The sequence below is a fragment of the Ambystoma mexicanum genome, chromosome 10, assembly GCF_040938575.1.
Source record: "Ambystoma mexicanum isolate Mex_15411 chromosome 10, UKY_AmexF1_1, whole genome shotgun sequence".
Lineage (NCBI taxonomy): Eukaryota > Metazoa > Chordata > Amphibia > Caudata > Ambystomatidae > Ambystoma > Ambystoma mexicanum.
This window is the reverse complement of record NC_090932.1, coordinates 1,402,349,057-1,402,493,235: the sequence shown is the minus strand read 5'-3', so window position 1 is coordinate 1,402,493,235 and position 144,179 is coordinate 1,402,349,057. Positions and strand designations below refer to the sequence as shown.

Genomic DNA, 144,179 nt, shown 5'->3' with positions numbered 1-144,179 from the left:
TAGTTAGTGGGTATGGTGGGGTCTAGAGTAGCCTTTTTTAAGAGTGGGAGCACCCAGGACTCTTTTAAGTTACTGGGGATAATGCCTGTGGTAAAGGAGGCATTAATTAACTTGGTGATAAATGGTGCTAGATCTCGTGCGGCATCTTTGATGAGTTGTGCTGGACATGAGTCTCCTTTGCAGTTGGACGGTTTTAGACCGAGTATTACTTTCTCTACTTCTAGTATGGAGACTTTGGAGAAGTGGAATTGCGTAGTGGGTTTGGAGTTAGGAAGTGTCTTGATAGGCGGTAATCTATTGGGTGCTAGGGTCTCACGTTTTAGTTCTATTTTCTTTTGGAGGTTTCGGACTTTGTTAGAGAGGGCTTGCTGGATTTCGGAGCACCACTTTTTATCTTTAAGACAGTTGTCTTGAGGTGTTATTGGGTTTTCCAGTTCTCTGAGTATGGCGAACAGTTCTTTAGTACTTGATTTGGCTTGTGTGATTCTGTTATTGTAGGTCTCTTGTTTAGCTAAGATGATTTCTTTTTTGTAATGAGAAGAGATTTTAGCTAATTTCAGTTTATTTTCTGGGCTGGGGTTAATTTTCCATGTATTTTCCCATTTCCTTTTTTCTAATCTCAGATTTTTTAAGAGAGGGGTGAACCAGTTGTTCAAGTGGTTCTTTGGCTTGCTATTTCTGAGCTTGAGTGGTGCGATGTTGTCAAGAGTTATGTTCATGATATTGTTAAATTCTTCCACTAGGCTATTAGGGTTGAGGCTGTCAGGTAGAGCGTCCAAAGTGGGCATGATGCCGGGGAGTAGTTTGTCTAATGTCATGTTTTTTTTGTTTCTGGTAAGTGCAGGAGGTGCACATGGTTGTTGCAGTTTAGGGGTGGCAGTGTCCAAGGAGAATGAGATTAGATGGTGGTCTGACCAGATTTGGGGTGAGATGGTGAGAGTGTCTATATTGCAGTTGTGGTCAGCAATCCAATCAAGGGTTCTCCCTTTGGTATGGGTGGGCTCAAGCACTCTTTGTGTGTAGCCCAGTTCTGTTAGTGTGTTGGAGGCTGCTGTGGCTTGTAAGTCGTTGATATCATTAAAGCCAATATTAAGGTCGCCTAATAATATTGATTGAGTAGTATCTTTAAGGTTTTCTGATAGGATGGTAGTTAAGTCTTCTATGAAGTTCTTGATTGGACCTGGAGGTCTGTATATCAAGTGAATGTTAAGGGTTTGTGAGTTAGCTGTAGGTGTCTTGGTGGACATTATCTCACAGGATTCAATGATTGGTGAGGGGGTGAGTCTCATCTGGAGTTTAGTTTTGACGATGATGGCTAGTCCTCCACCTCGAGCTCCGCACCTATCCGATCTGAGGATAGTGTAATTATTGGGCACAGCTAGGGATAGTGCTGGGCCTGATGCCTCATGCAGCCAAGTTTCTGTGATTGCTAGGAAGTCGTAGTCTTCTGTCAGGATAACTTCCGATATTTCTATGGCGTGGGCGACTAAGGATCTAGCGTTTATTAAGGCTCCTTTGAGTTTAGGTGTGCGGTTACGCTGTGTAGCAGTATTTTCTGCAGCATTGGGAGTGGCAGTTGTTTCTTTATTGGTTTGGTAGATGTTGAGCTTAACGTGGTTATGGGTGAATGGTTTGTGAGTGGGATCCTTTTTGGTTCGAGTAGTGTTAGTTTCGTATTTGATGAGCGGATCAAAGATTCTGGGTAGTCTTGCTCGTAATCTTAGGTTTCTGTCAGCTATGTTATATTGTGTAGTGGAATGTTGTATTGTAGTTGCTATAAGAGGCGACATGGTGAGATGTTCCCATGGGGCGAGTGAGGCGGCCAGGTATACTAGGTAGGTTAGTATAAGGAGCATTGTGTAGTGTGTGAGCGTCCCGTATCTGGGTAGATGGCTAGAGTTTAGTTGGTGTAGTGCAGGCAGAGTAACTGCTAAGTCTGCTATGCTGTTATCTAGAGAATGGGGTCAGGCACATAGTGTTAAGTTACAGTAATCATAGGGCTCGTACAGATGGCAGTGTGGTGAATATATGACCGTTGGCAACACAATTACTGTGGACAATGAGCGATCAGGGGCACAACACAATTACTGTGGTCAGTGAGCGACCAAAGGGCACAACACAATTACTGAGGTCAATGAGCGACCAAAGGGCACAACACAATTACTGTGGTCAGTGAGCGACCAAAGGGCACAACACAATTACTGTGGTCAGTGAGCGACCAAAGGGCACAACACAATTACTGAGGTCAATGAGCGACTATAGGGCACAACACAATTACTGTGGTCAGTGAGCGACTATAGGGCACAACACAATTACTGTGGTCAGTGAGCGACCAGAGGGCACAACACAATTACTGAGGTCAATGAGCGCCAAAGGATACAACATGATTACAGCGGCACTAGTAGGCGGGGCGCGATATGTTGCACGAGAACAGTAGCAATAGGCTGATGCACATGAGTAACAAATGGTTAGCAAGAGTAAAATCTCCAAGTTGTGTGTATATACTAGCAGTAGGCAGTAGACATTCACATGCGGAACGTGAGGTAGACTAAGCAACTAAGGGTGTTATGCTTTACTCACATTGGGTTGAGTCCAGAAAGTGCAAGTAGAAAGTACTGTTTCCTCCTTGGTATCCAGAGGCTGTCCCACGGTTGGAATAGGCCCTTTCAGTGGGTCTGTCAGGAGGCCTTCTATCTAAGAGCAGTATAGGCTCTATATTGGGTTCCCCAGTGCAGCAGAGTCTTTGGTGGGAATGTGGATTAGGTGTTGCGCTCACATGCGCTAAACAGGGGCAAAACAGGGCCTTTGTACGGCCTTCGTACAAGGCCGGCGCATCCGCCTGCCGGCGGATGCAGGAAGCAAATTAAGGGCCGGATCGAGGCTCAGCCTCGCTGTGGTGCCGCGTCGCGCCCGGCATGGGCGGGTCAGGCGTGCAGGCGGGACACGGTCAGGCAGGCCGTGTAGTGCGGAAGGGCTGCACTTGCTCCGAGTGCTGCCTGCTGATCCTGCTTGTGGCTACAGGAGAGGAGGGGGGCTCCTGCCCTCTTCCCTCGTCGGAGGTCGATCAACAGTAAGTGGGCGCAGAGCCGGCCAGCTTATTTCCAGAGTGAAGGCCTCGATGCCAATGGTTGTCCATGCAGGCTCCCACCAGGGCTGCAGGATTGGTTGCAGTTGGGTCCCAGGAATCACTTGAGCCGGCAAGGTCAGGCAGCCTTCAAGGCTAGGTGCAGGAGCAGTAGGTGTGTGGTGCAGTAGGCTTTCCTCTGAGTTGGCACCTTAATGCCTCTCCTGTGGCCCCTACAGGGCGAGCTCAATGCGGTTCCACAAATGGTGTGGCGATGGGGGGCTGCAGGGCCATGTGTGCTTCATTCCAGGATGGGCTAGTGCCAAGGCTCGACCATGTTGGGGAGCCCACAGGCTCACCTCCGTAGTTTGGGGAGGCCCCCTCTCCTCCAGGAGCCCATCCCTCATGGGCCGCCAACCTTCCTTACACTATGTGCTCCCACTGTTATTGCCCATTGTCCATGGTGGATCGGCGGCACCCGGCAAGCACGAGAGCAAGCCCAGAGGAGCTCCACCACAGGAGAAAGCAGTCTGGGGGGGCGCCCTCTCTTTCCCCGCCCCACACCTGCAGTGCCCGCATATCCACTGCGCTTGCCCTGACAGCGAGCGACTCACTGCCTCCGTAGGACTTCCCCTCCGCCGTCCCGGCCCTCCCCAGTTTACCTCAGCGCGGGGTGCAGTGCTTCGCCTCTACGCAGGCAGGTATCTCCAGGCTGGTACTGCGATGTTCCAGCAGCTCACCACGTCACATGGGCTATGCCGAAGGCGACTCAAACAGAGATCAGCAGTCGGAGTCACAGGGCAGGCGCAGCTCTCCCCTCATGGTCCGAACCAACACAAGGCCTTCATTTTCCAGCAGGTCCCACCACTCCCAGGAGAAGGCTCATACTATGGAATGCTGGCAGCCCCAGAGCCACAGACTTCAGCAGGATGCAACCAACCGTCGAGGTCCGATACAACATTCTGCCGTTTGCGTTAGGATCTGGAAGCCAGGAGTGTGCTGATTTCCACTTTCTCCGCCCTCTCGATGCCGGAGGCACTCAGGCGGCCATCTTCTTGATGGCGTGCCTAGCCACGCCCCGCCTGCCCTATCTCTTATACAAGAAGTGTGTGAAGGGCAATATGTATGCAAAGGAAAGTAAGTGTTACAACATAAAGGATCAAGATGGCTGTTCAAATAAATCTTTCTCTAAAAGCAATCACCTTTTAACTTCCCCTTTCGCCGGGGTTAATCTTGACAATTGCGCATTTCAGAGTTTGTTCACTTTGTCGCTTTATAACAAAACATTAAACATTTCGAGGAAACTTTCGAGTGGGGTTTTTCCTTGGCTTCACAGCCACTACTGACTTTAAAGTTCACTACAGGTTTGCTTTCTTTCGCGTCTCATCAGCGTGCACGAAACCTTCAATTTGGAGATACACTGTTGCGGCTTCAATCTTTCCTTGACAAAAACCAGCCTTTCATGTATTTCACTAACTCATAGATTGTGTGCATTCCTTTCTGTTCTTTGCGGCTTTGATTCACTAGTCAAGGTTGATAGCACAGGCTTGGCCTTGCCGCCCCAACTCTTCCGTTCAACCAGGAGGATCGCTGGCGTCCTTGAAACACAATGCAGGCTTATTCTTGGCTTGGATTTGGCTTTCTCTGCGTATCCTTCAGGGTTTCCCTACCCCTCGCTCTGGTCCCTCGATCAGTTGTCCTGCTCCAGTGGGTTTGCCTTTACCCCGTAAGATCTGATTGTTCTTGTGTTCCACCTTGCTCATAGTGTGTCTCCATGTTCCGCCTTTTATCCATGTGGGGGGAGCTAATGGGTATAAGATGCATGTGACTTTGCCTGACCCTATTAACGGGACATGTCTAAAGGGATATGCAAGTGTTAGCCTCTTTTCTCTCATTCCTCCTCTTCCTCTGCCCAGTGTTTGTGTAAATGGGAGGTGGGGAGTTGGAACGTTGGAGAATCCTATAAAATAGGATGGGGTATGGACACGCGAACGGTGGCGATACCATGTGTCTCCATCAGTCACCTCAGCCTCACTCCCTGAACATCCCTCACCCAGGTGATCCTCCCGCACTGGTCCACCCCCAGGGGCTGGATCCTAAGGAGATGGCTGTGCCCTGGCCACCTGAGAGCGACCCCCGGAGACTAGCAAGTGAGACACCCTTTGGTTTCTCATACAGTCTGTTTATTTTTCACTGTGATACTGTGTTGTTTGGGTCTCTACTGGTTTACATTCACACCCCTCTTGAGAGTACAGCCTTCCTTCAGTCTGTGTTACCACAAAAGGCAAAGGAGGTATATCTGTTGATTGACCCTGTTTTACTTTTATGATTGCGTTATATTTTGGCTTGTAGAAGTGTGAGGGCCGAGTGGGTCTTTTTACCCCTACTCATCCTTGTACTTCTGTAAAGCAGAATCCGAATCGTCACGCTCGCCCACTGGAACATTCTTACTTCATCTACAAGGCTGCTCTCTGCCGTCTCCTCTGTCAACTCCTTCGCTACCTTATCTTACCACCTCCTACCTAATCTTACCACCTCCTTTTCTGTTTCTCCTACAGCTCCTGATATTACCTTGTCCATCTCTCTTGTTATTACCACCTGGTCTGTGCCTCCTTCTCCAACTGCGTTCACCTCCTCTTCATGAGGTTATGCTTCCCACTTCCTCAGTACCACCTTCTCTATCACTGTTGCTAGTTGCTGTCTCTGTCTCCCCCTCCTCTGTATCATTCTCACCACCTGATGTTACCACCTGTCCTCCGAATCTTACCACCTCCTCCTGCAAGTTCTCTCCATATGTTATTAACACCTTGTCTTCTGGCTTCTCCCTTTCTGACGTTAACACTACCATCTGCATCATCTTGACTCTCACCACCTTGTCCCACAGCCATTCTCTCTATGTTGTTGCCACCTCCTTCTTCATGCTCTTTTAGCCCTTAACACCTCCTCCTGCACTCCAATGCTGCAACCTCCCCATCTTCCTACTTCTCTCCAACCTCTGCTCTCTTCAACTACAGCCAACACTGAACATGAGCCTCCTGCTCCTCAAAACCCCCATTAATCAACTGGTGATGGGTGCTTTTTTATTATTTGTATTATGTAAACTGGTTATACAAAAACCGTACAAATGTATTTTTAAAAAATGTAGATAATAAAAGGAATACAATGATTCATTAATATGTTCCAGACATACGGGTTATTTGGTATAAATGGATAGATACAGCCCTAAATTATCATATCATAATGATCATATTTTAATCAAATTCAAATGCCCCAAATTTAAAACAGCCATTATCAAAGTAGTTTCATTTCCATTTGAAAGGCTTAACCAGAAATCTTGGGTTGAGAGCCAAATATCGTTGTATGTGAATCCAGCAAAGAAGAGCACTCGTAAATTAAGTAATGCGGTACATTCAATAAAAATATGTCTTAAAGTTTGAATAGAGTTTTCATCATTACATAGTGTGCACAAAACATTGGCATGCTATTCGTCAATGAACGAATGTATTGAATTTGACCAGTTGGAATTAGAAATCTAAAACGGAGAAATTTCCCCCCACAATCTTCTTTTTGAAATAGTGCTTTTTTGATTATTTTTTGGGTTCTCACACAATGGGCCTCATTACAAGTTTGGCGGTATCCTTGCCGGTAAAACCGGCAGGCTGCCGCCAAACTTGCAAATATTTCCAATGGGGAAATACAGGGCCATTACAACCCAGGTGGCCCCTGTATTTCCCCATTGCCAGGGCCAGAAACTTTTACTCCCCATAGGACTCAATGGGAATGGGGAGACCGGATGCACCGGCACCATTCAGAATGATGCCGGTGCATCCGACAAGCTCTGCTCGCTGGTGCCGGTCCGCCCGCCTGGTCTGACTGGGTGGTTGAAAAGGCACCTGCAAGCAGAACTCATAGTTCGCCAGTCCGGTAACTATGGTACCGGCAAACTTACCAGTACCGTAGTTACCGGACCGGCAAACTTGTAGTGAGGCCCAATGTATCGTTTGTCTGTTCAATATTCTCTAAAATGTTCTTGGCTCGAATCATAACTTACAAAGGGACCGGTAGCTGTATTCTCGAAGGAATCTCTTACTACTACATACTAAGTATTGGCACCTGAAGATATAATGTTCCTGTAGAAGGTTAACATCTTCCAGTCAAGCCATCCCTTCATAGAAGTCAGGCCTAACTCATATCTCAAAGCAGAAATGTAAAGTGAATTAGAGCTAGCTTATAAGCCTTTTCCTTATCTTTTATTCTGCTGATATGGCGGGAAATACACGCAGTTTCGTCCAGGCTAAACCTCAAATAGCGTTTCTGTTTAGAAAGATGGTACAATCGGGACACTATCCACCATCCAGCTGTATCCATCTGTTCATCTCTGGTAGGTCTCAATGGCGTCCATTAAATATAGCAAACCTCTCTGGGTATGATCCAGGAGGAGTACGTCATCTATGTGAGTTATCCAAGATACAGGTAATTTTGTTTATTTCTGATGTTACAAAGGCTACTGCGGATAAAGCGTCCCCCCGATCAGCAAGATACACATTGAACAGGCAGGGTGGGAGGACACAGCCTTGTCGGAGGCTTCTGCACACGTCAAATGTATCCGTTATAACTACCATGCCTGTTCATTCTTACATGTAGGTAAGCGTCCTTGTCTAAATTCATTAAGATGGCTAATAATCTGAAATATTACAGAATTTCTATTTTGCCCAAAGTAAATTCTGATTCACTGTGTCAAAGGCTTGGGAAAAATAAACAGACGCAGTATATATAGGCAGCCCTCCCTTCTCCTGTAGGCAATTCATTATGAAGCCATTTAATAAAGTTCCAAACTCTATTCCGAATCCTATTTGATATTTACTTAATCAACCTGTAACACGGGCCCAAGCTTCCAAGTGCCTCACTACAAGAGATTCAAAGATTTAACTCTCAGCATCAATAAGAGCTATAGGCTGATACTGTGATGGGTTTAAGCGATCACCCTTCTTATGGATTGGAACAATTTTAAAGCATTTCCATGAGCTTGGGGTTGATTTAGTTTCCAAGATGTTCTCAAACAACAATGCCAACACGCTAGCCCAAACAATCGGACATTCCTTACAAACAAAATTACTAAGACCATTAGCCCTGGAGCTCTGGAATTGGATAACTTTCCGATCTGACTTTCCATGTCCTCATTATCGATTCTTAGAGACTAGGCTGCCACTACCGCAGGGGCACCAGCCCCTCTTTTCGATGGACAATATAGAGTTAAGAAATTTGACTTCCAGGCATTTCTGGTACAGGATTGTTTTGGGAATCGATTCTGCTCGGGGATAAATCATTGATTATATCACAAAAGTTACAAGAATGTTTGGTAGTAATAGTTTGCACCAAATACTCGCCATCTTTCTGAATTATAAGATATAGATATCTACCGTGCCAATTTTTATACCATGTGTGCAGTTGGCAAAATTTCTCATTCCTCACCTCTTCAGAGAGGGATATCTTTTGCAATTGCCGCAAACTCTGCCTCAAGATTTTTTTTTTCTGTACTGTATCATCAAAGCGATGTATTGTTTTACGGTTATATAAAGTTTGTTTCCCTCCATGATTATGATTGATTACAAACTTTAAAAATCCTTGTGTCATATTCGAGAACAATTTTGACTCAAAAGTAGTTTTCTCAAAGGTTTGTCGCAACCGATTATTGAATGCTCGAGCGTCAAAGATTCTCATGGCAATCCTATTTCCTCTGGGATTATTTGTTACATTTCCCTACTGTATAGTCTTTTCGTGTGTTGCCTTAACTCTAAAGCCAGCACTCAACATATTGTGGTCAATACCCTCACTATTAAAAAAGTGTTATCGTAGTGTCTCGTTCGTTTTAGACGTTTAAATTGATATTTTAAGGACTTGAATTGAGACTTTTAGCCATGGAGCTCTGCAAAATCCTGAAGACGACATGGACGAATAGGAGGATATGGCTGAACATGTCTTGTTAGCTACTTTGACATATTTTATTTTAAAAACGTATCCTAGTACAGTGGATTAACCAGACCCATTGGAAGCATTGCGCAGTTCCATTTTCAGTTTCACCTTCTGAATTTAAAGCACAGTTTTGCTATATCACAACTAACATCTCATCAAAAGGGTGTTTACAATTATAATAATTAATATAATTTCACTGCACCACCAAATGAATGCACCTTCTTTTGGTCTACAACACTGTAGCATTTGACAGAATATGTTATGCTTAGATGACAGAAGATTCTTGGTGAGAATCGGTCCCTTTGAACACAACATGGGTTGGCGATTCTTGGCAAGTGCATGGAGATGTTACTTTAGACCTAGCAAGCAGTTTTCCTCATCACACATATTTCTTTTAAATTATACCAGTTTTCAAACAACCTGCAGCAAGAACAACATATTCTTTGACCAGACCCAGATTGGGAAGCCAAAGAGGGAAAGCCATGCTTAGTGGTAGAAGTCACACTATATATGCTTCAGGTTAGCATCTTGGGGTAAACAATCGAAGGAGTGTAATAAAAGGTGCTTTGCACCCAGCCCAAGCCCTTACAGAGCTTAGGCTTCAGACAACATTCCAGAATCATTTGCAAGCTCAATTGGAAAGCTTTGCAAGTCACCGGTTGCATACAGAAGTAAGCTCTGTTATACATGACATTGACCCATGGATTTCATCCAGAAGTTGAACTGTCATCACATGAATAGTTAGTATTATGATATTTATTCAGCGCAGACCTAGCTTCGAGAAGCAACGGAGTGCTTTACAGAGGTACACATAATTTATTCAATTAGGGAAGCCTAGACATAAGTGCTGCAGGGAACAAACAAAATATTTACAGTCCTGGCTGGATGCTGTCTTTTTTTGCCGCATCAGCCTGGGCTATAGATGTAACATCTTTCTCCATTCATGGAGTCGTTCATATTCTAGTACTTACACAACCCACTCTGTTTTGCCAAGCATTACAATCCTGGGATTCCTTACATCAAATTAGGAAGCAATGTGTAAAGACTTCCTGTTAGGAAAGATTTCGTAATTGTAGGTAATTTTCCTTCCATGTGGCAACCCCTAAACTTTTTGCTGTTGTTTTTCACCTTGTTCTCGACTTTGCCAGAGAAGTGCAGCCTTCTGCCACACTCCTCTGGGCTTTCGCTCCTTTCTTACGGGGAAACTGACATGCCCTTAAGACAGTCAGTACCAGGAAACGCTGTTTTCCGTAGTTTCTTTTATCATGTTGCGGCTTTCGTGCAACATGACACAAGAGGGCTAGTAAATGCCAGATTGGACAAGGCTCAGTGGTTTACCTTGGACATGAAGTAGGTGGAGGGAGGATACAGCTTCTACCCAGTAAAGTACAAGCAGTACAAGACTGGCCTACCCCCACTACACAAACCCAAGTGAGAGCCTTCTTAGGACTCATGGGGTATTACCGCAATTTTGTGGCAGACTATGGCACCATAGCTGCCCCTCTGACGGCCCTCACAACTCCGAAGAAACCCAAGAAGGTAACTTGGACCGACGAGTGTGAGAAGGCCTTCAATGGCTTAAAAGACTCCTTGTGCCAGGCCCCTGTCCTCAGGGCCCCTGATTATCAAAGACCTTTTATCGTGCAGACGGATGCCTCTGACACTGGGATAGGAGCTATACTATCACAAGTAGATGAGAAGGGAAAGGAACACCCTATTGGTTTTATTAGCCGCTAGCTTAAGGACAGAGAGCTCAGATGGTCCACGGTAGAGAAAGAATGTTTCTCTGTTGTGTGGGCCCTAAGGAAGCTGAGGCCCTACCTCTATGGGACCCACTTCACTGTGTAAACTGACCATAAGCCCTTAAAGTGGCTAATGAACATGAAGGGGGAGAATCCAAAGTTGCTTAGGTGGTCCATAAGTCTACAAGGCTTCGACTTCACTATTGAGCATAGGCCAGGTGTCCAACATAGCAATGCTGATGGGTTGTCCAGAATGTTTAACCGACCTGAACAAGAGACTCATCCAGGTGTGGATTAGTTCCCCCTGTCCATAGTCTGGGAGGGGCGAGTGTTAGGAAAGATTTCGTAATTGTAGGTAATTTTCCTTCCATGTGGCAACCCCTAAACTTTTTGCTGTTGTTTTTCACCTTGTTCTCGACTTTGCCAGAGAAGTGCAGCCTTCTGCCGCACTCCTCTGGGCTTTCGCTCCTTTCTTACGGGGAAACTGACATGCCCTTAAAACAGTCAGTACCGGGAAACGCTGTTTTCCGTAGTTTCTTTTATCATGTTGCGGCTTTCGTGCAACATGACACAAGAGGGCACTGTAAGCTAAGTTACGGCTCTCTTGGGTCTCTAGCCTTCTACAGGCCCTAGATACTCGTTTAGGATTGTAACTGATCGGTGCAAGTAATTCACGGACGGGAATGGTGGCAGCGATCGTTTCTTGTGTTTTGAGCTCCTTTTGGCGTTCTAAGCGCGTTTCTCACGCTTAACCCAAAATGGTGGCCTGGCTCCCAAAATGGCCAGACCACGAGGCTCCTTTGTCCTGTCCGCTGACCGCCTTGCTCCCTTCACCTTCCCCAGGTCGAGCCGACCGAGGGCCTTCCTTATTTGGGCATGTACTTTCCCGCGAAACACGGATGCTTTCGCGGGCTTCTACATGTCTTGTGTGTGCCTCCAGGATGTGGGCTGGGATGTCTGGTCCCAATACACATCCTGGGTGCCAGAGAGTCTAGGGTGGTGTGAATGCCTGGGACCACCGTGGTCCGTGATTGGTCCACGAATGGTGTGAGTGTTGATGAGCGGATCTCCCATTGGGTCCCCTCCGTTTTGGCGCGAAGGGAACCGTGGATAAGAGGGGGCTGGAAACACCACTACCATGTCGATCTCCTGAGTTCTCACGAACGAAGGAATACAGGAGCCAAGTATCCTGCAACCAAGAGGCTGAACCGAGGATTCGCTGGTGACCCGCTGAAGGACTGCTCCTCTGCACTGCTGTCGCCTTGTGAAACCCTTTTCACCTTTGATCGAACCAGAAGGCCTGTACTGGTACTTCGACCCTTGGAATAGCGGGAACAGCTATTCTCGGCATCTTCACCATCTCCTGCTAGTAAGCCTTCGGAAGCGTCTCTAGGCCATCCAGCTGACTGACCAGCCTACACAGGAGACTTGCTCTGTAACCGCCGCCAGGTTGTGTAGTATTTCGAGTCCTTGTCACTCTCACACGCTTCGTACACTTGGCGTTCCCAGGTCTGAAGTGAGTAGTGTACATTTGGCTCAGATACACACGGCCGCTCCGTTGCCCTGCTGTGGTAACAAACTGTGCGGGTTTCTTCGTTTGGGACGTCTTTTACTCAACTCTGCTGCTGCAGACTCAACACGACAACGAGATGTCCCCTGCTCTTCTGAACCTGCCAGGGACTGAAACTGACGCGGAGAAGCCTGGGTCTGCTTGCATCGGGGACCGGTGAGTAGCATAGCTAGGAACTGGTCGCCCTCCTGCAGGAGCCCATAGCTTTTCACCGCTGTGTCAAAACAGCACCATTTCCTGTACTCGCGCTCTGCTTCTGCCCACAGTGGAGGCTGCGCTTGAGTCGCGGAACTTGTTCTTCTTCATTTGTGCACTAAACTGAACTGCCTGATTTCCCTCGAAGAGACTCCCCTTTTGCCCGTTGGCACCAGCGTGTGCAGGTACTTTTGAGCACAAGGCTCCACTCTTCGTAGGGCTCGGACTTCCTTTTAGTTAGGTGCCTCTGAAGGCGGACTGGGTCTAAGCATTATTTCGCACTGCCTGTTTTCCTTCCCTTTTAGGTGGACTACACATTTCGTGCATCTAACGCTTGAGACTTGTTGTATTTGTATATATATTGTATTGGTATGGTATGTGTTGGTTTACTAGAGTTATATTGTGATTTCTCGCTACGGTCATTGTTTTAAAGGCCTTGGAATAAATGTGTATATATTTTTAATATAACACCTGTTTGGAGTAGTTTGTAAGTGTCCTTGCTTTGTGTGCTCATTGCGGGCTTTCAGTCACCCTCACCCCTCTTCAAACCTAGTCTTGACCGCCGCGATCGCTACCCTGATTGGTCTGGCTTGTCCAGAGGTTACCCTGTTCCAAGTAATTAGGTTGGCCTTCTGAACTTCTGCGCCACCAGGACAGAGTTCAGAAATCCGTCTTAACACTTCCTATGAAGTTCCCTACACAAATGCCTTTGTGACACAAGGGGATTCAAGCCTCGGCCAGTATACCCTTAAAGACTGCATTGGCACCTGGCACGTTATCATACAAAACAGCCCTGTGAACGATCATCAAATTGCACATTATGTACCATCAGTGCAATAAGGTTTGAGAACTTTTGCGAGCAGGTCCAATCTTTTGCCCAGTGGGTCCTACAGTGTCCAGTTCATTGCTACATGCTGTGGTATGCCTATCGGAATTGCCAGCGAATGGTTTAAGCATGCAAAGTTATGTTCTTTCATGCATTAATTGACATATGAAGTTCATCCAGCAATTCGAATTCCATCGCACAAATAGTTAAACAGGTAGGGAATAAAAAAACTCCAGAGAACAGACAAAACATGTACAATCATGCAAGGATGCTGCCTCAGCTATACAGCATCTAGAAGATCATAAAGGGAGTAGCTTCTATACCATATATGACAATTTCAATGCCGTACAACGAGCCATCTACTTCGTTAGATATGTAATTGTGGATATGGCACAATACGCCATAATATATCCATATTAAGAATTGCTCAACAGGCCTTTGATAATCTTTTTAAAGTGACTAGGTTATTCCAGATTGGAGCTTAATCTGCCCACACAAGCAAGAAGGCAGGCCCTATCGGGCACTACTTACATACTTTTTAGTGTAGTAGTAAACAGTTTTTGCACCATAGGCTTAGGCTACATATGTAACATCTTTTAATATCCATGGAGTCTTGCTTATAGCAGTACCTACAAAACCCACTCTTTTCTGCCAAGCACTACAATCTGGGGCACCCTACATCAAGCGAGAAAGGCTGGACAAAGACTCCCTATGAAATTCCCTACACACGTCTGCATTACACAGGCAGATTCAAGCATCAGCCAGTGTGCCCTGAAAGACTGTTTTGGCACCAACAAGTAAAGGGCCAAATCACCACAAAATAAATCCCTGTAACTGTCATGAATGTCTACGGTCTGCACCATGAGTGCAGTAAGGGTTTAAACATTTGCAAGCAGGTCTAATCTGCTACTCAGTAGACCATACGTTGTCCCGTTCAATGCTACATGCGATGGTCTACCTGTGGGAATGTCTAGCCTGACCAATGTCACCCATGTGGTCAATTGCTGCAGTATCATTCGCAAGCCACCAGGTCATGCTGAACCATTTCAGCTGCAATGGCCTGAAGCCAAACTCTGGCATCTCCATTTTCAACTGCTATCCTTGAGGTTGGCACATCTCAAGAACGTCATAACAATTGCCAGCACAAGAGACATTTTAAGAAGAAGCTGAGAAAGCAAGGGACTTGACCAAATCCATCCTGGAAGATACTCAAAGCTATTCAGATGGCGTGAACACTATCCTGAAAAGTTCTACCTCATCTGAAGTCACGTCACACATTGGGTCACACACTTGTTCTTCAATTTAGGACCAGACATTCTATACTTCCAGTCAAGATTTGGCATTGGCATTTCACCTTTAATTGACATATTTGCAGCTCCTCATCTTTCTTTTCAGGAGCAGAAAGCAACAGAAAGCAAGAAGGCTGCAATCTTCATTGGTGAACAGAACTACGAGGACATTTCACAATGAGGTGGTCTACATCTTCAAAGACTTTAGAAAATGTCCTGCTGTGCTAACATCCGTAAGCTACAGTAAGAACATTGTTATCTTTCATCAAGTTCAACTCGGTTGAGCAAAAGCCAGCAATTGCTAATCCGAGTAAAAAGATGCTAGAAGAACCTCGGCTACTTATCATTTGCAGATCACAGGACAGGAGCAGACTGCTGCACACACTTCGCTAGATCCACTCACAATGCCATGGTCTTCCATAATAACACCCTGCTGCGCATATTGACAGCCACATGGGGCAATGGACATGGATGCTGGGTGAGTACAAGTGCCATCACACAATACAATCTCGTAGCACCAGTTGTATGCCATGCGAAAGGGTGGGGTAGAACAACACTACCACTGATCATTGCATGCCCTGTCAATGGCCCGTACATGCAGGACCTCCCCTCTCAAGCCGCAGATGACAACCACCAACCCACAGGGCTAAGCCCAGCAGGTCTATGCATTAACATGACATCAATGCATAATGCCCCAACAAGTAACTCCTGCACGAACAGATGACTACAGGAACCAGAATGCATAGGGCACACATACCTACACAGCCGTTGCAACAATTCGACACTGCACAATGACAAAGCAATAGTGCCAGACACTGGTGGCATGTACACTGCAAACCAAGTGAATCCATTGTGGCAGGAATGAACAACCTACAAACATGCACAAGTACACAAAATAACCCAGCAGGGTACTACAACAGGCACAACATATTCCCACAGACAACATGCACATTTGTAATCCCATCACAGGCCATGTCTGGCACAACTTGCTTGTGAGGTGCGGCACAGTGTATCTCTAAGTGACAATGCACATGTAGTATTTGAAAAATCATTGAATTACTGGGAATGTAAATTATGTTGCACAAATGCTACACAACTTCAAGAGAGGGTCCTTCAACAAGACACATGACATGATACACGTCCACAATGTACTGTGACTGACATATGTGTCCTGTGATCTTGCATGTGACTTTGGTTACCCCCAGCTCCCATGGCTGATGACACCTGCGCGTAATCCATGTACGTCACAGTGGGTGGGCTACAATGAGGCACATGTCAGGATCAGGTTCTGCATTGAGCAGACCTTTGGCCTACCGAAGGCAGGTTTCTGGTGCCTGGACAGTACTGGAGGGGACCTAATGTACAGGCAAGAGGTGGTAGCCTAGATATCTGTATCTTATACCTTGCTGCCCAAATTTTACTTCAGGCAAAATGTCCCCCTGCACTCTGATATGGACATGCCACCTCCAGCAGACAATGATACACTGCTACTGACTTTGCACGTGATGAAGCCAGGGACGGACATCTGGTGGGGGCAAGAATCAATATATTTTTCCTAGAAACATTTCATATACATCACATTTAAGTAAATATGCACATCTTGAACAAATCATCTTTACACAAAAAGTAATGTCCTTGCATTTATTCTAGTGAACTTAATTTTTAATTGTCAGCTGTAATGAACACCCATCCCCAAGAGCCCTTGCCACCTAGCTCTGCAATCTCCAACAACCCTTGCCATCCACCTCCCTTGTGCCCAGTGAAGCAGTGTCATGTCACTATTGTGGACTCTTGCCTTTGCCAGCTTGCTCGGGCACTGTATGGGCCGATTGCACAATGAGTGCTGCTTTGGGGTCCCAGAAAATTAACCCTCTGTTGTGGTGATGGAAGTGGAAGGCTCAGATTCCTGACCCTGGATGTGTTACATTGTAAGGAGCATGCTTGCGTGCATGCGTTCTGCAAATGCTGACATACCCTCTGTGTGCTCCCTCCTCCTCTGCCCCACTGATGTGATGGCAGAAGTCACCATGGGCAGCTGCTGGCACTGCTGGTCCAAGGACCTGGCAATCCTCCTGGACGATCCCTGGGCAATGTCCCTAATGGCCGGGAGGTGCTAGACCTGCTGCTGTGCAAGGTTCTCTATTGTGAGCTGGCGCTGCTCTGTGGCATTCAGCTTCACCCAGATTGCTGCCAGGGAGTGTTGTGGCACACACAGGCTGTGGGCTTTGTAGAGGGCCTGGGCTGAAGCAGGGCGTTCCGAACACCTGTGTCATCCTCCTCATCATCTGGAGTGCCATCAGTCCCTGTGTCTGCCTCTTCCTGTGGCTGGTAATGGCTGTCTTACACAGGTAACAAGGAGGTGTCAGGCAGATGGGTGGGTGCAGGTGTACGAGTGGACCCATGTGGCTTCTTCTGGATCTCCACAGGGGCTGGCTGTGGTGTGGCAGTCACAACTTCCGGGGGTGCTACACTCCTCCTGTGCCATATGCAGAACTGGTGGAGGGGCCACTGGATGTCTCTGCAAATCACACAACTGACTTGGGGGCTGGTGTCATGTGGCCTTGGTCCTTCCCTCCTGCTCTTCCTCCCGCTATTCCTGTGGCCGGCCTGTGCACGGGTGGAGGTAGGTACGCTGCCAGCGGTGGAGGTCTCTTGGGCAGTGGACCGCCACGCCTCTTCAGACTGAGTCGACTGTGAACCTGTTGGGTGGATAATATCATGCTGTCAGTCATCATGCATACTAGTAAGTAGGCTAGCGAGACATTCATGAAACATGTATGGTCATCCTACACACATTTTGTATGATGGCAGGGTTGGTTTCAGGCCAATGAGTACAGCTAATGCAAGGTAGGAGTAGTGTCTGCTGAGGGTGTACACAGCACATGTTTTTGTGCATTGCCTGTTGGCCTGGCATGATGGCTTGTTGTTGTGGTGGCACATGGGGTTACTTTTGCAAAATGGATTTTCACAGCACACATGGGCGCTTCACATGCACATTTCCCCTACAGTGCATGTGCATGACAACAGTATCCCAGCTTCCCTGGCACATGTATATAGTCTCTGTGCCTTGGTACAGGTTGGCATGTGGTTGGCCATTCCCCTGACCATGGGGCTTATCTGTGCTCAGGGGATGCATGCTTTTGGCCAGTCCATTCACATGGGAGTGGGAAATGTAAGACTCACCAGCATCCCCTCGGCTGCTTGCTCCGACTTCGGTGCTGCCAAACCCCTCTATCCCTTGCATGTGGAGGATGGACCTGGTCTTTTCCTCCCATTGAGCCAGGGCAAGGGGTTCCTCAGTGCCACTTCCTATGGCTGATGTCTCTCGCCTGTGCCTGGTGATGAGGCTGCAGACCCTTGCCTTAAGGTTGTTCCACCTCTTACAGCAGTCTTCACCGTCCCATGGTGCAATGCCCACTGCCAAACCTATGTCTCGTATGGTTGCCCATATGGCAGCCTTTCTCTGGCCAGAGGTCCTCCGCTATCTGCATCTATACAGCTCTTCTGCATATGTGACAACCTCATCCTCCAGCACTTGGAGCTCACCCTCAATGAACTTGTACTTCCTCAGCCTCATCTTTGGCACCCCCGCTTTACCCTTTTCCTGGGAAATGTTACTATCAATTCTTGTCACCAGATTACACAAGGAAATGGGAGATCAGAGTGGATTGGATTTTTAAAGATGACCACTAGCAGGCTTACAATTCCGGCCATGATGCTATTTTCGCCGGCAGTAATTCCACCAGCTGTAATCCCACTGGATTGGCACCGAATGTGCTGGCGCTTACGTTAATTCTGACGATTTCGGGCGGTATTACCGTCCATCACTGATTTTTATTGGAAACTCAGCCGGATGGAATTACCAGCACCGCCAACTGTGTGTGCATGCTCCCGACTACTTGATACGGTGGTAATACCATCAGACAACACAGTGATAACAGTAATTCTGCAGAGGCCCGTAATGAGGCCCATCAACATTTTATCCCTTTCCATCTAGAGGGCTATCCAGAGGCTGGTCTGAATAACCTCACCTGTCCCCTGGATTGCCAATCCACAGCATTGCATCACAATTGTGAGTATGATTTTAAAGGAATGATTCGGTCAACATTTTTTATTGCCCCCTACGGGTCGGCCATGTGTTTTTAAGCCGCTCGATTTTAGAAAAAATTCCTATGGACCTTACCCGAGTTTTCGTCCATTAAACGCACGTGAAAACAGGCATCAGGGAGCTGCCATTTTGTGATAATCCTATCATTTCCCCCATCGCCCTGGCTGAGCTGCTTTTGCGGCACTAAATCATATCCCCCGCCCCTGAGCCTGACATTATCAAAACATTCATATTCCCCGCCTCTCTCCGTGATGTTTCTGTGCTGCGTAGGCAAACGCGCCCAGTCGTCTTCTACGTGACTTCACACAGAACCCGGAAACCAACACAGATCAACTCACAACACAGCGCGCCACAATTTGGAATATGAAACTGTACTTTAAAATCAAACAGCAACACGGTACATTTGGTAAAGTACATTTATTTGACATCAAATGTTTATAGAATATTCAGCAATTGCCATATGAACTTGGAATGCTATTTATTTTCTTTTATCTCTATCCGCAAATCCATAAAAGTTTATCGTGAGTCACGCGCTGTTCCTTTATGGTACACAGGGTGTTGGTTTTCGTTAAAAGAAGCACTTTGGTCACACGTTGAACCGCAAGGCTGTTCCATCAAGTAGGCACTAGGCCAGCGTAAAGGTTGATATGTTGCTTCTAGCCGCTAGTACAGCGTAAGGGCATATGGGCCCTTGGCGATCGTCCCATAAAATCATCAAAGTGGTGCAGTTGTTTACAAGAAGCTGCAGCTGGCGGTTGAAAAAACCATCTGCCCGGGTCTGAAACTGGTGGCAGTAGCAGTAGGGAAGGATATACCTGTTTTGAAAACATAAAATGTATAATTAGTCTCGCCAGCCGATCTTTATTAATATTATTCTTTTTATTTATTACGGCCGAGCTGAAACTATTTTCTTTTAAGGATAGTGCAATGGAGTATGTTCGGCTCTAAAATCAATGCGAAAAGTAACAAAATAAATCGAGGTTAGCACACAATGAGAAACGACTGTGTGTCTACATGCGTGTGGAATGTGGACCTGCATGCCCATGTGCCCGCTACAAGGACGATCCCACAAACGTTTTCCTAGATCTTCATTCATTCATTTATTCATGCATCCATTCATTAATTCTTCATTCCGGTATAAAAGCATCTAAAGAGTTACTTACATTATATTTGCAATTTCCATCGTGTCTCTGCGTAATGCAGTCTGTAAATCCCACTGTGTTCTTGACAACGATTTTTCGTATACTGAACTAACATGAAACTCGGTCTAGTTTCTGAATTTTCTGCCTTATCGTCTTACGTTATTGCACCCCCCCTTCAAATGAAGTTCTTTCGGCATGGTCCCTGTCTCTCAAGGTCAAAAAACAATAGAACCTTATACTGCCAGTGCGAGTTGTGGGCTTCTTCAGGGCGCGAGCTGAAAATCAAAGCCGCTGACCTTCACTAGAAATGAGCATACATTCTTTCTTTGCAACATCCCGTAGTAAAGCCATCTGTGAGAACTTGAAGTTTCGAATCCATCTATGTACTGCGCCTCAATGTGCAAATGCGAACTGGCTTCTCTCCCATCTGCAACGGCTCGCTTGGCGCATTCTAAGGCCCCCAATTTTGTCCTCGTTGTCTGCGAGATTTGAACCCGCCAAATAACCATAACTATTGAGATTTTAAATTTTTTGGGGAAGGTCAGGGAAAGTATAAAGTACCCGAGGAGTTGAGTTGAAAGTGAGATTTATTGTTTGTTTGTTTTATTATTTGCAATACGCAAGCCTCCCCTCGGTTAACAGTGCGCAGCATTTACATGAGATTGCGAAAATTAGTTACATCAACAAAAATATATACATACACATATAGACAAGGTCAGCAATATGAGGTGAATAGAGAGAGAATTCAAAGATGACACCCAGGTTGTTCGTCACCCAGGATGGTGAAGTTAGGGGTTAGGGTTAGCGTACTTTGTATGTACACTGTACAATAACATTTATTTACAAAAAGACAATCGTATTACAATTATTTAAACCAGGATTTGTACTTCACAACCAGCTCTCCTTTGGGTGAACATGGCATAGTGGCAATGGATCAGTGCTCTGCACAGAAACGTTCAAAATTCCATATCTGTGCTTCTCTAATACAGCAACAATAAGGCTTTTGACAAAGTCGAACTCCATTTCCTCATAGACTGGTTTGATCACCAATTGCTTACTTCTTTTTGAAAAGGCCCTAGTGTAGAGAGGCATCCTTACATTACCCGTAGTCCTAGATTGTTCACGGCCGAGATTCTCGTTATGGGCCAAGACGGCAAGTAGAGTCCTATGTCTCATGCCCTGTATGCTGAAATGCAAGCGCTTTGGCCTGTACCTTAGGCACATATTGTGGAACACCTCAAAACCTCCTGTGTGACAGAACTCTGTCAGTCCCCTCAAATCTCTTGATAGAGTTTTGTCGAAAACAATCTTCTCAATGGCTTTGTGTGTCGGTGAAGATGGATTCAACCACCACTTCTTCCTGGCCTCCACTTGGGACAAAGGGCCATGTTCACATTGGTGGAAATGTACGTTTTCTGACCAGCGGTGCACGTTGGTACAGTGGTGCATCAGTGACCGCCATTTTTCAAGTAGTATTTCCACTGACCCTTCACAAGTTTTGGAGCTCCACCAAAGATGGTTGCTGATAGACTGGGACCACTCTGAAATACTTTCCAAACCTTTTTTTTCCCTGCAGCCGAGATTTTCTTATTGATTGATTTAGCAAGATGCCATACGTCAAATTGATGTTTAATATGTGGGAACTGCTCTCTCATTGTCTTGGCAATTGAAATGTGTCTGTCCATGGCTACAAGGTCGATGTGCATTCCCCTCAATTGTAGATATTCCACTGATTTTATAAATCCTAGTTTCTCCATGGCCACTGAGGATGTACATTGTGTTACCTGCACGACCACCAAACTCAAAATTTTCTTACTATCAACGTCCTAAAAGTGGTAGCTGCAGTACTTGGCAGACAATCCAGGGCTGTCACACTGTCCATCGCCGGCTAGCCTGAATCGTTTGCCTTCGAATGTACTTGCTAGAGACAATTGTTCAATTTTCCAAGCATCACTAATGGGCGGAAACAGATAATCATGTTGGTATTTGTAGTACTGCGTTTTTTAAATGAAATGGAGTCCCACAAACTGAAAGAAAGACTCTAACTTTCTAAAACTGGAGCCACTAAAAAGTGATGCAGCTGCACACAGTAGATTGCCTGCTGGCAGTTTCCCCAGCATCGGTTGTGCAGACCATGAGAACGTATGATTTAATCTACAGGCGGCATGTATTGTGACGTTACTGCCTTGTTTTTGACGAGTCACATGAATCAATGGCTTCCCACATACTTTCCCTCTGATGGAATGACCACATTTCAGCATACTTATAATATCCATCAAACAACTGTCGAATACTATGTATTTGCCCTCTTTCATTAGACTGTCATCCTGCCTCAAAGTTGTTTCGGCCTGTGACGTTGAGGACATATCACCACATTTGAAAGAAATATCGCTGCTATCAAGTTCTGATGCGTCGGTGAATGCTGCTGCTGGTTAATTCTCTGTCATTTCAACATCTGCTACTTCAACATTGATGGGAGAACACAACAATGTCGACAGCTTTTTTGGTGGCAATTTTTTGCCGGGTGTAGATTGTGTGAATTGATCTGCGACTAATTCAGAGCTATCTTCAATACATCCAGTATCATGTTGTTGTGGTGGTGCGGTGAAACTGTAGCAATGGTCCAATACAACTTTGCTGGATTCTCCGGACACATTCATTTCATGTTCTGGCCATTGGACATGAGCATCCCGAGCCTCAACACACCGCGTCTGAATTAATAGTTCCTCCATAGTGTAAATGGTCTGGCAAGCAACATCTCTCATTCCCTTCACTGTCTGTGTATGTATAGTTTGTAGACCCACGGGTAACTAGAGGACAGATTGGAAAAGGGATGTTCAGTTTAAACACAAGATAAAGTATAGTACAATTGACTGGAAAAAAACATAAAATAGTCCCCAGCACAAAAGAATTTCTAAAGTTATGAACTGTTTGTAACTAACCTTATTTTTGTTTCTTTTCTTTGCAACTTTTTTTACTCGACCTTCAACATCTGCACGCTGTTGCTCCGATTCGTATCCGCATGTCTTCCCTTCCTCTTGCACTGCAACGACTATATTTTCTGTATCCGCATAGACAGCACGGAATGAGGCTCCATCGACTCCCTGAAACATAGTATTTTCATTACTGTGTATCAAAATATTGTTAGCATAAAACACACATGAGGACGAACACACAGGTACATCTCAATAGCCAAACACGATTTAAACATTGTGTGGAACAATCAAACGACAAGTATTCGAGCTCTGATGACCTAGTTCGATGTATCCATATCTCTGGCTCTGCATGGACTGCCACGAATGATTGTATTGAAGAGGAGGCATCAGCAACTCCCTGAAACACAGTACTTGCGTTAGTATGGTTTTCAATATTGTAAACATAACACACACTTGGGGTTGACGGCACAGGTACATATAAAGAGATAACCACAAATGTTGCATTGTCTAAAAGAATCAAGGAATATTTAAATATGATCAGTATCCATACCTCTGGCTCCGCATGGACTGCCACGAATGATTGTATTGAAGAGGAGGCATCAGCAACTCCCTGACACACAGTACTTGCATTAGTATGGTTTTCAATATTGTAAACATAACACACACTTGGGGTCGACGGCACAGGTACAAATAAAGAGATAACCACAAATGTTGCATTGTCTAAAAGAATCAAGGAATATTTAAATATGATCAGATTTAATCGACTTATTTCTGATTTCTTTACATCTGCATCATCTAAATGGGATCTTGTGATTGTAGTGGAAGCTCCATCGTCTCCCTGAAACACAGTACTTGCGTTAATAGGGAAGAACGTATATCAAATGGAATCACGTTATATGATCATGCTTGATGGAGCTGTCAGTATCCATACCTTGTGCTGCTGAAGAATATCTATGGATGTTGTAAATGTGGTGTGCACTTCCGAAAGCTGTTGCGCCGATTCGTATCCGCATGGTCCTGCTTCCACTGGAATTACTTGAATGTCAGGCTCTGCATCAAGTGCGTGGGTTGACGCTTCAACAACTGCCTGAAACATAGTATTTGCATTAGTAAGGATTACAATATTGAAAACACAACACACACTTGGGGTCGACCGCACAGGTACATATCAAAGTCATAATGTAGAAAAAAAAAGTCCAAAGTTTTTTTTTTTCAATATGTTTTTTTTTCAAATGGGGGGCTTCCTCCCCCAACACCCCCCTTTTTTTTGTATTTTACCCATTTTTTATACTTACCAAACCCACAAAATACATATAAATAAAAAAATAATAGATTAGACTTTTTTTTTCGACATTTTTGTTTCGACATTTTTGTCATTTCGACATTTTGTTTGCGACATTTTGACTGACCACCGAATTAAACATGGTGTAGAACAATCAAACGACAAGTGTTCCAGTCCTGATGATCACGGTCGATGGAGCCGTCAATATCCATACCTGAAGAACATCTAGGGCTGTTGTCAATGTGATGGACGCTTCAGCATCTCCCTGAATGACAGTACTTGCATTAGTATGGATAACACTAATTATAACTGAAAACAAACACCAGGGGACGACAACTAAGGTGTATATCAATTGGAAATCACTAACCAAACAATTGGTAAAATAATCACACGATACTTAAAAACTATTACTTGGCATGCTTAAAACAAGTCTGTAGCGGAATAGCCAAGTATGATTACCTGATACGCGCTAGAAGTGGTTGATAACTGCAGGCACGTCACGGATGTAGAATGTTCTTGCTTCAGATTCAGTGGATAGTCAAGCAGTTGTAAAGGTAAATTATTGTTTGATGATGAAATGCAAATATTAAAAAATTGCCATGTAAACCGACAGAATACTTGTGAATAATGCTATTGAAAATGCGCAATATAGTACAGTTCCCTGTGCCCATAAATAGATTTCCTTTGGGGGTTATAAAATCAAAAAATAATTTATTGATAAATGTCATTATTCAAAGAGCTATACACTCATATCAATATCGAAAGTATTACAAGGGAATATTACAAGGGACACAACACCTAAAATATCAGTTAATCCATTCGGCTACCTACACACTACCGCAAGGCCTAAAGCTAAATCCGGACACTTGACTCACCAGTGGCGGAATGTGGATGAATAGAGTTGGAATAGCGTTTGCGAGCAATTTTCGTGTCGTTCGCCGTTTATTCTTCTTTGTTACCCAAGATGTGGCGTACATGTTCGAGGAAAAGTGCCAGCTGCAGATGCGGTATCAATCACCCCTCTTGTCCTCTAAGACTTGTTGGACTCTACTTTCCAGCTCATCCAGTGGATATCCGCAATGTCTGACCAATTCTCTTATTCGATCAACAGTTTTCGGGAATACATGCATTGTAGTGCCTTCAGATTTAGCATGGGTCTTTGAAGGGCAACCGCTAATCGAACAGGCAGGCATTGTTGAAAATTCTGAAAAGTAAATATCAAGATTATTATAAAAGCTTGATGAATAAAAATGTCATAAAAAAGTAAATGAACCATACCATGCTCAATGCAAGGTTTGTTTTGGTCGCCGGAACTATACCAGTTCATCATGTGCGGCTTAGTATTTGCATAAGTTACAGAAATGTTTTTAATTATGTGACTAAACTCTGAACATGTGACTCGTCCCTTGGATGTTCTGTATTGCACGAAAAGGAAACATGCTTACATTATAGACTGGACCCCCGAAGGATGCAATTCGATGACAATTGACACAGATGAAAATAAATAGATCTATTGATAGCATAACAATTGAAACTCAAGTCAATAGCAAGGAGACCAATGACCATAGCTCTATTGGGTACTGTAATCACAAATAGATAGAAATGTAAAAATGACCGAAATATGACTAGGATACATGGCCTTACCTTGACCAACAAACAGTTGGATTCAGCAGGCCGAGCAGTGTGTTGCAGGAGAACAGGTAGATGGCCACAGATAGCACACTGACGAGTTTGCTCGAAGCGGTCACAGATAGCACGACGACGAGCAGATTAGCATAGATCTCAGTGCTTCTCAGGTAGAAGGTTCAAGAGTTGACTTGCAAAGCACAAAGATGTTCTCATGAGACATATCAAGTGGTTTATAAAGTATTAGAAACAGGTGTGTGTTTGTGAATGAATGACGTGTGTATGTCGTGGTATTATGTGGTTTGCAGGGGGGCGGCCTGCCTCAGGGGAGGCCTGGCTGGAGACACGGAGTCTGAGGAGGCCATGTGAGCGATGGCCCCTGGGCGTGGGACACCTTTTGAAGTGTACATGCTGTTTGGCACCTTGGCCGTTTGCGCCCGTGACAGCCCCCCATGCCAGCGCTCATCCCCGGGTGCGAACTGCCTTTGGTAGAGGGTGTGGGATGGATGGGACGGTGGGCATGCAGGCAAGTGTGTGGGAGCGAGGGGCCATCAGGCCCCTCTCATCCTTTACTTCTCAGTAGAAACTCGGACCAAGTGCCTCCAGTAGTGGGTTCGCCCCTTGCCCTTATGTGATGTTAACTTTGGTTGACATTCGCGTAGATGGGACCACTGAGCAGGACACGGGGCATCCATTTTTGTACCCCCTTTCCACTCCATCTTGGGGACCAGGCCTCACTGCGCAGAGCACATGGCCCCCACCCTTGTTCCCACTCTGACTGGAAAACTCCAGAGGTATTTGCAACAGCTAATAAATGTAACACATCACTCTTCCTCTGAGATCACTGTCCTGCATGTGAACCAGCCTGAACTAGGCACATAGCTCGTTCATCTCCACAAACGTGTCCTTGCCCACGCACCCTCGCCAGTGGAAACTTACTGCCATTCTGACCCTGTGTCCCTGCAAGGTATTCTCTTCATGTGCCAGACCACTTACCACGCCATGATGCCCACCTAGCAGATCCCCAACTAACATTAGACCCCTACTGCAGTATATAGTTGCCTATCAATAAATAACAAATGCCACATACCAGAGATTCTTGTGAGCACAGACCCACAATTTAAACAGTGTATTATAGTGGTCAAGACCCTTAACCTAAGGCCTGTATAATCCAATATTAATTGATAGTATAGATATATGTGTGACTTTTATAGACATAACCGACTGAAAGACTTTGAACAAGTGTTATTTAGTGCATGCATTATTGAGAATATATTATGTTAGCTTAGATAGTGACCACCCTGCTTCACAGCGACCTGACCTTCACCCATTCGGAGAACAGATGTCTGACGTCCATCCTTGAATGGAGACACACTTGATTCATTTAAAAAATTGAAACAACCGTTGTTAAAATATATGTGGTGTTTTATTTTGTATCTTATTTTGATGACACAAAAATACAAGACTTTAAACATTGTACAGGTCAGGTTGCAGCACAGCGAGAGAAAATCCACTGTACTGACCGCTGTCACTCGGGAACGTTTCTCTTATGGCACGAACGGCACAGGCGGGTATTACTCTTCGAACGCGGTGTCCAAGCCTCCCGTGAAGCCACCATGTAAAGGAACGATAGGCCACCAGCCTGTACCACCAGTGAAAAGGAATGAAACAAACTGTTTTTAAATGACCAAGATAAGTTTAATAAAGGTCAATGACAATTCCTGTAACTAATGGCATTCTGCTCGGACAAATGCTATCTAGACACTGCACACTATTGAACGACTTTCATGCCTTACAATGATATGTATATGTAATTTTGGATAAGTAGAAGACCATGAAATAGGAGTGGCATGACAAGCAGAGTATACTTACTCGTTACTCGGATTACGAGGACAAACAGTTGCGCGAAGTTCGTGCATAAGCACCATCATTATCCTCAACACGGACCGTGTGAGGCAGGCTGCCCTGAAGTCTGGCAGCTCAGTGATGCATTGTGGTCGTGGCTCGCCTTCCGAAATGTAGGCCACGCATCCCGAGTTTTCACAGCAGCAGCAGTTCTCGTCCTCGGTTGGCATTAGCTCGCACCGATTGCATGTGCACCAAGTGGAAACATCGTCCATGCGACTAGGTCCAGGCTCTTCAGCTGTTGATTCGTCCTCCCAACTGCCGTCCGAAGACCCACCGTTTTTCGCGCGCCTCCCTTTCCAGTAGTTCCTCCTCGGTATACTAGGGCTCGTACATGTAGGGCATTATTGTAGCCATTGTGTGTTAAACAAACTAAAATAATTTATAGCGGTGGTACTGGTATCTGTTCACACGGGCTACAAGCAACGAAGGTCTGACCAGAGCACGGAAACGAGTCACAGAATACTCAAAGTAACACAGAGAGAGGAATGGAATCGAAAATCTGCTGCTGTGTGCTGTGAAACGGTCTGTTTATACTTATTGAGGAAAGAGGCGTCCTGCCATTTCCATGGCGACACGTCATTAGCTGAAGCGCAGCGAATGTTGACACGAGACGTGCTTTGGCGTTGTGAAATGGGCGGTACGCATCTCCTGATGACAGGCTCAGGGGCGGGGATATGATTTAGTGCCGCAAAAGCAGGTCAGCCAGGGTGATGGGGGAAATGATAGGATTATCACAAAATGGCAGCTCCCTGATGCCTGTTTTCGCGTGCGTTTAATGGACGAAAACTCGGGTAAGGTCCATAGGAAATTTTTCTAAAATTGAGCTACTTAGGCTTAAAAACACATGGCCGACCCGTAGGGGCAATAAAAAATGTTGACCGAACCATTCCTTTAAGTTTTAATTGGGACACACACTCTCTCTCTGCTTGTACTACTTTATTGCTAAGATTAGGAACTGTATATTGTTTGACTATTCTATTTTAATGCTGATATATTATCTCTACAAGAGAATAAATATACATAAATGCTAACCAAGAGAGCGAGAGCATTATTAATGTGTTTCTGTTTATAAGATAAATACACTATATTGCAAGCGCAAACACTTGTTGTTTTAGTGATAAAACTGTGCACGGAAGACATTGTTAGCATGCAATGTGTATCATACATACAAGGGTAATAAACATTGATACATAGGTTCCCTCAGATGTAGACAAACAAAATTGCTGTCCAATAGTGAGCCTGTCACGCAGGCCTCGAGATAAGGTGCGTACCAGGCCTTTTTACACATCGAAATCTTGGAAATATGACAGCTTTATTATTTTCCTGGGTACATTTACACACAAGTTTAGAGCAGAGGGCAGTGCAAAGGTCAGGTTACTTTACACAAACAAGAACGCTTGTTTTGAATTGTGTCTACATGGGTGTAATTGCAAGCCATGCCATGGATAAAAGCCTCTGAAACAATGGGCCTCATTACGAGTCTGGCGGTAACCGAGCTGGAAAAACCGGCAGGTTACAGCAGGACCCGTATTACCATTCCACCTCCGTGATTCCCGGAATCACCGGGGCATTACGACCCCGGTGACCTGGGAATTCTGAAGGCGGAATTGTGTAAGTCCCCATTCCCATGGAGCCCCATAGGACTCCATGGGGATGGGAACAATGGAAACACTGGTTCCGTCTATGACAGAGCCGGTGTTTCCATGTCCGCCTGGAGGCGGGTGGTGTTAAACCCGCCAGGTCAGACCTGGCGGAGTGACACCTCCTGCCTGCAGGACTCTTAATCAGCCGGTCCGGAAAGAGCGGTGGCAGCGGTTTTACCACCACCGCTCTTTCCGGACCGGCAGGGTCGTAATGAGGCCCAATATATTTCCCTGAAACCTTTCAAAAAAGAAACTGCTTACTGTGATTAAAAGAATGGTTATTTCCATTCAGCTTCTGCTGTGCTCATGGAGCAAACAGCACTCTGCATATTTATTTTCCTAGCATTTTAGGATTGTTTAATAAATACAATGGAAAACTAAGTTGCAATTGAGAATAAAAATTTTGTAACAAATTATACTTCTTTTCCAGTGAAAGCAAAGCAGTATTTCACAATTGTGTTTTTCAGAGTTCCTGTGCTGTGCGCATAATCATGTGGAGGCAGGTGATTTTTACACTTTTAATTTACACTCCACTTATAAAAACAGTGTGTAAAATGATTACTATGCACGGTCTAGTTTACATCCATTCAACCTGTGGGCAATGGGGTACATTACTATAAATGGTCAGTGGCAGAAGAGTCTTTGCTCAAGGCTGAGTGATTGTCATTACACCAATCACAGGTGTTCTAGCCTCTCACATCTTAAAGACTACAATTAAAACACCCAAAACCTGTCTCTCCAGGAGGTGCAAGAGCTGTTCAAAAACAAACAAATGAAAGTTACATTTGTAATTGAAATAGAAACTCAGCAAAACCTGTCCCTGTGATAATCCAGGTAGGTATTTAACTTTATGTAGCGCTTTATACATGGTTCGCCCAACATCTAGGCACTGTGATTATTATACCTCAGTTGACTCAGTTAACTGACCTCTGAAGGACAAACACCAAAAGACAATTCTGCTATCGAACCTCAAAACATACAATGCAATTCATGTTGGCTTTACTATGTAATTGGTTAGGTTTTTGTGTTTTCAACATTTATATATATACAGGCGAGATCAAATGGCCAGACCTTGGAGAAATAATGAAAGATATATTCTGGCCCAATGCAGAAAGCTGCCGCATAGTAAGGATTTCCATACAGTTTTTGGACACGTCAGCAGGCTATCACATCCATTTTACTCTCTTGCAAAGGAGAAAAGCCATTTTTACTCTTAAAACCACATTTACTCTCAAAGTTGAAAAATCGGAAGTAAAATACTCCCACCTCAAAATCTTATCTGGAGCACTGCTGTCCGGTGCTCAGGGTTAGTAGTTTCTTGTGCACTAAAGCACCGGGACATAACCTTTTCCATAGGCTTGCTTTGGGTACAGCACTATTCTCTGCTGCAAAACCTGCCACAGCTCCAGGTCACATGTATTCCAACTTTTGGATGGAGGTTAGGCATGCAGCGTATGATGAAAATCATGACAGACCAAGTCCCTTAAAGCAAACTTCCAAATATGGAAAGATCTGGATATGTTCCCTCCCTCAGCCACACCATCAAGTTTGTGAAAACCCTCAGAGCGGTAGTGAGACCTAAGTGCAACAAGGTGTCTGAAAATGATTCACTCCCACAATAAATTGGAGGTACTTTTGAGAATTCCGGTAGAGGGGAAAGATGACGGAAGCTTCATCAAATAGTCCTGCCGTTCCAAGGCCTGAAGGATTTCCACAAATGTGACTATGTTGAACCTGTCTTGGTGCAAAAATAAAGTGTGCTGTTGGAGGTAGGGGGCCAATCTCATCCCACCTTCCTTCTTGGTGATAGTACATCATAGAGTACCCCTTATTCCTAGCAAGTCTCCATGGCCAACAGAAGAGCAATTTCCTTGTACAGAGGTGTATCAGGAGGAGACAACAGCAAGGATGAAAGGGCTGTCTGAGGGGCCCTAAAGGAAAGGCAGGAGGTAACCGCTACTTTCAAGACCCAGGTCTTGAAAGTGATTGAAACCAATCCGTGCGGAAGAAAACAAACACTGTGCCCTCACTGCCATTTAATTGCAAGAGCGCCAAAGTAAAGGGAATTTGTGGTGGGGGATGCTAAGGAGACACTGGCTAAAGATTTTCTTGTACTGGAATAGCTGTGTCAAGAATACAGATGAAAATAATTAACCCAGAGGCATGAAAGAAGACAACGGCCCTCATTACAAGTTTGCCGGTCCGGAAACAACGGTGCCGGTAGGCTTACCGGCACCGTTGTTTCTGGACCGGCAAACTACGAGTCTGCGGGCGGGTGCTGTTCCACCCGCCAGGGTCAGCCCTACCGGGCGGAATGGCACCCATCCGCAGACTTTCACAGAAGCACCGTTATTAACGGTGCCGGTGCTTCCGTGGTCCCCATTTCCGTGGAGTCCTCTTGGACTCCACGGGAATGGGGATCAACATTTTACCTGCGCCTGACTTACCGATCGCCAGGGCTGTAATGCCCCGGTGATTCCGGCAAGTCAGGCAGGGGTTACTCATTACGGGTCCGGCAGCTACCTGCCAGTTTAACTGGCCCAGTTTCCGCCAGACCGGTAATAAGGGCCAATGACTGGGTTGACTGGATCACATTTCCCAAATGATCGAACTGCAAGTCAAAATGTTTTAACTGTAGCACAGGAAGGGTTGAACTACTCCAGGGAGTCATTGGCTTTGGAGCCAAAATATAGTGCCCATCAACAGGCATGTCCAGAAATGTCTCTTGAGTGGCAGATGTTCCCACCCACAGATGCTTGCAAATGACAATCCCTATGCACATAGGCCCTGAAATGTAGTTGACCATATCAAGCTTTCAACAAATGTTTAACCACCTTTTAACCACCAGCAACCATTACAAGGAAGGGCACTTGCATGAACTGTAGCAAGTTGGCCAAGGCCTCCTTCACTACATCCCACAAAGTAGGGGACTACCCAGCCAAAGTGCATGCAGCATTAATTGCCCTTAGTGCCAAGCTGTCTGAAGCGACCACCTATCTTAACCTTTTTTTAATTTATCTTGAATGAGGGTCAGAGAAGGGCGGTAGAATGAGAGTCCCCACTAGAATCTTCGACCACCAGTTTTCAGGGGTGGGGACAACGGGTGTGTGGCTAATGCACTGGGATCATAGGAAGCTGGTCTTTGCTTCCTCGCCAGTTTATTAGGTACCACTGTAATGTACAAAGGTTTTTCTTAAAGGAATAAGGTGGATTTAGGCAGAGTTCCACTAAAAGGGAAGTCTCCATAGGTGTCATGACTCGAGGGCTGTGGCGGCTGTGGAAGTCATGGAAGGGACGCTAATGGCCGACGCAGCAACAACGGTGATGGTCTAGTCTTCCTTGTTGTTGTTGCGCGTCATCATGCCGGCCGTACTTGTAATCCTCCTTGACGGCGGGCTGACGCGTTGCAACCCTCGCTTCCCCTGGGTCCTAACGCTGTTCCCGCTGTCTCTGTTTTTACCGTACTCTTGGCGTTTTTCCCTTCTCCCCGGCTGTTGCTCCACGTTCCGCTTTCTCCTTTCCCCTGCTCCTGCTTGCGAGGGATTTTTCCCTCTTTGCCCGCTTTACCTCTGCTTCCTTGCTTACTTCCTTGCTGCCCAACCTCCACGGAGCCAGTGTTTTCGTCACTCTTCTGAATCTGGAAACCTTCAGTTTCATCGTATCAGTCAGCTGGCTACTACCTGCACCTTTGGCCACCCTCACTTCTCCGGAGCTACTATAATCATCGCACTCAAGCTGCACCAGGGTTTTTTAGCTTGGCTTTTCCCTGGTATTGGGGTTTGCTCCCTGGGGGGCACCTCTGCCAAGATACTGGCCTATTGGCAAGGTGGCCTCCAGACGAGCTTGCTCTAAGAGCTGCATAAAAAAGCCAGAAGCCGCCTGGAGAGAACGAAGGACCATTTCTCCGGAAGATTCATTGGAAGATCTTCATACAGGTGAGGAGGAGGAGGAAGAGGAGGGATTTTTGTGCACAGAGCTGGGGGTCCCTTCTGACAGTCCCCGAGAATCTTCAGTGTCTCCTGAGAATAGGGCATCTTACTCCATATTGTCAAAATGGCAATAGGAAGATGAGCATGTTTGGTCACAGGGGCAAAATCACCCCAGATGGCACCAACTCTACCTCAATTTCAACTTCAGTCGAAGTGTCTAGACCAGTGACATATCTGACCCATCGCCAGGTTTACCATCTGGTTCCTGATGAGGGTAGAATTCCCCAGGAAAGTGACTATCGGTATCTACCCCAGGACCCAAACCCACAAACCAAAAGGGAAGCGGTCATTCCCCTAGTCAAAATACACTCATGTTTAACAAGGGAGTGTTTCTTGGCAACATGAATTAGTTTGAGGACATCTGGATAGGGCAAAGAGAAAGAGGATAAGGCATCTGTGCTAGGCATAGGGCTAAAAGGCTCTGGGGCCTAGCTGGAATGAATGCAGTTTCAGGGCAGCCTCCACTCTCTAGCAAAGGAGAAGCAGGCACCAAAACTGGAGCCGAGGATGGAGCCAATGATATCAGGCCTGCAAGGAGATCTACAACATCATCAGCCAAAAGAGTCCATATTCAGCAAGCGTAGAGAAGGCTGAACCGAAACTATACATATCAGCTTGGCACCCATCTGGGTACTGATTCCTCTGAGGACGAATCAACTCCAGGTTTGTAGATTGATGGCGCCGCCTCTGGAAGGAGGTGGCGAAGGAGGAGCATTGTAATGAAGAATAATCACAACTGGAGTGGGACTATTTCCTCCTTGTTTTCTTCTTGTCCTTCTTCTCTGTGGAGCAGGAGTCCAGAGCCGAAGACAACTTACAGAGTGTCAGATACCCGGACAGAAACCACAGACCTTCTACCCCAGACCCTAAAATTCTTTATTGTCAGGAGGAGAGTGAGGATATAAACCCTAGGGAAACTGGACCAGCCAAAAAACCTTTAAAACAAAGCCAGAATCAGAGACTAGAAAAGGCATCTCTTCCTTTTAAGATAAACTCCATTCACTCATCTGACATTGAAGATCATTCATTTCCTTACACACAGGTAACGGGCACATAACGGTAACTCAGAGTTCTCAGAAGCTCAGAAGTCTCTGCGAGGCTCATAAAAAACACAAGGGGCCTTTAATATCCCATAGCGTTCTCACTAGTCAGAGAAATACACCAAAGAGCATTGAATACCAGAAAGTCAACAAGAGCAAAAGAGCAAGACTATTTCACCAGGCCTAATCGATTGGTCAGGCGTAGGTGTTCACACAACATTTTTGTAAACGAAGAATGCTCCCTACTTCCAAGAGAATCTTTCTTCATTTTGTTCACACGTTGGTCAGAGAAAATCAGCAAGTTTTGGACATGCATGCTCCCAAGTAAACTGAAGAGGGCAGGTTTACCTTATATGACCTTTATCCCACTCTCGAGCCCAAATTAGTACCAGGTGCAGAACAGTGGTGCAGAGCAAGAGACTATCAAATCATCTACCAATCTTCATCAACAGTTACCGGTGCAGTCCATATACTAAAGCACCAACTGAAGATAAGAGTTCAGACTATAAAAGCCAGCCTCCTCAGTCGAGTGGGGGAGGTAGGGTTTCGCAAGAAGCTGCAGGAAGATGATAGCAAAGGTTTTACATGCAAGAGGCTCATTGAGAGGAGCGTTGCTTGAAGAAGGTGGCTGGAGGTTGGGGAGAGAGCTGTATTGAAGGAGGAGGGTTGTCATCAGGGAAGAGTGGTATTGGAGGGGGGTTGTCATCAGAAGAGAGTTATATTGGTGTAAGACAGGTATTATGTGGAGGGACTTATATTGGGGAAGACAGAGAGTTACCAATCAGAGTGAATAGTGCAGGAGAGAGTTATTTTGAAAGACGAAAGTTGCCATCTGCAGGGGGTTATATGGGAGAGGGGATATCACCTGAAGAGCGACCTATTGGAGGTCAAAGGGAGAGGGTTATCCTGGAGGAGGAGAGGGATATTCTAGAAGGACGTATTGAGGAAGGTGGTGGGAGTAAATGTTGGTCCCCTTTGAGGATGAGGTTGGACGTGAGCTACCTGGTTAGAGAGCTACTGTTACATTGTCTCAGATGGTGGGAGGAGAAACGGCATCCCAACTAGTCAGTTGTTCATGGAGGATTCAGCGGACGAGCTAGCTCTGGGCACATTGCAGAAGTGGGAGGAGGAACAAGACTGTGTTGTTACGCCGGGGCACAGGGAGCTAGAGTTAAAGGCAGGAAGGAAGGCCTTGATCCTAGGAACAGGAGTCTAGAACAGGGAGGCATACAGTAGAGAGGGATAACCCAAAGCATGCTCTCTGACCCTGTAGGAGCTGACATTTCCCTTCCTTTTTATGTCAAGGAGCTCAGGGAGATCAGTAGAGCAGAAACCTGTGGCACTCAAAAGGGTCTTTTGCCATGGAGACCACATCATTGATTCGGGAACCCCAAAAGTCCAGAATCTGAAGACAAAGATCAGAGTATTTGATGCAGATGTCAGGCCACTGCTAGTTGAGGTTGAATCTTCTTGAACAACTGCAAGAGATTTTTGTCACTTTATCATAATCCTTTTACATTGACTTTCCTGACGCCGATCATCATCCTTATATGGGTGTGCAGTGGTGAACAACTAAGAAAACATTGATTCTGCGAACCCTAACCAACTTGCCAGTCTGTGTGTGGAGTGTGGAACACCTGAGAAAACATTTACTATTCTGACCTTAACTCAGCTTTCATTTATCCAGTCCCATCACTAGTGGTTCTCATTGTTTCCTTTCTTTGACCCCTCGTACCAGACCCCCACTATTTCTTGTGAAAACAATAAGTCACATGTGCTGTCCTAATTGAAACGTGTCTTGGTTTTGTGTCCGATTTCGGGACACTTCAAGACAATGAACTTACTTGCACAAGAAACATTGTGCATCAGCTATGAATATGCCTGAAACAAATAAAGCAAGAACATGTGGTGTCAACACTGCTTTTCCAGTTTAATTCTGTACAATGTTACTAAACAGTGTCCTTATAAAACAGGATATAGAAATGTGGGATATGGATTTGTACATGTGAGGAACAGACAACATAACAGAAATACTGACTCTGAAAGTTTAAAGAGTTTATAAAATCAGGGCACGAAAGACAAATCTGGATTCTGTAGAGTTAGAAAATATTTGGTCTCTGATGTTGAAAGCTAGGTATTTCACAGTATCAAAAGTGCTCATTGAAATTCCATTATCCTTTGAGAAATCTAAACATATAAAGTTATTGTAGCACGTTATTGGCACATGGGCACAGAGGTTACGCATTGCAATTAGTCTATCCTTCACATCATGTGTATTTTGAGGCAGAGGGCCAAAAGGTTCAATCACAGATATGGTTTAAATATTTAAAGGCGTCTTAAACAGCTCTGCTGTTACTGTAAAAAAAATCAGTGCAATAAAGTACACTTTTATTGTCTTGATATTGGTGGAGTGTTTTAAAGGTCTAAAGCTTAAGATATGACCATTGTATAGAACAAAAAGTAGAAGGGTATGTTGTCATATCTTTGAAATTGCTGTATTCCAGTACTGGTCCACCATTATCACAAACAATCATAGATTCAATTTCCGACGTTCTGTTTTTAGAAACGTGATGAGCAACATTAAGTTTAGTTGCTACATATACCAAAAAAATGTGTTCCTGCAGCTTTAAAAAGAACACTGTAAACAGTCCTCAGTTTACATAATTGTTTTCCTTCTGACAATAATAAATATAAATACATTTACAAATATTAATACTGCCTAGCACAATATTCCATAAAGCACAATACAGTGTCATTATTCTAAGATTCTAGCTATAGGGAATGGAAAATGGAAATTCTACAATCTGTACACAGAAATAGATTTCAAGATACTTCAAAATGGCCAGGCCTTTTAAATGCAGGTCTATGATTCAAGTTTGCTTCAAGAGGCCCGAAGTGGTTTTTGTGTTCATAAATAAATTAATACACCTACTAATATACAATAAAAAGTTAGTGTCCTGCAAAAATGTTCTCTTCATCTCCAGGCCCTTTATGTTCTCTTCATTTGATCGCATCAATTATTTGGCTCTTTTACAAGAAATAGTTATGAAGATGACATCCAAGTCATACTTCAGCAAACTGTGGAAAAGGTACAATGAAGCCTTTGGAAATGGTACGCGACTACTTTGCTCCAATTTTTAAAACTGCCACTGAGTGTAAACTTGCCTTGCACTAAAAAGTCTGCAATCGTGATTCTGGCGACTGATACATTCCAGGGAATTGTCTCTTTTGTCAGTATGTAAAGGTAGTGGTACAGGTATCCGGATTGTGTTCTCTAACACATAATGAAAGTCATGCATTCCAAAATGCTACTCTCTCAGAAGTTAGCTCCTGTGGCATGGCTGGTTGTCCACCGTTGAGTGTGGTATTGTTTGTTCCGGGCTCGCATGAAGTTGGAAAAGGACATGACATCCTCTCTATACCTGTTTTCGGTAAAAGTCTCATAGGTGCATACGTTAAACAGGGAAACTACTAAAGAAGTGCAATAGGCTTGATTCCCTGGGAATGTATGTATTGGGGCGAAGACACTGTGTCCAGTGCTGTATAGGAAGTGTACAGGCCTGTGACCTGTAAGTCTGAGAAGGACTGTTCACTGCTGCTTGACACAGGGGTGAGGCTGGTCGTCCCGAGGTCACAGTCAGAAAGGTGGAGAGGAGAGTTGCTGAAGGCACCAAGGCTGTCGAGATTGAAACTGTCATCCTTCATTTCTTCCCAAATGTTTCCTGCAGGAGACAAGAAATGGTTAGGCTCTATTTATTTGCGTATCATTTTTATAGTTGGCAAAATACAATGATTTAGAAACAGTAAGATTTTCTTTATAAACAGAAATGATTCATCCCCATATTACGCTTGGCTATATCAAAGTCTGACATAACATTTAAAGAAATGATTATGTTCAGTGGTGCATATTTTGAACATGTTTTGCGATCGAAAAATCATGTTTTGCCACCAGTGGACAGTCAATCAGCATGTGTTTGAACCCAATCCCAGCTGTGTGCAAGCTCCAGAATACTGGATATTGCACAGATGTACAGAATCAACTTGAGACTCTGTGGGCGTAGTGAAGACTTTGGCCAAGTCTTGGACTCATGAACGCTACATCTGATCAAACCTTCGGCCATCTCTTCTGCCTCTGGGATAGACCATCTCCTGACCCTCTCCATGGTGCTTTAACACGGACGTATCCCAGTGTTGGAGCGGTATTTTAGGTATCAAGAGTAGAGTAGAACATGCCAGTTACTCTTGAAAGGGCCTATATTTTGGGCGAAATCTGGCAGCTGAAAATATCGTTTTACAAGTTGAAACCATATTCAGATAGAGTGATAGTGATAATGCTTTGAATGTCATACTCTTGATTTCATTTTGATTTGACAAAGCTGTTTATGTCGACCTTCTCTATTTATCTAGGATGTGCCTTAATACACGTTTCTCTAAAACATTCAAAGTAAAAAAGATGATTTGAAAAAAAAGGAAAATCATGTTTGAATTACCATGACTGTAACTTTCAAGAGTTTAAACTAAATACAATGTACATCGCTAAGTCTGCATACCCAATGTTATGCCTACTGCTTCTTGTCAGCTGAGTCCTTCAATGCATGACATACAGAATAAAGTTTCTTTAAGAATTCCAACAATGTAATTTAAGTGGGGTTTAGACACTCAGCCATTAAAACTGTCTACGTTTTCTAAATGAGAAAAGAGCATGTCCCGTAGTCAAAGATACCCTGTTAAAATGTCTTTTGTGAACTCTCAGAGTGAACCAATAATTCCTGGTTCTACATTATAAGAGATTTACCATTGATTTTCACAGAGTGCTTTGTATCTTTTAGAAGTAGTTATACAAGTCTCGAAATCAATGAACGACTCAAATGAACACAATCTTTCATAAGATGGTAGCACTGGTCTCTTATTTCAGGAAAAAGACAATCCCCGACAGCCTCCTGTGGCAATTAATAGGATATCCCATTTTGGGATTGTTGAAGACGATTTGTAAAATTTGTCACATAGTCCAAGGTACATAGGATTGTCATTGTATAATTAAACAGACACTCCTTGGAAATATAAATCACCTATTTCAGTTGCTCTCATAAGCTCACAAATTCAAATAGTACGCAGGACTGATCAAAACCTCTAACATGGTCATGTGAAATAAATACAGTTCTTGAATCAATATTTCCTGACACCACAAAGCACTTCCCACATATTCTAGGACTTGGCTTATTTATTAATCTAGAGTATCTGAGGACAGTGCTGGCGTGTCCAGGGAGCAATCAGGGGATGGTATTTTTCCACTGGTATATTATCTGGATACCATGTCATGTTTCTGTCTTGCAAACATTTATTCCACTGGATTTGTGTGGTTATCAAGGTTAAATCATGATCACCCCAGCCGTTCAGAACAGGGTTGACTAAATGTATCATGAATTAAGATTTAGGGAAGGAATGATTGTAATCTACAAGCACTGTTTACATATGAAGCACCCTTACCTTGTAATGCAAAGTCCATGATGCTGGGGTCGAGGGCATCAACTTCTGTATTCAGATCAGTTGCCATGTTCAAGAAGTCCACTGCTGCCCTGCTCATTATGTGCTGGTGAAGAGGACTGTGACTGGTGTCATGGGTGGTAGGAAGAGGTGGTGTCTGTGCAGGGGCTGGAGAGCCTGCAGCTATACGCGACTGGGTCTGGATCTGATGATGCAGGGGGATTGCCTGCAAGGACAATGTCATCACTGGATGCTGCTGCAGGTGGGGGAGAGTCAGCCTTGCATGATTTGAAATACGGTTCTGCATTGGTGATGTATCACTTTCATGATGCTTCTTAGCAGGTCTGCAATGTTCAGGTCTGTCTGTGATCAGCTTGTCTAATTCATCTTTAAACAAGTAAAACATGAAAAACGTTAGGTTCTAGAGATCAAGCTGAAATGCTATCATATCAATGCTGATCATAAGTTCATTTGCAAATATTTGGAAGTGCACATATGTTTTGTGCTCAGAAGCCTGTGTTTGTTATATAATCAGCTTCTACTGGGTCTGTATAAGTAGTATGAGCCAAGGATTAAAGGTAGGTGGTTTTACTGATAGACATCCAAGTACATCAGGAAGGCAGGAAGAGCTACAATACCACACAGAGGACATCAATGTAACATAAACTCCTGTTATCTCACACCCAGAAATTCTAGCAGTAATTCACACAACTGCACATGGATGTAACACTCACAATTACTCCACAGCAAGACATAGGGCCTCATTCAAGTCAGCCGGTCCTGAAACAATGGTGGCAGTAAATCCGCTGCCACCGTTGTTTCCGGGCCGGCTGATTCCGAGTCCTGCAGGTGGGAGGCGTCACTCCCGCCAGGTCTGATTTGGCGGGATTAACACCATCCGCCTGCAGGCGGACATGGAAACACAGGCTCTGTCATAGACGGAACCATTGTTTCCATGGTCCCCATCCCCATGGAGTCTACTACAGTGGCTAAAAGCTTAATTAGCGAGGGTACAATTTCTCTAAAAATTGGAAGACAATATCTCCTGAACACAGACACATTTTGCTAATTAAGCTTTTAGCCACTGTAGTAGAATTTCTGTAGTCATTCTGGCAAATGTGTCAGTGGATAGATCTCATGGCCCTTGTGTCTTCCTATAGTAGCAGGGCATGTCACAATTAACAGTGCTTGCTTGGTTTTGGAAACGGGAGAAAATATGTTCTTTTGGATGGGGTTGGGAAGAGGGGATGATCCAGGGCCCCCACCTAGATCTCAGAGAGTTACAGAAGGATCTGCAAGAGGGTATGACCTCAATTAATATCTCCTGAAAATAACTGTTGCCCTTCATCGGCTGTTAATTTCTTGGACATTTGGGATGCCAGACAGCTAGCCTTTTGTATTATTCTCAGCTACATCCTTAAGAGCACAAGCAAGTTTAGCAAAGATGTTTTTTTTGTTGCTCCAAACATCTATCATCATATTAATCCTAGGATCTAAAAGGAACACCCACTTTCTCAGATGACAGCAAGCTCAGGTGGAGAGCAACAACTCCTGTGTCCTTTACAACAGCATGTCTGAAAATATTGTTTTTTTCTGCTGATAAATCGGAGAGATAGGCTTCTGGGCCATGCAAACCAATATTTGCATCCCTGAAAAAGATTTTTTCAGTGCCACTCAAGCTAAACACAACAGGTCCAGATGTATTTCCTTATCACATATACGACTATCCTGATTTGAGCTGATGCTACTTCTGAAAGAAGAGGACAACCAAAAAGAAAAGTTGTGTCACCCCTACAACACCTAAACCAAACACCCCCCTGAAGGGTGCCCTTATTAATGCTAGATAATTAATAGCACATGCTACAGAAATTGCCGATCTCATCCAAATAGGTGATTATGACCTCTTAGCCATAACGGAAACCTGGCTTCACCAAGCAGCAGGATCCGCTCTGATGCTTGCCTTGCCCCCGAATTAGAACATTCTCAGAGAAGACAGAAACAATTCTCGAGGAGGCGGCCTAGCCATTATCGCAACAAATAATCTCACCATAAAAATAGAAACACCGTCAAACACCAAATCCTGTGAATCCTTAACTGCCAAACTCTTAACTTCACCCTCTCAATCTATCAATATACACCTCATCTATAGGCCACCAGGTCCCATTGGAACTTTTGAGGACATCTCTACGATCCTCTCAAATAACTTTAAAAATTCATCGCAAGCCATCCTTCTGGGAGACCTGAACTTAGGTTTCAACAACCACAAGGTTCACAAGCGAACAATACTGTCAATGTCATCATAGAATTAGGATTTACCCAAAGAATATCACAACCTACCCACATAAAAGGTTGAACACTCGACTGGGTAGCCAACCACAACTGTAATGTAACTATTACTGATAGTCCACAAATCTGGACAGACCATGCGCTAATAACCTTCCTTATCAATGAAAACACTACCCAACCTAAGGAAAATATATTGACTCCCCCCTTACCAACCAGAAATAAAAAAAACATAACCACGGACAAACTGCTACCACTTATCCTCTCAACGCCCTACCTGAATCACTAAACCCGTCAGCTCTAGTGAATGAATTCAACTCAACCATGGCCATAGCCTTGGACACTAACGCCCCTTTGAAAATGAGAAAAAGTAAGAGCAGAGCACACTTAAACACCTGGTTCAACCCTCACCTCAAATCCCTAAGGATTGAAAAACGCAAATGTGAATCCGCCTGGCGATTGATTCCATCTGAGACTGATAAAGCAGCTCTCATCAACACCTCTAAGACTTACAAAAATGAAATAAGGAGAGGTAAAAAAGAGAACTTTAACAACAGAATACTGCAAAGAGCTATTCATTATACTAAATGAACTGGAAAACCCCATCCCTACCCCGGACAACTGCGACAAAAATAAAATGTTGTGCTCCAACATCCAAAAAGCACTAAACGACAAAAAAGCTACACTTCAAACTAAAATTGAGAAAAAGAAACAAAATATTCCTCCCTCAACCACTCAAAGAGGTAAACTACCTACTTCTACCAAACCAGAACAAAAATTCAACTTCACTAAAGTGACTATTTTAGAGATTGAAAAGATAATACTCTCGCTCAAACCTTCCAACTGTCGAGGCGACATGTGCCGAGTCCAACTGATAAAAGATGCGGCCAGAGACCTATACCCATTTATTTCTAAACTCAGTAATACTTCCTTTGCATCAGGCACGATACCAGATAACCTCAAACAATCATCGGTCCTCCCCTCCTTAAAAGCAAACTTTGGACCCGTCCATCCCGACTAACTATAGGCCAATTACAACGGTACCATTACTGTAAAAAATACTAGACAGAGTGGCTTACTTACAGATCCAAAAACACTTGGAGCTTCATCAACTATTAGGTACCAGACAATCAGGCTTCAGGCCTCAGCGCGGTACAGAAACTGCGTTCATCGATCTCAAACCCCAGGTGGATGAGCTGAGAGACCTTGGAAAAACAGCCTTACTCCTCCTACTGGATCTCTCAGCGGCTTTTGACTTGGTAGATCATGATGTGCTCTGTACCCACCTGGAATCTGCAGCCCACTTCTCCACACATGCCATTGCGTGGATCAAGTCGTTCTTAAGTGGAAGAACTATGAGGGTTTTCTCTGACTCTGCAGCGGCTGACCCAGTATCTATCACATGTGGCGTTCCCCAGGGCTCTTGCGTCTCTCCTACCATGTATAACATTTTCACAAAGCCCATGCTCGATGATCTGGACCTTCTGGGCGTCACCTACACTAACTACACAGATGACACTCAGATCCTCATCCCACTTTCGGGGGATTATGAACAGAATTTGGCCTTGGTGAATAAGATATACCTCATCATTCAGGCATGGATGGCTCGTCATGGTCTATGACAAACGAAACTCATCATTCTGGGGAATACACAAAATATCAAAAAACTGAACAATGACTATTCATCATTTGTTATAGATGGCAATACCATTAAAGTAGCAAAAGAGGTAAAAACATTAGGTTTTTACCTCAACTCTTGCCTCTCTCTAACAAAGCAGGTGAGTGCGATGGCATCTAGCACCGCATACACCTGTAAGCTGATTAGAGCAGCAGAACCATTCCTGTCCACTACCAGAAGCCTCACCCTATCAAGAGCTCTGGTATTATCCAAATTGGACTATTGTAATGCACTATATATAGGGTCTAATAAATACACGTTGCCAAAAATCCAAACCTTGCAGAATAATGCCCTCAGAGCCGCCTTAGAAATCTCAAAAAGAGAGCATATCTCAGATGTCAGAAGACAATCTAATTGGCTCTCTACAGCGGACAAAATTAAACTTAAAACAGTATCACTAACATTCAAAAGTATTAATGATTTAGCCCCCAAATACCTAACAGAAAGATTCAAAAGAAGAACTTCCACTAGACCCACCAGATAAGCATATACCAACCAGCTAGTTGTGCCCCCATTTAAACTGAGCACTGCCGGAGGGAACAGCTTCCCTGTCAAAGCAGCCCAGTTGTGGAACTCCCTCCCTACCTCGTTAAGGTCTGACCAATCCTATCCACACTTCAGATTTAACTGTATTAAATGGCTCAAAGAAAACGACCTGTAACTGACCGACACCAGGACTACTTACGTCTTATCCACCTGTTAATCTGTAGTTGAATGCATACTTACATGCTCTTTCCCTAGCCTACTCCACCCTGCTTTTTGTCTCTCAATGTATATCTCTATGTACAAATATATGTGTATATAACCCTGTATATTACCCTGTGTACAAACTTTTTAGGGTAATCATTTTTCCTGCTGTCAATGTATCCTGTATTTACTTGGAATGTGTAAAAGTAATTTATAAGCTTAAAGTATTCTTGCACATGGGCCCGGATACCTTCGGGTCTGGCGCTCGCTATAAATAAATAAACAAACAAACAAACAAACATGTCTTGGGAACAAACTCTTACCAGGGATATTAAAGTTAAACAGCTCTAATCAAAGATGTACCACATGGTGTTCAAGGAGTACATTCATGTATGGGCATGCTATAGCAAAGAGATACGCTACTTCCCACAATGGTCATGCCCAACAAAACCTATAGCTGGGGCTCATGCTTTTATTAAACGTCTTGATCACCAATGATTCTTGGGATGGGGGAAACAATATGGAGTGCATCTTGGAAAGCAGGGCATTTCTTTGATATACCTGCAATTGGAAATGAAAAATAATCTGGTACCTACCTGGGTTTGCCATACTTCTGCGAATTGCTGGTAGGTCCTTTCTCTTCCATTTTTGCATTTCTTCTTCCATTTTATCAATTTTTGCTGGGTTTAGGGCCCAAAGGCAACCTTTTCTGGAGGACCCGCTCATCTTATTTTCCACTTTCTCAAAGCATTTGTTCAGGGAGAGGTTATGTCGAACAGAGTTTTTCCAACCATCAGGGGCTGTCTAAATTAGATTAAGAAAACCTTAATATATATTCTATACATATTGCAACTGCTCAATACAATTATGTGTCCACTTAATAAAGAATGGGGCTCCAGACTAAGAACTACCTAAAGCAATAAAAAACATCTTTTACTGATTTTGTACTTTCGAAATGTGGGTCCTTAAATTTTGCTAACATAATTATAACGCCCCTGTCATATCTTCGCCCACTCATTTATTACCTATTTTTCTCTTGGATTCTAATACACCTTGGCCATTTGCATCAGCCGAGTCTCCTGCAGTTTAGTGTTTATTCCTTCCTTCTACTCCATGATCATTTTCTTCTGTCACCCAATTTTCTCTTCTGTTTACCATCCTGCTTCACAACCCAACCCACCCTACTGTATCGTATCCACCCTGTCCTGCCTTATCCTCTCTCCCCATTGTCTATTTTCCCCATCCCTATATCTGCTACGTTAAATTAAGTAGTTCTGCCTTGTCAATGAAGTCACCATTTTGCTTCTTACAGCTATGCATTACAAAAAACAAACTTTTCATTTCTCCCAACATAAGAGTAACTCGGACATTTTCGGGATCTGTAAAGAGTGCTGAAAGTACTGTAAATGGCCCTCCTGTGAATTGCATATTTACCTTAGTGCTTACAGCTGAACCTTATTAATAAAGGAAAATTATTAAAAGCAAATTAAAACTTTCGATGCAATGTGTTCTTGTAGTTCCAAGGTCTTTGTTAGCTTTACCAAATGCAATTGTTATTTAAGTCATGTTGTACACTTATATACTGTGCTATTAATTCTGAGGGTCAAATAAACACTTACCTTGAAATATGGGAAGTGTTCCTTCATGAAGCCATAAATTTCGCTCACTGGGAGGCTTCCAGATTTGCTGTTCTTCAACGCCATGGCTATCAGACAGCTGTAATTGAGAAGCAAAAATTAAGGGAGGGTTCATGTAATTCAAATTACACCTCTTTTTTAGGTTAACGTTTTACAACGCGGGAGTCATTACTATTACAATTCAAATGCACACAAATATTGTATATCATATAAAGGAAGAGACTGAACTTGGAACTTGTGGTTCCAAACATAGATTCTGACCTATTAACGAAATTTGATATGCTTTATTCATGGTACGTTGCCCTGCTGTATAAAGCCAAACGTCTCTGGATCGGTTTATCATTTGCCTTCTGCCAGTACAAGGGCTCTACCAAGCTATATCAAATTAGGATGCCTTGGGCACCTGGCGAGAAACCAAATGCCCTACAACACAATATGTTGCGCTGCGCGATATATATTTATGTTTATAGACACACTGCTACTTTTTTCAAAAATCTCCCATCAGCAGAAGGGAAGTAGTCTGGTTCATGGGCAGATTTTGAAAGTGGGGCAGGTGCTTAAGAATTTTTTGAGCTGAATGGGTGTGGTAGGTTCCATGGGATCTATGCAGAAGTGTTGATGCCTCGTGTCCCGAAGAGCATTCTCCCATCGCTATTTTTACAAATGTAATGATAGGCATAGGGCCTCATTACGACCCAGGCAGTAAGTTACCGCCTGGGTCGTACCTTTACCACCATGGCGTAAACTACGTTTACGCCATGGTGGTTGGCGGACTTACCGCCCCATTCCGAGGTTGGCGGGGCGGTAAGTCCCCAATCCCCATTTACCCTTCCCCCTTCCCATTTTTGCCCCATAGGGCATAATGGGAGTGGGGAAGGCGTTAATTACGCCACCGTAAATTACGGTGGCGTAATTAACAACATGGTCCCTTAGCGCCATGGATTTTAACACCTGCTAAAAGCAGGTGTTAAATCCTCCATGGCGCTAAGGGACCTCGGAATCAGGCGGTAAGGGTCGGCGCTGTTTACGCTGCTGTAAACCCCTTACCGCCTGGGTCCTAATGAGGCCCATAAACAAGTCAATCTCGCAAGTGTGTATTTTATTGAAATGTGGTGTTCCAAAAACATGGGTAAACGAAACCAATGTCGGGGCTAGTTATCAAATGTTTTAGATGTCCAGCGTTAGTACTTTCCTCTTCAGGATTTTTTGTGTCCCTGGTTCACATCCCCAGTCCCTCACATCACGTACATATCTGAATCCATTTCCTGAGCAAAGAAAAGCAAATGCTGTTTTGTTTGCTCTAACTTGTATAATTTTCCCACTTTCACAAGTGAATCCAGTTAGTATGACAGGAACTCAATTTCTGCATGCTTGTCCATTCTGGGGTGGGGGGCATATCCACGCCCTTCCAGCCAACTGCTCACAGTACCAGCCCAAATGGAAGCTCTTTGTCTGTTTTACTCAACATGTAACATAGTGCTACTCGATGTGCCTCCATTTTATGAAACGGCCCACCCATCCACTGTCACACCTGTATGCAAGCTTGAGCATATAGTATAAACAATTTCTGTACTATACACTATTGTTCTCAGCCTTGCGTTCTGCTTTGCCCTGGCATTTTCATGCACAGTTGTTATACTGATTGGAAAAAAAATATTTTGCAAACAGGATGTTGGTACTGCAAGGAACTCATGCTGGTAACAGTAAAGACAGACACAAGTGATCACAGTTCAAGGTGTTTATTGAACTCTAATGGGTGAGAAAAAGAAAAGGCCTAAACTAAACCTAAAGCTAAGATGGGAGCAAACTACGACCATCAAATAATAATAAGGCAGTCCTAGTAGCGTCTTATCAAATAAAAATGGCCTATAGTAAAAAACCTATTGCCAATCCTTACCACCAAGTTAAAAGAGTGTGGGATAATTTTCACCAGAAAATAAAGTCGTGTTCACAAAATGATAAGTCAGGGTGGTGTGGCTGATTCTCCCTTCCCCATGTTTTTAGCACGGGACAAAGCGGGACTTCTGAGCACAGCACACTCCTGGACCTCTCCAGCACGAGGCTCACAATTTCAGTTCAACGATACCAGAACCTTCAGGGGTCATAGACTCTTCTCTGCAAAGTCTCTTGCCTTAGAGGGTCTGATGGATTAAAACAACAAACAAAAGTTCCTTCAGCAATCTTGTACCTTGGGCGATTGCTCTTCGCCCCTAGCATCTCCCTCCGCTAGGCTTGGATCCTTCTTGCAACTTGTGCCTCCCTCTGTCGGGTTCACTACGGCCTTTCAAATGCACCTTGCAATATGCCAAATACCTTAATGTCTTTTTAAACAACTTCCCACTGCAGACAACCCTCGACCGGGTTCACTCTTGTCTATGAAATGTTCACTGGTGTATTACTTTTCACCCCAACTCGCAGGTATCCCTCAACTGGGTTCACATTTGCCAAATATACAGTTTACTCTGCTTCACCTCAATGCGGTATTCACTCTCAGTAGCTTTCCCCTTGGCATCCCTCCGTCAGGTTCACATAGCCATCTTTCACACAGTTCATGATTTGCACTATTTCACCAGAAAGTGTGGGTTCACTTCTCCTAGCTTTCTTTCGGCATCCCTCTGTCGGGTTAATACTTGCCAGTTCACAATCTTATTAGAACGCAGGGCTCTCTTCCCCTAGCTTTCTCTCAACCATGGGTCAGAGACTTTCGATTGTACAAAGGATTCGACGTGACCTTTGTAGGACCTCTATGACATCTCACGTCGCCCTTTCCTAGGGTCTTCTGGTACTTGTAGTTTTCAACAAGAATAGGGGCCAGCGAAAGTCCTTGGACTGAGCACTCCTATGGCACCTGACTACTCTGCAGCTGGTCCTTCTTTGGGCTTTCACTAAGTTCAAATACACACAAGTTCTTTGTTCCTAGTTCTTGCGTTCATCTAATGTTGCCACTTGCAACCTTGGGCTCAACACATGTCGGTTTGCTATCAGCTTCCTCCGACTCGCCGGGTGTGTTGAACCCATTGGCTTGTCTTGCCTCTGGATTCAAGGATGGTACCACAGTAGCCAGCACACCACCCCGCCTGTGCTATCAATGCGGTTGGCCCCCAATCACCATTGACATCTGTTCTTCCACACGCCAGCTGTAACTCCCGGTCTTATGAATTCCCTTTCGGAGGCTTTGTGGGTTGAAAAGGCAGTTTCCTCTTCATCATTCCTCCAGGTCTCACCGCCTTTCTCCTCCGTTTGAACTGCCGGTTCTGTGTCGCTGTTTCCTCGTGCGTTTGACCTTGCTCGTAGTGTGCATTTGTGCTCTGCCTTTTATCACTGTGGGGACGGCAAAGGGCCATCAGTTGTGCGTGGTTATTGTCAATTGTCTGACTCTGCCTGACCCTTTTGTGGTGGGACATGTCAGGTAAACGGCTTTGGTGTTAGTCTGTTGTCTGTTACGTGTAAGAAAGTGTTTGTGTTGGAAAAGGGGTGGAGGGGAGAGTTTTTAAATATCCCTCAGGGTTGGATGGGAAAAAGGTGTTACAGGGAATGCGACGATACCGTGTCTCTCCCAACAGTGTGCCACTACCACTCCCCGAAGACCCCTCGTCCAGGTGATCCTCCCCCACTGGCCCACCCCCAGGAACTGGATCCAACAGCGATGGCTGTGTCCGGGCCACCTGGATGACAGATCCCCGGGGACTAGTAAATGAGACACCTTCGGGTTTCTCACAGTACAATGACAGTCCTGGTTACATGGCTGGTGGTACGTCTCCTATTTACAAGGAAACTGTGGAAATTATCTCTACCCTGCAGCATGTGATTTCTGAGTCTGTGTTGATGCCAGAAAACCACAAAAACACCATGAAATAAATGGGAACGTTTGGACTTTGTAGCTGGACTGAACATGTGTTCAAAAACACGACCACCTGTTTTATTTTCTGATGCACACAAATATAACTAGAAGGTGATGAAACCATTGGTTCAGTCTTTCAATGACCATTTGGCGTTTTTTGGAAAATATATACCAATAAAAACCCCAGAGCTTGCATTTCCTCACTGTTGCTAATGTAAAAGGGGGATCCTTATTGTCTCTAATTCAGTTATTGTAAGGGGAGGGGGGTGCAAATAACTAACAGCCTTTACCCGAAAGACCAACAAAGATAAATGGTAAGACAGTGGTGATAGCTTCATACCCACAACAAAAGGTAAATGTAACATCTTTAAACTGGTAGGCTGGTGAGGAAGGTAAGAACAAAACATCCCCTTTGGCACAACAAAGATGATGCCCACGTGATAATAGGGTATGCAGTGATATTATCGAATAGATAACAACAAATGGATTTTTTAACGAACCCAAAATATATATGAAAAAGAGCACATTTTAAAAAAATATACATATGTGGTTAGGAATGGGAATAGTAGTTTTTAGAGAGGAGGAAAAGTATGTTTTTAAAAAGGGGGGCTTGGGGTAGGGGAAACCCCAAAAGCAACGGGAAACAAATCGTTAGTTTCTTTAATATATGTTTTGGGTTCGTTCAAAATTCATTCTTTGTTTTCTAATTCGATATAATATATAATCACATGTAACCGATAATAGATTAAGTAGAGAACCGGCTTATTGACATTAAAATATGGGAAAGAAAACTCAATGTAGAACCCTAACACAAGGGGTATAAAATCATAACGAATTTATGAAAATGGTATTTATAATTCTTGAAGACATTTTAGGGTGTAAATATTTTACTCTCTGCTTCTGTTAGTATCATGATATGCATTTTCCTTTTTTGAGACTACTTGAATGATACTTTAATGTACTGCTTACTACCTACCAACCCGGTCCGTTCCCCACAATAGAGTAGCATGTTAAGGCTACATAACTGTTAGAAATGCTACCTAGCATGTTCTGTTACGCGTATTTTTTACAATTTGCCCGAGTCCGTTTTGAAGTAAAAGAGCGTTTCAAGATTTACGTGACAAAACGACTGCAATCGTTGCATTTGCTTTGTCAAGTAAACATTTTGAAAATGCTGAACATATGAACTATCAAACAATAGTTTTGCTTTTGGTGGTCTTCAGCAAAATAAGGCGCACTTTTGAATAAGAAATAACATTTCACTCTCCGGAGTACAAAAAGGCAGAGGCGTGGGTGATGGGGCGTGGGTGAATTGCATGAGAGAATAAAAAGGGGGAGGAATTCCAAAAAGCCTTAGCGGACGCACAAATAGTGACAATGTATCTATTAGAAAACAAGCCAGATGAGCACAACTGTGTAACACAGTTAACATTGATGTTTGAGGAGTCATGTTAATTAATATCAATGTTTTATACATTGAGGTTTTACACAAAACCACTTCACGGGTAAAGGAGAGATTAACAAATGGATAGTTCTTGTACGCACACTGTAAAGAAAATTTCAAAGGTGTTTCACTTGGGTACTATTCAAACATAGGTGTTTCACCCAGTTTGGTATTTGCTAGTGTGATGTAATTGGTATCATATCAGAGTAAAGAAGTTCTAGCAGCGGCTAATACCAAACCATGTTAGTGTAAGTGAAAGATGTCAAAATGGTAAAGACACGCTCTTTACTGTTCATCAGAAAACTAATTCTGAATCAACTGCTACACAGGCCTTTCCCACACAACTTGGAAAGGCATATTGTAGGAAAAAGCAAGGAGAATTGAACTTAATATTATCAGAAGCACACAGCCGGCAAAGTAATTGTTCAAGGATCTACAGGTTATCTCTCTTTAAAAAGCCTATAAAATTAAGAGTTCTGTTCTAGATCGTTTGAACACTAGCTAAAAAGGCGTTTAACCTGTGGTGGTGGGACAATCTTGCCGGTAATTGCTCGGCAGCAAAGATAAGGGTGCAAGCTAAGTAATGCTCCCCTACCTCACGTGTCAGTGTTGTTACCGGCAGGGACAACCTGTTTCCGCAGTTCATATCTCTGGTAACATTTGTTCTGCTGGACATTCCTCCCAAGGTTTCCTCATCTTAGATATATCTTTTTGCGGCAGCAGATCTTGGAAACTTTGGACAGCAGGGGGTGCCGTGCAGCTTTGCTCTTGAGGTCCATCTGTGGTTTTCGCCCTCAAGTCCTGACATGACTTCAGTATCATTAAAAATAGCTTGCATCCCTGAGCACAATTACTCTGTGCTTGGACGCTTTGGTACTTACGAATTTTGTGAGGCACACCTTGACATTGAAAGAGAAAGAAACAGGAGAGAGCTCTCTGATTGCGGGGTAGGATGGGAGGGTGATGAGGAATCTGTGGATGTTCCATCCATTAGAACAAACATTGTGGGAGGTACATTCGTCCTTTTATTGTATTGTGACCTCCCACGGATTCCTCATCACAGTTGCTGGAGGAGGGAGGAGTGAACACCCTTGTTATTACACTAGAACATACTGCAGGATAGCTCTACCAAAGCAGGTGTCTTGCCTTGACAGACTATCCAGGCAGTAATGTTTTGTGATGGTGTGGATAGAATACCACGTTGCCACTTGAAAGATGTCTTGAGCTGGTACTCCTCTTTGGAGTGCCAATGTGGCAGCCACACCTTTAGTTGAATGGGTTCTGAAGGGCTCGAGTATGTCTTTTCACATCATGGAATAGCATTCAGATACGTAGATTAGCACCCTGGGAGGCGCCATCCACCAATAAGAATGCTCGGAATGCGGACTGTATTCACTAAGGAAAGCCCGCGTTCCAAGCATTCTCATTGGTGTCGGGCGCTTCCCTCCCCCGCTCCCTCTTCACCAGTTAGCATTCGTGGAATTTCCCTAGAGGGGTGCTAATTGTGTCCTTTTTCCAAAAGGAAAATAAAAATAAAACCTACCTGTGTGGTCTATCTCGTCCCCAGCAGTGCTGCATTTCGGGAAGTCTGTTGTCCATGTTGATGACATCACCGTCATCAAAATGGAAAATGGATTTACCTGACAGCACTGACGGAGCCGATCTGCAACATAAAGTTACGTTTACCTTTTAAGCACCATTAGCATCCGTGTAGGAAAACTACACAGATGCTAATGGTGATATTAAACAAGGCAGCGGGCCGACCCTGTCGGTAACGGCACTGCCGCCCTCGCTAAGGGACCCTTGCTTCGCTCAGGCCCTTAACTTAGGCAGCGGCTGTTACCGACAGGGTTGGCACACTGCCTCGGTTAATATCGTCTCAATACGATCCATCTGGAAATGGTCTGCTTTGTTACTCCTTTGCCTGAGCTAGAGCCTGTGTACCCCACAAAGAGTTGTTTGCCTAGTCTGAAGGAATTTGTTCTGGTGAAAATGATCAACACTCTTCACTGATCAAGCCTATGCAGCCTGTCCTCTTCCTTAGAAGGGCAAGGCAATGGATAGAAATATGGCAAGCAGATTTTTTGCAAGAGGTGAAATTTGGACATCACTTGGGTGAGAAGGAGGGGCACACTCCGAGTGTAACCTTGTCCCTTGAGAAAATCGTAAAAGGTGGTTTACACGTCAGTCGTGGAAACCACCTTTTACGATTTTGTCAAGGGACAAGGCCACAATCAGAATGCGCCCCTCTCACCTCTTGTGCTGATGTGCTAGCCACTTGGAAGACCGTCTTCCAAGTGAGGAGCCTGAGCGGACAAGACTGTAACAGATCAAAGGGTGCTCCCATTTAAAAGGCCACTACTAGATTTTGGTTGCATGCCGCACCATAATCGGGTTAGGGGTGGGGGGTATTTGTCAGCCCGTTCAGTAATTGCAGCACAATGGGAATCATGAAAAAAGATCCACGCCCAGGCTTGCGCTTGATGATGGAAAGCGAGGCCAGATAACCCTTGACTGTCGTGACCTGCAGACCTTGCTTGGCAAGATGCTGTAGGAACGACAGGTCCTTTGAAGTCTTGCACAGAAAATGAGTAACACCTTCAGCTCTGCACCAACTGCAAGATTTCTTACAGCCTTCGTTGCCGGCCTTCTGGCCGAAAGCATCATCTCCATAACGTTGTCAGGGAGAACTCTGTTCCTATAACGTTACCTTTCAGAAGCTAGGCATGCAGATTGAGTGTGCCCACTCTTGGGTGAAGGGCCAGGCCTCCTTCCTCCAAGAGCATGTCAGCAATATGGGGAAGAAGCAATGGACGGCTGATGATCGTGTACAGAAGGTCTGGGCACCAAGTGCTCCTGGCACAATCTGGGGCAATCAGAATCATGGTTGTTCCGTACCTCCTCAACATCCTGATCACTTGAGCACTGATGGTGATAAGTGGGAATGCATACATCAGTGGGAAGTTCTATTCCAGGACAAATGCGTACCCCAGTACAACTCTCTGGGAAAATTAATTGGGTCAGAATAGTATGCACTTCCTATTGGTACTGGATGCAAACAGATCCACCAGAGGGGTTCCCCAAAGGGTACAGATCTCCAAAAGAACTTCCTGGCACAGCTCCCACCTGTGTTAGACCGAACTCTGCCTGCTGAGGGCATCTGCCGTTGTATTCTCCATCACGGCTAAGTGAATTGCTGTCAAGGGGATTGTGTTCTGCAATGCCCAAAACCAGAGCTGCATTGTCTTGCACAGGAGGTGTGACCCTACACCACCTGTCATGTTGACATAGTGCATGTCCCTGTATTGCCATCATGATCAGGATAGCCATTCCCTGTTTAGAAGGCAGAAGGGCCATCAGAGCTAATCTGATTGCCCTCAGCTCCAACAGATTTAAGTGGAATCCTGCCCAGATCCAGTTCACCATCAGCTCGTTCAGATGAGCGCCCCAGCCCTTCAGGGAACCGTCCGTACCCACAATCGCTTCCGGCTTCTCTATGCAAGTCCACCACAGGAGGTCCTGCTCGACTGGGTTTGGGACCCAAGAACTGTGACCATTGAGACCTAAGGGCCCACTGAAGAGAGCTATTTCACAACTGTGACCATTGAGTCCTGAGGGCCCACTGAAGAGAGCTCTTTCACAACTGGGCCTCGAGCACCTGAAAAATGTAGGATGCCATGAGACCTGGAAACCATAAGAATTTTATGGCTGGCAAGAAGTGGGTGTTTTGAAATTTGGTGACCATCTATTGGATGTGCAGAGCCCTGTCCTCAGAAGTGTAAGCTTTCCCTGTGGAAGAGTCCACGACCGCTCCGATGAATTGGTGCATTAAAGAGGGTGTCACTTGGAACTTCTTCAAGTTGAGAGAGAAGCCTAGCAGGTGGAAGAGGTGGCAGGTGCCACTGAGGTGGTCCGGAAATGGATTTGAAGAGCGGGCCGATGACAATCCTCAAGTACTTTCTATGCTTTGGATGTATGAGCACATGAAAGTAAGCATCCTGGAGGTCGCGATACACCAACCAATACTGAAACTCCAGGGCCTCTGCGAGAGTATTACCATCTTGAACTTGTTCTTCATAAAGAACTTGTTCAAGTGTCTCAGGTCAAGTGTCTCAGGTCCAAGATGGATCGTAGTCCTCTGTCCTTCTTTGGCACAAAAATGTAAAGGAAGTGCCATGTCTTGTTCCTTTCTGCTAGAGGTACCATTTCTATGGCACACTTCCCCAGTAGGGAGATTATCTCCTGCTGGGGAAGCAAGTCTGGAACACAAGGTGGCTGAATGGATGCGGGACAGTCTGGTGGGCACCACAGGAAAGGTAGGCAGTACCCCTGGGAGACCAGCTGTCATGCCCATGTGTCAGAATAATAATACAGCACCATTATTTGGAATGATGAAGCAGACGTCCCCCTACCAGAGTAGCATGAGAAAAGTTCTCAAAGTGGTGTTGAGGCCATTACTGTGCTGGAGGGGACTGAAGCAGGAGCTGACTGAGATGTTTTTACCGCCTCTGCCTCTCGATGGTCTGGAAAACGTTCTCTGCCCTTATCTGGTAGCTGTTTTTCGTTTTCCTCTTTGGCTGTGATAGCTGTAAAAATGCTTTTGTTTCCATGTTTGGGATGCAGGCTGCGTGTGTGGCATACAGCAGCCCCAGCGACTTAGCTGCCACTTCTGAACTCTGCCATTTTTCCAAACTATCATCCGCCTTTGGACCAAACAAGTTAGAGCCATCGAATGGCATGCTCAGCAGTCTGTCTTACACATCCTGTGCAAAGCCTGACTTTCTGAGCCAAGCACATCTCAGCGCCACAGCGCTTTTAGACATGGCTCTCCCCATGCAGTTTGCCGCACCCAGAGTGGAGCGCTTGACACAGCTTTCTTGCCATTGACTACAATACTCAGGAAGCAATCTCTCACCTCGCCTTCTGTGACGTGTTTTCCCAGCCTCTGATATAACTGCCCATGAGGTGTGGATGCATTTGGCAGGATTCAATGTTGTATTAATAGCTTTTAAAGCTGTGCTGCCTGATGCAAAGGTCTTCTCCGATAAGGCATCATATTTCTTGTTGTCCCAATCAGGGGGCAAAGGTAGGTATGTGCTTGAACTGTCGATAAATGTTGATGCCTGCACAACCAGGCTCTCTGGATAGGAGGTTTGGCTCAATCAGGCTGTTCGGAACAGCATTCTTATACCAGCAAATGTGGCCCCCGTTCTGAGTATCCTGTTTGGCTAGTGCCTCTGCCCAGGGTGCTAATGCAGCAAAAAAGAAATAATAGAATTTGAATGATGAACCTTCTTTGTTGAAATCTGAAAGATGTGCATCATTCAACTGCTAGAACAAATCACGTTTCAAGTCCTGACTTCATGGCACAATCTAAAAGCTTTAGAGTCGTAGTTGAAAAGCTAGTGGCCAGTGGCCACTGGATTTGGCTCATCTTTATGGATCACAGATTAACCAAACTGGCTAAATACGTAGGAAGCTGAAAGAGAAAAATGCATGCAAGCACCAGCCATTTGAAATATTTCCCTTCAGCCGAATATCAAACATTACCTGTATGAATAGATGGGCTTTGGGAAGTTTTTAGGGTGCAAATCCTGAGCATTGTGAGGAGTCAGTCGAGGTTGCGAATACTGAGCCTGGGATCCATAAGATGCAGTATACATTCCTGAAGGAGAACACTGGGGATTAAGGAGAGAATATGTTAAGCATTGGCCAATACGAAATATCATTGTTCATATGGTAAGTCTTGTAATCTTGTTTCAGAAATGTCAAAACACGTGGAAGATAATTTTCCCTAAAACTGAACAGGATGTAGTTAAAAGACCCAGAAACCTGAGGTTGATATTTGGCATATAAACAAGATGACAGGGTTGTAAGATATCATGCTGGCGCTATATGAACCTTTCACATGAAAGTCGGGTTGGGCTATAAACGACAACATCAGACCTTGGAAAATGGAACTATTGTAAATAATGTCTAGAACATATGGCGTTATAAAAATATATTACCACAAATTATGGTCAATGGAAATGTAGAAGGGACATGCACATTCATGCCAGGACAGAACATGAGTCGCACAGTGGTGTGGGTGACTGTTGCACCTATTCACAGTGGCTTTGGGAGTGCAGGCACAGCACCCGCATTCATGGGGTGGGAGAGGGGTACGAATGTGCAGGAGAGAACGGGACATGGCATAGAGCCATTCTTTTGTGAGCTACTCTGTTTCACTTCACACGTATATATAGAACCTAGAGCAGAAGGTAAGGATTTTGAATGCATCACAAGATGAGAAGCGGTACACTGATGACGAATCCATTGCTCAAATGACCATTCTACTTTTCACTACCACCCACATTGACTGGCCACTCACACACTGCTGGTGAACGCCAGCTAGTACCACGCTAACATGCACACATTAACAGCATTCAAACTCTACACCTATTACACCAGCTTGTCACACATGGCCCCCCAGCAACCCTCGACACACTCTTGCTCAGAGACGTTTTTATGGGAGGGCAAATGGGGCACTTGCCCAGGGCCCCCACCTTGTAGGGGGTCCCACAGGGCTTCCTGATCTGAAGAAGTAAGATTCCATTGTTCACCAGTCTTAAATAGCAGACATCAGGATATTTTATGGGGTGCTGCTGAGGCTAACCCCATTGCCTTTCTGTTTTGACAAGTACATTCTGCCCTGATCAATTCATCATGTATTGCTTTCTGTGTTCACTGTGGTATGCATAGTTTGTGTGTTGTTTACATCACAGCTCTGTAGCATGCTTTCCTTCCTGTGGTAATTATGTTGATCATGTGCAATAGGCAACGGTGAAATGCATATTGATAAATTAAGTGCCACAATGGTTCAAAAGTTAGCTCAGTGTGTGAAGCACCCATTGCAGAGATATGCGTTCATATGCAAAATTAGAATATCACATTCCAGCAAGGCAGGCTGAGCCTTTCCTATGTCTGAAGTTTGTAAACCTGCCTGCATATGTACTTAGTTTTGCAGAGCAACATCTGTTATTAACAGTAATGTACCTGCACCAGTTAGGGGTTGCTATAAAAACTAACATATCATCCGTATGGTGAAGGTCTAGAAATTGGTTTGTTCAGATGTGGTTTTGTAAAACCTAGGCGATCGCCTCCAACAATGGCATAAACTGTTATCCAAATTCAAGACTATGGAACCAAAGCGTTCATGCTTGTATCCTGGATTTGCCAGCAGACGATACAGTGATCCTGGTCAAATCATCTAATATATCTTACATTACGGTGCTGTCTTCTGCGTGGTTTGCCTTCTTGCACGCTGCTGGTATCGTTTAGCCCATTACTTGATCTTTCTCCTTATGTAGGCAATTTGGGTGGAAGGGGTGGTAGACAGAAGAGAGAGGAACAGATGTTGCAGGCCTCAGGCAAGCATATTGTAAGGTCTACTTGTTTGACACAAGAAACGGTTTGCTTTTTGGTAAAAGTCAAAGGTTTTTATGCACAATTATAAATGAAAATGCCACAAGCCATTGTTTGGAAGTATTTAAAGCTTTAAAATCTAAAAGACAAACCCAGAATAAATGTGTTAAAGCACATCGATTGGTATGCTGATACTTATATACTTCCCTTGATGATGGAGAGAATGAAGCTAGAATCATTCCCATTTTGCATAACACCCCTCTATAATATTTTGTTTAAAAATGGTCATGTTTGGTTATGTGTTGGTCTTCAAATGCTACTTGTTTATCATTCTGATTAGAGCAAGAATGAAGAGGGGAAGGGGACTCAAAGGGAGTAAACGTGCTTTTTATGCTGCGAGACAGCATATCAACCTATAGTTTGTGAGCGCGACGGGTGGGGGTCAGGGGACATGACCAGTATTCTTGATCCCTTAATTCCTTTGTTTTGGTGGAGGGGGGGGCAAAGATGTCCGTGCCCAGGCCCTCAAAAGTGCTTAATATGGCCCTGCTCTTGCTTTCACTGAAGAGCTCGATAGTAGCAAGCCGAGCTGGACACCTACACCAGGGGCTCCCTTCTGGATACCCACACCCCAAGTGCCCTCACCACAACTCAATTAGAAACATCAGCACACAGAATAGGGGTTATTCCAGTCTGCACCCTAAAAACACTTCAGGTTTCGCATCTTGCCCCTTCCTGCTTCCCAATAGCTTCCCTTCAACACTTTACAGTACATTTTGTTCAACACTTTTATTTAAACACAGATGCAAAGCATAGACAGCCATCGAAAGTTACAGTTAGCATGACCAGTAAGTCACAGTAAGCATCTACAGTACATTTTATTAGCCCATAAACCAATCTAGCCGACTCCCGCCTACAGGGTACCGTAGGCCTTGGTGCGGTGTATGCACACATACGGTTGTTTTACCTGTTGGGGACCCTGTGAGATGGCATACACTTGCTGCGAATGAGGGTGGTACATATGTTGCTGTGACTGGATGCTGGGTGAATTTTGTCCACTCATGTTGTACTGGTTCATCTACCGGGATTACATAGAAAGCATTGGTAAGGTTTAATTGACCATTCCAGGCATGCCCCATATAAATATTCCACTGTCACTGCTGTAAAAGAAAATTAAATGCGCACTTACGTTTCCCCCATGCGACGTGATAGTATTCAGTCCCAGAATTCCCTGTTGCATGCTGGTGTGCACATGAATCATTGTACCTGTTGGGTGCATATTATTTGCCAATGACCCTAGAACAATGCACAGAGGAAAATGTTTAATACATGAACACGCATTTGCCATTGACTCTTAAAAGCATGCAAAATTACTGACAGGCCATGGTGTCAAACCAATATGGGATTTCTATAGAAACACTTATGTCCAGGCCTAGAAACACTTGTGTACAGGCGCGTTATGAATGCCATATCATATCATATCATTGGTGTGGTGCGTTATTCACAGAGGGCCAAAAGCAGGAATTCTTATTGCAAAAAAATACCACTAGGTGAAATGTGACTAGGAAACGTTCCTGTTGTAAAATACCAAACAATTAAAGTGCCATTTTGTTGCCATAAAATGGCGCTCATAATAGTACTGACGGTTTGTGATTTCCGGTTTACTTGCTTCAGACGAATGCCAAAATACTGTATATATCGTTTTCTTTTAAAAGGGAAATAATTAAATTTGATGACACATTTTTTCTGTAAATAGCAACAAAAAAGCTTTACTTTTTTAAATGTATATGTTGTGAGCTTACCGGTACATGTGTTTTTAGGAAAAACATATTCACATGTACAGTATGACTTTTTTAACAAACGCTAATGTCCAATTTTTTCACTGCCTGTTGTAAATTAATGTTTGGTTTAGTTCTTTTGGGTTTATTTGAAACGCCATTACTTATCAGGTATTTTAAACCTCCATTCCCCAGGCCGAGACACATTGAGGGATAAGCCTTTCTCGTGACCCCGCTGGACACCATCCCACAACATCACCACATGGAACTCTTGAAAGGGAACCCATGAGAGGTAGGGGACCGGTATAAATCTGCCGAAAACTGTAAATGGAGTTTGAACATACTAATGGGAAGTAGCTAATATAGACTTTGGGGGTAATTCATAGAATTCAACGCACAAGTGGCGCACGCGGCAGGCGCACAGTGTGCGCGTGCGACAGTCTGCGCCAGCCGCATGCGCCAAAATCCATTTCTGCGCACAGCGTATTCATGGATTTTAACATTCATTACTAGCCGTGGCGCAGCGACCCTGCAGCAACACCAGTTACGCCCCCAATCCCTCCCCGTGCGCCATGTACAGCGCACAAATCCCGTACATGGCACACAGGCCAGTGGATCAGCATACAGGCCCCCAACCACGAAAATGCCTGTAAAACTCCCTGTGCACCCCTCCGAATACACGCGATTGGACCTGTGCGAGCGGGGTACGTGTATTTCGGGGGTTCGCGGGAAGTTTCACACGCGATTGGCCCTGTGCGAGCGGGGTACGTGTATTACGGGGGTGCTCGGGAAGTTTCACATGCGATTGGCCCTGTGCGAGCGGGGTACGTGTATTTCGGGGGTGCGCGGGAAGTTTCACACGCGATTGGCCCTGTTCGAGCGGGGTACGTGTATTACTGGGGTTCGCGGGGAGTTTCACACGCGATTGGCCCTGTGCGAGCAGGGTATGTGTATTTCGAGGGTGCGCAGGAAGTTTCACACGCGATTGGCCCTGTGCGAGCGGGGTACGTGTATTACTGGGGTTCTCTGGGAGTTTCACACGCGATTGGCCCTGTGCGAGCGGGGTACGTGTATTTCGTGGGTGTGCGGGAAGTTTCACACGCGATTGGCCCTGTGCGAGCGGGGTACGTGTATTACTGGGGTTCGCGGGGAGTTTCACACACGATTGGCTCTGTGCGAGTGGGGTACGTGTATTTCGGGGGTGCGCGGGAAGTTTCACACGCGATTGGCCCTGTGCGAGCCGGGTACGTGTATTTCGGGGGTGCGCTTGAAGTTTCACACGCGATTGGCCGTGTGCAAGCGGGGTACGTGTATTACTGGGGTTCGCGGGGAGTTTCACACGCGATTTCGCTGTCAGAACAGGGTACGTGTATCCAGTGGGGTGCGCGGGGAGTCCCACACATGAATTGGCAGTGTGGGTCCTCCCAGGTGTGCCCTCTACTCCCTCCACGGCCCCTGCAGGCAGCCCACACCCCAGGGGACTACCCAGCACCCCTGGTCATGTCCCGCACGCAGCCCATCCACCATGGGCATGCCCCCCAGCCAGCCCACTTGTCACCTTGCACTAGTGATCACCAACTCATGTCCCCCAGCACCCCCAGCCCCCAGCAGTGAGCCTCAGGCCCTGACTCATGTCCCCCAGCACCCCCACCCCTCAGCAGTGAGGGGCACCTGCCAGCAGGCCCCGAATCATGTCCCCCAGCACCCCCACCCCCCAGCAGTGAGCCTCAGGCCCTGACTGATGTCCCCCTGCACCCCCACCCACCCAGCAGTGAGGGGCACCTGCCAACAGGCCCCAAATCATGTCCCCCAGCACCCCCACCCACCCAGCAGTGAGCCTCAGGCTCTGACTCATGTCCCCCAGCACCCCCACCAACCCAGGGTTGAGCCTCAGGCCCTGACTCATGTCCCCCAGCACCCCCACCCCCCAGGAGTGAGCCTCAGGTCCCAAATCATGTCCCCCAGCACCCCCACTCACCCAGCATTGAAGGGCACCTGCCAGCAAGCCCTGACTCATGTTCCCCAGCACCCCCAGCAGTGAGCCTCAGGCCCTGACTCATGTCCCCCAGCACCCCCACCCACCCAGCATTGATGGGTACCTGCCAGCAGGCCCCGAATCATGTCCCCCCCTACATGACATAAAGATGCACAATCATGGCCCACATCTCCACCAAAATACCACAGCACGCCACCAAGTCTTGAGACGCAATGATTTCCCAATCCACCCCACACTGGCATGCCTATCTCAAGACACAAACCAAAAGTCAACTATGTACATCAACGCATGTCCGTCACACACACACACACTGGTTGGCATTGATTGTGTAAACCCACATTTTCACATGCATGAACTCAAAGAGCGAATTACACACATGGAAGTAAAATATCAAAATGTATTCTGGACAAAAATAAAGCAATGAAATGAAAGCATAAAAAAATTGCATACATGAAATGAAAAGCATGTCCAAAAGATGAGTACATGAAACGTATAACCAATCCAAAGAAATCCAAAAGAAAAATAGTGCAAACTCTCCCTCCACGAAAGCAAATCCAAAGGAAACGTAAAAAGTAAAATCCATTAATCCATGGTGAAATCCAAAGAAAAAGTTCCAATAAATCCATTGTCCAACTATGTACAATCAATTGTCAAGGGTCCATGAGCCCAACGAAAGAACAGAAACCTATGAAAAAACTACCTAATAAAAAAACTATATACAAATGTGTGGGGCAAAGTCCAAACACCCCAAAATAAAGGAAAACGAAAATGAAACTTAACACTAAAAACTATATACAATGGCGGCGGGCTAGTCGGATGGGTCACCTTCCGATTTCCCGGGCCAGGGCATCATCGAACTCCTGCTCAATGTCCTGGAGGCGGTCCTCTTCCAGGGCCCCAAGGGTTCGCAGGGACGATGCCATGTTGGACTCCAACTCCCTGCAAATAGCCTCGAGGCACTCGGCCCGCCTCAGAGTTCTCCGCCCTGACCATTGTGAGCCGTGCCTCTTCTGCCTGCTGCTGCTCCGCATCAATACGCCAGCCCAACCGCAGCCACACGGAAGACACACCCATTCAAGGGTCCTCCTGCCCTCTGGCCGATGCCTGCCCCTCTGATGTTGATGGCCCGAGCCATCATTGCTCCCACCTAGAGCCTGCTGCTGCTGTACATGTGCCCTGTCCGATGATGCCTACACATCCTCCATCAGCTGGACTCCAGTTGTTGTGGTGTCCATCCCTGCTGGACCGCCGACTCCCGACTGTGGCAGGGATGGGATCTCCACCAAGCTGGCTGTGTTGGTCAGGCCAGGTCCACAGGGGGCCCTGGTGGAATCTGGGCCGGAAGACGGCAGGGAGAACTACTGGCGCATAGTCTCCACAGAGGAGGAGAGGTCCGCCAGAGTGCGCGACACATGTAGGAACCCACCGACCAGGGCCCCTCCCAACAGTGCCACTTCGCGACGCTGCTCTTAGTGATGGCGTGCGTGCTCCACCCCGGAAGCACGCACGTCATCATGAATGTCACGCGTGCGCAACGCGACACCAATCAGGGCGGAGCCCATACATTCATGGGACCCCTCGTCCGCAGGTAGTGGAGAGGCAGATGACGTGGCACTCCCCCCTACCTGCGGACGGGCCTGGGACGGGGCATCCCTGCTGGTGCATGGTGGTGCAGTCACAGGGTCAAGGACAGCGACATGCACAGGCCCCTCCGCGGTGACCTGTGCTGCCTCCTGACCCTGGACTGCACCACTTGCACCGGTACTACCCCTACCAGGCCCCACGTGTGGCTCAGTAGCGGGCTCCTCCTCCTCTGTGGAGACCACCAACCTGGAGGTCTCCACAACGTCTTCCGCCATTGCAAGCCCCTGTGGGGGCTCACCCGGCCCTTCCGCTATAGCCTTAGTGACAGACGCAGCACCAGTCCCCTCGCTCCCCGGTGATGGCAATTCCTGGGAGGGTGTCTGGGCCCTGTTTCGCTGCCCGGTGGAGGCATCCCTGCCGCTTGGCTCCACAGCGCCGTCTCTGCCCTCTTCTTCACTTGACGCTGCGTAGAGGGAGACATAGAACACAAGCATCAGGGTACAGTACAATATTCCCCTAGACAGGAAGCAATAACACATGAGTGGCACTCTCAAATGTCACTTCCATCCTGTCCCTCCATAATACATGGGTGAATGCACGCAACACACATGCAGAAACAGGCACGGCGCCTGCAATCAACATCAGCATCCATGTACAAGGGCCTCTTTTAACCAAAATGTTGCCTTCAAACTCACATGCATCATGGCTCACACTGATCCCATGCACACACATCACCGGAGGGTCATGCATCATGGCTTGTACACCACAGACACAGTGGATAGACACAGTGGATACAACGGTGACCGCACTGCATCAGTGAATCCACACATCATCACGGACATGTGTCATGCATCCATGGCGTTTCAAAGTCGCACACACACTTCTCAGACACACACATGTGCACCATACATGTACATGAGAGCAGCACCCATCCCTCACCCCCCTCCATGTCCAAGAACAGAGACTGGCATGCATTCATGTGTGCATTCCGCATACAGCTCCCCATGTTGCATTGGAACACATGCACCATCCATGTGGTTCACACATTACTGGTCTCACATGCATGACCATGATGTCCCTGCACACACACATCCATACATGGCCTATGCCACACATACAGGCAAGTATCAGACTACCAGCACACTGCAACATGCCCTGTCTCACACAGCAATGCTTGGCCACTTACCACTCAACTCCATACGGGTCTGCCTCTGGGCGTGGAGCGCTGGGCCTACGCGTTGCAGGACCCTCATCTGGATGTTGCTCATGCTGACCCGGCACCCCTCTGCATCCTCTGCCTTCGCAAGGTGCCGGGCCTTGTAGAGGGTCCTGGACCTGAAGTCCTCCCAGCGCTTCCGGACGTGCTTGATGTCGCGGGTTGCCACCCCCTCCGCGTTGATGGCAACCACTGCATCCTCCCAGATCCTCTCCCGTCCTTCCTTGTTGGTGCGTGATGTTCCGAAGAGGGCATCATAATGCCCCAGGACATGCTCCACCAGGACACCAACTTCCTTCTCACTGAAGCTGGTGGCCCTCTGCCTCTCTCCTCTGCCTCTCTGGCTGGGGGTCACCAGTGGTCTCAGATGGTGTATGCCCCGACGTGGCTACTCCCGAGGCAGGCGTGGGTGGGCAACTGGGTCCTGTGGCTGGGCTGTGGAGCGATGGTATCCCAGTCGGGAGTCTTCGGTTCCAGCAGGGGTGGACAAAGCAACTGGACCCCTGCAGATGGCTGACGTGCGGGCACCAAATAGCAGGGCACGTGGGCAGCAGGCAGGCAGCAGCAGATGGCTGGTGGGAGCATGCTCGGGGCTCTTGGGGGAAGGAAAATGGCCTTTTGGGCAGGAGCGTGGTCTTCCATGTGTTTTCGCGTGGCAAGCTTGATACGGAGTGATTTGGCATGTGAAAAAAGTGCACGTCATCGTGAAATCCAAGGAAAGGCCCTTAGCGCGTAAACGCGTAAGTGACGTTACGCGCGCGGGCGTTCCCCACAACACGGGTGCATTGTGAATCAGCACGTGAGAAAACTGCACGTCACCGTGCTATTGGAGGAAAGGGCCTTAGCGTGTAAGTGACGTTGCACGTGTGGGCTGGCTTAAAAGGCACGAATATCACGCTATTTTCTTGTATGTGCTTTTTGCGGAGAGCGAGCGGGTGTTTCTTGTACTTCTTGTCGGTTCATACGCAATTACTTCACAACGTTTCCAGTTCGTACTCCCTGTTTCCTCAGACTGCGTTCTTTTCTTCTTTTGGTGGGGGGGTGTTGCCAACGCGCACACGCGCGTCTTTTTCAAGGCAGACAGTGAGTCGCGCACGTATTTTCCAACTGTGGTTGCCCCCGTGTGTCGGGTACCCCTTCAGAGGTCATTGTAGGCTGCATGTAACACGTGTACGCTTATTTTTGTGTTTCTGGGTGCCACGGCGTAGTGCGGGTTCATTTTTCCACGCACGTGGTCTACCAGGGGTTGCATGCACGTGTACTTTTGTTTTTGGGGTGCCTCTGCGTTGCATGACCCGTCATCTTCCGCCAGGGGTCACATACAGCCTTGCTAGAGCACTAGGGTACGAATTCCATCTAGTACCCTACCCCTTTCATCCCAATTGCCCAGGACAATTGTTTACGGCAACTCCCATACGCACAACAACATCAGTGCCATGGTTGGGAGGCGACCAAGCAGTAAGGGAGGCAAAGGTGGCCGACTTCCAAAAGGTGGGTGCGGTAGGGGACGTGGCCAGGATTTGCAGGGTGCCCCTAGAGCCCTGTGTGTGGAGGACCAATCGGGGCCACCTATGCCCCCCCCAATGGTTGTGGGAAACGTAGCTGACACCATCCCAACTCAGCCCTTGTTGAGCCAGCCAATTTTGTCACCTGAACCGGTACAGGATGACTCCCAGGCTGACTTCCAGGTCAGCAAGTCTAATCCAGGTGTGGCGGTGAAAGTTGCTGTCACCAGGCCACGTGGATTTGGGGCAGCAATGTCATCTGCTGCCCCAAGTAGGCAGGGTGGGGAGGCTGCAGGGGCAGCTGCAGCTCAATCTACCCCAGCTCCGAGTCTCCCAGCCGGGACAGTGTGGGTCCAGGTCCATCACACCGACGTTGGCCCTGCCAACATCACCCTGCAACCAATGCCTGCACCAAGATATATGGTCATTGTGCCTTTACAGGCTTCTAGTACCCAGTCCACCTGCGCTTCTGCCCCTACTGACCAGAGCGGCATAAGCCACTCAGGATCCGCACCACCTTACAAGAAGAAGAAGGGTGCTCTTGCACTACAGGCTGAGACCCCAGACACGGCTACACATTCCGGCACGTCAAGGAAGCCTAGCTTCAATGACGCCGAACTTGATGCACTTGTGGCCTATGTGTCGGCACATAGCCGCAAATTGTTGGTGACTGCAGGCTGTAAGACTACGACTGCTCAACGTAGGGCCCACTGGCAGACCATCGCGGACCACATTAGTGCCCTTGGATTTGTGAGGCGCACAGCTGATGATGGCTACAAGTGGTGGAATGACCTTAAACGCAGAGCAAAGAACAAGCTGGCTTCCAATCATGACTCTACTCTGGTGACTGGTGGTGGGTCTCCACCAGAGGACGGCCAACTCACTGAACATGAGTCTGTTGCTGGAACCTTCATCACAGAGGAACAGATCCAAGGCGTGGGAGACCTACCAGATCATGAGGCATTGTCCGGTGAGTGCCCATGCAAGTGTGTGTAATCCATGTGTATGCTTCTTGGGTGATGTGTAATGATTGAGTGCCAGGTGAGGATGTGTACTCCTGAGTGGTATGGGTCACCCATGTGCTTCCTCCAAACCATTTACCGGCCTTGGGTTTGGGTATGACAGTATCGCTTCTGACCACAGTAGCCAATTAGCGCCAAATTACTGCAGTTGCCCTTGAACTCGTCTTGCAACAACATTGTTCTGATTTTTCAGTGTTCATTCAGCCTGATTGTTTCAATCCTCCCATTTTTGCAAGGCATTTTTCTACCCTAATGCCACATATGTGACAGACTTCTGTCATAGATTACAACCCACATTGGCCCACATTTATTACCTTGTTATGGGAATGATTTGACCATTCAGGCTGATTGAGTAAGGGCCTGCTCACATTAATTTTTGGGGCCTGTTTGAATGTGGAACATGATTGTTGTTTCATGTCATGTTGAAGTGCCCAACCATTGATGTATCCATCTGCCTGCCATCACTGTATTATTGCACACTGGATGTGTTGCACTGTATGGCACATGCGTATTTTGTCACACTATTTTGCATTTTTCATCTCATCATGTCCATCTCACATGGATGGGTGACAGTACTCATTCACTGACATATGGCTGTACTTTTGAAATGTACCATGGCTATGCTACGTGCCATCTGTGTGCTGGCATGTGTCATGTATGTGGATTTCCCATGCCACTCACAGGCTAATCTGTGATGCCAGTGCTAGCACATGTGTTGATTTTCCATCTTGGAGTCCTCAGTGTCTGCTTTTTGCCTCCCCTTCCAACTCATTGACAGTGCAGGCATGCCAGGGTTGTAGTTGTGTGGGACATGTGTTGTTCATGTACTGGATCTCTGCCTTGTCAGGCCTATGTGTGTGCTATGGTGCTCATGCCTGTTTCCATTTGTTGTCTTTCATGTTTTTGCAGGTGATGACGCACTTGATGCTGTTGAGGTGGAGGAGATGGTGCAGACCCAGGAGGAATTTCAGCCACGACCGGGCACCAGTGGTGGACGTGGTGGTGGGTGAAAACCCTATCCTCCTGCAGACCATACTGTCCACGGGTGTCTCTGGGTGCACCTCCCTAGACCTCTATGATTCAGGTGCTGAATCGGACAGTGGGACTTAAGTGCTGTCGCAGGTGAGTGTTTCTGGCAGGGATGCTGTTCTGTCCAACCCACCTGCACCGGTGCATAGAGGGGGTAGGCCCCTCTATGGTGATGTCAGTGTTGGTAACTCCGCCTTTGGTGGTTACGGATGCAGGGTCACACTCCACTACATCTGATCCTGTTCCTGGGCCAGCAGATCAAAGGGGGAATGCAGTCCTGCAGCCTCAAGGTGCAGATCGCCTTGCCCCAAAAAGGTGTGGTGCCCGCCGACGTGGTGGCCGTATGCCAATAGGCAATACTGTATGGGAAAACTCCATTTACAGTATAGCAGCACAACAGGGAGCATCGGTTGAAATGATGGCTCAGGCAATGGAGAGGGTAGCCATTTCCATTCTCCCCCTGAAAGGCAGATGGAGCAACAACAGCAGGCAACAGACTCCATTTGCCAATCACACAGGGAAGACATGTTGGCGTCCAACAGGGACCGACGGGCGGCACTGTAGACTCTGCGCGAAGCCATATCTGTAGAGTCACAGGGCCACAGGGAAGCCCTGAGGTTAGAACTCCATTTCCTCAGGGAGACTCTGGGTGAACCTGAGGCTTCCCGAAATTTTAGGTCAGAACAGCAGCTGGAACAGCTCACACGTTCGCTCTCAGCTAAGCTGCAGGCAACTCGTGAGGAGATCCGGGCATCACGCGAGGCCATGCGTGCAGAAATGCAGGCAACCCGTGAGGTGCTGCATGGGGATCTCCGTACTATCATCCTCCAGAACCAGACCTTCCACACCCGCATGCTTCCTGCCATGGAGGACCATACCAGGGCTTTGCGTTGGCTGCCTCACATAGGACCACCACCACCTGATGTAGCAGTAGAGGGTGAAGAGAGCGACAGCAGTTCTCCCAAAATGGCATAGCCGTGCAGGCCATGAGCCCATGGAGGTATTTTTTTTCCGCAACATCCATGCACGTGGGTGTTGGTGTGCACCCTGTCCTCGAACCTCCTGGGTGGCCCCCCCCCCCACCCTGGTCCACACATGGCCATTTTTGATTTTTGTATTTTTTTTTTCAGTGTGTTGCCTTGTGTGGCTCCCGTGGGCATCCACTGTGTATTCCAGCTGGGCACATGCAGGCTTGTCCTGTCTTTGGGTTAGATGCTTGGGTTCATGACACACACACCCCTCCTGCTTCCCCTTTCTATGGGCTTGCAAAGAGTTTGACCAAGTGACAGTGATTTACACAGTGACAATGGGCTCCCATGAGCTGTGTGGGCAGTCTGTAGTCAAAACTGAGTGGACAAACCCTAATGGGGAATGTTGTTGTATTGAACACTGCATGGTGTATTGATATGTGCTTGTGCATCCATGTCTTCCTCCTTATTCACAGGTATGTTCTTCATGTCTTCACAAGGCCGTCTCCTTTGCAGATGCAGTTCATGTTGTATGCAGTACACTGACACATGTGCCTGATAGCAACACTCTGCAGTTGGAAGGGGTCGATGTGCTGGCTTATTCAGGTTGTAAGACTTGCACTACTTTGATTTTGTACTGTCATATTTTGCCACTGTTTCATCCTGTGTTGCTGTATTGTGTTGCTGGTAAGTATTTGTTCATGTGTGCTGTTTGTTATTGATTATTGGGAGCATATTGTCTGTGGCCTGTTTCCATTTGGGACAGTGCACTTTGTGACACTTGTGTCATGTATGTGTTGTGCATTCATTTGGTTGCTTTCACATTGCATGACATGCCATGGTGTGTTGGGTAGCTGAGATGGGGAGGGGTTTGGTGACATGGCACTATTTTCATGTTGCATTTTGCAAGGGGGTAGTCATTCATGCAGCATAAATGTGTGTCTTTTTGTGACACTGCATTGGTTGTCTTTCAGTAGGTAGGGATGCACACAATGTAACACTTCCAGGTGATCAATCTCAGGCTGGTATGGTTGTGACAGTTGACTGTCCCTTATGTCATTATCATTGATTGTCAGCTGGTATGTGCCAGGGCTGTGTGCACTCCACAGGGGTGTGATTTTAGGTGAAGTAATTAGCCACCAGCTGCGTACGGGCTGCCTCACCACGTGCCCTTTCCCCTCCCATGCGCACTGGCCGTGCATGTGGTTGGGGATGTGGGGGAACCACCATGTCCACCGGCAGGCCCCGGCGGGTTGCAACGTTGTGCAGGACACATGCTGCCACTATGATCCTGCACACTACTGGGGGCGCGTATAGAAGCTGTCCACCAGAGCGGTCAAGGGAGCAAAAGCGTGACTTGAGCACTCCGAATGTGCGCTCCACTATGCCCCGGGTTGCAATATGGGCTGTGTTGTATCTTACCTCGGGTGGTGTGGGGGGGTTCCGAATTGGCGTCATCATGTGGGTGCTCAGAGGGTAGGCACTGTCCCCTGGGGAGGTGATGATGGGTATCATTAGTGGGGTTGTGACATTACTCAGTATCTGACATGCATGCATGTGCAGAGGCATTTATACTCACCAAGCAGCCATGTATCGCCATGCCGCCCAGCTTCTGGGTCCCGGTTTAGGGGTGACATTCTGAAAATCAAACTGTCATGGGTGGACCCTGGATAGTTGGCATATACTGAGGTGATGATTCCGTTGGCATCACATACTACCTGCACGTTGATGGAATGCCAGTGCTTGCGGTTTCTATAGATGTGCTCAGTTGCCCTGGGAGGACGTAGAGCCACATGGGTGAAATCAATGGCACCTAGCACTTTGGGGAAGTGTGCCACCCCGTAAAAGTCCTGGATGGCAGTCTGCCTTTCTGCAGGTGTTGTGGGCATGTATATGTGCCTGCGGACTGAAGAGCGTGCAGTCATGATGGCCAACACCTGGTGTAGGCAGCGTGACTGCGTGGCCTGTGACGCCCCCCCCCCCCCACTATGGCACTTTTCCACTGAAATGAACCAGTGGCCAAGAAGTGCAGTACATTGAGCACCTTTTCCAAGGGGCTCAGTGCTTGGGAGCACAGGGTGGGTGATGTGAGGTCATCCTCCCACTCACTCACCAGGTTGAGTATTATGTGTGGTGGGAACCTGTACCTCCCATACACCTGGTCATCAGGCATCCCAAAAAGGCTGGTCCTGGGTGTAAAAATTCTGGGCCTGACTATCCTCCTCCTCCTGCGGTGTCCCACGACCACTGCTGCAAGGAATGGTATATTCATCGTAGCGTCTGAGCTTGTTGTTTGCGCGCACTTTTATGCTGCGCAGGGCCGCGTACACCTGCTTCCTGCTGGCGTACGTGTTTCCGGATTAGCACATTTTTTTGGCACACGCGTTTCCCCTGTTCGATTCCATGAATACGTGTTGTAGGCACACGTGTGGGCGTTCCGTGCATTTACCTCCTGTACTTCCCCCGTAATGCCCACATATTCACGCGCTGTTCCCCATTCCGCGTGTTATGCCCCGTGTTCCGCCCACTTTTGTTGTGTGCGCCGCGCTATGAGTGCTTTCGCTGTGCGCGTAGCGCACGCCGTTTGATGACGTGTGCGCCCGCGTGTGCCACGCACGATTTTAGCGCACATCCCAGGATTTACACGCGCACGGACTTCCATGAATCGATGTGCGCAGCTTTCACACACTTGTGCTGTGATTTTCACGCTTTCGTACGCTTGCGCTGCGATTTTCGGCACACATTAATTCCATGAATCGGCCTGTTTATCTGGTGTCTTCTCTCATTTTATTATGCAGAATCTGCTGAAGGAATTACAAGACTGAACAAAAGAAAATTCTTTTTTCGAACATTGATTGAACGATTGCTCCTGACGAAGGGAATAGAACACCCGAAACGCGTAGAGCTCACTATTAGATGTGTGAATAATGAAGAGTATTGATATACGTGCAGTACACAATATGAATGAATATTGTATAACATTTTGTCAAAATCTAATTACTTTGTATATGAGTTATATGAATACATTCTTCTTTTTTCAGAAAATCTATTAAAAACTCCATCAAATTACTTTATTATGAATGCTATAAGTGGACGTTCCGATTTCTAAAATTATGTAACATAAGGACGCCGGTCTTGATGAGTTTATGTTTACTTATTGTTTGTCAGCACACAAAACTCAGAGTGTGCAGAGGGCGCAAGTGTACCACAGACGGTGGACACTGTTTCTCTCTGTTTTCGACTAATGCAACCTAGTGCCAGGGTTGCTGTACACTCCTCTGCACCTCAATATTTACCTTAAACTAATCACATTGATCCAAACCACCTGCTGTGCAATTGCATAATCTCTTTTCCTCCTGTTTTTAATTGATGAAACGGTTGCGAACACACATGGGTGTGTAGCACGTACAAGAGCATACATTCCCATGGTTCTTAAGTTCACTGGCACATCCCTCTTCTCAAAGTTTAAAAAAGGACCCTAACTAGAGCCTACAATTGTATAATCACTGTTCTCCACTTGGAATGGGGAGTTAAATTAAAACTAATTTTAATACAAAGAAGAGCAGCACATCTCTACACAGCGGAAATGCAATATCACACATGTCTGCTAAAAAAAATGTAACAGGCATGTTGAAAACCAGAATTGTTGCCTTGGTAATAATGATAACAATATCACATTCTGATCTAGTGCTTCATGTCGGATTTCTCCCGCGTTTAATTGTTGTAATAATAAATGCTATAATTAAACAATGTAATGGTACTTCATTTATCAACTTTGGAAGGATAAAGGTAGAGTGGGGCTTCCTGTATTTTAAATTGCAATCTGTAGGTTGGTCCCATGCCTGCGGAAAGCACTTAACTCGTGAGAAATCCACGGAGACATTGCCCAGTGTATTATGCAAGATAAAATGTATTCAAATTCCACAAGTGATATATGTGCAGCTACATCCGATTTCTGTATTTGCTAGGGAGGACCCCTTCCTTTGAGCGCACATATACTGTTGCCATCCATAATGTCTTAGTAGGACCATCATGTTGCAGAAAAACGCAGTTTTCCTGATGTTTACCCCTGGAAACCAAGGAAATCCACTGCTAACAGCAAATGCTATACGATTCTACTTTCGCGTGCTTATTCTCATGAAAATGATTCCATGTTAGGCTAATATATTTTACAGAGAGAGCCGTGACTTTCAAAAAGCTAGCCTGATGCTGCTGTAAAGGGGACATGAAGCTGTCAGTGTAAAAGATGTGCCATAGCTACTTGGCACACACATGGATCTTCAAGTGTTCCTGGAAGATGTTAAGGTCAAGGGGACAGGGAAGCACGGAGGAAGAGCATTCCAGGGCATGGATGCGACATGAGGAAAGGCTCTGCAACCTAATCATGACTACTTTCTTTGTGGTGCAGTGAACAAGCGTGTCTAGAAGGGCGTGCTTACAGCTGGACATCCATTTATCCCATTAAAACTAAGGGGTACCTCAGTGAATAGCTTTATGGACCATACAGAGAGCCTTAAGTTAGATTTTCTCATGCACCCGAGGAAGTACAGGCTGCAGGTGTTCAAAGTGGCACACGCCCATCAAGAGGAGAGGAGCTTAGTTCGGTTTTTGTGAAGAGACTCTATTAGATATTGGCCGAAATAATATCAGGTATTATTATAGCGCTCTTAAACCTCTTAAAATTACTCAAGTCAATGGTACTCGATGATATTCAATTGATCAAAACTAGATGGGTGGAGGGCGGAGTTGGACCTGACGGGAGTGCAATGTGCAGGCAACCCCAATGCTGAAGACGAGAGTGTAAGCCTCCATTGGCATATTCTAAGCAGGACAGTAATCGTGCAGTTACCACACGAGCATACAGAGGAAGGATTAGATAGGGGAGCATTTTGCTCACAGGCCAAAGAAAGAACTAAGACAGATTTAAATGTAGCATTCATCAGTACCTTGAGAGAAAGGTCAGATGTGGGAAATTATCAAAGTACAATAGACTCGTGGAGCAGTTCCAGCACTAAGGGTTGGGACCAAAGACTATTAGCTTGGTCTTTTTAGAAATAAGCTTACATTTGTTGTCCCTCTTCCAGCTGTTGATGTCCATAACACAGAGTGACAGACGGTCTGGTTTAGCACCTTCACTGAGAGAGAAACAAACCAGTACCTGCATGTCATTAGTATTATTGTATAAGATTTACCCAAAATAATTAACGATAGGAAGTCAAACTAGAAAGTATACTTTAAGGAAGAGGTGTAAGCATGATGTCGGCTCCTTTGAGCACTTGATCTGGGACTGTTATGAACTGAGGACATTTTGGAGGAGTGTCACTGAGAAGATTAATGAGGTTCTATTGCTGCAAGAGGATTTTGATTATAACACTATCATCTTGGGTGAGGATGATAAAGTGGAAGATCTCACTTATCCACAGAAATGCTGTTTTTTTAGGGCTGCAAATTCTGCGAAAAAAATTGTTTTGAGAAAATGGAAATGTGATGAGAGGCGACCTGTTCAGAATGGGTGGAGGACTTGAGGCAAGTGCCCAGAATTGAGAATGTTATCCTTCGCAGGAACAAAAAGTTGAAATTGTTTGATGATATGTGGGGTGGGTTTTTGGATGGCATGTGATAATAAGTTGGTCTGTTTTGCTTTTTAAATTCTGTGAAGGTTGGGGGTGGTTATGGGGTGTGGATTCTATGCAATGAATTCTACGATTACAATGCTGATAAGTTTGTTGTTTGTATGTTTTCTATAAATTTCAATAAAATTAATAATTAAACAAAAATTAAAAAAAGGAAGAGAGGGGAACCACCGAGCACTGAGGAAAACCTCAGATGGCATGGAAAAAATGCAGTCATGAAAATGGAACATAAACTATCAACTGTCGGTCTACAGTCTACCCTCACACCGGTCTGTGAGAGATAATTAACCAAATCCACAAGTTCAATCATATCAAAAAGCAGCTGAATGTAAGGGTCTAGGTTCAGGCTTCTTTTAAACCCACAAATGCAACTCACGCCTTCTATGACCAAGCACATTTCACAACTTTTCTAGGGGACGAGGAATGCTCCAGGAAGAACCCAGGAGGGTTTCTACGCTGCTTTTACAATGCGTTGAAGAGTAGCTGTTAGCGTATCTAGCATGATGCTCGGGGACCCTCTTGGAACTTGCCGAGGCCCGAGGGCCTAGAACTGCCCACCTTCTGAGATGAATGTAAGGTCTTCTCTTTAATTTGGCTACACATGTGGAACTTCTTAAAATGGCCGAAGTCACTTCTGGTACAGGAATCTCAATAATTCAAGAAGACATGCAATCCTCTTGTGGAAAGCACACACGGATGAAGGAAGTCCTGGTAAGGGGCCCTATCGAGAATCCTTGGTGATTTTGATGCCTTACTATTAGTAGCTCAGTGACTGATTCTCTCAGATTAGGAGCAGGAGACGTGTTATTTATAACAGGGCCCTTCGTTCACTTGCATGTAATCTAGTTTTTCATGTGTATTTTGGGAACAACAAATATGCTATTTGTTTTTTTTTTTCTTCTGATTTTCAACTTCCATTGAGTATACCCATGTGCCATGTTTGTCTGTGGCATATTTATTCATTGGATATATCAATTTTATGAAATATGGTTTGATTTATTATTTTGTGATACATACATTCTAAATGATTTGCTCTTTAGAAAAACGATATGTTGGTTTGTGTGTGATTGACTATATTTTGTAGAAGAATTTAATAATGATTTGATCTTTAGTAAATCCACATGTTGTGTTGTGAAGAGATAGGGTTATTGCTAGGACATTGATGAAATCTACAGCACTTATCAAAAGGCAGTTATTTAAATAACCAACTTTTTACAATAATTCCTGATGGGAACAGTCCTCCTTCGTATTTTCTATCGTGACACCCGGGCTTTGTAGGAGGGGAATCCAAGGGAATCAGAGGCAGCAAGAGCTGTGGTCCCAATGGCAGAGGCAGCTGGGGATACTGGCATCACTAGGCTAATAGAATCGAAGGTGGCATAAACAACTGAAGAAGCAACGGATTGATAATGTCAAAAAAGTCTCCTTTCGTAGAAGGAGATTGAATAAGATCTTGACATTTCATGAAAAATCTGTTGTCTTGAGAAGGCCACTGCAATTGAAGTTCAGGGCAAACCCTCTTAGGAGGAGGACGCCAGAAGCCATGGGCCAATAGCCTCAGGTCTGAATACACCAAGGGGGGTGTGAAGTCACCAAAAGATCGAACATTGTTGGCATCGATTTATGGGTTTTGGAGCAAACCACTGCACTGAGGATGCAAAGGACTTTCGCCTCAAGGAGAAGATCCTGCTTTACAAGGGAAGTGCTAGAAATGGGCTCCTTTTCGTGCTCTTTAGAAGACATGTCCGACATTTTAGTGACCAAGACTTTTCCTTCACACTGGGACCTAGGCTGTACTAGAAGGACCATATTTGTGGGAGAACCATGTTGTACCTTGGTACTGCCGCTGGATGCAGCCATGAGTTTAGTATCCTTAGAGAGAAACAAGGGCAAATTAGCCACACATTTAGCCCCCTTCATGGGTAATACAGTCTTCCACCTGGCCTTAGTCCCTTTGACAAAGATCCTTGTGTTTGCAACTGGAATTAGCCTCTTGGTGGGGACCCACAGACCTTGGCCTTGATTTGGTCCCTCGCCGGGGATCCTCTGGCTTGCATCTGGATGCTCCTGATTTAGCCCCTTGCTGGGGATCGTTTGCTTTGCACCTGGAATTAACCACTTTGTGGGGAGCCACAGATCTTGACCCAGATTTAGCCGCTTGATGAGGATCCTCAGGTTTGCATCTGATGTAGCTCCTTGCTGGGGATCCTTGCATTTTTTTTTCCATATAATTTTTCTATTGGCATCTCCAAATCAACATTAAGTAAACCTCCCTCCCTATCCCCCCTCCCCTTAGTCCGGTCAAGATCGTCCGTTAGTCCCTTCCCCACTCCCTAGAAGACATCAACATCATCTGCCTTTGCATCTTGGACCCCGTAACAGTGTTGAGTTCCCTTCTTTTTTTGGGTGTCAGTGTGCTTAGGCCCCTTAAGGCGGGGGCCGGAGTATGTTTACAGTAGTCTCAAAAATCTCATTCTCCTCGGGCACCAGATTCCCCATGCTCCTTTCTGTAAGAACCTCAGCACCAGGTTCCAATCGGCCAAGTATCCTTGGTGGTTTCCTTGTATTGAGTATGAGACCCATTCCAGAGCTGTGAAGTTCCACACTTTCCTCACCCATTCGTGCTCCGTAGAGGGTTCCTTTGATTTCCACTTGTGCGCCACCACCAATGCCCCCGCCATCATTAGGATCACATATACTTTGCGCTCTGTTCTCGTGGGCAGTTTGTCCAAAGTCCCTCCTATGCCCAGAATCTTCATACCTTTATTCCCCCCTCTCTTTACCCCAAGGTTTCCTCTACTGCCTCCTGAATTACTCCCCAGAATGCTTGGATGCGTGGCCACTCCCACTAGATATGGCTCCAAGTTCCCTTCAAACCACAATCCCTCCAGCATTTCTTGGGAACTGTGCAGTAAAATGTATGGAGCTTGACCGGGGTTAGGTGCCGCTGTAGCATACGTTTTAACCATATTTCTTGGATATGTAGCAACCTTGTAATTTGGGGAATATTTGCCCACAATTACCTCCATTCTGTCTCATCTATCGTTTGGCCTATTGACCTTTCCCAACTAGCCATGTATCTCCTATACCCTGGCTCCTCCCCCGGTTTGATGTGCGAATAAATTACCCCCACTATATGTTTATCCCCCGAGTCTGCCAGCAGGTATTTCTCAAATAGGGTTAAGACTCTCGTCGCTGCCTCCTTCAGAGATGGCTGCATTAGCCAGTGTCTTATTTGGGTATAATGAAACCTCTCCCCTTCGTCCACCCCAAATTCCGCTTTACATTGGGTGAAGGATTTGATTTCTTGTCCCACAAACATTTCCCGGATCTTGTGGCATCCTCCCTCTTACCAATTACTAAACCCCTTTCCCCTCACCCCTGGAGAAAATTGCGGGTTCCCAGAAATTGGTATAAATGGGGACGGGAAAGTAGTAATTTGGGCCCGCCTTATTAGCTCATCCCAGGAATCCCCCACCAAGGACCCTATCTTGCTGCAGTACATGTTTGTTGGCCTACCCTCTTTTGGTTTCCATAGTACTTCCGCTAGGTTCGCCCCGACCACCGCCTTATCCATTGCACTCCATATTTTGGCCCAATCATCCCTCAGTCAATCCGTAATCACTCTTGTTTGCGCCGCTAAGAAGTACACCTTAATGTCCAGCTCCCCCATTCCACCCCAGTTCCTCGGCATCATCATTACCCTTTTTCGCTATTCTCTGCCTTTTATGATACCAAACAAATCTCCCCGTGTATTTTTGGATGGCTCAGAAAAAGGAAACAGGGACTTGTGTTGGAAATTATGCACCAAATCCCATCTTCTTCACAGTGAAGCGCAGAAATTGCCATTCTACCCTATCGAAGGCCTTTCCGGTGGCATCTGGAGAAATGAGGAGGGCGGGGATATCTTTGTTGTTAACTTTTTCTATGAGATGTGCTATCCTTCTAGTATTGTCACTCGTCTGTCTGCCCCTAATGAAGCCTTATTGATCTTTCCTAATGATATGTGGGAGAATTTGGCCCAAGCTTGTCACTAGAACCTTTGTGTATATCTTGGCATCTACATTTATTAAAGCTATTGTCCTATTTGAGCCAGTCGGGTCTTTGCCCAGTTTTGGCAGTAGGACAATTTTTGCCTCTTCCATAGATGGGGTGATATTCCCCACTCTTCCGAATTTGTTAAAGAGGGCTATCAATTATGGGATTAAAGTTTCCTTAAAGGACCTGTAGAACTCTGACATGAATCCCTCTGGTCCCGGAGATTTGTTGAGGGGTAGTGATGCAATGGCCCTACACACCTCATCCTTGGTGTTAACTTGTTATAGTGCCACTTTCTCCTGCTCTGTTATTTCTGCTATTTCGCATTTGTCTATGTATCCCGCTTGTCTCTTCTCCGGTGGGTATTCCGACCTATATAGCTCAGTGTAATATCTAGAAAATTCGCGAAATATATTGGCTGTGTCCATGCTTATCCCCCCACCCCCTTTCCACCCTTATCTTTAGTATGGTTTTGGCCTTTTCTTCCCTTCTCAGCATCCTGGCAACAAGTCTATCCATTTTATTTGCTTTAATGTAGTACTTTGGTTTGAGGAATAGTAGGAAACGCTCTGCCACCCTAGCCTGGATTATTTTCAGTTGGCCCCTTATGGCCCTATATTCTCTCCTTATCTCCCCGCTCACTCCCACTCCCATCCGGGCCATTACCTGCTTGTTTTTCCTCCAATTATTTTTCTACTATTCTAGTTTCTCTGTCCCTACAGGCCTTGGTAACGAGGATCTTCCCCCTAATTGTCACCTTGAACGAATCCCACCTCATCTGCTCGGTTGTATCCCTGCAATCGTCCTTGAAAAAGACCTCTATCCCCTCCTTAATCTCTTCCCTTAGTGTGTCATCTTTAAACAGAAATGTGGGGTCTCTCCATTTCCACAGCCCTGGAAGTCCTGCTCTCCTTCTGACATTCAGGGTTATGGGCGCATGATCTGACAAGATTATTGCCCCCACTTCTATATCTGACACCCGTCCCAACAACGCGCGCGATGACCATATAATCTATCCTAGATGATGAGCGATGAACATTTGAGAAGAATGTAAATCCCTCCTTATCCCCTTCCTTTTCCCTCCATATGTCCACCAATGCAAGCCTATCGACTTTTTCGACCAGTTCTTTCAAGGGTTTGCCCTGTGCCCTTAAACATTTTCTGCTTCTGTCCTTTCCTGGGTCCCATGCCAGGTTAAAGTCCCCTGTCAATACCATTGATCCCTTTGCAAATTTTTCCAGTTGGGCCATTGACCTTTGGAGAAAACCATCTTGCCCAGTGTTGGGGGCATAGATCGTGGCTATCATATATCCCTCTGCTTCAAATTCAGGGCTACGTATATCTCCCCTGGATGTCCCTCTCAGTGGCAGTGACTGTGGGATCTAGGTTATTCCGGAGGGGCTATCAACACTCCGCCCCTCTTGCCCTTGTCGTTGGATTGGTAGATTTGGTGGAACCCCCGTATTCCCACTCTATCTCTGTCCGGGCTCTGCACATGGATCGCTTGTAAAGTTATTGTATCTGGCCCCTCCCTCCGTAAGTATCTTTCCAGTTTCTTCCTTTTCACGGGGGAATTCATCCCATTAATATTCAAGGAGATGATGCTTAACCTGCTGTGTTTATCCATTGTCTTGGGGGTACCTATGTGTACACTGCCTCCCAGTAAGATCTGGGTCGGACATCCTATCCTCTCCCACATCCCTCTTTCCTTGCTGCCCCCCCCCTTTTCCCACTACCCTTCATTTAGTGAGCTCAACCGGCCTCTACCCCCCACCCCGGAATCACCATCTCGAGGATTGAGCTCCTTTCTAACACCAGTCTGACCATCTGCAAGTTCTCCCAAACCCATTCCAGATTCTGCCATTCGCCTTCCCCATGATCATTTTGATCAGAGTTGTCTGGGACAAGTCCTAGAACAGTACGATATCAGAACCATTGTAGGTTATCTGTTTCGCCTTCCTTTATGTTGCCAAAATCTTTTCCTTCATTGTGTAGTCGTGAAGAACTGCCAGGATGTTCCCCGGTCTTGCCCCGGTTCTGTTCTTCGGGGCACCACTTTCATTTGGTTCACATTTCCTTTTATGTTCTGTAGTGCCACCGCCAGATCTCCCCTCATTTTGTCCATTTGTCTTTGGACCGTGTCTGCGATTTTGTCACCATAATCTTTGAAGTACTGCCTGAGGACTGACTGTGTCACATTTTGTTCTTGGCCATCCTGTGTTTGGAGCCCCCATATTCTTCTTGGATCCGGCTCTGCTATGCTGCCTGCTGAGAGCTTGCTTCCCAGCTCCACAACTTTTGCAAGTTACTCTCTTGGGGCTTCCTAGCCCCCTTCGACACTGGTGGTGTTTCTTTTTCCCTGTTTTTTTACATAATTGTTCACTGCCTGCTCGCCATGCGGTTTTATCCCCTCGCAGGTGGCCGATTCCCTTCTGCTGGGCCTCCTCTTCCTCCCCTTCGTCCCTGATGCAGGCTGGGCTTCTTTCTGGTTGTTTATTGCTCCCTCTGGGAGAGACTCCTCTGGGTTCCTTGTGCTCGGGGGGTGTCTCGCCTAAGTCTGGTCCTCGAGGGCCTGGTTGGCTTTTATAACGGCTTTTTGTGAGTAATGTATGTGAAATTCTGAAGGTTTCCTTTAATCTTGGGCCCACGTTCTTGCTGGGGGATTTTACAGAGCTTTTCCTCCCTCTGCCTGGATGCGGAACATGGGGTGCCGCACCTGGTGCATCACAGGTTATTGGGCGGGGGCTGCAGATTCCACTGCGTCTCTGGCTTTGCACTAATTGCCTACCACTTTCCCCACCTTCAATAGTTTGTTGGATTTTTCCCTTTCCGCACATCTATGGCCTTTCTCCCCTTATTACCGCCTTTGCCAGCTCTCCGGACCGCTCACTTCCCGGGGTCGCGTCCCGCGCTGCTCCACACTCCTGGGCCTCGCAAGGTAGGTGTTTTCCACCTGGGTGGGCTCTATTTCTTCTCCTTCTACCCCTGCATCCACACTTTTTATTTCTGAATCTCCTCGCCCGCCTCCGCTTACTGCAAGGTTCGCTCTGGTTCGAGTGATCAGCTGTTACGGTGCCGCTGGCTGCTGGAGATCTCCCTCTGTTCCTCTACAGGCTTGGTTGACGCAGCCGCCCTCTTTGGTCCTTTCGCGGATTCTCCTTCTCGCTCCAGGGCTGCCAGCTAGTCCCACAGGGATCTTGGAGCGCGTACCCACTCGTGTGCCTTGGCTTGCGGTCTCGGGGCCTCTCCCTCGTCTCTCTCACCAATGATCTCGCCAATACTCTGTTTCCTCCCGCCTCCCGCCCAGCTCACACGCTGCTGCGCTCAGGAGTGGCCGGACTGCTGGAGGACTGGGGTAGGTTCTGGCGAATTCCCACATCGTTCTTCTCTTCGATAGATGGAATACGGGCCCCCACTTCTTCTGGCCCTCATTTCTGTGATTCAAAACGCCCGAGAAGGGTGTTTGTAGATGAGAAATTCAATCTTTTTGGTCCTGGGTGTCGGGACAGCATTGATTACGGTGCTCCCCTGTCGGCGGCCTTCTTGGAATCGGGGTCTTTGCATATGCTTCCAAATGTAAGCCCATGGTGGGGTCCCACAGACCTTGGCCTGGATTTAGTCCATTCACTGGGCTCCTCGGGGTTGCACCTGATTTAGCCTCTTGCTGGGGATCCTCAGGGTTCCAAAAGGTGTTTAGCTTCTTGATTGGGAACCGTGGATTGCGCCCGGATTAAGCCTCCAACTGCGAATTCTTTGGGTTGCCCCCAGATGAGTGAGAAAAACTCACATCCCTTCTGGTCTGAGAGACCCATAGAAAAGAGTACACAGGCTGAGGTGCTGTGAAGGAAGGATGGTCACTTGCTGTTGACACTTCTTCAGTTGTAGAATGTCCTTTAGATGCTGTGGGGGATTTCTGCAAAAAATGATCTTCCCAGCATTTAAAATGCCTTGCCAGTGACCTAACTGAAAGACCATTACAGGACCAGCAATGGTCGCGTCCTAAGCACAAAGAGTGTGTGACAGCTGCGTGAACCTGCCAATCCCAACTGACACAGTTTGACAAAATGCTATTACCCAGCATACGCATATGGAAATTCCTGCTGTGACATTGATGGAACTGAGGAAAGAAAAAGCTAAAAATCAATTGAGGGAAAAAGAAAAAGGACGACAACCGTACCACATGCTGGAAGCCACGCCTGACAATGACCTTGTACATCATTTGTGCTGAAGACATGACCCGTTGGGTTATTAAAAGTATCTCGGGCACTGGATACCATAAGGTGCAGTGCCCTGCTTCAGTTGAAACTTTCCGAGTTCTGTTCGTATTTACTCTATTTACATTATTCTTGATTTGAGCACAAAATATTCAGGGTGCTTTCATTTCATTTCAAAAGTACTTCTGAAGAATCATTTCTGTAGGCAGTGAAATATACTTTTTTTTCCTTTTCAATTTTCTGTGCAGAATTGACTCGGGTTTTACAATAACATAGAAACACACGTGGTGGGATAGCAGTTGCAAGCAATACAAGAAGGCAATGGGCTTGCAACAGTAAGTACGATGGCAAACGAATCTGACAGAGTGGCAAGTTACCTGTCTGCTGAAGGACTGCGTTCTGGGAGTTGATGTTAAATTCCATTCTTCCACTGGCCATCTGCTGTAACCGAGGAACATCAACAGATGTCAACCACGACAGGGATTGCAAGTCACTGGGGAGATCGTCCTCGCTTAACTGGGATGGGTCAGATGTCAGGAGTCTGTAGGTAACGATAGAACAGATCAGAGTAGAAACAAGCTGGTACCATCCTGGCAACCCTCATGGCATTATGTATATAACGTGGCATATGCAGGACTTTGCATAACATGCTTGGTTAAAGACCGGCTCTATTTAAAAGCATTACTCTTAATGTGGCATTACAATCAAAACATTTATTAGGCAAAAGCCAGTCGGATTATAGACACTGCATCAACTACTGAGTGCTTAAAAAAGATCGTAACCTCTTGAATCTGACAATACGTACGGCCCCCATATTCCCAATTGCCTGATAGCGTCGTCCTCATCTCAAATCTATGTACGAACTCTGGATGTCAGCAGACGCAATCTCGCACAGAAGTGTTACACTTGTTGCTGTTGTCTGGCAGTTTTTACGAGAGACCTATCTCAATGAAGCTTATAATGTTGGCTTCAGGTGTCCGTTAGAAGCCATAGATCATCTGTATGTGAAATGATATTGGTTGCTGATGGGATGCACACTGATGGCGTTAAGGAAACTTTGGATTAAAATGTGACCATTGGTATGTTCTCGATTAAATGCAAATGATATAACATAAGTATGTTGTATCACTCACTTTTGCACCCTGGGGTGTATCATGGTGCCACTGACAGAAAACAGATGTTTAATGTTACCGAACTCCATGGTACTCATTTCATGGATCTCAGAGGAATGAAGGGCAGAGTGGACCTGTGATCATGAAGCCAAACACAGACTTCTGTTTGTAGTGGATGCACTAGTCCACTGAGCCACAGACCCAGCCGATATTGCAGGTTGTTTAACGCTATGTGATGGAAGTATGAGAAACGTTTCTTAGGTGTAAGCACTATATAAATAACAAATCATTATCATTATACCTTCAAAAAACGCCAGCATTCCATGCAAGCCAGATCAGCTAGAGCGGATAGCAGGAGATAGGGCTTTCTTGGTAAAAGGATTTTACATATTTAAAATGTAACTTTTGCATTTACGAACACGAATGTTTCAATCGCCATGTATGAGGAGCGTTATGTAACTAACATAAATCAGAACAATATATTTATTTGATTGTTTAATGGTTTACACAAAACCGTTTACAATCAATCACTCATTATTACAAAATAGATTTTAAAAAAAGCAACAACAAAAAAAGATGTCATTAAAAAAATGATCACGAGCCAATCCAGTATGCAGTACTGCGCTATCTATACAAGTGTCTCTGCAAAGGCCAAACTGCACCTAGGCAGGCAGTCAGTCTTGTTCTCAAGCTCAGGAAGCATAAGATCAAGTGCTACATCTACAAATTCAGCATGCCCTCCCAGGTGACAAATGACAAAAGCAATGCTCCTTGCAAACAATCTGCCTTGTACGCCCCTCCTTTGCATGAATCTACATTGGGCTGCCAACATAAAAGCAGACGTTACTGCAATGGCCTTCAACGGGGAGCAATGGATACGTTGGTTGATGTATTGCTCCAATGATGCCAAAAGCACAGAGGGCAAACATGGCTACTCCCAGGAAGTTACACATATTATTTTGTAAAACAAACATAAATAAAGGAACGGCAGACATTAGGTAGTGGAGTTCAACCCCTCTTCCATACGCTGGCCACAGACTGCGTTTCCCATGCTCCCCAGCGTTGTTTGGATATTTCGTTGGAATACCAGGAAAAAAAAACTCACGTGACTACCTGTTTTGCTCAATCATTGGCAGAGCCATAAGTAAACACCGGCAGTGCACAATTTGAAAACAGGGCAGGCCCCCATGATTTCAACAGTTGGCCTGTGTGCTGTAAGCCGATGATGACCCATTGTGTGCCAAACGACTGTTGCCCAGCGGCACGTGGCCCCATTGTCTTTTTTGGTCCCTTGCTTAATTGTTTTTGCCTGCTTTTACAAACTCCACATTAATCTGGCTGAATGACAGCCGACACACAGCGCACAAAAAGATGCCATCTGGCGCCCTGGTGCCTGCCAGCCCTCCCAGACAAGTCAGCCCCCTTTAACAAATAATGGGGTCAACTGGGCGGTGGGGTCAAAACCCACTGCACACGCCTCCTGTCAGGAAATGAATCTTCCACATGCCCTCCCCCGGCTGCACAGCATGGGCTGAACATAGCACTGTAGACAGCATCAGGTGCATTTACATATAAAACTCTCATTACGATTGTGCTTTTTGAAGCATTAGCGTTCGGAAAACGGGTTGCTATCCTCCCATTTCTGAAGTGGTCTCTAGATTTGGCTAAATGAGCCTCCCTGTGCTGCTCTTAATGGATTACTTTATGCCGCTCGCAGGACTGAGATGATGAATTATCCACTCGAGCTGGATGTGTAATTATGCCTTTACTGTGAACCACGGCCTCAATCGGGCGCCATTCGGGCACCGTGAGGGTCGCAAATCTGCAACCCCAGGGCAAAGCATAGAGCTATCTTCTTATCCTAAAAGCGCTGACCTAAGCTGGGAGGGCAAGTTCTTCTATCTTGCTATATCAGTGCCCAGCTGAGACATTCAGCATAGAACACTCTAAACGGGCTTTGCCACTGCTTAATTCCCTCATTTACTGCCATGATTTGGCTTACTAGTAAAGCTCAAGGGTTAGCATTTCTTAACAGGGCTCAGTGGTGATTTAATCTGTAACTGCTTCTATGTATTTTTTGTGTGATTAGGCACCATTAGGTAAACTCATGGTGGATTTTTTTCATGGAGTAAACATCACTTGAGAGGGGGCCAGAGTTATGTATTGTGGGCATCTATCCTCACACGGTAACCTTAAATGTCATGACTGCAATGGTGCACAAGCCACCCCTTCAAAATAATCAAAAAAGTGCTGGCTCCTCTTTGGTATGAGTTCAGAGCCTTAAGAAGTAAGCAACAGCACAATCAAGGAAGGAAACGAAGCATGGACATGGCCTTTGACCTGTAATCACCACGTCCTGGACAAGCATTGCTCGATTCAAGGAAGCATTTGGACAAAAGTGACTTATAAATAGTGGTTCACAGCTACATTTCCTAACTTGTCTGAAAGTCTCTGTTCTCTTCATCCAGTTGTTTTATCCTGCTTCGTTCACCTTGACTTGTTATGTTTCAAGCTATGGTAGCGTGTGGGAAATGGGCGGCTTCAATATAGAATCATACTAACTGATTACGCTTGAATGCAAACATTAGTAATGAAACTATTATCAACAATGCAGAAAATTGCAATCTTTAGATTTCAGGCGCCAGACAAATAAATGTGCAAACACCAATGAGTTAAGACTGTATTTGATTTATTTCAGTTGAACTCTATCATGTGCAACAGGTATTGGCTGCTAAATAATTTCTCAGTTTGTTCTTTGTTATTTTACTGGTTCATATATAAAATGTCCACAAGCTCTTGGTCTTGTCCAATTGAATTAGAGATTGTGTTAATTATTGTAATGTTAATGTTTCTTTTAACTGTTCAGCATTTCTTGATTTTGAATCTGTTCAATTTCTCTGGTTCACAAATTGTGTTAATCATATATTCACAAAGCTGATTTCCCAAGTTTGTTGGTCATGTATTTACAAAACTTGTGCTGAGTTTTCAAAGCCTCTTATTAAACCTCTGCTATCAATAATGAGGACAGACAAAGAAATATTCCTTTGCAGCATTTGACCTGAGTGATACTCATACCCAGCAGATGCCAACAGAATAAAAACATATAAGCTTACAGAGTGGTTCACATTGACATACATGTCATACATAGTAGGACATTCCTTGCATAATCATCGTTTTTAAGTGTGGGCTCCGTGGTTTGGTCCACTATCTCCAGAGATCTTGCATGCCCCTTATATCTATTGTTTCTGGCTCCATGATTTGTCTTTCCGTTTGCCATTTCACAACCTTTTTATTGTGCATGAAATGCTGGAATATTTAACGAAATTTATGTTATTAGGTTGTGAATAATATTTTGAAGACTCACCATAACAATTAACTATGATGTCAATATTAGTTGGAATGATTACTGGCTGTATCAGATACAGATTAAAGAAATGTAAGGTAGCTATCCCTAGGTTACGGTAATGTGCTGCCTATATAATAAAGATAAAGAAAGGACAAACTACCACCAACTCACTAACTCTAGGTGTATAGTTCGAATGTGTGATATTAAAAAACAAAATCCCAAACGGAAGACTACTTAGCTGGGACCCAAGGATTACCATCAAAGTGTCTAAAAAAACTTGTTTAAAAGGAAGAAGAATAAGGGTCTATTTAACTTTATTCTGCCTTTTATCCTTTCTTAATGTATGTTATTTATTCGTAAATAGTTTCTAAGGACACTTATGATTTGAAGTGTGCCGGCATATTATGGTCGACCGGTTTCTTTGAAATAATTGTGTGTTGTATTCCTGTGGCTCACTTCCTTTTTGGAACTGAGAACTTCTACAGTACATATATGCTTGTATACTTCATCACTATCCCGAGAGACTTATGGAGTGCCACTGGGTGGCTCTTTGCCTGCCTTCATTTTCAATCTATAGATCAAACCATTACACATTCACCTCCGTGATCATAGCATAGCCTTCCAAAACTATGCTGATTATACACAGATCATCTTTGGTCTAGATGGTGAACCAGAACACAACATATCTTACATTAAATATATCTTGAGCCTTGTGGAGAATTGAATGATGAGAAATTGGCTTGGTTTAAAATAAAACGGAACAGAGTTTTGATTAATATTTACAGTCCAGCCTCCACATGAAAACATGGCTCTCTAACCTGCAATTCCTTTTTCCAAACAGTTGATCCTTGTCTCAGCTAAAATAATTATAACATAGGAGTAATTTTCCATTCTACCTAAACTCAAGAAGCAAAGGCAAACAACATCACTAGATTTGATCATTAGTATTGTATGCTATTTAGGCAGAAAAGGTCCTCGCAATCTCCTTAACCTAGTGCCACTATTGCTCGGGTAGTATTTGGTACCAATCTTCATATATATTATATGGATGGGAGCCAAACAAATGACCCTTGAACATCTTCCAGTCATTACAAATGTGGCTGCTTGGATTATCACAAGTACTCCTAAATGAGAGCATGGGCCTCATTACAAGTCCGGCGGTAGCTGTGCCGGTAAAACTGGCAGGCTGCCGCCGGACTTGTGCATTTTTCCGGCGCCTGGCTTCACAGAAACACCGGGGGATTATGACACTGGTGTTCCTGGAAGTCAGGCGCCTGAAAATCGTTAATCCCCATTCCCATCGAGCCCCATAGGACTCAATGGGAATGGGGATGACGGAAGCACCGGCACCATTAATAACGGTGCCACCGGCCGCAGATTCGGAGTTTGCCGGTCCGGTAACAACGGTGCCGGTAAGTTTACCGGCACCGTTGTTACCAGACTGGCACACTCCTAAAGGGGCCTGATGTCTCTCTGGTGCTCAGAGCTTCCCGTAAAGGCGTTAGTTAATCTCAGTCTTTTGGATGCGCCAGTGTGCTCGGAGCTAAATTATGGAATGAATTTCCAGAGGAGGTTTGTCGTGCATCTGACCTGTTAACCTTACAAAACGTTTTCTAATTCTTGACTATAGTTTATTCTGCATATTTTCTCCTGCATTAAATGAAGGCCTGCATATTGATACCCACGGGCCATTTACGCATTTCTAATAAAATAAAATCTATGAAATCAAGCCTTGTAACACCAGAAGCTACTTCCCCCTCTTTAACGATTGGCATATGTATACATCTTACATATCCCCACAGACGTGAGCACACAACGACTTTTTCCATAATGTCATGAAGAAGTTGAGTATGCAATTAAGTGATGTTTCAGTAACAAAACCTGTGTAGACAGTAGACACAATTACTCCTCTTGGAGTTTGGCAATAGACACACAGCCATTCCCCTTCAACTTTCTCTTTAAAGTAGAAAATATACATCTTTACATCTTTACTCAGCATAGTCAGTAGACGTTATAGTACGCAGGTATGACCATTGAGTGGTGAATAGCAGCACCTCAACAATGTTATCTAATTCTTAAATAGCCCTCTTAAGCATCAGAAGAGACACCATGGTACTTGGTTGCAAACAACATAAATGCAGACATTGTAAAGACATAGATCTGCAATGTCCTTTACATTCTAGGGTAAGGACTCCAAAGAATTGAGGTGTAAGATGAAAAAGAGCAATTGCTTCATTCCATGAATTGTGAGCTGGGGAAATAAAATAAAATGTTGATCAGCGGATCATTGCACCAGATGAGATCTCTAGAGTTGTCCGCTCTATGAAAGTCTCCTCTAAGCAGGTACTACCCTGCTCCTCTAGAACCATCAAGGACAACATCAACACTCTTGTCCCTGCCTTGGCTGACCTCAACAACCACTCTTTTTCCACAGCCTCTTTCCCTCAACCCCTCTCTTGTGCACCATCTCCTAAAAAAGCCATCTGCTGACCCCTCTTGACCGGCTACCTATCGACCTATCTCTATCCCCCCTTTCTTGGGCAAACTCATGGAGAAGCTAGTCAGGCCCAAACTGACCCTGCATACCGAAATGGCTAGCTGCCTCCATGACGACCAGTCTGCTTTCAGGGCAGCCAGAGGCACGAAAAGCGCTCTCCTGAATACCCGAGAAGACCTACTATCCAATCTGGACTCTAACTCTCCATCTGTGTTGATCCTTCTCGATCTCTCCGCTGCCTTTGACACTGTCAACCACTCCATCCCCAAAAACTGTATCTGTGATACCCCAGGCATCACTGACATGGTTTTCCTCTTTCCTCTCAAACAGACCCTCCCAAGTTCAAAGGGGTCCTTTTCTGTCCTCCACCTCACTCTCTTCTTGTGGTGTCCCTCACAGCTCTACCCTATCACCATGTCTCTTCAACATCTACCTGGCCCATCTGGCCCACCTGATCTTCACCTACTCTCCTCTCTTCGAGTGTTAGGCAGACGACACACAAATCTCTTTCCGGCTGCCTTACCCTTCCTCCTCCTCCTCTTCCTGCCTTATACCCGACTGCCTGACTGTTATTCAGGCATGGTGCTCTACCAATGATCTCTGCCTCAATGCCAGGAACCTGAGATCCTTCTCATTGAGACTCCTGCTCCCAGTTTTCCCCTCACTCTCTGGCCAGTCTCCTTGGGTCCCCTACGCTCACCCACTTGTGAGGCAAAACACCTTGGGATCATCTTTGACTCCTCTTTCTCCTTCTCTCCACACATCACAGACGATGCCAAGAGGTCACATTTTAAGCTCCATCAAGGCATTTTACCTTTCCTAACCTTTCCCCAGAAGCCCAATGTCTTCAGAGCCCCAGTTCTCTCTAAACTTGACTACTGCATCAGCCTCTTCTTCAACCTTCCTCTTTCCTCCCTTTGCCCCCTCCAACTAATCCAGAATAGGGCTGCTAGACTTATCCTTCGCCTCAAGCCCAGGGACTGCATCTCTCCAGCCCTAAAATGTCTACACTGGCTCCCGGTGACTGCAAGGACCAAATTCAAAACCCTATGCATCATCCACAAGGCTTTCTGGGGCCTGGGACTTCTCTACATCCAGCTTTCCACTCCTAAATACTGCCCAGCCAGAACCTTTCGGTCCTCTGGTGCCAACTCTCTGCAGGTCAAAGCAGAGCGTTGGAGGTAGACCCGTCTCCTTGGCTGTCACCTCCCTCTGGAACAGCTTCCCTCTCCCCATCAGACTTGAGCCAGATCTTCTAAAGTACCAGAAACTTCTCAAGACCTTCCTTTCTCCTCTGCCTACCATCTCTCCCTCCCTTGCTACGCTCCCCACCTGCCACTGCGACTGGGGCCTGGTCTTTTCTGAGTCATACACAGACCAGACCACCCCCTTACCAGTCTCCCCCAGGCTCCCAGTATCCTTTGCCAGCACTTGCCCTTAGGCTCCCTTTCCCGGACTATCCCTACCCAGTCTGCCTGCCCACTGCACTTTGCCCCCCCCCTCTTTCCCCTGGCATGTGGGGTGCCTTGGCCTGTACAACACTTGCCCCCCACCCTGTGGCGTCCCTCCACTATTGCAGTTATTCCTCTACCCCCTCGCCCTTGCACCTATCTCTTTAAGCACTTGCACCGTAGAATTTTCACAAGGCCAATATAACTGTCTGTTTTTCTTATTGCTGTTTTTCTTATGATATCCCATGCTCTCCCTGCCCCTTCTTGTCTTGTGGCGCCTGGAAACACTGTATCGGCGCCATACAAATGTCCAATAAATAAATAAACAAATATTAAGTATATTGATCAAGTACATTTCAAGTGAACACTCAGTGGGACAAATATAAATATATTCAGCCACAGGAGGCCTACAAAATTTCCTGTGAGCCTCTTTGTAAATGACTGAATAACTGCATAATGGTATAAGGCCTATGAGAGAAATGTCATTTCTATACGCAAGAGACTAACATGTAACACAGTCATGGGCAAGTAGAAACTGAAAACTAAGTTATATGCTATCAGCAACCTTAATGGTCAAAGAAGGCAATACATCCCATATTTGTTATCTAATTATGTAGTGACACAAACTATTGATATTATCTGATACTGTGGAGCAATATCTGAGGGACGATTGTCACAATGAGTATGTAGAAAGTTTGTTTTGACAGACATAAATAAGATAATCTTGTGAGAACTAAACGAATAACAATAAACCTGCAAATGCCATTCAACCTTTGCATTCAACCTGGAAATAAAACATACATAGACAGCTCAACTGACGGATGTAATAACGGATATGGAAAGAAGTACTGTATAGCACATTGATAAAGTAATATAATCATAAAGTAAGATATCATGAATTTAGTCAGCAGGATACCAAAATGATACCAATTAAAGGTGCACAGATGAGGCAATTAGTGGGAAGCGATTAAACCAACACAGCATTTTGTAAGCACTAGGAGACCCTTTATTTGGAAGAACTTTATGTTAGGACCATACAATGGTTTCACTTCATATTATTGGAGTTATAGAAGTTGTATAGGTTGCCTAGATTATCAAACAGATGAAATGTTTCCACAAGACAATAGTGACAGGTGATGATAATAGACAGATCAGGTGGCCGCAGGCTCAACTGCCATAATTTACATTGGTTTGAAATGCTTAATAATATAGCACTTCATCCTAGATTCTTCCAGTTTCTAAGCACTGTAATAATCAGTGTCACCATTATTACCCACCCGTGGCACTCAATTTATCGAACTTGGGAGGATGAAAGGCCCACCGCCACCCCATTACCGCCTTCAATTGGGAGATAGGGATGCAAAAGTATTTTTATGTTGTTTACGTCCACGTCCTCTCGCCTCTAGTCTGTTTCTGGAGTTATTTCCGGCCAAGTAGTCTACACTGAAAATGCACTACAGTCATGAAGATATAGTGAAGCCAAACCTGCCTGTGAGGCTTTCCAATTATTTAGTTTGTGCTATGTGGTGGTGCTAAAGAACCATGTATAAGCCAAAACTATCGCATTGGCATACAGGTAACAGGGAGATGACATTTGAGGAGGGACACACAGCTTGTGGGTGTTGTTTGGCTATTTTACCCACCCACTGACTGCCCATGACCATGGTAATCCTAATGGTCATTCCCACCCACTACCTTCCTCACCCCACCTCACCAAGAACAATCCTCCTAGGATCTGTTTGAGCTAGCTATATCAAGCAGTAAGACCAAGCTTTGGCCTGCCAGTGTTCTTTCTAAGCAGTCTGCAGAGGGTTAATGGCTTAATTGGAGCTGCAAATGGCTACGGGTGTAATAAAAATGTCTTAGCCAAGTTGACTTTCTGCAACTTGGTTTATATCTCTTCCTTGCACTGAAACCCTGCAAATACAAGCACCAACAAAGCCAGCAATTTTAGCTTGTCATATTACATAGGCATTGCCAGGTACTGCCATCAGATGTCCAGGTAATCACTCCATTTTCCAGCTGTTGCCATTTATGGCCAGGGAGCACCATTCCATCAGTACATAGCACATTCCTATCCCATACAAAAGCAGAAACTGTTGGCTTTAAAAAAAGACATTAGCATCCACAACTTCCAGTCACGGTTGTCAACGGGCAGAACCGTTTAGCTGGCAGGCTGACCCTCCTGATAGCGGGACTGGCAACTGCGTCTGGTGCTTCTCGTGCGTGGCATTTTCAAAACCAGTAGAGTCTGCCTGCCAGATGGGTGGTTAGTGCTCAAGTGATATCAAACTGCAAACAAAATGGGCGCACTGTTCTTTATTAAACAATAAACCCCGTTGGCTGGCTTTTAAGCAGAGGTAGGTGCTAAATATAGACCACTGTATTCATTTATTGAAGAGAAAAACGAGCTTTGACAAAAGGCTCTGTACATGTGAATTTTCAGGCTGAAGGCCAAGTCCCCTGTTTGGGCGGCAAACAATGGTCAGGTAATGAGTAGGGAGGTGCTAGGACATCAACAGGGAACAGCACCAACATATGAGAAGCACACATGGACATATGAAGAGAGTACCATTTACAATATTTACATACATATGCACAGATGATGGGGCAAAATGGGACATCATGGGGGCTTGGTTTGCTACTATTGGATGACTCTTGCTCTACAAGGAAAAGAGGTGGCTTTTCATGGCAGTCAAGAAGCCTGATACAGTGGGGATGGGCTTTAAGTTAGGGGGTCCGAAGTTGCAATCATAGGGAGCAAAGAGAAATAAAGAGTGAAAGTGTGTTGCAGTGTAGGAAGGACAGGTAAAAAAGAGGTTATGCTGGGCTTGAGATCTCAAAGTGTATTAATGAGAAGCACAAAATGGAATTATCCAGGATGGGGATTTGGCTAGCCTATGGATTGATTTGAATTGGCTGTCCAGAATCAGAGATACCAAAGCTACATAAACTACGCTGCTAGATATCAAGGAAGAAGTCTTTCTGTCATTCGAAAAACAAACTACAAGGACTGCTACTCTTCCACGTATAATCATTGTATTGTACAATGCTCTAGATTATCTCATACTCCTTAAATCCAGGACATGATAGGTATAATGGGGAAGGCCCTGAGCTGGTTGGCTTAACTCCTGAAAGAGTGAACAACCAAGGTAAGAATATGGCATTTAACAAATGTACAGCACAACCTCACTTGTGGTGTGCCCCAAGGCTCGCTATGTCCCTCGCAGCTTTTTAGCACATACATGAAGCCTTTAGCAGCATGTATTGAAGAATAAACACTAATGTCCCACTATATTCCTTTGACACCCATGTACTCTTCAGACAGGAGAAATCTCAAAATGAAAATCAGCATATCACAGACTGCCGTACTAACTTTCACGATTGTATGACTGACAACAACCTTTCCCTGATTGGTTGCAAATCAGACTTAAATACACTCGCAACCAAAATGCCAAACAATTGACATTTTTGGACGGGCCAGAAATTGTGGAAAAACGTAGACACCATCAGATAAAGCAGAAAAGCTAGCCACCTACTTTCAATTGGGGCTGCCTTTTACCCCGCAGGTTAATTCATTAGATGCCAACCGCTGCCTGAGAACCATTGCCACCATTACCCACCATGAGGAGTTTTGCACCTTCAAAGATGGCCGCCCGCAATCTTTCACAGACCTCCAGTGCTTAACTGAGCCCAGCAGAGTATGCTGAGCACCGATTGGCTATTGATCTGATCTTAGCCACCTATTGTGAGCCGGTAGGCGAAGCCGGCCCACCCCTACCAAGGCCCAGAGAAACAAGGCCAATACCTGTCCTAGCCTGTCCCAGCCTTCCTCGCCATTCGCCCAGAACCTCTGCCCTTTTTCTGGTCCACTACCCCTGTGACTATCAGCACCGGGTACTGAGCCCTTGCAAAGACTAACTGCCACTGATTCTTTGATAGAAACATGTCGCCGTAAGTCTAGCAATCCTATTATTGATTACTTGCACTACACTGCCTTGTTTTACCTATGCTCCAGTATCTACCTGTGCTATCTATTAGTATATTAGTAGTACCTATGCTACAGTAGAGTTTAGGTTCACTCTGCACCTTATGCTTGTCCTCATATCCGTTCATTGCAAAGAACTGTAAAGGTGTAACTTGTTGTCTGCAAGCCACAATATTGCCCACCATGATTGTAGCTCGAGCAAAGCGCAATGCCTCTCTAGTATAATCTGCATCTAGCCTAGCACTGCCTCCCATCTAGCCTATCCGATTAAGATTTCTCATCCTAATATTCACCTTAACCTAATTGCATAGTATGCCTAGCTTGTATACACGTGATGAAACTGTCTTTTCTAGCTCCCGGTATTGTGCTAGCCAAACTGTATGACTTGCCTACTGTGCTGAAACTGCTGTATCCTGTAGTACTTTTGGCAAACCGCATCTAGCCCCCCTGCCAGAACTGTTTTTCTGCACTCACACAGCTGAACTATATGATATGCCTTTGTTGCTCTGTCCTAGGCCACATCTGCCATTTTGAGTGTACCTATGGTCGCTTATAGGCCACATTTGCCCTCTTGACGGTGCCTCTTGCTGTTCGCAGGCTACATTTTACCATGCTCCTTACCAGGCTTACTTACCACTGTGAACATATGCGTGTTAGCACATTGTATTGCCCAATACGATCTGTGACTACAGCACTTGACTCTGACTATTGCCTAGACTATTGACTAGCCCAGTAGCGAAGTTAGAACCTCTGAATAGTTGCTTTACCCTTATCCTAGCCCACTGTGCCCTAATCGAGTGACCGCCTACTGTGCCAGCCTTAGGATCTTGTGCCCTCAACCCACTTATCTATACGACATATTATATAGTAATACATCCTCAACTCACCTCAACAGCAGAATGCATTTTAGCACAACCCTATTAACATACGCCCCACTGCTGTTATTACAGTTTATACTGGCAACTATGGACCATTTTAAACATTCACCCTGCCCTACTCTCCACAGAAACCCTAGGCTTCGCGCTAGACTCTCCACCCTCTACGAACCGCAGTTACCTAGCAATCCCTTTTTGAATCGCCGTACCATACCCAAAAACCAGACTAGGAGCTCAACGCAACCTAAACCACAATTACCTGCCAGCACCTTGATGAAAGAACCCATCCCGGTTACTTCTAACACCAACTGTCTACCTAAAACAATCTCCATAACAGGAGCACTGATCAATGCTAGATCAGTCGTGGCCCACGCCACTGAAATAGCTGACCTCTTTACCTTAGATAACCTTGACCTCCTAGCAGTCACAGAAACCTGGCTACATGACGCAGCAGGTCCAGCCCTCTCCCTAGCAATACCCAAAGAGTACCAACTACTAAGACTAGACTGCCCTAACGCCAGAGGTGGTGGCTTAGCCATCATTGCCAAATCGAACCTGAATGTAAGGTTAACAACACTGCCCACCTTAAAATCCTGTGAACTTCTGGCTGCTAAATTACCAATATCCCCATGCCAAACCCTAACTATTTATCTCCTTTACAGGCCACCAGGGCCCTTAGGCCCTTTCGAAGAGGAATTATCCAGCCTCTTAGCAGGCAACACAAAAAAGTCATCCCAGACAATGATCCTTGGCGACCTTAACCTAGGTCTTAACGACCCAAATGACAAACAAGCGCAAACAATCGCTACCATGCCTGAAGGGCATGGCCTCACCCAAAAAGTCCTCACCCCCACCCACGACAGAGGGAGAATACTAGACTGGGTAGCCACCTCCAACTGCCCTACTACTATCACTAAAATTACACCTCAGCCTTGGACTGACCACTTCCTCATCAATTTCTACTTAACACTTAACAAGATGTCCAGAATTGAAAAAACAATGGCACCATCTGTTCCCACTAGATCCAGAAAAAACATCACACCAGACAATATCCTACCCCTGCTCCTCCCAACCATCAATGCCTTGCCATTTGATTCTGACCCAGACACCATGGTTAAAATATACCACGACACCATGGCCATAGCCATGGACACCATCGCCCCACTGAAATACTGTAAACGTAAACAACAATCCCACCTTAATACTTGGTTCACCCCCATCTAAAAGAACTGAGACAGGGAAAAAGGAAGCTTGAAACTGTATGGCAACACTCCCCTACAGCTGAAAATAAACTTAAACTGAAATTGTGCGCTACACATTATAAGAAAGCAATCATCCAACCTAAAAAAGAAGTCTATAACGACCGAATTTCCAAAGCATGCTCCAATACAAAGGAACTATTCGCAATCTTGCGAGAACTCGAATCCCACATATCACCACCTGATAACGTACCCAAAGACAAGCAATGGTGTACAAATATCCAAAATGCCCTCGCTAATAAAGTAAAACCGCTACAAACATAAATTGCTATAAAAAAACCTTGCTCCCTCTTAGTGAAATTCCCAGCACGCCAATGCCCACGCTCAAACCTAGCCTAAAACCCTTCAAATTCTGTAAAGCTTCCACACATGAAACTGAAAAAATCATTGCCTCACTAAAACCATCCAATTGCAAAGGCGATTACTGCCCAGCCCAGATAATCAAGGATGCCCCTAGAGACCTTGCCCCCTTCGTCACTAAACTCGTCAATGCCTCCTTCTCATCTAGCACCGTCCCAAGTAGCTTGAAAGAGTCCTGGGTTCTCCCCCTGCTTAAAAAACAAACCTTAGACACCTCCATCCCCACCAACTATAGGCCCATCACTACTGTCCCTTTCCTCCTGAAGATAATTGACAGAGTGGTCTATCTCCAAATCCAAAAATACCTAGAGACCAACCAACTCCTCGGCACTCGTCAATCGGGCTTCAAACCGCAACACGGCACTGAGACCGCCCTTATAGATCTCAAAGCCCAAATTGACGAACTCAACGATAAAGGAAACACAGCTATGCTACTCCTCCTTGATCTGTCGGCGGCTTTTGACCTAGTGCACCACGCAGTACTCTGCAAACACCTAGCGTCAGCCACCCACTTCTCAAGTGAAGCTATAGCCTGGATCCAATCCTTTCTCGACAACAGAAGCATGCAAGTCTTCTCCACCTTAGACTCTGCAGACCCTATCCAGACAACATGTGGAGTCCCACAGGGCTCTTGTGTCTCGCCAACGATGTATAATATCTTTACTAAACCTCTATTCGACAAATTGGACAGACTGGGTGTCACCTACACAAATTATGCAGACGACACCCAGATCCTCATCCCCCTTTCGGGCAATTTCACTACGGATACAGTTTTAGTAAACAAAATGTACACACTCATGTACAAAAACAGAGATCCTCATTCTAGGCTCACCCAACAACCTAAAAAAACTTGATTCCAACTACAGCTCCTTCAATATCGATGGCAATATAATCACCGTCGCCAAAGAGGTGAAAACCCTCGGTTTCTATTTGGACTCCACTTTGTCCTTAAGGAAACAAGTGAACTCCCTGGCCTCATCCACAGCCTATACCGGTAAACTTATTAAAGCATGCAGACCCTTCCTCTCACCAGCTAGCTGCATTATCCTAGCCAATGCACTAATCCTCTCAAAACTGGATTACTGCAATGCACTTTATTCAGGCACAAATAAATACATCATCAATAAACTTCAAACCCTACAAAACAACGCGCTCAGAACGGCCCTGAACCTCCCAGCTAGAGAGCACATCTCCAATGTGCGGAGAAAATACAACTGGCTAAAAATTTGCGATAGGATCACCTTCAAAATTGTCACACTAACATTCAAATGTCTGAACAATGCAGCCCCCCATACCTTAGGGATAGAATAATAAGAAAAAACACTGCACGACCAACCAGAACAGCCAACTCTTTCTGCCTCCAAACCCCTAGATTCCGACTAAATAAAACAGGAGGTAATAGCTTCCCTGTGCAAGCAGCCCAGTACTGGAACGCCCTACCAGTTGAACTAAGAAGGGACCAGCCCTACAACAGCTACAGGCACCATACCCGCACCTGGCTTCGACGCAATGACCTCTGAAACCGGTGACCCTGAGCATTGTGACCTGATGACACACATACCCCTCCACTCTTACATGTAAAATGTACATAATGTATTTACTGTATATAATTTGTTACCTTTCCACCCTTACATGTAAATAATGTACATAATGTTATTACTGTATACAATTTATGTTACCAACAACCTGTAACCAAGTTCTAAGCATTCTTGTTATTCTGTGCGCCCAGCTACCCAAGGGTTTTCGGGTGCCCTATAAATAAACAAACAAACAAACAATTCCCTGACACACAGTTAAATCAAACTCCCATCAAGAAAATTCTCCCATTCCTACACTTCAACCACAAAGTGAATATGATGAGATCTTAAGTCTTTTCTCAAATGGACTACTCTAATGGCCTATGAATGGGTCTACCAAACAGATAATAAATCAAGAGAAACGGGTCCAGAAAATGGCTGCAAGGGGAACACTGGGACTCACAATATAAGACCATTTCCTCCTGGCCTGAAATTACTACACTAGCCCCCCATCAACCAAAGACTCATATTCATAGCACTCTGTTTCACAGACCAAGTGTAACCCTTGTCCTTGTAGTATTCTGGGGTTACAGACAAGTTAATCAAATGTTTAAGGCACTATTGTGGGGCGCTCATCACTATTTGACAACTGTAGAGTACACGTGAATCCATTTATTAGGTTTAAGTTATGTAGGCGGCTTAGGTGAAGGGCATCAAGCGGGATATTTTACCCTACACATTTATATAAATACGTATGGTCAGTATGGATTTTGGGATCCAGGGACATGCTTAGAGCACAAGTCAAGGGACCACACAGGTGGGCCTCGTCCACCCACCTTATTTTGAGAGGGCAAACTGTGTGCTCCGCTGTGTTTAAGTACTACAAAAAAACAATGTGCTGCACCCACTTGAAGTGGTTGTGCCAGTGTGAAGATTTTAATTCCGTTCCTGTGGTTGTAAGGTAATACACTTAACCAACACATCAACCAAAGACTCATATTCATAGCACTCTGTTTCACAGACCAAGTGTAACCTTTGTAGTATTATGGGGTTACAGACAAGTTAATCAAATGTTTAAGGCACTATTGTGGGGCGCGCATCACTATTTGACAACTGTAGAGTACACGTGAATCCATTTATTAGGTTTAAGTTATGTAGGCGGCTTAGGTGAAGGGCATCAAGCGGGATATTTTACCCTACACATTTATATAAGTACGTATGGTCAGTATGGATTTTGGGATCCAGGGACATGCTTAGAGCACAAGTCAAGGGACCACACAGGTGGGCCTCGTCCACCCACCTTATTTTGAGAGGGCAAACTGTGTGCTCCCGCTGTGTTTAAGTACTACAAAAAAACAATGTGCTGCACCCACTTGAAGTGGTTGTGCCAGTGTGAGGATTTTAATTCCGTTCCTGTGGTTGTAAGGTAATACACTTAACCACAAGACAACAAGAACCGTACATCCTGGATCAGTCAAATGTCTCATTTTATTTTTACATTTTTTTTATTGTGTTTAGTTTGTTATAAACTTTTCACATGTTATAACACATCAACATTTAACATTCATCATTATCCCAAAGTAGAAATACATCTTAAAACAAAAAAATTACCATGGTCGAAAGCCCGCAACGCACAACATTTTTCATAGTCAAAACTTTATCCAAAATGTTTATACCCACAAACATACAGAACGTTTTTTCCCCCAACAAAAATTACTTCTACCACTCATCCACTGTCAGTGTGCTCACGTTTTCAACTAGCGTTTTTAAATATAAGGGTCTCGTTGCAGACAAGGCGGTGCAAGAAGTTATCAGATGTTTTATGGATTCCGTTATTTTTGAATTTTTGCAAAAGCTACATATGTTTTCTTCCCACCTCCTCTGTTTCCTAGCAAACAATAATTCTTTAGTGGGGTATAAATGTAACCTTAGTCGCAAAAACTGGTTACGATGGTACCTGCTACCTGCTTCGTCAACTATCCAAGCATAGTATTCTCTGAGGTCTCTAAAAAGTCAAACTTCCTACTGCACCTCCTCAGAGGTACTCTGCCTTTCCTCTCCTTCCCTCAGAAGCTCATGGTATCCCAAGCTCTGGTTCTCTCTAGGTTGGACTATTGTAACAGCCTCTTTCTAAATCTACTTGCCTCTACTCTCCGCCCTTTGCAATTTATCCAGAACAGAACTGCGAGATTTGTCCTTGGCTTCAAGCCCTGGGATTGTACCTCCAGCTCTGAAATCTCTCCATTGGCTCCCAGTGGATGCAAGGATTAAATCCAAAAACCCTCTGCATTGTCCACAAGGCTTTGTGGGGCATGGGTCCAAAATACCTTCAGCTATCCCTCCACAAATACCTCCCCTCTCAAGCTCTTTGCTCCTCTACATCTAACTCCCTCAGGGTCAGTCGTTTTTCAAAGAAACGAGCTTGGGGTAGATCTCTGTCTTTGGCTGGGGCCTCCCTCTGGAACAGCCTCCCTGCCACTCAAAAACTTGAGGAGAACCATCTCCAGTTCCGGAAACACCTCAAGACCTTCCTCTTTGCTTCTGCCTTCCCTCCCCCTCTCCCCTGCTGATCTGTTCTCTATTGGCACCTTGCACATGGGCACCCTCTGTTAGGCAGAAACCTGTGTAGTTCCCTTAGGGACCACTGCCAAAAGTTTAAGACCACAGGAGTAAGCAGTAAACCCAATTGGTAGCGGTCTGCACCACCCAAATGTACCTGGTAGCTGTGGCTGAGCAGTCAGACTTCTCTCAAGAAGAGTTAGGCAGTATATAGAGTATACACAATAGGGCCAACAATACAGTAATACAGAACAAGCAAACACTGACCAGAGCTTTGGTATTAAAAGTATAGAATTATTTATTTAAAACACACTTATGAAAATATACTGGCACTAATATATCAAGCAAGTTCAAACACAGTCACTATAAGTATATACACCTCCCTAGTTAATTATTCAACAAGCCTAGGTTAAGACACCACTTATTCACAAAAACAGAGGTGAGTGTGTAACCTTAGATGGCACTCCAATAATTAATTAAAAAGGGAGAGAACAGGCACAGCATGGAAATAACAGAGTACGAACACTTTTAAGGACCCTCCCAAGGCAGGAAAGGCAGGGTCTACTGTAGAGCCAAAGTTCATAGGCCAGGCCCACTCTTAGAGAGAGCAAGGCTGAATGTCCCCAAGATCACACAGTGGAAATGCACTGAAAGTCTTTGCAGAAAATGTCAAAAGAGGTTGGACCAGTTTAGGAAGGCAAAGTTAGCAGGTCTGAGGTCAACCCAGTTGGAAAGTCAAGGATTTACGGGACACCTTGGACAATCTGTTGCAAGGGAGACCAGGCGGGACACAGTACCTGAAATGGTGAGAAAGCTCCAGCGGTGGCAGTTGTTCCTGGCAGCGGGTGCAAGTCGTGGCTTCGTGCATAGGAAGAGATGATCTCGACGAGGAAGAAAGCTGGAAGTCGTTGCACTGCCAGGTATGAAACCAGCCGCGGAGTTTCTGATTAAAAGGTACGACCCTTTTATTCGCGGTCAGTGGTGAAGCGTGGCTATCCGGACGCCCGGAGGCTTGGCACAGGCGATTCGACCCTTGAGACGTCCAGGAAGGTGAAAAAGGCGAACTGGTTGGTCCCACCAGCTCAAAGGGAAGAAGACTCTCCTGAAAGAAGATCTCCTCTGTTGTCGGGGAAGTGGTGAGTTCGTACAGCAGGGCTCTACCGATGGTGTCGTCGTTGTAGATGGCTCAGCTTCTCCCCTCTTTGGATTCTTTAGGTCCTGTGGCGACTTCTGAAGTTCCAGTCCCCAAAGCCCTGCTTATGCAGAAACCCCCCCATCAACAGCCTACCTGTCACTCAAACATGCTAAGTGGTGAGCCGGGCGGCTCACCACTGGGCCAATCACACAAGAGTGCGACTTGAGTTGCCAAGGCAACTCAGTCCAGGGTGCCTAATCCCCTTCCCACACATCCTCTAGGCCCCAGACAGAGTGGCACCATTTGGAGGGCTTCTGTGCAGAAGCCCGCCAAAAATTGGAACAAAGGGCTCGACTTGGGTTAGAGTTTCAGAGGCGAACACAACCGCCATTTTAAAACCGAGTCCTGGCAAAAAGACCCAACTGGGGAATTATTATTAAATAAATAACCCAGTATCTTTAACATTGCACCAAACAGTGGTGCGTTTAAAATCAATGGGAAAATCCCATAAGAAATATTCCTGTGGAATATTTCGCGTGGTATCCACTGCCAGCAGCCAGAAACTCGACAAGGGGGGACTGGACGGTGCCCCCTTGGAAAACAGACCCAGGGGCAATCGAATTACCCTACCAGTACTTCCACAATATTATGGTTTGTACTGGTTCTGTTCACAATTTGATACTAGTAAAGCCAATGGTGACTTTAGATGCCCTGGGAGACAGTAGTCAGTCCCAGGGTATGGAGTCTATGTTTGGGGGTCACTGTGACACCCCTGTGTTACTGCACTGAGGGTGCTGTGTAACACACATACCAAAAACACATGAAGCCCTATGGAGTAAAAGACCCCATAGCACATAAAACACATTCACAGTCAAAGGACATTCCCAAATCATGCCTAAGAGTGGGAGAAAAAGAGTCTCACTCTTAGCAGGAGAAAAAATTAAACCCCAAAAATCCAGCAAAGCTGCTGGGGGACTCACTAGGTTTGGGAAATTAGCCTTAACAGAGAATTCTCCCTAACACTCTCTGTCCTCCGGGCCCAAGTACCTACTCACCCTGTCACCCTCCTGCACTGCCTCCGGCCCACCCCTTGCACTGGGGTCTGTATCTGTACCCATACTCAGTCCCCCCTTTTTCTTCCTGCACTCATCAGACCTACCCAGTCTGCTGCCTTAAACCCAGCACTTGCCACTTGCTGGCTGCACTACCACTGTTTGTTGCCTTTATTATTTATTTATTATTATTTATCTGTTTCTCATGTGTCTATGTGATGGAGGACATTTCTGGAGACAAAGATGTAATCCAGGGTGGAAGAGGTTAAGCCTCGTCCCCAAGTGTGTCTTCCAGGAATGTCGCCGTTTACCTAGCCGCTTAGCATGTAACAGTTTCTCTGACTCATTTCCTAGGACCATGTGGCCGCTCTCTCTTCCGCAGGGTTACTCGTAGACTTTAATAGTCTGAGGGGTTTACCCTCTGCATCTAAACATCTCACATTTAGGTCACTGAAAATGACATAGCAAGGATTAGTAAGAAGCATGTAACATTCATCCATTACATCAATCACATTTCTGAGAAAGCATTGTGTGTCAATCATAGCTGGGTTCCAGTATAAGTTTAGCACTACAATATATTCTGGGGCACAAATCCAGGAATGATCAGATTGGAGAAGTGTCCACTGAACGAACGGATTTGGATTTTTCGAGTCCAACACCACCAGCCCTTGACCATTTTTTATTATGGTCAAGAGACCAGAATAAGGTCGTCCACGTTGGTCCTTTTGAGCTGGGTTTAAATATGTTGAATGGCCTTCTCGTGCTGGCTGCACACGTAGCCAAGTCTCTTGTAGGCATATGAGGTTGTGTGTCGCCAGATTTGAATCTGTGTTGTTAAACACATGTGCAAAGCCTATTGTATTCCATGACGCTAGAGTGCCCAGGTCCTTGGAAACAGCTAGCTAACCATGACCTATCTGTTTTGTCTTTAGTCGTCACATTGGAGGATTTTCCTTCAGTGACATGTCTAGAAGACATAGGGGGTCATTACAATTCCGGCAGTAGCCGTGCTGGTATAATTTATTTTCCGGCACACGCAACAGGGCAGTTATTGGCTCATTACGGCCCCGCCGGACCTGGTAATTGGCCATTCGCGGGCGCCGGAAAAAAACTGGTGCCGGTGCATCCGACATGCTCTGCCTGCAGGTGCAGGTACGCCCACCTGGTCAGACTTGGCGGGCGGGAAGGCGCCTACGAGCAGAACTCATAGTTTGCTGCTCCGGTAACAATGGTACCGGCAAGCTTACCAGTACTGTTGTTACCAGAACGGCAAACCTATACTGAAGCCCATAGAATCGCTTACAAAGGTGACTTTCAAAGGACACACATCCACCTCATGTCTTGTAGTAATTTCCAAGCCCTGGTGAGTCGACATTTTTAGAGGTGGCACAATCAGCCTTGTCTCAAGAGAGTGTACGAGGTGACATCTGTATGTGTCCATGAATTCGCTTTTCACCCTCTAACAGAGAGTCAGTCAACGATGGACAGTCTTTCAACTCCTAACCAAGGGGAAGTAACGCAGATTTGGCTTCTAACAAGGTAGATTTAATAAGGGTGATGTGTAGGATTACCCAATCACTTCTCGATTCTTTGACAAATTCAATAATTTGGATGTTGTCTCAGTCAATTAGTCTCAGCATGGGCACACAATGTAACAATTGCAGACTGTGTCTATGATTTAAAATTATCTCATTCTCTGGCGATAGTATACTTTCCAAATATACCTTCTTAGTGCTTGTCAAGAATCGATTATTTCTTCTTATTGGAGTTTCAGCCTTGGTTGCAGGTTGGTCAGAGTTTAAATAGAAGTGTTTTTCCCGCTGACATTTTCGCTCGCGGATGACTAATAGTTGTTTGTCTCCTGGCTCTTGGGTATGTTGCGTTGCAATCTTCCCTCTTCGTTTCTGCCATGTCGGTCAGGCTGTTGATCTGTTGTAAATTGTGCGTCAAATTGTGTTTTAGGTGAATCGAGTGCTGCTTTTGCGATAAAGTTTGAAATACAGGTGAGGTAGCTCTCCCATCTTCACTGGGTGTATGATCATGTGACTGACTGCACAACAAGTCTTCTCTACTGGGTAGATTTTGAAGAGTGAGCATGAGTTCTCTTGGGTCCGTCTGTGTGACTGAAACTCGAAGTCTCTCAAAGGTTCTCCCATCTTCTTCTGAATAACATGATAAGTTCTCCAAGATGTCCTGATCCACTGTGTCATCCATTTCACTATCTTCTAGGCCTTGTGCATTTTGTTCCGTATCAGTGTCTATGACCAGCACTTGAGAATCTCAACATGTGTTGTTCTCATTTGTTTCTGGGGCTTGATTGTCCAAAGTATTGATCTTTTCTCCTCTTATTTCAGTAAGATGAGTTCTAGGTTGAGGGGGGGGGACTAGAGAGGTTGCTCTGGAGCCACATGATTTTGTTTTTTTCCCCTTTGAATGTTTTTAGATTTGTATTGTAGTTTGGCAGTTCTCCTTTCTTTGAGGGTTGGTTTCCACAATTCTGTTTTTTTTTGTGAAAATTGAAAACACCTCACCCTCGGGCCGCCGAGGGCCTTCCCAGGTGCTTACTAAACAAGCTGGATTGTTATATGAGGTAAAATTATTGGGAGCCTCGCTGGGTTTCGTCTCCTCGGCTGTACCTAGAAGCTCCTCTTCGTCCATCATTTCAGATATTGCCTCTGCATCACGTGCCAGCCTATAATCTTGGGTTTTATCACTCTGTGTGTTGCCCTGACAGGGCCTCCTTTCATCTCTCCTCGACTGCTTGGTATGGATGTTAGACTCTAACAGCCAAGTTCGGTTTTCTATGTTTGTCTTTTTATTGGGGGCACCAATTTGATTATATTTTTCCTCCATCACAGTGTGCCCCATTTTCATTGTATCTTGCATGCTTTTAAATTGTTCTCTCAACCATTTGGTTGAGTCAAGTAGGGCTTCTATTATGAACGCCTTGTCCGAAAGATCACCACTCTAGACTGCCACCTATCTGATGTTTCTACCTCGTTGTCAAGTCGCGCTTGCACTGTGAATGACTCCAAGAAGATCATTTTCCAGAGTATAATGGTGAGTAGTGTGGTTTGATCCTTAAGACTGCCATTGAGAGATTCATAATTTTTTTAAATGTAGCCAATGAGATGGTTAAGGACGCCATAACATTGTTATGAATTTGAATCCCTGCTGCTACCAATAACTGGGCTTTGTTCGTGATCGGTTCCAATGGTGAAGCCTGGCCACTAGAATTGGACAGGCTTCATGAATTGGATGAATTGGTCGGGCTCTGAACTTCTTGACCTTGGATGCTAGTCTAGGCCATTGATTGATTCATGTCCGTGTTCTGGGCCATGAGAGAGGGGCCATGTAAGTCACTCCATGACGTTAGTGACTTTGCATTATTCAAAAGGCCGGTCTGTGTAACTGGTGTAGAGGCATTCTAGTTATTGGAGTTCCGTTCACATGAAGGCGTCCCAGGAGTATTTTGACCCAGGTGCAGTTTGATTTCTGTGATGTCCCTTGCGAGCCTTGCTGCAAGTGAACCAGACAGGTCGTTTTTCTCGCCTTCCCACTCCGTTTCTTATCTATGGTGTCTAACCTCTCAATTTGGACAGAATGGGTGTTTGCTGACAAGAGCCCCGAAGACTGGGCGGATGCCAACGTAGACACGGGCACAGGGACAGACGAAGGTGTATACAGCATGCTCTCTGCTGCTATGGGGCACATGTCTCTGGCTCACGTTCTCGGCATTCCTCATTCTCTACTTCCATCAGTTCAGATGTTATTAGGGGAGCCGCATAGCTCAAGGGAGCAACGCGAGCCATGTCAAAAACACTATCAGCATCTAGCAATTCAGCATTGGTCACATCCAAGCCATTTACAGGAACATTTGGCAAAGCGTGCAAGACAGGGAGCGGGGCTGTGGAGGGGAAGCGACTCACCTCCGGTTCTATGTGCGACTCTGGCAAAGGAATGCCCTGCAGGGGCAGTTGACGTTGTGCGCACGGTCCCATTGGTTCCACCGCTAGGATTGCAAAAATGATAGAAAAGAAACAGCAGCCGTCTGTGTGTCAGCCTAGTAGGAGGCCCAAGTCGTGACCAGGGCGGGACTGGCGCGAGACTGGACTCAGCGTTGGAATCACACACCGGTGCTACTTGCCTGCCAAGGATTAAATAGGGAAGTTCAAATCCTTAAGGATACAGTATGTAGCTGAAGTGAACAAGCAACAGGCAGCAGGTCAATCCGGCAGAATTAATGGGACAGCGTCAGATTCATATTGAGATTCTGTTACACACGATATATTTTGTTAGGATTCTTAGATTTAAAAGGTGCAACTGTCTTATAATTATCCAGCAATACAACAGGAAAATATGCTTTACTGGCAAATGTTTACCTGTCTTATGCACTTTATTCAACTGTTAATGACAGGTTGAAAATGTGTATATGTAACGTAAGGAAATGTTCACTTTCTATGAAGTCACTTCCCACTTAGTCTCCCCACTTTTATTTTTTATAGGACTCAAGCCCTGGAAATGCTTAGTATATATTTATCCAAATGATATGGATATTTTTTCATTCTGTATTGCTCAACTCATATTGCATTTTAAAAAGAATAGGTGCATAGGTGGCGTGGCCTGGCTCGAGCCGATGGAGACGTGAATCTCCCGAGTTCTGTAGCACCACAATGAGATAAAGTAATTCCTGCCTTCTTTTTCTGCATTACGGGCCCATTGGAGTTGACTAAATGGCCAGTTACCATCCTGCCGCTCTCTGTTAGTGAGAAACAGCCGTCGCAGTGAGCCTTTTCGGATTTGTTGCCTCCTCGCCCATAATAGTGCCTGACTTCAAGATGGCTTTGGTAGCGCGCTGGTGAGGCCTGCTCACCCGTGCACCACCCTTTGTGGGATACTCGTTGCTGTCAAATCTGCTGCGGACCCCCTACCAGAGCCCGCTCGTCTCTCCTACAGCCCCGGGGTCCTGGCTCTAATGTTGATCAATGGTATCAATTTGCCGTAATGAACCGAGGCAGGGATGTTGGAAACCAGCCGTGCCATGGGAGTGCTGCTGCTTCATTCCAGGTAGAGGCAGGAGGGGCTAGGGCTGTACTGAAGTGCTGTTGGGTGGCTGGAGACGCCCCGTCCACCTACATGCTTTGGTTTTTGGCAGCAGGTCCATATAGCAAGATTTTACACTCACCTCCTCTATCCTCATTTGTCCTCCTCCCCACCTCTTCCAGCTATAGTATCAGGGATCCCTGCTACAATTGATGCAGCGTGCAGGCGATTGGGCCATGTGACGGGATAAGGAATTATCCATCTTCTTTAGGTCATCACCACTTGCTTGATCTTATAGGAGGTTGGCCCTGCTGGTCTCACTACGCCGCTGGTTAGGCTTTAGGGGTGAGGTGGGACCGCTCCCCTCTGAACAGCTGTACAGCCTTTTAGCTATGAATCCCATTGTGAGCTCATACTCAAGAGAGTGGGTGGAGGTTTGTGACTCCCCACTTCGCCTTGTCTGGCAGTGACCATTTGGAGGCTCTTACATGTCATCTCACTCGTTCCCCAAGCGGCTTTCCTGGTTGGTGCATTCAGCACAGGGACTGATGATGAGTCCGGCCAAAGCTAAATGCAACACAGGATCCTTTTCATTAGGGCTATGTGTCAGGCCTCCAAAGGGCCCCTTGTTGGATCTCTGCCCCAGCCTGAGCCTAGACCGGGACGTGAAGATGACAAAACTCCTGCTACCAAAGGGGACATCCAACCTTTACGGTTTTCCCTTCAGCAAGAGACGCAGGCTTCCATGCAAGAAATAAAGAAGTCCATCATCGTCCTGGGCCATGCCTCTCAGGCTAACGAGCAACCTATATCGGAGCTGGAGCACTCCTTTTACGGGCAGTGACACAGTCAAGGGGAACTGGAACAGAGGTTTCAGGTCCTGGAATCCAAATTCCACTTGATGGAAGACAAGTTGGAGGACACAGAAAACTGATCCAGGAGGAATAATGTGAGGATTCGGGCGATACCCACTGCAGTGACGAACCCTGAACTAGAAGACTATGTCAGTGCTCTGTTTAAGGCTATTCTGGGAGACTTAGAGGAGGTGGACATTATGCTGGACAAAACCCACAGAGTCTTCTCTAACTTCTAGCAGCATAAGAGGATGACCAATGTTTTAACCAGGATCCATTACTTCAAATCAAAGGAGATCATCTTACAGAAAATGAGGGGGTCATCAACATTTCCGCTTCAAGAGATCTGCAATTCAATTATTTCTGGATCTGTCCCCTTCAACCACCTTCAATTGATGAGAACTGAAACCTTTAACATACTGGTTACAGAGTAAAGGGATCCAATAAAGCTGGGGGTTCTCCTTCAAAGTCATTTTCTCAGTCGATGGTACACAACATCACTTTTCCACACTAAGGGCCGCAGTGACCACTTTGAAAATCCCTGAATCTGAGATCCAGCTCCCGGAAAAGGCGGAAGACCCCGATCGGCTCTGAGACTGGTCAGTAGTTGAATCCAGATGAAGTAGACGATGGTGGTTGCAGAGGCCTTTACTTGATCACCACGACAGGAGTATGGACTCCACAGAACACACCTGAAGCAATTGACGTTTTAAACACAGGATAATTATGTGTTAATTTGGAACTTGTGTTTTCGTTCCTGGTGTCCTGCAGTTTATTAGCCCGCTGGGTTTGGCCAATATGGATTAGGCAGGTTTACGGTTTATTGAATGTTATCAAAGTTTAGCTGTTTATGCCACGACTGCACTGGGTGAACGCACTCCTTTACAGGTGTTGTAACTGATGGTCCCTTTTTTGGAACTATATATTCTTCTATGTGTTATGTATTTTGTTTATTTACTGGGCTCTATTTTGTCCCGACAATTACAGGGTGGTTCAATTTCATTATTGCTTGAGGTTCAGAGTTTGGAGGGTTATGTTGGGTGAACAGATTTGCTGGGAGGATCTGCATAGGATTCGACGGGGCCCACTCTTATTCATCTCCTGTGATCTCCATCCTAGTACTATGATAGTGATGATCATCAAGCTTGAGTCCTATGGAGAAGCCATGATTTATTTTGATGGTGCTTAAATGTGTCTCCCTAAATGCTCAGGGACTCAACTCCCCCATGCAAAGACATAGTAAATTGACCAAACTGACTCAACTCTGCTTTATTACAAGAAACACACATTCTTAGACAAGATTGGCCGAGATTGAGTTCCGCCACCAATTCTTTATTCTTTGCCTCAATGCTGACAAGAAAGCAGGGGTTGCAATTTTGATAGCAAGGTCAGTTGCCTTTTCTAAGTTGGAAATACTCTGTGACCATGGAGGTCGCTGTATTGGTGTTATTTTGGAAATAGCTGGGAAAACCTTCACACTGTTTTCAATATATCGACCAAACCAATGCCAGGATCAGTTTTATGCTAATCTACTCCCTAAGGTGGTCCATTTTCAGAGGGGGGATTTGATTTTGGGTGGGGGCTGGAATGTGGCCCACAATGATGACCTTAATAGATCCCAGGGTAGATCATCGAGTAGCTCCCCCTCTTTAACCCAAACTATGGAGGACCTGCAGCTAGTGGATCCATTGCAACACCTTCACCCTGCACTGAGGGATTACTCCTTTTTTCCACATGTATACTGTACATATTCTAGACTAGATTATTTCCGAATCTCACATTCCCTCCTGTCACAAGTCCGGGAGTCAATGATTGAATTGGCATTGGTTTCAGACCATTCTCTGGTCTGTATGCTAATCTCCTGGGATCCCCAATAACCGCAAAAACCATAAAGGTGGCAAACAAATGACTCTCTTTTCCAAGACCCACTCTTTCATGCAGTTATCTTCAACCGTATATCCCGATTTTTCGAAGAGAACTGTACGGCAGGTAGCCTTTTGCAACAGTCTCGGAGGCTTTTAAACCCAATATTAGGGGAGAATTAATTGACCAGGCTTCACAGAAAAAGAAGGCTCATCAGATCGATATTGAGGGGAGAATTCGTATTTTGGAAGCTCAATATAAACAATGTGGCTCTAGACAGCTCCAGGCAGCCAGGGTGGAATTGAAGGTGCGTTGGGCTTGGAAAATCTCTCATCAACCGCTCCAAAATAATCATCATTACTTTGGTACTCTAATTGGGCTACACGTCACTTAGCCTACAAATTGAGGGCCCACCAAACCGCAACACGATTCAATCACTCAGGGATGTTGAAGGGTTCACACACACATCAGAGGCAGGCAACCCCCATACTCTTTCTCAATTTTATGGAGACTTATTTTGTGCCGAGAATGTCGATTCTGATCTCCAACATACCTTTTTGCAAGATGCAGCGCTCCCTCAGATCTCTGCACAGTGCCAGGAGAAGCTGGAAACCCAAATATCTGCTGAGGACGTTCTGCAGGTTATTAGGAGTTGACTGTGAACAAAGCGACGGGCCCAGATGACTTCTCTGCCGCTTTCTATAAGCATGTTGCAGCTTCATTGGTCCTGCATCTAGTCACTTTATTTAACAGCTTCCTGGAGGAGGGTGCAGTTATTCCATCCAGGGGTGAATCCACTTTTTCGGTGCTGTTGAAACCAGGTTGGGATGCTTCTCTTTTTACCTCTTATAGGCCCATTGTTGTGCTCAACTATGATGCCAGGCTCAACTCCAGGGTTCTTCCAAATAGTTTGTCTACCATCCTGCCATCATTAAACCATATCGATCAAGCAGGTTTTATTCCCGGTTGACAGGTGCATGATAATATTCGCAGGGCCATCGATATCATAGCATCTGATTTGGTCCCCTGGACCAGGCGGCTCCTTATCTCCCCTGGTCTTTGCCTTGGTCATGGAACCCCTAGCATTACGGGTTAGATCCAATCATCTTATAGAGGGTATGAAGATAGGTCCGATTCACCACAAATTAGCCCTTTATGCAGACAAGCTTCTGTTTTGCATCCATAATTCAGCCACGTCTCTATCACAGATAGTCTCCACCTTCAAATTGTTTTGTCCGGTCTCCAGAAGAACACAATTTGGCTTTTAATGGAGCCCCAGGGATTCACCTGGCTAAAACCCACTCACTTCTGTTTTGTAGTAATACCCCCCCCTTTGCAAACAGCTCAAGGGATCTAGCAAGATGGGCCCATCAAAAGCTTTCATGGTTGGGTAAAATCAATGGAGGGCTAGGAGTCCCCGACCCGGAAAGTTATCATTACGCCGCCTACTTTTCCCCCTTCATTGAATCCAGCACCTCGGCTGACCAGAAACATTGGATAGGAATTGAGTGGGAGGGATTGGGTGCACCATTACATGAATGGTGTTGGATCCCTCGTAAAGACAGGTGCTACCCGGGCAAAGTATTACCTGCCACCAAGGCATCATTAATGATCTGGGATAGAGCAAATAGGAGATATGATATAGCCTTGATACCTTACCCACTTACCCCGGTTCAACTGTACCCAGCCTTTCCACCTGGCCTCATGTGGAAAACCCGTTTGCAATGGATGGCGGGAGGACTACGAAGGATTGATCAATTATTCGTAGATGGGTGGGCACTTTATTTCCAAGAGTGTCAACAATCTTTCCTTCTTACGGAAGCAGCAAAATACACTTACATACAGTTGCGACACTGGCTCGGTACTCCTAAAATGACAACTGGTGGGAGTAGGAAGACTACTAAGTTCGAAGTTTTTTCTTAGGAGACCCGCCGGCACCCCGGCCCAGAAAATATCCTTATATGTGATACTTAATAGTAGATGCTTTGGTTCCCCCATTCTTTGGTCCCCCCATAATTATATGGTATGCTGGAAACCCGATGTTGGGAGAGATATTGAAGATCTAACATGGTTTAATGTTTGGACTAGAGCCTCCAAAGCATTGCGCTGTGTTGAGTTGGGGAAAAATAGCTACAAATGTTTAACTTGATGGTATCTCACACCTGAGTGCCTTCATCAAATGCCCCTCTCAGTGCAGGCTATTGAAAGACAGATGTTACAGGGTGTGCCTGCACAAGGGTTGGAGATTGGTGCTGCTCGCTCTTATCCCACTGGGGCTTTCTGCATGTGGCCAAGTCATCCCATCTGCTAATCGCCACTTGTCTGAGGGGAGCAGATTCAACAGTGTGAGGTCTGCTTCTGCAAGACATCGCCTGTTTAGCTTCTCTTAGCCCTGATCCACCGGTTCAACTGCCTTGTGTTATGTAGCAGCCCATGGGCCTGATGAGGTGTTATGAAAAAGCCAGCATTTTGCTTCTATTTCTATCTTAAGTGCACACTTTAGTTTTTATTTTCAACTCGCAGACTGACAGGGAGTTTAGGGACAAAGATACATTCTGAGACAGGTAGTCCTCAGATAGGATTGGAACTCATTTTGGAGACCAAGGGCATTATGGGATTTGGGAACCAGTGCATGCAATACTAATATTTATGGCACTTTAATGCTCAGGGTTACAAACCAAGAGTCTTGGGGACAGCTAATAGTGTCTTTTCATACACCATCATTGGCTGTAGACGTGAATGATAAACAACATTAAAGATAAGTACACCCGAGCCTACCTGTCAAAAAAGAATGAACATACTGCAGGACAAATGTTCACCTTCCACCTTCCATGGTTTTCCACTATCGAGCAGTCTACCTCTGGGTGTACGTCACCAGAAGATCCAATCAAATTCAACAAAGCCTTAAAGACTGAATATTTAAGAATGACTGTCACACAATGCCGTTCATCTGACAACACAAGCTGCAATCATCTACAAATGCAATTAGCTACTGTGCCCTTTTACCACCCGTTTTAACTGGCTGCTCAATGCAATTGCTTCTACCTATTAGTCCCTGGAACACAACCATAAAATAAATGCCGGGAAAAGGTGTAAGGATACCCTAAACACATCGTCAATGCACCCAAATTCACCCATTTCATACCCTCTATTGTAACTTGCCAGTAGTATGTTTGTGCATTGCATGCTAAAAATTACTAATAAATGCATTAATTCAAAACTCCATTAAACGTTCTTTGAAATAAGTATGTCATAAATTTGGTGGATGATTGATGTGTCTAAATTTCTTCAATCCCCAACCCCCAGTGATTATTACCTGCCTCTAATACATTAAATAATACAGAGATCCTAAAAACACAGTCATCCACATATTCTCCCTATTGAGTTATGCATACATTTGGAAAGGCCTCCATCACATATGTGCTCAAGCCCACTATTGACTTATTTTAGACCAATGTGAAACTTGGAAGAGGAATAATGCCAAAAGGCACACCACGACTTTGTGATATTACGTGATACTGAGAGCACTCAAAGGCACCCAGGATGTTGTCTCAAACTACTGTAATGGGCAAGTTTTATCCCCTGTAATGTCTGCCCCTTTTGACCTAAACACCACAATAATGTTTTCAACAGTGTATATGTCATTAAGTATATACATACTATGCCATCACGTGTACAGCCCCTGAAGCAATTTATTTTTTGTTTGGGCTATTAGGTGTTTACGAAGTCTATAAGCCCAAACTATTGCATTCAAATACTGATTTGTGTATACATAGAGAGGAATGACATATGATGAGGGGTACTGGCGAATGACACTCGAGGAGGGACACACAGGCCCTGATTCATGGAATTATTAAAACAGGGATTTGCATGCCATTCTGCCCGCAAATTCGTCAAACAGCGATTTGCAGGCAGAATGGCACGCAAATCCCTGTTTTACATGCAAATAATTCCATGAATCAGGGCCACAGTGTATGAGGTGTTGTTTGGTTATGAGCCCACCATTGACCACCCATAGCCATGCTAATCCCTATGGCTATTGCCACCCATTCCTGCCCAAAAGTCCCCTGCGTGGTAACTCTTTGAGCTCCCTCTACCATCCTACTCCAGCTCTTCGCTCCTCCACCTCCAACTCCCTCAGGGTCAGTCGCTTCTCCAAACAATGAGTTGGTGGTAGATCTCTTTCTTCGGCTGGGGCGCCTCCCTCTGGAACAGCCTACATGCCTCTCTGAAACTTGAAGAGAACCATCTCTGGTTCTGGAAGCACCTAAAGACCTTCCTCTTTGCTTCTGCCTTCTCTCTTCCTCTCCCCTGCTGATTTCCTGTCTGATACTGCACTGGTCACCTGGCTACCCTCTGATTTAAGACCCAAGTTCCTGCCCGCCCAGTTGCACACCTGCACTGCCTCCCGGCACCCCTTGCACCTGGGTCTGTATCTGCATCCCTACAGTCCCCCCACCTGCACTTTTGGACACCTGCTATCTGCACTTACCCTTGCACTTGCCACCTGCTGGCCACACTTCTTGTTATTGTTTTGATCCCATGTGCAGCACTGCCCCTTCCTCTTTGTCTTGCCACTTTTCCCCTTCTCCCTCCCCTGCACGTGATCATTGCCTCCGTCCTCCCTCTGTTCCCGCTCCCTTGCCTTGTCGCGCCTTGAAACACTTGTGTATGGGGGCGTTATAAATGCCATATAATATCATATCTTGCTGGCGGCCATGTTGGATAAAGTTCACACATGCACATGGCATGCTAACTACTGTGCAGCCAGTTATCATCAGGCACCCATTGTTCGTGGAGCGTGCTAATGTGTTGATGTAAGGAGCAGGCTGCCTGGAAGCACGGATGCGTTCTGTCAAGCAGCTGTCATTTTCGTCTTTCTTTCATGTCTATGCTTAAGTTGCTTGTTTGGAAATGCTGCAGGAAGGTTCTCATGTCAATGCAACGGCCCCACCCCAACCACCTATACACAGCCCCCCTCTTCCAATGAACCACTGCACCGGCCTGCAGTACCCACCCCACACACTATTAATTGCTGGATAAAGCGCATTGTCAATGGCGCATCCACTTGTCTCGGCAGGTGCCCGGAGAGAGTGAGAGGATGCAGGAGTACGCTATGGTTATGGCATTACAATAGTGTAGTGGGTTAACGTGCCTGCTGCAGAGTTCTGTGGGCCCTGTGCATATCACATGTTGGACCAGCCAAGAACCGACGCAACCCTTCATCCTCCAGTGGCTATTAAAACCAGTGCAGTTGAGTTAGCTGATGGTGACACCTGCTATGATAGCTCTTTAATCTCTCATGGGTTTAAACGCTATAAAGTCACATAGGGTGCTCATGGGCTCCACTGATCGAGGATTCCCTGGACGGAACATTGGCTACTGACGGCACACAAAAATGTTAACACGCACAACGACTGAAAACCATCTTATCCTAATGTCCTAAATGAATAAAATAGACGGGGACAGTCTTAGGATCATAGCTAGTTATGACAATAGCCATTTCTTCAGTAAACGGCCGAAGAGGGAAAAGTAGAAAGGGCCTGAAAGCAAGAAAGGGAAACAAAGCGAAGAAGAGTGGGGGGAGCAGGGGTGTAAATGGAGGGGGCTTGTAGCAGCATCTAGGAAGTGAGATAAGAATAAAGGATGCAATTATCACATTTGGGGAATAATATCAGGGTGATTGTGCTCTCCGGATCCCCTGGTCAACAGTGTAAGCAATCGGCAGCAATCTAGTTAAGATAGGCGATACCCCACACCTATTATGAAAACAAGGAACTATAAATCCTTAACAGAATTGATTGCGCTCGAACTAAATCTAATTATTGACAGTAATTAGTACACCTTGTTGTAGTCTTATATATTTATTCACACATTTTAGAGAGCTTCTTGTAGCTTAAGCAGTCTTTCTATACAAGTTCTGCTCTTCTCCCCGTGTTTCGACTATCTGTGTTTATCAAGACTATCTCACGAGTATTCCATAAATTGACAACTGCTCTGTGTTCGTAACGTAGTTGTCCTATATATTTAATGAGTTGCATCTATTGAGTTGGGAACTTGTCTTGTTGCTCAAGTATAGCGTTCTCGGCGTGCCGCGATTGTTCTCTTGGCGAAGAGAACAATCGCGGCAGTCTGAGAACGCTACACCCTAACAAGGGTAGCGCTACGCTATTGAAAGATAGAACACAGTAACTACTGACTAATCACACTTGAGCAATAAAACAAGTTCCCAACTCAATAGACAATGAGATAACAGAGTTAGGATTTAGGGAGGTTGTTAGTGGCTTTCGACAAGAAAGGAGTTTCCGAGTGCTCGTTTCACACATGGATACAGCACATAGGGGCTCATTACGAGTTTGCTGGTATCCTGTCGGTAATTCCAGCGGGGTACCAGCAAATTGCCCCTAACATTTCTGCCGGCTGATTTCCCAGTATTACCGGGATATTCCAGGCAATGGAAATGCCGGTAAATCCCCATGCCATGGAGTCCCGCAGGACTTCATGGAGGTAATTGTAAATTTCTTTGCCGGTGGGGGCCTGATTTGTCAGCAGGTCAGGCCTGGAGGTAGATCTGTGGCTCCCACCAGCAAACCTGTGTTTTACCGGTACAGCAAAAATGCAGGTGCTTGGATTTCCGGCAATTACACTGGCATTTTTCCTGTACCAGGAAATTCGTAACGAGGCCCTATTATGATGTTGGGCTGCAAAGCAGTACATTGGGCTTCATTACAAGGTCAGCGGTAACCTGCTGGTGCTACCGGCGTGATGCCGCCGACCTCGTAACACTCTTCTGTCACCTGAGATCCCGATGCCACCGGGACATTGCAAGTCCCGGTGGCCTGGGATGTCAGGCGGAGGAAAGTGTTAGTCCCCATTTCCGTGGAGTCCAATAGGACTCCACGGGAATGGGGACATGGAAGCACCGGTACTGTTGCTAATGGTGCCAGTGCTTCTGTTAAAACCATGCCTGCAGGGGCCGGTGCTCCTGGGCAGGTCAAACCTGCCGGGAGCACCGTCCCCTGCAGGCATTCTCGTAGTCTGGCAGTCCGGAAAGGGTGCCAGTACGGTGCTACTGGCACCCATATCTCCAAACTGCCAGGCTGGTAATGAAGCCTTCTTCGCCTGAAGAATGTGCTGCTACTAATTCCATACCAATTGTACTCTAAAGTTTCACACATACTTCTATTTTAATATTTATTAGTACTAGCCGTACCCAGGATGTGGATTGGATGCATTTGTAACGTACTGCCTTTGATAAATTGTATTGCAATAACGTCATAGTGAAATACTAAATAAAGGATTTATGAACTGAAATTTCAAAGGAACGATCTGCACCTAGGCATGGAAGCCCATTAGAAGTGTGGAGTGAAAATTTCTTGTTAAAGCAGTTACTGGCGATTGACACTAAGGTCACTGTGACTACCAAAGAATCAACAATAGGGTTAATCCAAATGATAACCACAGATCATACAAGGCAAGTGCACCTCAGGTCAAAAAGTGAGTGCACACATTCAAAGCAATATATGTCCGCAAGTGTAACCATGTTTAACTAAAAAGCGATACACAATATTCAGTAGAAGCACCGATGACTCTGAAAATATAATTCTGACTCACTTATGCTGAATCGCACATTCGACTTCTTCGAATTGCAGGGTTGCAATCATAGTGGCTTTCTGAAACTGAATACACCAGCTTCTCATGTTGAAATGAAAATAATATAAAACTTTATTAACAGTACTTTCGTTTTGCTTTTTGTAAGTGATTAGTGTCAAAGTGTAGGAATCCCGAGTCTGACCCCTCTACAATTTATAGTCATTTGCCTCCGTGTCTCGGGGCATGTACACACACAGCTGTATCGTTCTTTAGTTGTACACACACATCTTTAAATAAGCAGGTAAACAAGTAGAAAATCGGTGATAGGATCCAGGAGCTAACAAAGCACAAACTAATGAACCTTGCAATGTTTACCCAGGGATATGATTGTCTAATGCACACCATGCCTGCTTCCCCATTACTACTACTATACAAACATCCCAACCCACTCAGGAATGCGTGTGATTTATCTTTTGAAAGGCAGTGTTTGATTCCAGTGATGTAAGGCCTTTCTTGTGGTGATTTTCTTTATCCCTAACTACAAAGAAGCGTGACATTACTGAGAATGGCTGACATGACAGGTATATACTTTATTAACCGGTTCAGTAACCTTTAACTCTAATGGCCTGATTCACAGAACGTTTTCCTATGGGATTGCGCCATTACAAAACACTTCCATGAATCAGCCCCTAAATTGTCACACGTCACTTGTACTTTGCCCTGTTCTGTATATGTGTATGGATTTTTAATTACCACAATACACAGAAACAACCATTGGAATAAACTGTTAACTGGGTGGATTTTATGATGTTCTGCAAAGGAGGTGGATTTCTATAGTAATCAACCAAAATGGTCGAAAACCGCCGAATTCAACCCTTTTACTGGTCTCCATGTAGGCGCATAATAGGATTATACTGGACATGCACGTAATGGTAGTTTATTCAAATCCGCCAATATAGTGTAATACAGTCACATTTGTGATCTCTTTTGAAATGATACGTATTTTACTGTCACTGCTATATACGCAAGCAATTCTGTATTTTTCTAATCATTATTTTAATTTTAAAAGTAACATATATGATTCTCTCAATATACCTTCCCAAACGGTTACAGGCATTTAACATTTATTTGAAATATAAACCAACTAGTTGAAAAGGATCTCCATCTAAAAATGAAATACATTTAAAATGTAGAGATTTGCTGACTCTAGCGATGCTTAGTAAAACTGGTGTTTAAGATTAAACAGGTGCACCGGTTCTTCATATGCCACTGGCATACATCATGGCCAGTCTATTTCACCTTCCTTACTGAATGCCATTTTGTTTTAGTGTCAGGGTTTTATGGCACATTGGTCATCCATCTTGATGCCACTGTTGCCAAATCATTGTTTTACGGATGACACGTGATGAAGAGCTCGGCCATGACACTTAATAGCTTATGAATTGCTGATATGAAAATAACGTCAAAGATTTATGCAGCATAGCCTCAAGACTGAATATCAAGCCTCAAGCTCAAATATCATCGGGCGTTTCTGTTTGGCTCTTGTTCACCATAAGGGAGGCCAGGAGCATAGCTCAGGGGCAACGTGCTTGTCTTGGAAGCAAGTCAACGCACACGCTCAGAGACTGGTCTCGGCATTAAGAGTGTTATAATTCATTAATAAGGTTTAAAAGTCCTGTGCTTCGACCCATCGGCAGCTTTCCTTTAATATTTCTGTGTTTACATTTTGCCCCAGGAGAAATCGGACTCCAGAGATCGTCAGGAATGCAAAACCTGCTCATCGAGCACTGCAGGTTCATAAAGGTAGGATGGGGGTTGCAACATGTACCTCTAAGCTTCTTAAGCTAGTGCCCTCACCTGGCTGTCTTTGAAGAGGCGCTGTGGTTTGAGAAAACTCTTTCATTTCAGGGAGCACAGCATGATGTACTCTGTGGGAGCACCTTATGGCCCCGGCCCCTTTTAAGATCCAGCCAAGATCCATAAGTCTGCCATTTTTCCCACAAGATTTTGTGTGTGGGATATAGATGCAGCCATTCATGGTTGCGGCTCACCCGCCTAAGATTACCAGAGGCATGAAGCCAAGACCACTTCTAGTCAGTATGACTAGGATGCGTGCAGTGAATCCACGTCCCTACAGGACCCATCCCCTCCTAAAGTCCAGCCCATGACCCATCTGTCTGACATTTTCCCCATAAAGTGTTTGTGGGATATAGATGCAAACCGAGAAAACTGTGTGGAAGCCACAAAGCTTGCCAGTTGCTCTCGAAATGTACTCCTTCAGGAGTTACTAACATATTATTTAAAAAAAAGGTAAATCAAGTTGACATCTTCTCTGTATCGTTCTCATGAACAAGTCTTTAAATTAGAGGTAACACTTTAAACACATTTGTGCAAAAAATAGAGATTTAATGTCCAACAGTGAGGGAGGCCAACTGTTTCCTCATCTAATAAGCAAGTGGAAAGAGGGTCCTCCCAGCGCAGAAAGATGTGAAAACACAGTACCAGAAGGGTGGAGAGCATTTCCAGCCAGAGCAGAAAAATGCTAACAAACAGGATCAACAAAACAAAGCAGGCATAAAAATGTTCCAGCTCGAGTACTGAGACGCTGAGAAGTGAGCAGGTAGACAGAGACAGAATCCTGTGAGAATGGAGATGGTAAGGACCACTCCCTGACAGCCAATGAAAAGGAGGTTTCCTTAGAGGAGCCTTGCTGGAGAGACAGAAGATGCTCACAGAGTAGTTTGCTTAGAAATCCCGGCGGGACCTGCAGCTCAATGTTGGGTCCTGAGGACTTAGGCAGTAGCGACAAGAAAGAACAACTAATGGTAGATGGGGCAGAAGTATGACAAACGGCTCACAGAAAGATGCAGAGAGGAACCAGGAAGTGTATGGCGGCTGAGCAAAATCAGAATCCCAAGATTTAATTGGGGAAAGTAAGTGAGGACACACACAGTGGAGAGAGCTGAGAGTAGAAGGGAAGTAACATTGCATTCTGAAACTTGTAGGAGGAATTCCGAATGGGCCTCATTACATTGTTGCCGGTCCGTAAACAAGTGTGTTGGTAAGCTCACCGGCACACTTGTTTCAGGACCGGTAAACTGCATGTTTGCCTGCCGGAGCCGCTGTTCCCGACAGGTCTGACCCTGCTGGGCGCAGCAGTCATGGTAGGTAAACCCTTCACGGAAGCACCGGCACCGTTAATAACGGTGCCGGTGCTTCTGTGTCCCCACTCCCATATAGTCTTCTTAGACTCGATGGGAATGGGTTTAAACAAATATACCGGCGCCTGAATTCCCAGCCGCCGGACCCGTAATGAGCCGGTGGCACCGGGAAGTCAGGTGCCAGTAAATATTTACAGGTGCAGCGGCTACCCGCCGGTAGCACCGACAGGGTTACTGCCGGACCGGTAATGAGGCCCAATGTATATCAAAAACCAGTGACGACTGTGACAATGAAAGCAACACAGCACAGCATCTTGGACATGCAGTAAGTTCCCCAATCCGGAAAATGCACAATTGAATAATGTTGTCAAAAGAGAGATGAACCAGTGCACTCTGGACTCCTAAATGAAGGTTCTCAAACATACAATAGTATAATTGAAAATAAGGATCAGAAGAAAGAAAACTCAGATTATTATGGAACCTGAGGTGAAGGGTCCTATGCAGACCAATGGTCGTGAGTAAAAACATCACATTTCTTTAACTGATTTGCTTTTTAACCACAATTGTTTACCGCAAACGGGTCGATGGTAGGTTGAGGTTAGCTATTTAGAAAGGGAAATCGATGCGTTTTGCATTTTGCAGTAAAAAATGAATCGGTAAACAAATGTTGTTTTTACACACAAGCAAAAAAAAAACGTTGTTGCAACATAGAACCGAAGAAAGAGGAAACCCATTAAATCATCAAATCTTAAGTGACGGATTCCAAGTATATAACATTTCTATGAAATATTGTGATCAAACAAGAGAACTCCCCTTTGCATCACTGAACAAATGCAAATATACAGCCTTTCTATATTGAATTTCTAGACTTGCAAATCTTGTTTTATAGGATATCGTCACAGGCAAGAAAAACTTCAAAGCACAGGACATGGAGACTAGGTTGATATATAAGTAGATCCAACAAATTCATAGTAACATAATTGAGAACATTTGAGAAAATAGTGACTTTACCTAATTATTGAAAAACTCAATCTAATATCCTTTAATTATGATGCCACATCCGCAATAATTAATGGTGTCCATGTTATCATCTTAACCATGATAGAAATGACAACATAACACAACACAGAGTACAGGTGGGATGGCAACCCAACTCATTCTCTGGTCACTCACTGCATGCCACACCATTCAGTTGCACATCCGCAGCTTGGAAAATACAGGGCACAATGGGATTTACAACCTTTAAACGGTGAGGCACTATGGTGTGAAGAGGTGTACAGCCTACCCACAATCCAGTTTCTTACTTTCCTTTCTATTCAATTTAATGTAAATGGCATAGGACTCGGAATATAAAATTGGCCACAGTCAGAAGTATGGTAGAGCCTTTAGACACAAAATATGTAAGAATGGGTATTCCAAGATCCACTGTCTTCACTTCCACAATGCTGAAGACTGTGACTATCCTCTTATCAACTCTACAGTCACGTAATGTGTTGTTTGCAGTCACAAGCAACTAGATGGGCAGTCACCTAACTCTAGTCCTTCTGTCCACTCACAGTCATATACGGAGCATTTCTGAAGCTATTACTTTTAGATGGCTTATTTTATTAATGATGTCACATCTGAGGTCATAGCACAGGAAACGAAAAGTGTACTTGATTTAGTACGATTCTCTCATTGCCTGTTCTTGAAATTGTGTCTCTGGCAAACAGAAAACTATACTGCATCACTTTTGCAACCTTACATAACCAATGTTGGCATAACAATTCGTTTTAAACGTTCTCTTCCCACATTTCTTTCTTTTCCTTGTTGGTCTTGTTAATATTTTTGTTGTGCTTCAATACCTTTTTATTTACTCTCTGGTATCTCTGGGGACAGTTGTACGCCACCAGTAGTAATGCCATGGCCTGAGTTTTCGGGGTACAAAGCACATTGTGGCATTACAATAGAGCTATCGCAATGAAGGTCCATGAGGATAACCCAGGGGCAACGCGGTTTGTCTACGAAACAAGACAACGCACAGCAACACTGGTTCGAATAGCAGATTGGTCTCCGGTATAAGCGCATAATAAAAGATTAATTAATTAAGGTCTAGATAATTGAAAAGAAAACTGAACAGTTAGCATGCCACCAAAACCTGTAAGGTCGGAAAATAAACAGAAGAACGGGTTCTCCAACCTGAAAAATATGTTGGCTGAAGATTAAAGATTAGTTTGCTAATGTTTTTGTTTGAAATTTTAGATGTTGCCACGTACGTAAAAGGCCTCTCAATGCGACATAATGGTATCATGAGGGATCATTGTAGAACCTAAAAATGGATGCAGTTCTCTTAATGATGTGGTGGAAGAAAATAAAAAGTAAATGCATATTATAAGGTATCCACAGAAATGAAGTGAAGAAATGTAATGCTGCTATAAGAATCAAACCAATCTGAATACTGCAATGTTAGGCCAGGCCAAAATAATATAACGTTACTCTGGCCTAGTGAGAGAGGTTACTATGTGTTTTCTGTGAGATGTTCTCTCAGCTGCACGTATATCCTCTAAGCACACCTAAGCGAGAATTGTCTCGCCACATTACTTACACTCTGTACAATTAGGCTACTTTTATGAACTTTGACCATTATAATTGGCCCAGTCGTAACATGATAGCACTGCTTTGTAGTCCAAACTAGATAAAGTTGACATATATCCATTGTAATGAGATGCAGCAGCACATGATGTGTAAGCCTCCCCACGCAAGAGCAGAAGGAATGACAGAATTATGCTTTCTCCCTTCAAGTTTGTAAGATTACCAGGAAGCTGCTTTCTCACTCCCTATGACTGGTTTAATCAGCACCATTTCGCACCCCCTCATATTTCACTACGTCTAGAAAGGTACGAGAAGTGCTGTGTTTTGAGAGGGGCATGTTCGGTTTTAGGATTTGTTTGTGGCGACCTGTTCTGTTGATGTCCGTTTTCTGCCTTGCTGCTTTTGCCACTAAAGAAGTTTACTAACCTACCTCAATGTGCATCAATGGATTTTACCCAGTCAATAAAAATATTGACTAATAGTACAGACCGCACAATGAATACTCTCTGGGGGCTGAATAATTAATAATAATAATAATTAATAATAATATTGCCTACGTCAATGGTATTCATTTTACCAATCTCCGGGTCATGTATGCAGAGTTGTGATGCAAACCTTTGATCGGCAAGTCCCTGGTCAGGTGCTCAGCCCACTTATCCACCTTACCTGGGTGCGTTTATCATGATGCAGGATTACAAAGACACAGACATCCATTTTAGTGGAATGGAGATAGTTCTATGGATCACATGGTTTAAATGGGATTTCACCTGATGACTCACACATTTCCATTCTTATTTCCTATCAGCATCATCAGCATGTATTACACATTTTATCTCCTTTCTCCTATGCTGGTGGGGGCCGTTTTATGTATTCTCTCCGTCCCCACATTTCCCACTTCTTCTTACACTTCCATCTACAAGTATCATCTTTCTGGTTATCTCTATAAAAGTGTCTATTTATCATCCCTCGTGTCCACCCTATCACCTTGTGTGCTAGATCTTGCTATCTTCTATTAGTACTTGTTCCATTTACTTTAAGTATTCAAACATATGCAGGGCACACGTGACACAAGTATGTGCAGATGGAGGGAGCCCCTACTATTTTTGGAGGAGGAGGGGACAGTGGTTCACTTAACTCTAAGTCTGTGGAGCCCAACATCCCCAGCATGGTCATAGCGCAATTACTTGTCACAGCAGCAAGGGCTGCAATTACTGACGATCCTGTGACTCTTGAGATGTGTAAGTAACAAATGCGTCTCAAGAGTCACAGAAAATAATGACTCTTGAGACGCATTTGTTACCTACACATCAGCATCTCAAAGACTAACCACATTCACCCACACAGTTACCTGATTGTTTGACACGTAAAAAGTATTTGTTATTTTGAACTGTATGTGTCAACGCCTTATGAATAATAGCAAGTGGCACTCCTGTACAAGCAGGCGACTGTGTCAAATTCTCTTATGGGGAGTGTTTTTATTCTAATTTACAGAGATCTGGTATTAACCGTTATCAGGTTAAGCTGTTTTAGTCAATGTGGGCTTTTACGCTCATGCCATGTTGGATTTTAGTAACTGTTGTCTTACATCTATTAATGGAAAGTAACACTATATGAACATTACAGGAAATCAAAATGACAAAAGCTAAAAGTCAGGTCGTTCAAATCATCACATGCACGCTTTGCATATTTTTTTACAAATAAGCTTGAATGATCAAAGTCTGTAAAAGGTGGGCAGTTGTTTGTCAATATTACTTAGTCTAATGGAATTCAGCATTTCATCCTCAGCAGTTATCTTCCTACGCAGATTACCAGGGGGTGGCAAAAGAAAAAGCATGTTCCACCGGAAACTACAGTGAATTTAACCAAAGGGGTCAAATATAATCCCATTTACTTTCACGCATTGACAAAGCCAACGGTTTTGGCTCATGTATATGCATTTGGCAGGCACTGCCATAATATTCTCAGGTACTAACGCCATTTGCCAGAGGTTGCCATCTTTTGACAATGTTTTGCCTTTGTGGAGGTACCTGGAAAATGCCTATTCCATGCCCACACAAAAGCCCAAAATGTTAGCTTTGCCAAGGCGTGTTTTACAGGTGTTTGGACCATGCTGTGACTGGGATCTTGTATTCCCATGAAGCCTCTTGTGTCCGTATTTGGAGGATTCCACAATATGATGTTACTCTGCCTGTATCATTAGGTTGGGTGGTCGCTGTCTGTGTGACAATTCAACAAAATATGTGTTACACTGATATATTTCCATCCTCACAGCTCGGGCCTGTCTGTGCTACTGGTGTTCTCTATATGCTCTCTGATGCTCTTCCTTTGATCTGACTGTAATACAGTTTAACTGGGAATGACAGCGAGTAACAGGGATGCAATATTTGTGCATTGCTTCTTTTTACAGCCTACTGGTCCCATAATCCACTCCATGTTTTCAGGATATGCACAAAAAATAAATGTGAATAAAGTCAGTCTTAAAAAGACTTTAAATCATACTCAGTGGTTATCTGGAAAATGTCGTGTGGTTGGTGCACTCGTAGACCAACCTCGGAGGCTCCAGTTCTATAGGAGAGAGTCTATATTTCACCTAAAGAAACTCCCTTCTTTTGTCTTTTCTTTGATGACTCTTGAGAGTTTCCATCTGGCCAATGTGGAAAACTCTTATTTGGATAATTGCTTCTAGGGATTCAATCCCATGGGTGTCATTCTCAAAGTGCCTTTAATACACCTGACAGGTGGGCTAGCAATGCATTCTAAGTTATTTTCTGTGACAGGAGAAAGATATTTGAGGTTGGCTTCCGACAAAAGATTCTTCAAACTCCAGAAAGGGCACCAAGTTTGTTGTAGTGGTGAATGGACGAAAGTTGTTGGCAGCAGCAGCTATGTATTTTTGTGCTAGTTGCAGAAAATTACTGTGGATAGCCAACCGTGTTAAACACAGGATGGGTAACCTCTGCGATTTGTAAAGAGATTGCGGGCCCTGCTGGTCATCCTGTCACAACTGCATGCTTTGTGTCTCCCACGGTGGGAACATCATTTTCTCCACAAATGAACTGGAAGATATGCTGTACAGCCCCAATGAGATTAGCTGTCCAGGAGTCATTCATTCGTAAGCATGGGAGCAGAGTAATCATATTGCTGCTTCTTCTGGTCCAGCCAACCAACCCAAGTGTCATACTTCAGCAGCTACACCTATGCAGACTTAATGTCACTTCTCAATTTATTGGATGCGTGGCATGAATGAAAATATTGTCCATCCAGGCACAACTACTTCACTACGTGCTTGCCATCAGGATCAACTGAAACATGGCATTCATCATTGGCTTTATGGATTACCGTGGGGATTTTGCTGTAGGTTATTTTATAAAGAATGTTTTGGTAATGCACAATTACTCACGGGAATCCGAGCAAAGAAAACAGGTTAGGCAAATAGTAAGGATTTCATGGTTTTGAGAAACATCAGAAGACCGCTGTGTTGAGGACTGTGTCAGGTAGATTATTTTACAGTTTCTAGGGAAATCTTAATAGTCTGTCATTGAGAAGCCAGAATAGGTCCATTGGGCCGAAACAGCTGTAAGTGCGATTTTAGAGAAGAGTGGGCCGACTCAAAGATTGCTTTATCAACTATAATGCTTTGAAGTGAATCCTAGCCTTCACTGGTATCCAGTGAAGATTCCTCAAAACCAGAGAAATATGTTCTTTCATGGGGTCCTGGTGACAACTCTTGCAGCTGGGTTTTGAATCACTTCAACTCTATGAAGGGTATCTTGATTAGCCCCAAGAAATAGAGAGCTGCAGTAATCAAGTTTGGCGCCTATGAGAGCCTGAGCTATTGTGCCACACTTATCGAAGAAGCATTCGATAGTAATTTGATATGCTGAATATAGCTCATATTTGGGTGGCGTCTGTAAAGTCAAGAATGGTTCCCAATGTTTTAACCTTGGGTAGACACTTGTTGGAAAAACAGATAATGATATATCAGAGTAGGTTGGTACCGTTATTTCTAAATTATACTGTGAGCCACTAAAATAAGTTATGGTTAGTCTGATTGAGGCCTAGCCAGTTGGTATGTATCCAATTTTCAATAGAAGAGAAGCTGTGTTGAATATGTGACACATTTATTTCATGATTACCAGGGAATTGATATATGATCTAAATGTCATCTGCATAGTTCTGCATAGTTCTGAAATGTTACATTACATTTTAACAAAAGGTCATGTGGGAGTTTAATGAATGTATTGAATAAAAGAGGAGGTAGGCACACCCCCTGGGAAACCCAGTAGTTTATGATCTCCTCTTGAGATTCAAAAGCATAAATGTTAACTCTTGATCTTCTGTTGGATCACAACCTTTTCACATTGTGGTCCAAGGTATCAAACACAGATGAATGATCGATTAACACGAGGAAACAGGAACCCCTTTCATGAATAATACATAAAATATTGTCTATGTTTCGACCAATACTACTTCTATCTCTCTATGTGGTGGGAAGACTGATTGTAACTCCCATGAGATTACATGTTTTTTCCATGAAACACTGGAGTTTAGACGTAGCCACTTTGTCCAGTATCTGTATTAGGGAAGGGACATTCATGATAGGACTATAATTAGAGATTAGTTTAGGCTATTAAGAAGAGGGGATTACCCATGCTTTCTTTAAGTCATTTGGAATGTTAGTCCCAGCAAACTAGGAATTAACAAATTGTGTAATGATGTATAGTTACTGTATTGGAATATCCCTGGTGCCTGGGATTTTTGTTGACTCACCTATGTTCTAGATCTTTAGGAAAGCAATGAGTTGGAGCTATGGGTGGCTGCTTTCACATTAAGATGCTGAACCTGAGAATTTTGCTTTATGAACTAAACCCTGTTGGCAGAATTCCTGAGGCTTTCTGCCCAGTCTCTGTCATTGTTCCTCTATTCTTCCCAAGAGAAACCTTGCGCTCAACCCCATGCCACAATGAGAGTCAATGAACTCTCTGTTCCAGCTGAGGGTGATCTATGTGTGCCCTAGGGACACCATATTAGAGCCCCTGCCTGGTTCTAGCAAACTTGGTTGAAGGCGGAACACCTCAGTGATTGATCACTGCAGCAGCAAAAGAAGGAAGTCTTGCATGCACATATAGGAAAAGCACACGTTACATAAAATCATGAGTTGTGGTAAAACAGCAGACACATTCAAATTGATATGGACCCTGGACAATCATTAAATAGAGCAGGTATATAAATGTGTTAGATGTATCCTGTCCAAGAAGCATTACATGAATGTATCGGTAGCCTCTTTTTCAAACGGACTAAACATGCACAGAAATCAGTGGAAGAAATGTTCACTGAGACAGTGGACCCGGCTTACAAAAGCGTTTTACACTGGTACAACCCCACTGAAAAACCCTTTGTAAATCAGGCTCAGTGTACTCATCAGAAAACTTAGAAAAAGGAAGAAATGCGTACACATCTTCTAATGGCTGCTCAGGGTCACTGACACACCGCTCCTTTTTAAAAGCTGCAAATCCTATGTTGGACACATCATTGCATGACTGTATATGCTCCCCTCCTCCAATTGACTGGGGCCAACTCTTTATTGTATATTTTCTTTTGGCTGGGTGGCACCTTTAGCACACTTAACACGGGGGGGGGGTTGTACTGCATAGAGGCTATGGAAGCTATGATGGTAGACAGTCATTATGTTTGGATGGAATCACAATATGACCAGTGGAAAAGGTGGGATTTCTGATATGTCCTGTTGCTTAAAAAAAGACATCAGTCATGAGGCAAAAGACAAGTGGCGGCCAGTCCCATAGAGATGAAATGTTTGGATGAAGTATTCAGCTTCAAAATTGTATATTTCACAGACTGGATGCAGCTCGATTTAGGGAGACTGCCTTAGCCATGTAGGTTAGATTTGTGGGGGGGTCATAAAGCTTTAATATATTTGAGTAATCTTAACTAATGTGTGAAGTACATTTTGTTGAACGTGTGTTCATTGAGACGTAGTACAATTTATTTGTACAAAAAAACTTGCAATATGGACTATTTTATAAACCTTGTGCTTACAATAATGGAAATGGGTCTTAATATATGGATTCCTAGCAAAAGTGACGTGTACTTCGCACGGGTTCTGTAGACAGACATGATAACAATGATAACACTCTCATCAATTGTTGACAATCAATGATCATGTGGGTCCCTGTTGTGAGTGGCTTATGAAAATCAATGGCCCTGTAGGTTCCTGTTCAGAGTCGCTTATCGTTTGATGCGCTTTGCACTCTGAAGTCAACTGCACTGAGAATGGGCTTGTGTGACTGGGTTACATACCCTGGAGCAGACGTGGAGGGGAGACATGGCATGCTGAAGCATGATAGGACCTTCTGTGTGCTGTTCCCACCTGTCTCCTCACCCTGGCGTGGTGCAGTGCGTTGTGGTGCAGATATTTTGGAAACTGTACACCCTAGGGCATTGAAACGTGGTTTTAAAAGTTTTGTTCCTGGCATTGAGAACCTTACAAATGAGCTTTGTCCGGTCCTTGTGTTTCGCCGATTTTGTGCAATGCAGTGCAAATATTCTAGAAATGGGGCATTCTACGGCCTTAAAACGTGGTTTCAAAGGGGAACTTTGAGTTTTGTTCGCAGCGTCAAGACACTTAAAATTAGCTTTGTCCAGTCCTTCTATGACCACACTGATGTTTTGCCGATTTTGTGCGTTGCGGCGCACATATACCCGTGCACTGCATGGGTTCTTTAGACACACATGATGACACTCTCATCAAGTGTTGAAAATCAATGACCCTGTAGTGAGTCGCTTATGTAAATCAGTTATCCTGCAGATCGCTGTTACGAGTCGCTTACCGTTTGCGTGCTTTCCACTCTGCACTGAGAATGGGTCAGTGTGGCTGGCTTACATACCCCAGAGCAGACGTGGAGGGAAGGTGAGAGTTGCGTGCTGCAGCATACTGGAACCTACTGTACGTTTTCCTCACCTGTCGTTGTGCACTCTCCCCACCTGTTGCCTCACCCTGGCACGGTCCTGTGTGCTGCGTTGCGGTGCAAATGTCTGGCTTACATAGCCTGGAGCAGAAGTGGAGGAGAGGGGAGGCGAGAGTTGGTGTGCTGCAGCATATTTGGACCTTTTGTGTGCTTCGCCCCTGTCGCCTCACCCTGGTGCTGTGCAGTGCGGTATGGTGAAAATATTTCAGAAATGGTGCGTCCTAGGGCCTCAAAACATGGTTTCTTTCAAGTTTTATTCCCGGCATCAAGACACTTAAAATGTGCTCTGTCCAGTCCTTCTACAACCACATTGATGTTTCACCAATTTCGTGCGTTGCAGTGAAAATATCTCAGAAACGGTGTCTCATAGGGCCTTGAAACGTGGTTTTCTGGATCCCACATGGACGTTTGAGTTTTGTTTCTCGTGTCAACGCGCTTAAAATTAGCTTTGTCTGGTTGTTCTACGACCACAATGATGTTTCGCCGATTTTAGGCAACCGTGTCAGGTGCTGAGGTGAGGAAATCCAGGGAAAGGGTTGGGGTGTGCAAATGTCATGTAGCCAGTAGACAGACATGGTCACACTGTCATTAATTGTTGAAACTCAATGATTCTGTAGGTCCCTGTTCCGAGTCGCTTATCGTTTGATGTGCTTTGCACTCTGCACTGAGAATGGGTGCGTGTGGTTGGATTAAATACCCTGCAGCAGACATGGAGGGGAGGCGATAGTTGGCATGCTGCAGCATACTTTGACCTTATGTGTGCTCTCCCCACCTGTCTCCTCACCCTAGCGTGGTGCAGTGCGGCTTTGCAGTGCAAATATCTCGGAAACTGTGCATCCTAGGGCCTTGAAACATGGTCCCATATGGAACTCAGAGTTTTGTTCCTCGTGTTGAGATACTTGAAATGAGCTTTGTCTGATCCTTCTACAACCATATTTATGTTTCAACGATTTCTTGCGTTGCAGTTAAAATATCTCGAAAACAGTGCATCCTAGGACCCTTGAAATGTGGTCTTTGAGGTCCCATAGAGTTTTGTGTGTCGTATCGAGACGCTTAAAATGATGCCCGCCTTGATGTTTTGCCACTCCCAGGCAACCGTCTCATGTGTGCAAGGGCTGAAATCCTGGGAACAGGTAACTTTGCAAAATGTGATGCAAATTGGTGGAAAGGTGTGGAATTGTATAAGGAACAAACAAACATAGTGTCCGTTTTACATATATAGATTGAATTCAAACTGCCCATTATAAGGATATTGGAAGACACTGCACAATTGTGTGTCATATTAAGCATAATAATGAAGACATGATGCCTATCGAGACACAGAACTCAGAGATATTTTATAATACTTAATACTTTTAAAAATGCACGTCTTTCATGGTACATTTTTCAATATAACACCAAAATTATAATGGGTTCTCTTAGTGTAAAAGGGTCCGTAGGCACTTTTAATGGAGACAAATTTTGCAATACTTACTGAGGATGTAATTACACTTCAAAAAGTGCAGCTGTTTGTGAGTTAAGCTATCTGAACTGCTTTTCCTCAGGGTGAAGGATGGGCCTTCTATGGCTGCACCCATCTCCTCTGAGGTCTCTTTTAGGCCAGTAGGGGTTCGCTGACTTCATGAGTCAGGACTAGAAGATAATGGTATGTTCAGAGAGTTGTGACATTATAACTACAGGATAAATAACAAATAGATTAATTCTAAGAGATTGTAATTGTGTTATGTTTGTATTGTATGGTGAGGTAATGACATTGGAATTATGCCATCTTGTTATATGACTATGATCACCAGTCTTATAAGCTAACTACACTTTATCAAAGCCTTGTATTAAAATACACAATCACACCAATATACCAGATTGCTCATTTAACCGCCAAGAACGTTTACAAACGTTTCTGTTTTTTAGATAAGGAAAATAATTCAAAGCTCTTATACATTACTTGCTCGGAACATAATTTCAAAGGATTTCATTAAAAAAGGGGGCTGTTCTGAAAGGATCAACATTATTGAAAGCACGTAATCAATTAAAGAAACGTAAGTCTATTGAAAGCAGGTAATCAATTAAAGAAACGTAAGTCTACAAAACAAATAGATTTTTTTAGATATGCTTGTTCATTTGTGAATCCTGGAAGAAGCATACATTATTCATTAAACTGATTCTGATACATTGGATTTGTTGCTGGGGTGTGAGAATGTAATGTCTCATGACACTACAAAAATCCCCTTGTCTGTGTCCCCTTCATAGTCCATTCACAGTGTTACCTACTTTGGTCGGCAAAGTAGAACTGTACCATTGAAAGATGTTGACACAGAGAGAAGAGCTTTCTCAGAAATGGGCAGCCTCTTTCCAACTAATTGGAGACCAATTCCCCTTATGTGGTGTCTGGTTGACCCCCGTGGAGAGTGCTGGACAGTGAGTTCCAGTCTTGGGCTGTGGTGACAGCAGGAGAGTAAACAGAGCTGATAGAATCTGACAGGTCTATTATTCTCTCAAAATCATGCATTCTTAAAGATTTGTCTGATATTATTCCAACTGCTTTCTCATGACGTACTAAATTCATTATAGCCTATTGGCGAGTGATTTTCACACACCGGCAGACACACACACACACCCCCCATAGGACACCCTCAACATGACATTTGCAAAGACTTAAAAATTGTAGAAAAATATATTATGCTTGATTGAAAATGCAAAATATAAAACGGCAACTGTGTATTCAAATACTGAACCAAAGTTAATCGAGCAAGAACATACATAGTGTTACCTTAGTAATTAAATCACAAACATGGTGCCTAAGCAACCATTTCTTCAGAAGGAAATGTATTGCTACAAGTGCCATATGCAGCATTTATTTTACAAAGAAGATAGATGCTCATGCACAGCATATGCAACTAAAAATGCTTCTGTTGCTACTTGAGTGTCCCCAATACATGCGCTGCCAGAACACTCATCATAATGACTTGCAGACATGTAGTTTCTGTGTATGTAAAGAGGGCGACACTGGCTAATTTTACAATGGCAAAAGTATCCGGCGTGAGAGAGAGCATATGCAGCCCTATGATGTGTGCTGCACAAAGACACGAACGCACAATTCGAGAAACTGTTCAATTCATCGCTTGACGAGATGTCATCCAAATTCAACCAATGCTCATTTAACAAACCACCCGTAAACTGCTACAATGTCTGATGCTTGCTTCTTTCCATATTTCTCAACATATTGCACGTCCCCTTGCCCTCTTTCAAGTTTGCAAAATGTATCATGATATGGGTCAGGATTAGAATGTGGTTTTAAAGGCTACGCATACTCCAAAATTCTAGTAAAGCATAAGCCACCATAGAAAAACAGGACAACAGTTGCAGAACCATTGCAAGGCTCATCATAACACTGGGTGTGCTGTTTATTTGATGCTGTTTTCATTATTTTAGATTTAGAATAGAAATCGGAGACATGGCTCCCTACTGCCAAACTCACTGAAATCAAATTTTGTGGTGACATTTAGCACGCCATAGAATGAAATATAGAACCCGACTGTCATTAAGGACAGTTTCCTTTAATCGTATGATTAAATAAAGCAACCTTCAACCAATGATTTTCAGACAGCCCACAACGACGGTGGCAGTGCGATAATAACTTCCTCTCACCTGTATTCCTGCGCCGAGGGGTGATGATGATGTCCTGAATTTCGCATTATTCCTGACATTATGGACGTGATGTCGTTTTCGATCATCTCCTTTAGGGGGGAACCGGGAAATGAATATGTGAAAACATGTTACTCGTAAAAGGGGTAGCTATCCAGCATTTCAGCATCATTTGTCTCACTGCAAAGTCTACACTGTAACTGAAGCGCCACTACAGTAGAATTCCAAAAAGTTCCAATCATTTTGAAACAACATTTAATTCGAGAACATGTAAGGCCTTGCAGAAACCGGATTTTCTACAATTTGGACCATTAAAATGTAAATGAACTTGCCCATGCTTTGGATGTAGAAGTTCGACATGTATATATTGCATTTTTAATTACAAAATACACACCATAAGCAAAAGATTTTGCTTGCGAGCCTTTCACTGAAGCTGCTGTTGTTCTTCACATTCATGTATCTAATAACTAATAGTTTATATGCAAAGCGGAAGCATAACCGAAATGGCTTCTTGAAAGGCGATTCAATCAGCAATGAAAGGAGTCTTGCACAGCATAAAAGAAAAACCCACAGGTGCCCAGGCACTAGAGCTCTCGTATATAACTTTGCTTTGCACATACAAAAATGCCCCAAAAAATCTGTGACAGCACAGGGGATGTTGCGATTGTTCCATAGCAATTGCGATAATCAGTGAGCTCCAGCACAGTCCTGGTGAAAGTGAGGGTTTTACCTGCTGTGGTTGAGCTGCTTTCGGCTGTACTGGGGTCTCTCGTTCTCCCTTTGTAACTTGACTGCAGTCGCTGGTCTCCAAACCGTTTTTAAATTTCCCTCTCAGGAGCTGTCCAGCCCAGCGCATGCGCAGTGCCTGTCAGTTCTCGAAGGGTCAATTATAGGGCATAGTCAATAGGATTCGGGGATTTCCCATTGCATTCAAGGTTTCCTTTTTGTGTCCCCTTCAAGCATGTTCCTGTTCGCCCACCGCAAACGTTTTTTTTTAACGAGACTTTTGTTTTGTTACAGGTGTATATTAATCTGACTGCTAGCCTTTATTCAATGGCGGATTTGAAACAAGGATATTTTTCCCAGAAGGGGTTAACATGTCACAAGAAGATTTTCGTGAACAGGATCATTACTGCGGTAGGAGAAAATATCTCTTTTGAGTTCATGGGGCTGGTCCATACTGGGGAAAATGTTTTTTTAAAAAAAGAGGAATTCTCTTTAAATACTGCTAGAAGAAACTTTTTTAATCCGACTGAGTATGGGTACAAATTATGTGAATAGATGTCTGTCTGAACCACCTGTTGTATGTTACTGCTCCTTTAAGAAAGTTGTCAACGCTGGTCCCTATCTTCCCAGCATTTCCCTTCGTGCCTGGCTGGTACCCTCAACTCAAAGCTTCAGAGGTGCCATCCTAAATGTTGCTTTCAGTGGGGTGACGGGAGTTCTCTAGCGAGGCGACCACTATTTGAACGCCGCCCCCCTCCTTCAAAAGTGGACCCGCTCCGGACGCTTTAGCTGAGGGAATTAAAAAAACCGTTGGGCCGGTCCAAGTTCGAAACGGGGGTGGGAAGGAGCAGATTAAAGAGTCTCCCTCGGCTGCTGTCAGTCAAGGATACGGCAGCTCAGGCTTCTGGTTGTGCTTCATCCTCGTTATTCTTGGAGCTGCTGCTGGAGCGGAACAGAACGTCCTCTGCTACTCTTCCCTTCCCAGGGCTTTCACTATGTCTCCCGCCCGCTGATGCCGCCTCAGTTTGGCTCCCAGTGAGCTGAGCAGTTGCGTGTACGTGTGGGCTCGACGTGTGTGAAGTGAAACCGTTTGGCATAAGTGGCTGATCCTTGTCAACCCGCCCAGGCTCGTTCTCTGTCCCGCCGCTCGGCCCGCGTCTCAGCCCGGGCAGCAGGACAGTCCTCGCGGGAAAGCCAGCCGGGGTGGCGCGGGGGTTTGGGGGAGGGGACATTGCTGTGTACCCTGAGGTGAAAAGGAGAGCGATTGTGGGGGGAGGAGGGCTGTTTTCATTGTCTCAGAGGAGGAAAAACAGCAGCCTATAAAGACCCAATTACATTCTTCTGGCTCCCGGGATTCGTCTTTACTGGCAATTAAGAACAAATGAATAGAAACACTCCGGCGAGGACCTTTATTTTCCCACTTACTTCACTTTATGCTTTTCGAAGAACAGTCCCAGCTTTGACAAAAGCGCTGGATGGCACCGCTTTCTTTGTATAACGTTTCACCAACAATATATGAGGTTTTTCACAACAATAGTATTTCTTTAACAGGACATACCCTTCTGTGTTGTTAATGTTACATATTTTGTTTTATTTCCTGTAGCCAGGATGCTGCCTTTAGAGGGCGTTGTGACAAATGTGAACGAACGGGTTATCGTTTCGATGCATTAGTTGCAAAACAGGATAAACGTATTGAACAACAAGGGTCCGTATATTTACATTGGAACTTTGTTTATTCAAAGAAGTAGGCAATGCAATAAAATATATGTTTGAACTCCAAATCGTTGTTTCAATTCAACACTCTTATTTTAGGGAGTATCTACATTTTAGTCAGGCCTTGACTTTGACTCAGTTTGTTAAAGGCGAGCTCAGCATTATATGCAACAATAAAATCCTAATTATAATTATGGTCATAACGGCAAAAGCGTGGTATTTTAACCCCAAATTATGATTTAGTATTGCATGGGATACTCACTGCCTTATTCAGGCCATATTTACACATGTAGTACTACTCCACTCCTTGGTGTAAATAGTTAAGGAGAACCCAAGTCATCAAGAAGTTGCATTGTAAAAGTAACTAGCGTTTTAAATACCATGATTTTAATATAACCACAATGCTCCCAACGAGCCTGCAAGTATTTGCACTTATGTGTAGATTGACCATTGTGATGCTGCCCCTTTAAGGCCTGCACGCTTGCGGCGGAGTGACGTTGCACTCCGCTGCGTGCAGTATAAATAAAGGGGGCGTTCCCGGCCGCTTAGAGCGACCGGGGAGCCTGAACCACACGGATGTATCTGCCTGAGGTCTGTGGCGGGAGGTGGCTCACGGGACACTCGTGTGTGCACCGGGCGCACCACAGTAGTGGCGACGAGGCGGGACTGCATCTTGGGCCGGGCAGTGATATTGACAGTGATTTTTTTTTAGTTTTCTTAACATCCGCACCGTTCGATCATGCCTCAGGGAAAGATGCAGTCCACGCGGTCAGTGGCCATTTTGTGACCGGGCCTAGGAAGGCTGCGGCTTTGTTTCTGAAGCATCTAGAGTCCATCCAGGGCCAATTTTATGGAACGCTTAGCAGCGGAAGGCTGCTTATACCACATGCTGTGGTTTGGATGAAGATTTTGCATATTTTTGTCGTTTTACATCGAGTGAATGGTGGATCCAGGGCTGACCTGCTAAGGTGGTAGGACAGACTCTGGCCCCACCTGGCTCAATTTTTGGGACTCCCACCCACAGGGTGGAACAGACTTGGTGATGACATCCTCCTGGCAAGATTGAATGTGCATTCTGGGATTCAGCTGGTGAAGGGGTTTGGTCAACAGGTTCCTGCCTACAAGAAGAAGGAGTTTGAGTTGCGGCCTTTGGAGTCTTATACAAAGGTGCTTGTGCGCTCAATGCCATGGATGGCGATGGACAGGCGGCACCTCAACAGCAACTAGATCAAGGTCAGCCTCAAGCGCAGCCCCTTCAGGCACCCGTCCAACCCCCAGTACAACCTCCTGTAGCGGCTGTTCAACCTCCTGTGGTGGCTGTTCAACCTCCAGCACAACCTCCTGTGGCGGCCGTTCAACCTCCGGTACAACCTACTGTAGAGGCTGTTCAACCTCCAGCGCAGCCCCCTGCAATGGCTGCACCACAACCACCGGGTGCAAGACCCACAGGTGCGTTACCGCCAATGACTGAGTTTGATATCTCAGGGGCACCTTCGAGCCTGGGACCATGCTGGAAGATGTGGATGGATAGACTGGAAATGTATTTCTGCGCCACAATGGAGACTAATGATGACAGCAAGTTGGCCACCTTGCTGTACTGTGCACGACCAGCGGTGCATGAGGTGTTTTTCACTCCAGCCACGTGATGTCTCGTATGCGGCGGCGACGGATGCTCTCAATGGCTATTTCCTCCCCCTTGCAAATGCAGACTATGAGAGATTCCTCATGGGGGCAACATGCCAGAAAGATGATGAGACACTTAATACGTTCTATGGGAGGTTGAGAAGGTTGGAAGTGCCATGTGCATGGGTGGATCCAGAGACTATGATCAGGAACCAGCTGATCCAGGGATGCACTTCTGGCAAGTTGAGAAGACAAGTCCTGAGGAAACCCGGCATCAATCCTCCACGCATTCTAGAGCTCGAGGCGTGCCAGGAAGTTTCCGACCTGCGGGCGTCCTGAATGGAGGCTGGGGTGCGCCCCATCAAGGCTAAAGAGGTCTGTGCAGTGGGCTTGTGGCAGGGGAGCCAGATGTTGAGGGATGAATCAACGAGAGAAGGGGTCGGCTCCTGTCAACTCGTGCTTCAAGTGCGGGTATGACATTCCCCATCCAGCGGAGGGCCCAGCGATGGGAAAGACATGCGGCAGGTGTGGTGGTGCCGAACACTATGCAAGAATGTGCAGAGCCACAACCCCAGTGGTGGTTCCTCGAGGTCCAGCGAGGGCTGGGTTCTTCTGGCCGCAGCGCCCATCGAATGTTGCTCAAGTGGATCAGGCAGAAGACAATCCAGCCCAGGAAGAGGAAGAGGAGGAGAAAGAGGAGGACATGTTCTTTGTCTCCAGCATTGGCATATTGAGGGCAAAGACAAGGAGGCAGCCTCGATTCCAGGTGATTGTGAACAAATGCTCTGTTCCCATCCTGGTAGACACTGGGGCATCAGTGAATCTTATGGCTCATGAACAATATGACACCATGGTGTGCCCTCCTATCCTGACCAAGCCCAAAGCTTGCATCTTCACCTTTGGACATCCAATTGGACGGTATGTTCATTGCAGACGTAAAACATGGTGGATCTGCGATAAGGGCCAGGTTCTACGTGACGCCTGTCAGCAGCAACACCCTGCTGAGTTGTGCGGCGGCAGAGGCACTGGGCATTGTCACTTTTGCGTACTCCGTATATGTTGATGACATTCAGGTACTCCTGGAGAAACACACTGCTCTCTTTGAAGGGATTGGACGAATGGCTGGTGAGCCGGTGAAGTTACACATAGGCGACTCGGTTCAACCTATTGCCCTCAAACATCGACAAGTCCCTTTTCACCTAAGAGATCTGATGGACAAGGAGCTGGACAACTTGGTCAGGTTGGACAAAATAGAGAAGGTGGAAGGCCCGACACCATGGGTGTCTCCGATTGTAGTAGCTCGGAAACCGAAAGAACCAGACTCTGTTTGCATTTGCGTGGACATGCGCCTGCCCAACAAGGCTATTAAGAGGGAGCGTCACCTCACGCCCACAATTGATGACATCATTACTGAACTACAGGGTGCCCGGTTCTTTTCAAAGCTGGACCTCCGTGCAGGGTACCATCAGGTGGTGCTGCACCCCGAGTCGAGGTACATAACAGCTTTCACCACCCACAGGGGTCTCTACAGATACTGAGCTTCCGGGTGTCATCCGTGGCCGAAGTTTTTCAGAATATCATCCGTGGGGTGCTGGCAGATCTAGATGGCGTCCTTGTGTTTGTAAAATCGGAGTTGGAACACCTGGTGAAGCTGGCTAAGACTTTCGAACGCCTTCAGTCGCTGGGCCTGATCCTGCACCGGGAGAAGTGCGAGTTTCTCAGAACCACCATTGAATTCTTTGGTTTTGTGTTCAGGGCCGGTGGGGTGTCTCCTGATCCACGCAAGGTAAAGGACATCATGGAGGCCCGGGCCCCGAAAACGTCTCAGAGGTGAGGAGCTTCCTTGGAATGGTCACATACTGTGGCCGTTTCATCAGAAATTTGGCAGCAAGATAGCCCCTCAGAGCCCTCACAAAAAAGGACATGGCCTGGTAGTGGGGTCCACTCGAGCAGGCGTCCTTTGATGTCATTAAAGGAGCTCTCACAGCGGAAGGTATAATGGCCTTCTTCGATCCTGCGCTGGAGTCTGAAATAGTGGTGGACGCCAGCCTGTTTGGTCTGGGGGCAGTCCTGACGCAGATAGACACCAACCAAGAGGTCCGCCCCATCGCATATGCCAGCAAAGCGTTATCAGAGACCGAGCAACGGTACTCCCAAATCGAGTGGGAGTCTCTGGCCGTCTTGTGGGGCTGCTGCCATTTTTGACTCTATGTTCTGGGACGCCCCGTGACAGTGGTCACAGACCATAAACCCCTACTGCCCATACTGGCTGGGTCATCGTCCAAACCCCCGGCCCGAATAGAACGGTGGATGCTGGCACTGTTAGAGTATGGAGTGTCGCTAGTATACAGGCTAGGAAGCAATAATGATTCAGACTACCTGTCAAGAAACCCGCGAGAAGGGACTGGCGGGGCACCGTCCACGTGTGCTGAGGAGGCAGACAAACACGTGCAGCTTGTTGTGGAAGCTGCGACACCCAACTCTGTGCCGGTGAAAGAACTCGAACAGGCGTTGAGGGAGGATGACTGCTTTCGGATACTCAAGGTAGCCATCCAACAGGACTCGTGGCAGATGGTCATCGACTCCCTGGCAGCCAGAACACAGGAGGCCAAGTCCACACTAGAACAACTGTGGAGAGTGAGGGGGGAGCTGACCTTCTCAGAGAACGGCCTACTGCTAAGAGGGGACCGCATTGTCATCCCCCAGAGTCGGATGCAGCAGATGATCGAGCTGGCACATCAAGGACATCAAGGTGCGGCAAAGACAAAAGCATGCTTATGCCAGAAGGTCTTGTTCCCTGACCTTGAACGTAGGATGGAAGAGTTGGTGGCGTCCTGTGTGTGGTGCCAAGCAGCGTCCCCTGCCCAGCGAGAGCCGGAAATTGAGACCATGCTGAGAGGGACCAAACCATGGGAAGTGCTACACGCAAACTTTGGGTCCACATCAAGGGGCACCCATTTCCTGGTGGTGGTCGACGAGTGGTCCCGCTACCATGAGGTGGAGTTCATCGAGTTGGTGGTGTTCGACAATGTGGCGGTAGCAATTGAGAAGATCTTTGCCACCCACGGACTGCCCACGGTGCTCTGCTCCAACAATGGCCCGCCCTTCCAGGGTGAGAGTTTTGCTGGGATGATGGAGGAGTACAGCGTACACCACCGCAAAGTAACCCCGCTGTGGCCACGGGCCGATGGGGAGGCTGAGAGGATGATGCAAACTCTCAATAAGGTCGTTCGCATCGCCAAAGGGGAAGGCAAGTGCCTGGAAAGGGCACTGTACAAATTCCTGAGAGGATACCACAACACTCCCCATACCTCCACGGGTGGGACCCCGGCAGAGGCAAGGTTCCAACGGTGGCCACGAGACATGCTGCCCGAACTCACTGAGCGGAAGCCCTCCATGATCGACAACGTAGAAGTGGAGTGGGAGCGCCGTGAAAGGACTGCAAATGAGAACGTTCAGAGAGGACTGAGACCACAGAG

At 45.3% G+C, this 144,179-nt stretch overlaps 1 protein-coding gene across 1 annotated transcript; it reads right to left on the bottom strand.

The window, feature by feature from the left end:
• Positions 1–36,247: 36,247 nt before the first annotated feature.
• Positions 36,248–137,640, bottom strand: FOXN4 (forkhead box N4). The gene is made up of 10 exons (XM_069619429.1): positions 137,369–137,640; positions 136,642–136,730; positions 84,152–84,315; positions 59,981–60,087; positions 59,759–59,869; positions 56,938–57,065; positions 46,085–46,181; positions 45,062–45,269; positions 39,821–40,204; positions 36,248–38,055 (listed from the first exon to the last, which is right to left on the bottom strand). Exons 1-10 carry the CDS (start codon positions 137,492–137,494, stop codon positions 37,805–37,807), a joined length of 1,665 nt encoding a protein of 554 aa, XP_069475530.1. The 5' UTR covers positions 137,495–137,640; the 3' UTR covers positions 36,248–37,804.
• Positions 137,641–144,179: the final 6,539 nt, after the last annotated feature.

Coding starts and splice junctions, on each gene's coding strand:
- FOXN4 (XM_069619429.1), bottom strand. CDS start 137,494: ATGCGCTGGGCTGGACAGCTCCTGAGAGGGAAATTTAAAAACGGTTTG. Junction 59,870..59,980: donor TCACGTCGCATGGGGGAAAC/GTAAGTGCGCAT, acceptor TAATCCCGGTAG/ATGAACCAGTACAACATGAG. Junction 45,270..46,084: donor AACACTTCCCATATTTCAAG/GTAAGTGTTTAT, acceptor AATCTAATTTAG/ACAGCCCCTGATGGTTGGAA.